The sequence below is a fragment of the Capra hircus genome, chromosome 1 (assembly GCF_001704415.2).
Source record: "Capra hircus breed San Clemente chromosome 1, ASM170441v1, whole genome shotgun sequence".
Taxonomy (NCBI): Eukaryota; Metazoa; Chordata; class Mammalia; order Artiodactyla; family Bovidae; genus Capra; species Capra hircus.
The window spans coordinates 45764714-45908892 of NC_030808.1; the positions used below are offsets into that span (position 1 = coordinate 45764714).

Consider the following 144179-nt stretch of genomic DNA (forward strand, 5'->3'; position numbering starts at 1 on the left):
GGCTCTTCATTTTACCCTTACATAATGATACAAGGTTTAACTCACCAGGAAAACAATTCTGTATCAGACAACTAATAACAGCTTCAAGATATATGAAGCAAAAATTGCCAGAGTTATTAAAAGGAGGAGAAATAGGCAAATCTACATTCATACGGTAGAGGTATTTTTCTAACTGATAGAACCAACAAATGAGAAAAAAAAGAATAGGGGTACAGGATATTTGAACAAAAATAATCATTTAATTGACACATACTATAACAATGCCTCCACACTGCATAAAATTAAATTCTCATGAAACATTTACAAAAATTGACCATAAAAAAAAACCCTCATCAAATGTTAAAGAATAAAAAATACACAATATATTTTTAATCACAGTAAAATAATTTTAGAGATCACTAAAAGATAACCCCAAAACCCTCTATGTTTAGAAGTAAAATATGTGTGAAAGAATAAATTATAATGAAAATTTAAAAATATTTTAAATCAAGTAACAGTGAAGGAATACCATATCCCAACGTGTGGAATGCTGTGAAAGCTGAGTTTAGAAGAAATGTACAGCTTTAAGTACATACATTAGAAAAGATAAAAGTCAGCAGGCCTTACCTGAATGGTGGTAAACTGGAAAGAGGCAGCAAATTAAGCCCAAAGTCAAGATGGCTCAGTGGTAAAGAATCCGCCTGCCAATGCAGGAGATGTGGGTTGTTTCTGGGTTAGGAAGATCCCCTGGAGAAGGAAATGACAACCCACTCCAGTATTCTTGCCTGGGAAATCCCATGGACAGAGGAGCCTCGGGGGCTACAGACCATGGGGTCACAAAGAGTCTCAGCAACTAAACAACAACCTGTACTCTTAACATTTATAACATTCTGGAGAAATCCAATAAACAGCAGTATTCACTTCAAAACTTCAGATAACAGACTATAAAATAAGTCTGATATATTTATCCAAACAGTAAATGTAAAACCCCTGTTTAGGAACCTCCATGGTTCCTAAAGGTTTAAACTGCCATTATAGGTTGAATCCTCTAATTCAGTTATGAGTAGGAAGCATCATGTACAGTTTACACCACAGCTATTAAAAAAGAAAAAAAGACACTGAAAGTCTAGACTAAATCCAGCAGTTAAGGTAACTTTGTGAAATTACGTAAAAAGCCACTGGCATTTAATGAAACAGCACTAACAAGCAGATTTAATCAGGAGATACCTGATCTGACAACAACAAATCAATGTGTGCTTTTAGAAAGGAATTATTATAAACAGTTTCTCCATGGAAATATAAAACTGAATTTTTTGGAATCTTAATACTTACTTCTGCATGAAATTTATGTAATTCTCTAAACAAACTTAAATTATCCAAACATGGCAGTTAACTGTACTACTTTTGATTTTGTTGTACGATTATGTTTAAGTGTAATAATAAGTCTTAAGAGTATTATATGTTCCCTCAGTGGTTATTTTTAATGTGTTCAATTCCCCTCCTCTTTAAAAATGGATTAACTTAATAATAAATAACAGCAACTGATTTATGAGCTGAAAATAGTGACAAGCTTAACTTCAAAGCTTATGCTTTAAACAAGATTCAACATCTTTTATTTACATATTTATGACATACATTAATGATCTTACCCAATTAACTAAAGCTAATAACAGTGGTGACAATGGAACATAAAGACAATTCCAAATTTTAGATCGAAATACATTTTCACTAACTGAAACATACGATTAAACAAGCAGCCATTATAAAGCTGTAGACTGTATGTCAATCCACTTAAAATTGAAAATCAGCCACACAGCTACCGAAACAATGGGAAATGTGCAAATGCAAATATTACATATGCAGGTATAGCACATGCATGGCATCACATTTATTTTTCTTTTAAGCCACTTAAAGTAAACTGGAATAAGCATTTTAATAATATATATACATCAAGGCACATTCTTTTCTTGTGCTTTAGGAATGATTTACATGTGATTTGCTTTTACCTTAATTTTACACCTTATATTAGCTTATTCTAATACTTAGAAGTTTAAGTTTAACAATTATAACTTGAGTGGTAGTATCCCAGGAGAGAAATGTGATATCTCCCCATGGTTATTTTGAAAAATGAGAAAATTAGATAGCTTTCAGAGGTGGGAATTTAAAAATCAAACACACAAATTAATTTTTCAGGCAACTTTTAAAAAGAATTTACTTTTAACAATTTGGTGGGCCATAATCAATTCCTTTAAGTAGTATACTATAACGAGGGTTGAACTGAAGAATTTTCAATATTCTGAAATTTCTTGACAATTATATGGTATCCACAGGACTGCTGTAGATATCTATATTGCTATCCTATTTCTAAACTGCAGTTTTTTAATAAAATTGAACAATTAAACATGATACAAAAGTTGCAAACAACCAAACTTTGTTTTAACCTTTCTCCCCCCCATTTATTTTCTTGTTATCAAGGAGAAATTTCCCATCAACAGAGATTATTAACAGTGTTCTTTGCTCATGGTCAATTTACTTGCCTTGAAGGTTAGCATAGTAAGGCTTAATAGGCATTTCATGCATTTGAATTGCATTTGAAAAATTAGCTATTCATTTAAGGGTTCCCCATACAGATTAAGTACACTGTGCAAACTTGATTACAACATGTAACTCATTAAGTGCTTTACAACAGAATAAAGAATCCCTGACTTTATAAAGGGATAAAATAAATAGTAAGTCAAGAATCACAGATGTGAAGCATTTAAAACAATGTAACATACCTATGTATCCTACTAAAATGTTTTATATTAGAATTTTTAATCCATAAACAGGGCAAATGAAATCACAGAACCTCTATATTTTGAGAATAAAAGAGAAAAGCCAATTAGTACAGCCTTTTAAATTCAAAGTATAGATAATCAAGTCAAAATGCAAATAAAACTGTACGATTTTAATTTAGTACAGTTCTTTTTAAACATTAATTCATAAAAAGTATACCATGATAATCCACTGCCACCAAATAGATTTGTTTTCAATTTGTTTACAGTAAATGGACTTTTCTACAGAACCATTAGCTAGACAAATCATTATGTTAAAACACCACCAAATAGCCCAGTGCCTGGACATACAAACTCCAGGCAGATAGTCACACAGTATTGTAAACAAATGTTCTGTGAGTTCAATATACATGAGACATCGCTTCTTTTTATCTCTATTACTACATTCATTCTGTTTCTGAAATATGTGCCACCTCTACTTCAACAGTTTGAATAGCTTCTGCAACTTCAGAGAGCTTTTGTCCTTGCTGCTGTGCCAACACATAATTAACCACTTGCATAATACTTTGGTCAGAGAGTGTAGATACTGACGGACATTCTTCAGTCGCTGCAACAGCTTCAAGAGCTTCCATAGTTTCTCCCGTCACTACCACAGTTTCAAGTTCTTGAGGACCACTGTTTTCTTGTTCCTGCATATCTGCTGTTAAGATGCTAACAGCATGCTCCACTTGAGTTCCCTGGTTATGAAACTGAAGGGTATCTTTTTCCAGCATGATCTTGCAAGGCACATAATCTCTGTGGAATTTAGTCATATGTTTACGGAGTGTTCTAGCATCTATGTAGGCTTCACTACACACAGGACAGACATAAGGCCGTTCACCTGTATGTGTTCTGACGTGGCGTTTCAGAGATCGGGCATCAGCCCAAGCAACTCCACATGTTAAGCACTCAAATGGCTTAACTCCTAGTAAAAGAAAAAAAAAAAGAAAAGAGAGGGGTGTGTGTGTGTGTCTGTGGTGAGGTCCAAGTACCAAAATTTATTACAGCTGCCTGATAAATAATGCTTTTAAGTACAATAGCCCATAAACCTTACTATCTTGACTATGGCCATCTTTTAGTTAGGGCCAAATGGTTTCCCCTAGAATAAAGCAGATTCTGGATATAACCTTTCTAAAGATGTTCCTATAGACAGAAGTTACTCAAGACAATTCTGAGTTTCTGTGAAAGTCCCTTTACAACTTCATAGCAATCCTATAATCCTAGGATAAAAAAACAGAAGCTCAAGTAATCCATTCCAGCATAAAAATATTAATACAGAATATTAAGCTCACTAAGAAAGGAATGTATCTACACAACAATTAGGTAGTCAGATTCACAATCACTGCTATTATTTGAATAAATCTTCCATAATATGGGATTAATCTCATTAAGGAAGATGACAGACAGAGGAATGGAAAAGGAAGAATCACTACTGGACTGGTTTTCACTCTATTTAAAGGTCTATCTATTAAACTGCATGAAGCATAGTTACCTCCATGGTTGTTCATGTGTCTTCTATACTCTCTCAGCTGAGTGAATTTTCTTCCACACTGTTCACACACCCGTTCCAGGTTTTGCTTTGCTCGTCCTTTTTTTCCATGGGTAGCTTTCTTTACATGCCTTCTGAACAATGCTTTTTCATAAAATTCTTTGCCACATATATTACACCTAAAATAGAGGAAAAACACAAATTATCTTTTCCTAAACACCAAAACCAACTAATGGACTAACAATTAATCCAAGTACATACATATCTCAATTAAGCTCAGATTCGCCCCGGATTTACCCACCTGTACGGCTCAGTGACAGAATGAGATTTCACATGGGAATACCAGTCTTTCTTCCAACTATAGCACTTATCACAAAATTGGCACTGGAATGGCTTCACACCAAGATGTTTGTTCATGTGCTGGCGAAGGTCTCTAGCTTCAAAGAAACTTTTCTCACATCTGCAATAACAAAGTCCATTCACCCAAATGGATCATCTTATTCTTTTAAAAGAAGTTTCCAAGAACTCAGTATATTCCTGAGTTTCTAGAACTCTACAAGATGATCCCAATTTAAAACAAAACAAAATCTTAGTATTGCAATCTTGCATCAAGGCTTGAGTGTGTTAAGTTCTTTTAGTTCCAGAGTACTAGAAACATTTCAGAAAGAATCCTGCAAAGCTCCCAAAGGTTATCATAAAGGTGAGTATCTTCTATTGTCTCCTCAACTCCTTGGGATGTGCCCTTTTTACATCCCTTTTCACCCTCTCCCATTCTGTCCATCTGTTGGGGGTAGGATTTACTCCTGCCCATAAGGATGGAGCAACTAACTTAGGTATAAGTCAATCAGAGCACAGCATTCTCTCGGCCATTGTGATTGATCCACGTAAGACCAAATGCCTTAGCCAGATTCAATGGGAGTGACCTCAGGGCTTTTATAGGAACATGAGAAATGCAGCTTGACAATTTGGGAGTTGAGGGGATGTGAGGCTGAAACCACTGCCACTGTCTTATCCACATGGAGCCTCACAGACATCAAGTGCTAATGAATCTGAAATCAATTTACATTAAACCATTCAGACTTCTAGTTCATTCAAGCCAGTTTAAATTGGGTTTTCTTACATTTGCACGTATAAAGGTATGCATAATAAACTACTTTTCTTTTAAAATAAGACTGAGTAAGGGGACTCCCCTTCCAATGCAGGGGGTTGCGGGTTTGATTCCTGGTCAAGGAGCTAAGATCCCGCATGCCTCAGGGCCAAAACATAAAACAGAAGCAATACTGAAACAAATTCAAAAAAGGCTTTAAAAATGGTACACATCAAAAAATCTGTAAAAAATAAAAATAAGACTGATCAGAGTGACATCAGCAAATACAGGCAGAGTTGGTAACTCCAAAAGCCCAACCTTCCACAAAATCAGTAGACAAAGTGGCAAAAACGGTCAGAATCAATTTTACTGAAGCTCTGGAAACTGATTAAAAGTTGACAGCAACCAGGTAATTATTTAATTAAGAAAAAAAATGGTTGAATCCTGGTAAAAGAGCTTTGTGGCATTTCAGCTCATCCTGATCCCATCCCCTGGCTCCTCAGCTCGGTAGACATAGAATTCATTCTCGCTATGGGTTCACGTATCAGAGGGACTTAAACCGAACTGCAGTTGTTTTGAACCATCTGGTACCTCTCAAAGTGCTTGCTTTTATTTAGCCAAATTCCCCCAGGGCTGAGGACTTGGGGAGTGATGGGGAGAGTCGAGAGGAGGGACTGGTTGGAAACATTTAAAGGTAAAGGTATTAGCCACAGCTGCTGGAGCAAGGAATGGCAGTTGGGAGGAAAGGCTGGAGAATGAGATACTTCACGAAATAAGACCTTTGAAAAACTCTCACATGTTCCCAGGCATCTAGAAGTCCAAATTATTTGCCCAGGGCTGGCACATGCTCAGAAAAGACCTGAAATGCTTCATGCTCTCACCGATGGCTGACTCTGCACAAACAGAAAGAGAAGACCTAGGGAGGATTGTAAACTGCCTGGCTGAGTGTTGAAGGCATTCTGGAATCAGTGGTGATGCTTGCACAACACTGAATATACCAAGAACCACTGAACTGAACACTTTAACATGATAAATGTCATATGAACTTTATAAAAGGGATCTCAGGAGGTTCTGGAAAAAGAGGGAGAGGAAAGGAGTCTGAAGAAAAAGAGAAATGAGCAATGAGTCCAGTACTTCTTCAGAAGCATTGTCTATAAAGAATCTCTGCCTGGCACCAAGGGACCCTTCGTTCCTACAGTCCCTACCCCTAGGTCGCACATTTGAGGAATTTCTTTAAGGCATTTAAAATGAATGATTCATATGGTATGAGATTTGTAATGCAAATAAAACTGCTAAATATTAAATAGGAACACCTAGACAAAGGCAAACTGATTAAAATCAAGAGTAAACAAATAGTAAAATTTTTTAAAAAGTAAAATAATAGTTTACTATTAGATTCAACTTTTTTTTTTTCCAGTTTTACTGAGGTGTAACTGACAAAACTGTAAGGTGTTTTAAGTGTAAAACATGATGATTCAGAATGTGTGTACACACACACATGCACATTGTGAAAGGATTTCTACCGTTTGTTAACACATCCATCACCTCAGATATACACATATATGTGTGTATGTTTATATAATTACATATGAATATTCAAGCTCCACTTCCTTAGCAGAGTTCAATTACAGGTGAACTTTGAAAGTGACACATTATCAACAGTGATACTGCATCAAACTGTATCTAATCAACTTCAGCCACCTCAAATATTTTCCTTTGAAACAACTTTCAAATGAACTAAGTAAGAACATAAATTAACTGAATGGTTCACATACTAAATACTTACTGAGTACAATGATAGCCTCGAACCTCAGGCTTTGGTTGGTGTTTCTTTAGGTGCTTGCTAAGCCCAGAGCCTCTATGAAAAGACTTTCCACAAACTGAGCAAAGGTACTTGGACTCTCCTATAAAAATTAAAAAGCATGACACAAATCCAGTGATCGGGTGCTCTTCTAACAACACTTTATGTCATACTTCAGAAGCTACTTTATCAAGTGAACACAGAAGCTATGACTTTTGGCACCCACCTTCTAAGAATAACAAACTATGTCAAATATCCTATTTCCTCTCAATACAGTACTAGTGAGGCCACTACTGCCCAAAGAATTTGGGAGGCTTGCATGTCATCTGGCTTATAACAGTGTAGAGTTGTATACAAGCTCTACAGCAGTCATCTACCCTTCCTTCATCAGCCACTTCTACGTAACTGCTTTAAACACGTGAAAATAACATATGTGGACTAAAAATTCTAATAAAATTATAAACCACATACTTATTGACAGTTACATCTGCTTACTGCTTAACTTTTTAAAAAATTAATTAGAAGATAATTACTTTACAATATTGTGGTGGATTTAGCTATACATTGACATGAAGCAGACATGTGAACTAATTAAAAAAATTTTTTTTAACTTTTATACAAATAAGACAGCTCTAAAACTAGATGTAAGAAAAACTTTTAAGCTTTACTCTCATTAATTTAAAAAACTGCACATATACAACCTTATAGCATAATCAATACACTAGGTAAGCTACCAGTATATAATGTGTAACTATGTCAATATAAATTTCTCGTTACCTGTGTGAATACTCATATGTTCTTGAAGACTCCTTTTGGTAACAAATGACTTCACACATAGTTCACACTGGAACTGCTTCTGTGACTGATGGAGACTCTGGTGTAATTTTAGACCATGTTTGTAGATGAAAGTCTTTCCACAGACCTAAAGGAGCATGGGTATTTAAACAAGTAAAACAGAAAAAGAGTTAAGCGCTGTTTCTGAAGAATGAAGATAGAGAAGCTAGTATGCTATTTTAAATTAAAACCTTAAATTATAAACAAAATGACAATGTTTAAGTTGAAACAAGGGCCTAAGATTTTAAGCTCGCTGATTATCTCGCGATTCCATACTTAACAAATACTTCTGTTTTTCTTACAACCATGCAATCTGTGGAAGAACTCAAAACAGTACCAAAAAGCCCTCACACTGTCTTTTCTGAAACAATATACATTAAAAGAGACATGGAAGCTTAGTCGAGAACAATATACTCATTCACATCTATACCAACTAAAACAGTGCTTCTCAAACTCTCTATGATGAAGTACCAGTCTTTTTTTCCTTTCCTCAATCTATTAGGGATTTTTGTTAAACACAATAAAGATGCCAAACAATGTCAAATTGCCATGACAGTTTCTACATGCTTACTCTCCATTTTTTCACTTATCTTCCATGGGCCACACATCTTGAGTAGTGCTACAGTAGAAGACCAGAGATCCAATTAACACTGAATTTTTAAATATATGAAGACAATGATGGTTAGGACTTGGCTTCAGAATAACTGAAGGGAAGGGGTAGGAAGGCAGTGAGTGACAGTCATATGAAACACAACTAACCATAGATAACCAACAAGGACCTACTGTATAGCATGGGGAACTACACTCAGTATCTTCTAATAACCTATAGTAGAAAAGGATCTAAAACAGAATGGATAAATAGTTGAATAACTTTGCTGTATATCTAAAACTAACACAAAATTATAAATAAACTGGATTTCAATAAAATTTTTTTAATTAAAAAAAAAACCTCGCAAATGACCATGTGTTGATAACTACTAAAGCTGGGTAAAGGGTATATAAGGGTTTATTCTATTCTCTGACATTCTTTTTTCATATAATACAAAGCTTAAAAAACAACAGAGAAAAACATTAAAAATGTTACTGGCTCCGAAACTATCAATAAAAATAGTGGGTCATCCTTATATGCAAGGCTACAGGTGCTGCTAGAAATTTTTCACTGTTTCAAATAGCCCAAAGCTGGCTGATCACAGGATTCTGAACCAGCAATCACACTTTGACATTTAGTCTTCAGCTTTGGAGAAGGACACAGAGTTTAGGCAGAATTTCTGCCAAGATTTAAGTCACAGCTTCCTTCCCAAGCCAGGCTGGCCCTGCCGAACATGAAGGTATGATTTAGAAGCTGGTTATTCTCACCCAGTACCACTCTGAATTCCATCATGTCTCCTCAACACTCTCAATAGATTTACTTCAAACTACAACTTCAGACAACAAATTAAAGAGGAAAAATGGGAATCACCCTTGACCTAAGCAACAAACTGAAAAAGTTACGGACTTTAAGGGATATTTTACTAAAGTGATGTGGCTCCAGATTCAACCAGTCTTATTATTCAACCAGTAACAAATATAATGATTTTACCTGGCATGCATGTGGTTTTACACCTGTGTGCTTTAACATATGTATTCGAAGAGAATATAATTTAGGCAATGTCCTTCCACATATGGAACATATAAATTCTCGTTTGGTTCTGCCCTTTTCAGACGATGACCCTGATGCCTCATTCGATGCGGAACTGGAAGAGGACGAAGTAGGTGCATCTTTCCTGGTATGTCGAATAAGGTGGGCTCGCAAGGAGGCACTGTACTGAAACTGTTTCTTACACAACTAGAAGAAAAAGTAAGTTAAGTTCTACCTCAATGTATTTTCATTACAAATATTAAGTAAAACGCAACTCATATTTCAACTTGCCATTTGTCTGTTACAATTACATAAACTATATAAAAGACAGTATACCAGGTACCAGATTATACAGATAAAAGGGACAGACCCAGTCTCTACTCTGCAGGGGTTTATAATCTAACCACAGAAAAAGGATTTATATGTAAACAGGTGAAATATTTAAGAAGGGGGAGTAATCAGAGTAAGGAAAAGCTTCAGACAAAAGGAAGCACACTATCATTATATGAATACTAACAGTTGTTAGGTGGAGCAACAACAGGGGCTTGAAAAAGTGGGAGGATAAAACCGTGATAGTCCTTGGGACTTGTTTGCTTTTAATTTTTACATTGTTTGTTTTTTATGTTTCATTTATTTGGCTGCGCTGGGTCTCAGCTGTGACGGACAGGATTTTCGGTCTTTGCTGCGGCATGTGAGATCTAGCTCCCCCACCTGGGGTTGCACCTGGCCCCATGCACTGGGCGTGTGGAATCTTCACCCCTGGACAGCAAGGAAGGTCCAGTCCTTGAGCTTTATCCTGTACTTGCTGAGTATTCCTGAAAGCTTCTGCTCTTTATTTTAAAATCAATGCTATACACAGTCACGATCCATAAGACGTTTTTAAAAATGAATAAAACTGGCCTGTTGGTCCACTGCTTCTACTTTTTTGACACTTTCTCAATGATCATCTCTGTGATTCTGAGTAATATGAACAATAGGAGGTGAGTCTCTCCTTCACCTTTCACTCTCTACACATACACAATTCCTTTCATTACCATACTTGCTCAAGACAGCTTTATCATCATTTTGGTGAGATCAATTTCAGTGCTTACATTATTTGGATGATGTACATGTTATTACAGCTGGACAATATAGTACAGTATGATTTTCTTCCCTTTCCTTTTGCTTTCCCTTTTACTTCTCTTTGTATTTATTGCTAATCTGTTGTCAAACCTTGCCTCAATTGTTGGCTGAGAGAAGGTTTAAACACATCACCTTGTGGGGTATCTCCATCAAAGAACTATGCTGTGTTCCAAACTGGTGCAACTGTTTCACAGATTGGACCCCATGTTTTCCACTTCCCATGTCTTGATCATTTTGGTGGAATATCTCTACCAACAGCTTTCTAAGAAAGGGAATTTAGGGGGTAAAACTCTGCAGACCTTGTAAGTCTTGAAACTGTTCTTACTATACCATTGCAAATATAGTCTGACTATTGACTTCAAGTTAGACATCATTTCCTTTTATAATATTAAAGATATTGTCCCTTTATCTTCTAGCTTCCACTGTTGCTACTGAAATGTCTGAAACTATTCTAACCATTTTCCTTTCTCTCTTCCAATTTGTAAGATTTTCTTTGTCCCCTGATTCAGAAATTTCATAATGCATTTGGTAAAGAATTATTTTAAACCATGATTCTGAACATCTGACATGCCCTTTTAACAAGGAAACTTCTATGCTCGAGTTCTAAAATGTTTTTTTCATTGCATTAATTCTTTTTCTCCATGCTGTTTAGAATTACTTGGACATTAGAGCTAATATAAATCATACTTGTGTTTTGGGTTTTATGTGCATTTTTTTTTTTTTTTAGTTTTCTTCTAACTGCATAGTCTTAAATTCCTCAAAGTTGCTTTTTGCTTGAAATATTTGTCAGGAGTCTGTATACCTGATATTTATTCACATTTCAGAGTAAGACATTTAAAAACTAATTGGGGGAAAAAAAAAAACAACTAATTGGAACTTGGTGTAAGTAGGGACGTAAACAGTCAACCCCTGCCTTTAGTGAGTAGTATCTTTAGGTCTTTTTCTTAACTGGGCTTCAGATTTCTCATCTCTAAGAAATCTTTCTATTTTAAGGTTAAGGGTTTGGCTGTTAACATTCCAGGACTTGAGTAGGGAAAGAGCACTTTCAATATTCTATAGTATAGAAGCTTCTACTTTCCCTTGTTGGGTATACCGCACTGATACATTCACCCTCGTATCCACAGTGCTCTCTAGAGCAGCTGTGGTTTTATCTTTTTCAGAGAGTAGAAGATGGATCTTTGAAGGCACGGTGGTAGTGATCGACTTGCTTCTTAAAAAGACTTTCTAACCATCAGCCTTACCTCTACTTTCAAGGTCACTAGTATCATTAATTCCTGAACCTCCTGGCAGTTCTGCAATACAATTTGGATTGGTTCTTAGCTTTCCATGCTGAAAGGCTGGGAATGGCCCTTTCACATTTACTGACTCAATGACTCCATCGAGGGACTTCCCTGGCAGCCCAGTGGTTAAGACCTCACACTTCCACGGAGCATAGGTCTGATCCCTGGTCAGGGAACTAGGATTCGAGTGCTATGTGGTACAGTTTAAAAATTAAAAAAAGACTACATTTATGTATCAGAGGCCAGAATTTAGTTGCTATGGTCTCCTGTTCTTTTTGCCTCTCTATGAACTTTCTAAAAAGATCATTGTACTGTCATCTTTCTACGGAAGAAGCAGAGGTAAGTCACTGAACATTTTTTGACAAGAACAGGACATGTATCAATCAGCAGGTAACTATGACAGCAATGTAAGGGAGAAGGAGAATACAAATGGTAGCATAATAACAAAGCAGTAAACTGGATTCTATTTATAAAGAAGTTAGAGCCGTTTATATTTAGCTTTCCAGATACTTACTGGACACTTGTAATCTCTAGCTCTTTCATGTTTCAGTATGTGCTTTATAAGAGCATATCGTCTCTGAAAAACCATTCCACATTCCCCACATTTATGGGATGCTTCTTCTTCTGTATTTTCTTTAGCATCTCTTTTCGGCTGTTTCATCTTTTTTCCTCTTTGAACTAATTTCTGAGCCACCTGATTAAGGAACAGAAAACACAATCCAAATTTAACTATCTCAAATTCACATTACCTTATTAATAACATTGGTATTTAAAACATTAAATTGCTTTCCTGCACCCACTCCCCTCCTCCTCAAAATATTTTTCACCATAAATTTATCAATAGAATGCTTTCAACTTAAAACTAAAACTACAAAGGTGAATCCTTTCTTCATCATACCTGTTGAACTGCTGACTTGGGAATGGCTTTCCGTTTCTGCAGCTTCTTCTCCATTCCTTTGTGTAGTCGGATATATCCTCCTTCATTAACAGAACGCTGCCGAAGTCTGCTTCTGTAAGTATCATCATCGGGGCTATGGTCCATCAGTGCTGTCGGTTCAGCTAGATTTTCCTCATCTTTTGAGGACGGGTCAAGGTCCTGCCTATGCTCTGAAATGTCTTCAGCACAGATATCCTCAGCTGCTGTATTATTTCCTGTATCAGTGTTTCCTGGAGAGCTACTGATAACATTTTCTTGTGAAGGCTTAGGATGAGTACTAGTAACTGTTCTATCTTCTCTGCTGTTTAAAGTTCCCAGTTCTGTCTGGTTGTTTTTTGTTGCTAAATCAACAGACTCCATTTCAGGTTGGGAATCAGTTACACAGCCCACAGGCGACACGGTGGCTTCAGCCTGTGAAGAAACGCGGGGCTCGGGTTGTTGTCCTAGCTCTCCATTCTGCTCTGGCAATTCTCCATTCATCAGTAGCACGATCTCACAGTCCCCAAGTTCAGTGGATAGAGTTGTTGTGGTTCCTGTGTTAGCCACGGGAGGTGCTGTACCTCCACTTTGTTCTTGTAAGTCCTGTGTAGATGCAACTGTTTGTACTTCACCCTTCTTATACACTGTTAGCTGCTTCTCTTCCATTAGTTTATGCACACTTTCACAGATTTCTAAAACTTCTGACATAAAAAGATGACGAGCCAAGATGGCTACATCAGCCATGCTACAGAAGTCAAAACTTAGCACAGAAGTATAGGCAAATTCCAGTAAAGGAAGGAAACTAGCCTTACAAAAACCTATGCGAAACAAGGAAGATGAAAGACAAAAAAGTCAAATCACCACTAAAACACCTTGTAAAAACAACTAATGTATCTTCATGACAATATAAAATATAATGTAAAGGCAAATATAACCATTTATTCTGAAATTAAAACACTCTGGAATTGTTTTGAGCTCTGGTTGCTTATTAAGCCTTGACTAACTCACTTCCATGAGTTGTGTCTCTCAATACCTAAAATAGAAAATAATATCACACTTACTACCTCAAAGAGTTGTTGTAAGGCAGTCATTTTCAAACTGTACTCCTTAGAACCCCGGGGGTTCCTCAAATTCCCCTCAAGAAACAGCTGCTGGAGAACGGAGGGTACAAAAAGAGAGGGAGGCAGGTGAGTAGGCAGGGTCCAACCAACCCGTCCCCTAACCTCACTGCAGTAAACACAGCTGTGCATTTCAAAACAGAAGCTCATATAAAAATTTGATTGTGAACAAAGTGTTCTATTACTAAAAATTTTAAAACAAGGTCTATAGCAGAGGGTTGGCAAAATTTTTCTGTCAAGAATCAGATAATAAATACTGCAGGCAATAAGGCATCTGTTTCAACTACTTAATTCTGCCACTGTAGCTGCAAAGAGAAACCGCATATTGTAACATGTATGTAAAGGAGTGTGGCTATGTCACAATATAACTTTATGGAGGAAAAGAAGGGAGGACTGCCCTTCCGGCTATAGTTTGCTTATCTTTGGTCTAAGGAATAAGACAAATTACTACACACCAGGCATTGGAGAAGGCAATGGCACCCCACTCCAGTACTCTTGCCTGGAAAATCCCATGGACGGAGGAGCCTGGTAGGCTGCAGTCCATGGGGTCACAAAGAGTCAAACATGACTGAGCAACTTCACTTTCACTTTTCACTTTGATGCACTGGAGAAGGAAACGGCAACCCACTCCAGTGTTCTTGCCTGGAGAATCCCAGGGACAGGGGAGCCTGGTGGGCTACTGTCTCTGGGGTCGCACAGAGTCGGACACGACTGAAGCGACTTAGCAGCAGCAGCAGCAGCAGCAGGCATGAGGTTCCCATTTTATGTGAGAAAATAAGATCAGTTCCATTCTAAGTTCTCAGTACTTCACATTCAAAGACCATTGTTAATATTCCCATGATTCAGAAATTAGAAGATTACATGGTCGTAAGTCCAATTCCATCTCCATAACCAAAACGAATTAACAGTTTATACAGCTTTTTAAGAGTCTCTTTATACAGCCCAATAAATACTCTTCTGTCTCTTCTTACAACAGGTATCGATTTACACACACTTTACTGCGCCTTGCTTTTCTTATATGTAATAATTTATCTTAAGAGATCTTTTATTAAAAATGACAGAGGGCCAAAGCAACCTTTTAAAAACTCATGTTTGCAGTATTTTCAGTTTTGACTGAAGATACATAAAATGTGGTCCTTCTACACAGGCAAATAAGGGATAAGCAAGTAATAAGCATACAAGGAAGCCTTAACCTATGAGATGTACTAGGAGTCAGGTTGAAAGTTGGGGAAACATCACATCAACATGACTAACATCGCTAATCTGTCATTCCTAGGAAAGCTGATAATTAAGTTGGCTGAAGCCATATTAATACTGCTACAAATTATGAAATTAAGTTAATAAGCTTGAAGTAAGAAAGAGTATTTCTTAAAGAAAAATGAACTTTGGTCTTTTACCTAGTACCTTTTTAATTTCTAAGTTGAAGTCAATCCAGAAGCATGGAAGAATACTGTTAAAATGATCATACTACCAAAAGAAATCTACAGATTAAATTCGATCCCTATTAAATTACTCATGACATTTTTCACAGTACTAGAACAAATAAACCTACAATTTATAGGGAACCATAGAAGATCCAGAATAGCCAAAGCAATCCTGAGTAGAAAAAAACAAAGCAGGAGGGAGGCTTCAGACAATAAACACAATGCTACAGCAATTAAAGCAGTTTGGTACTGGCACAAAAACAAACATATGGATCAATGGAACAGAATAGAGAGCCCAAAATAAACCTATAAACCTAGAGCCGATTAATCTTCAACAAAGGAGCCAAGAATATGCAATAGGAAGCAGTCTCTTCAACAAAGGGTGTTGGGCATGTTGGAAAGCTACACATAAATCAATGAAATCTGAACGCTCCTTCACATGATACACAAAAATAAACTCAAAATAGCTTAAAGACTTAAATATAAGACATGACACCATAAAAATCCTAAAAGAGACCATCAGCAAAACATTTCTTGACATAAATCATACCAAGGTTTTTTTTCTTAGGTCAATCTCTCCAGGCAATAGACGTAAAAGCAAAAATAAACAAATGGGACCTAATCAAACTTACAAACTTTTGCACAGCAAAGGAAACCACAAACAAAAAGGAAAGGTAATCTATGGAATGGGAGCAAACAATGTGATCAACAACGGTTTAATCTTCAAAACACACACAGCTCATACAACAACACCAACAAAACAAACAACCCAATCAAAAAATGGACAGAAGAACTAAATAAGACATTTCTCCAAAGAAGACATACAGATCGCCAATAGGCACATGAAAAGACATTCAACACTGCCACTGTGGAAAACAATACGGAGGGTCCCCCAAAAATTATTAACACAGTTGCCATATGATCTCCATCATTCTCACTCCTGGGCATATCTCCAGACAAAACTATAATTCAAAAAGATACATGCACCTCTATATTCACAGCAGCACTATTTACAATAGCTAAGACATGGAAACAATCTAACTGTCCACTGACAGATTAATGCATGAAGATGTGGTACATACGTACAATAAAATATTGCTCAGCCATTAATTGCAGCTACATGGATGGTCCTAGCAATTATCATACTAAGTGAAATCAGAGCGAGAAAGACAAATCCTATATGGTATCACATACACCTGGAATCTAAAATATGACACAAATGAACTTACTACAAAACAGAAATGGACACACAGAGAACAGACTTGTTGCCAATGGTAAAGGGGAGTGGAAGAGGACTAGGGGGGGAGTTTGGGGTTAGCCTATGAAAACTACTATATAACAGGATTGGTAATAGCAAGGTCCTGTATAGCACAAGAAACTCACTATGCAGTGATAAACCATAAAGGAAAAGAATATTTAAAAAGAATATATATATAAAACAGAATCACTTTGCTGTACAGCAGAAATTAATGTAATGCTCTACAACATTGTAATCAACTATATTTCAATTTAAAAAATTTGGTTAATAGGTAAAAAGGATTACTGGGCTTTTGTTTACCGAAGTACAGCAGACATACAATATTATATGTTTCAGGGGTGCAACAGTGTCCCACAATTTTTAAAGGTTATACTTCTGCTTGTAGCTATTCCCTGTACTGTATAATATATCTTTGGAGTCAAGTATTCTTTAAGAGCAGTGCTGAGCAAACACCATTGATTGCTACTGACTAGACTATTTTACAACTCTGTAAAAATTAACTTACAGAAAAGTAATAGCAAGCACAAATGAATTATAAAAGAATAAGTTATTTCTGTCAGGGTTGTATAGGTAACTCCAAAATTTTATTGGTTTATTTCTCTATAGGGTATTAACCAGTTTTTCATCCATCAGCAAATTCATTTTGAGCAAAGTCATTTCTCTGGTTCAAAGACAACATATACAATTCCTGGGAATTCTATAAGAAGCAGTTTTAACACTGTAGTGGTTTCTGCAATTAATGACCTTGAACTACAGTATTTGCGTAAGTTAGGTTTTTAACATTTAAAAATTATGTCTGGCCAAAGGGTAAAGAAAGTTTTCCTGTAAAAAGCCAGATAAGCAAATATTTTAGGTTCTGTGGACCACTGGTATTTCTAGCAACTATTCAATTCCCCCTTTGTAAGTTCAAAGGCAGCCAGAGACAATATGCAAATGAATGGGTGTGGTTGTCTCAATAAAACTTTATTTACAAAAGTGGTCAGTGGGCCAAGATTTGGCATGCAAGTTGTAGTTTGCCAGCTTTTTTTTTTTTTTAAGCCAGTAAAACTTTAGTAAAAAAAATTTTTGAAATGAGAGAAAATGCACAAGGAATGAAAGAGATATCTACAGTCATTGGAAGCATTTATAAAAGGATATAAAAAAATTCTATGCTGGGGCAGAGCTTCCTTGCCTGATAGCTGGCATCTCTTGCAAACATCCTACACTAATAAATCTATTTCTTGCCTATCACTCTGCCTCTTGCTGAATTTCTTCTGCACGAAAAACTGTTTTTTTGTCCCAGAATTCCTTGGGAGTCCAGCGGTTGGGACTCTGAGCTTTCACTGTGGAGGGCCTGGGTTTCATCCCTGGTCCCAGAACTAAGATCCTTCAGGCTGCACAGCATGGCCAAAAAAAAAAAAAATTGTGCCAATAAATTTGAAAATTTAGATGAGAGAGACATATCATGGCAAATACACAACCTTCTATAAATTACTCAAGATGAAATAGAAAATCTATAGAATAATTTCCTAACTATTAAATGTGTCAAAATCAGTAGCTAGAAATCTTGCCCAAAAGTCTACTACAGGCCCAGTCAATTTGAGCCATCATTCTAACAAATATTCTAGAGATAAACCTAATTTCATCGTAACTACTTCAGTGAATGTAAAAAATTGGAAGGAACACACAGTTTATAAGATAAAGCTGACACGACAAACTGTGAAAAAGAAAAATTACTCCTAAGTACAGATGCAAACAGTCTAACGTTAGTACAGTTTGTACAAACCATTCTAAGAGGTTTGTACAAAATATGATATGTTATGACTAAAGTGGATTTATTTCAGGAATGAAAAACTGGGTTAACATTAGTAATCCGATGTAAAATCTCCCATATTAACAGAATGAAAAAATAAAGATGGTCTCAACAGACACAGAAAAAGTAAAGCAGTAAGTCCACATTTATTTCAGAGGGAATTTCCTTAATGTTAAAGAGGGTAAAGGATTATCTATTTAAAACATTTACCAAACAATATATTTCACAGTAAATAAAACAAAAACACCTTTTCTTTAGAATGGGAATAAGTGAACTCTTTATCACTACCTCTATTCAACTGCTATTTTTTTTGAGGTTCTAAATGGCACTATAAAGTTATGGGGAAAAGTTAAAAATATAAGGACTGGAAAGATAGAAACAAAACCATTACTATTAGCACATAATGTATTTGTTTTATATGGAAAATCTCAAAGAATCTATAGGTAGATGTCTGAATGACTAAGGTAATTAAGCAGTACTACTGTATTTAGTAACCAACAATTAATAAAAATAAATCAGAGATTATATAATTTTAAAATTATAATAGTATCAAAAAGTATAAACTACCTTAAAATAATCTAACAAAAGATGTGCAAGGGAGTTCTCTGGTGGTCCAGTGGCTGAGACTCCATGCCCTCAATGCAGGGGGCATGGGTTTGATACCTGGTGAGGAAACTAGATCCCACATGTTCCAACTAAGTGTTCACATGACATGACTAATGGTCCCTCCCACATGCCACAACTAAGACCCAGAACAGCCAAATAAAGAAATAATTTTTTTTTTAATCTGCAAGACTTTTATGGAAGTAGATAAGCTGCTTTAAGTTTATGTGAAAGAGCAAAGGGCTATGAACAACTAAGACTCACCAGAATAACAAAGGTGAAGATTTCCATTATTATTATAAAGATAAGGTACATCAAGCAATAATTGGGGGGGGGGGGGGGAGACAACCAACAGACTACAAAAAAATGTAAAATCAGTACCAAACATGTGAACATTTGTTTTTTAAGAGAATTTGCATGGTGGATGGGTAGGTAGAGGAAGTTTTCACTAAATTCTGAGATAAGTTATCAAAATGGTAAAAAAGGAAATCAAATACTTATCTCACACCATTAAAAAAATTCCAAACAGATTAAAAGTTAAATATGAATGAGAAACTATAATACATGGAAGTACCTTTATGAATGAGTAGGGAAGAAATTTTTGAAAGCATAAACAACAATGTATTCAACAATATTAAAGTAGGTAACAAGAAGACAGATGTACATTTTATCATTTTAAAATATTTACATATATCTTACAATTAGTCTATTTAAAAATCAAACAAAGATTTTAATAATGTCTACTTTACTTGCTACTGCTATTTGCTGAACAAAATATAAAAATAAGCATATGGAATGAAGAATAATCGAGGTATTTTCCTGAAATAATGACAGGATGCTGTGCTGTAGTTATCTGGGAAGCAGAGATTTCATTTGCTGTAAGCTGCTGAGAAACAAGAGAGCAGCAATCTTCTTTCTGCTTCAGATGCAAGGAAGATAAAGAAAAAATTTCAAAGCTAATATAGCAAGACTACACTTGTGATAAGTTTTATTATTCAGATGGCCCAGAATAAGACATATTTTCCCCTCTGAATGTCAAATCTAGAATGTAATGCTCCTCTATGCTTCAAAAAAGCTTCTGTTCATCACTGTATCCCTAGAGTCTGGCCAATTCCCTGCACAAAGTGGATACCTGAGAAATCTTTTTTTAGTAATTAAACATAAAGCTACTGTTAAGAAAAAATATACGAATTTACCTTTCCAGAGTAAGATAGAAAAGGATCAGTGACTAACTAGGTGAATATTATATACCTGAATAAAGTCACTTTTTTGCTTCAGAAAGGGGAAATGACAGTTCACACAGTGGTGTCACTTATTTAAGAGTTACAGCAAAGTAACAGTATAAGAAAATGTATAAACAAGGTTACCTATTTTAATGCTTCCTACATTTTCATTTGTTGACTCCTAAGCCAATATATAAATTCTACTGAGGCCAAAAGAAAGTCAAATTACTCATTTCCAATAATAATGATAATTAAAAAAAGAAAAAAGACATCTGGAATTCTGATTATTCTATACTGACAATGTGACTATCAAATCTACATGAATGATGATTATTAATCTTAAAAAATAAAAAACAATAGACATATAGAAGTCTTTATAATTATATGTCCAACACGTAAGATTCAGTCAGTCAATTTTAAAATAATATATTTACTTGGTACGGATTTCTCTCAAACTGTTTTAACAATGTAAATCCCAGAAATTCTACTAGTGCTACCACTGTCTTGCCTAAAAGGCAGTGGTAGGAGATGACAGGCTTTTCATATATCTACTTTGGAAACCTCTCTAAAAGGAAGGAGCTTATAGTTCAGCTTAGTCTGGTGCTATAAATGGGCTTCTTCCCCATGAGCATAGATCCTAAGTTTGTAAGATACACACACCCTTCTTCCAGTATGTACTTATTAACAAACAAAGACTATCAGAAAATTCTTACCAGAAAGATCCACCACTGCCTCGTGACTGGAAACAGCTCCTTTCTCAATAAAAAGATCTCGAAAATATTCACTATTAGCTGACAGAACAGATTTATGAGCTTTGTACTCTTCTCCTTCAATTAACAAAGTAACGTCACAGAACTGGTTAGAGAGCCTCTGTTCATTCAGCTGTTTTAAGACAGCCTGACAATGTTTTGGAGAAGAACGTTTCACCACTCCTCTGGTGTCAACCTATCAAAATAAGTTGGAGACCAAGAGTTGCATTATATATCATTTGTATTCTCACCCTTAACAAAATCTAAAAGACGACACATCATTCATTTGTAAAAATTCCACTAATATGAATAGTCCAGTATTTTTTATTACCTGTGTATTTACATAAAAAGATATGTCTTACGCACCATCTTCTGCTATGTTCACTTTACTTGATCCAGTGAAAACCTACATCTCATTTCCTACTGCCTCCTCTTATTAGTCAGAAATTTATCTGATAATGTAAGACACTAATGCAGGCAAAAGACAAAGACCTAGCCAGCTTAATTTTACCTTGCTGCATGACCCACAGACTGCTTCCAGAAATGTATTCTGGCTGCCTGTACCAATGTACCAATTAAAAGGACGAGGGGAGGAATAATTAACAGCAAATCAACAAGTTACATTCTGAGGAGAAGAAACAACATGAAAATTTATGATTAAGGAAGAGGCACTATTAGCAAATGTTTAGCACATGTACCTGGTGGCTCAGATAGTAAAACAATCTGCCTGCAATGCAGGAGACCAGTGTTCGAGTCTGGAACATCTTCTGGAGGAGGGAATGGCAAGCCATTCCGGTACTCTTGCCTGGAGAATTCCATGGACAGAGGAGTCTGGTGGGCTACAGTCCATGGGGTGGCAAGGAGTCTGACAGAAGTGAGGACTAACACTTTAGCACATGTAACATGTAACAGTGACGGTACCAACAGGGAAGCAGCTTTAGAGGTTCAAGAAAAAATACTATAAATACTAACACTAGTTACAGATGTAAAAGCTGAATGGAAAGCTCCACTTACAAACACAAGTTCATGTTTGGACACTGGCTTCTTTTTCGCAGGCTTGGAAGCCGTAGTTGGAGGCGAAGTAAAGTTGCTCAGGTCATCCTCTGATTCATTACTTTCTTCCCCAGATTCAAGATCTAGTCCCAATTCTTCCAGCATTTCTGAAGCATCCGATATAGGACGTGAGCGATCTAGTTTCTCCTGGCACTTGCTACATTGTTTAATGTAATCTTTGACTTGCTTTAATATACCTACAATGAAATAAAAATTAACTAGTCAAATTTAATACTGCTCTCATTTGAAAACTAAAGATTACACTCATTATTTAATCTTTGTACACGAATGCATATTCAAGTGCATGTGTACAGACACACGCATGGCCATACAGTACGTAGAGTGAACTCTTCAAGATGCATCTTTTCTTCAGAGACATGTTATAAATGACACTCTGCTTCCATGCTGACAGACTGCTTTGTTGTTTACTCTTACCATAAAAGGATTATGCAGCACCGCCCATTTCCACGTCAGATTCAACTCACTTATGCAATAGGAATTATATGAAATTGTCAATATTCAACTGCTTTGACTTTTATAAACAGTAATACTGTGGCTCATGCTAGTAACACCCCACTCTGTGAACATGAGCCCTGACCATGTTTTGGTCAATGGAGTATGAAGGGATATGATGGATGTCATTTGTTATCAGAAGCTTTAACTCCTTGCCCCCTCAAAGGACGTTCAAGTGCAAGGGTACTTGACTGTGTCCTGGAACATGCTACATTCCAGGGGGATAATGTCCGTTAGCCTGAACTACAGATGAAAAAAAAAAACAGATGGAGCCAATCTGCAACCTGTACAGGATCTCAACCAAAACTTGGGTGTAAAATCTCATCTCTGAAAGCAAAGATTTTAGGGTTTTATTAAATAACAGTATACACAATCTTTGAACTGTGGTGTTGGAGAAGACTCTTGAGAGTGCCTTGGACTGCAAGGAGATCAAATCGGCCAATCCTAAAGGAAATCAACCCTGAATATTCATTGGAAGGACTAGTGCTGAAGCTTCAATATGTTGACCACCTGATGCAAAGAGCCAACTCATAGGAAAAGACCCTGATGCTGGGAAAGATTGAAGGCAGGAGAAAGGGGTGACAGATGAGATGGTTGGATGGCATCACTGACTTGATGGACATGAGTGTGAGCAGGCTCCAGGAGATTGTGAAGGACAGGGAAGCCTGGCGTGCTGCAGTCCATGGGGTTGCAAAGAGAGGGACATGACTGAGCGACGGAACAACAATACACAATCTAACAAAAGTTGATTATACACAAACCATTTACAAAACCCTATTTTAAATTTGAATTTCCAACTCAGCATGCTTAGGGGGGGCGGGGGGCGGAGAAGGAAGCAGGGAGGAATATTTTACATGCACACATACCCTCTCCATCAAACTTGTAAGGCAGGACCACCAATTACTTGTCATTCTACAGACAAGAAAAATGAAGCCCTAAAAGTTAAGTTACATCTACTAAACTACGTAGTAAACTACGTAAGTCTGCCCCGAGAAGCCATGTGGTTTTCAGGATATGCTATGTACCCTGAAACATTGAGCCAGGATGCTATTTATCCATCCCTATGGCAGAACTTCTCCCACAATCCCCAAGTAAAATGCAAATGAAAAGACTTGTTACCTAAAATGATACAGAAAGTGAAAAGTGGAAGTCACTCAGTTGTGTCTGACTCTTTGTGACCCCATGGACTATACAGTCCATGGAATTCTCCAGGACAGAATACTGGAGTTGGTAGCCTTTCCCTTCTCCAGGAGATTTTCCTAAACCAGGGATCAAACCCAGGTCTCCTGCATTGCAGGCGGATTCTTTACCAGCTGAGCCACTAGGGAATCCTTATATTCTAAATTCCTGGAAAGAGTTTCAAAATGACAAATTATACTAAGTTCCTTGAATTCCAACTTTCAGATAGTATTTGAGTAAATTTCTCAAACTGTATTTGAGAAATATAGTAAACATGTTTCCCATACTTACTAAAAAAAAAAAGTATACACTGGATGAATAAATTCAGAAAATTATACTGGTTTTTATAGCTATACAAATGAATTTCATCATATTAGAAGCTGAGTTCTACAGTAACCTGTTAACATAGAAATCTGCCCAATTTATTTGTTCACCACCCCTCACCCAGAATATAGCAAGAAATATTAGCGTTAAATACAACTTTTATAAGAAAGGTGTTTATATGTGCACAGATAAGAGAGGAACAGAGGTTATAGTCTAGTTTCTGAAAATATTAAAGTCAACAATAAATCTACACCTATATTAGATATAGCAAGCAAGTTTTAACAGATTGATAATAAACGAGTTGAAATGAAACATTTCTGAAGATGAGTCGCTATGATGGCTGCACAACAATGTGAACAGTGTGCATTTAATGTCACTCAACTGTACACTTACAAATGCTTAAAGTGGTAAAAAAAAAACACATGGGTATGTGAGTTGGAGAGGAAATAGATAAGAGAATATATATACATATATATATATATATATATTTCTAAGAAAGAACCATACTTAGTAAATAAAGAGCTGCTCTGGAAATTTCCAAGTCCAAAATAAAGACAAGAAGAAACAGCTCTCTCTAATTAACTTTGGTTGTATTTCTAAAAAATTTTACAATGCTATACAGTTCAGCATATTCTGCATACAGCAGACATTTTATTAATATTAGTCAAACTAAAACCAGTTGAGTTCAAACCACTGGATAAATTACAGAGAAAGCATATGAATGAAATGAAAACTACTGGGGCCTCCCTGATGGTCCGGTGGTTGAGAATCTGTCTTCCAAAGAAGGGGTATCAGGTTAGATCCCTGGCTGTGGAACTGAGATTCCACAAGCTGCCAGGGAACTATGGCTGTGCTCCACAACTAGAGAGCCCACATTCTGCAAGGAAGACCCAGCGCAGCCAAAACAAAAATTAAAGAAGAATGAAAAATACAAGGAAAAGTTGCGCACACACACAAAATGATTAATTACTGTATTAGAGTGGGTCAATTTCCAAAGAAATCATCCTGTTTCACAGGTCCTTTAACTCAAGTGTTGGTATTCTGATGGATCATTTCAAATCCAGCTTTACAGATTCAGGAACTTGATCTCTAGAGCTTGCCTAGAGCTGATTAAGCTGAAAGAATCTGACTCAAATTAATCACTGAAGAGACATCAACATATTTGAGTATTTTCATTTCGAGACTGGGTAATTACAACAAGGGGTAGAAAACTACTTAATGCAGGAAAATTAGAATCCACTGACCAGCTTTGTGACCATGGTCCAAGTTACTAACCTCTCTGTGCCTGTGTGTTATCATCATCTGTAAAATGGGGATAAGAGCACTTACCTCACAGAATGTCACAGTGATAAAATATTAATATTTCTAAGTCACTTTGAACAGTATCTGATATAAGGTAACTACTACTACTACATAAGTGTTAGAAAATGCTCAAAGGTCAACTTTTCTGGTACCTTGAAAATGTCTACATAAAATACCAGATTAGCATTAAGAGGTTCTTTACTGAGCCCAGTGGGTAAATGGCCTCTGATAAAACAACCTGAAGAACAGTTTCTCACTCTAGGGCAGGGGTCCTCAATCTCAACAGTGTAGACATTTTAGGCTAGATGCTTCTTGCTGCGGGGCAGGGAGAGGTAAGCAGGCTGTCCTGTCCTGCACACTGTGAAATGTTCAGGAGCATCCCTGCCTCTACCCAACCAGAGGTCAGTCAACAGCCACCCCCACAAACACCACCACCAGCTACCACAACCAAAAGTTTCTGGACACAGATGTTCTTTGGAAGGCGAAACTGTGCAGGGTTGAGAACCACTGCTCTACAGATCTACCAGAATGAACAATTTGCTCCTGTCAACAGTTCAAGAACCTCTCCCCTCCCCATCAGTGGTGAGGCCCAGAGTACTGGCTCCTATTTCTAGCTACTTCCTGTATTAGTCACTCAGGTTCCTTTGGTTGTTTTCTTCAAAGCTACAAAATAGTTACAGCTGTATTTACCTAGAGCCAGTTCTTGATGGGTTTTCAAGGATTACACCCTCTTTTTCTAAATTAGATAACGGCAGCATTGATTTATCCCCATAGAACAAGTCAGTTCTTTGGGTAGGAAGCTCTGCCTATGGCTAATTTAACCTATTACATGATTTTGGCAGCTTAATCTTTTTTCCTACTAATTCAATTTTTTTCTTCACATTCTGCATTAACTGTAGATCCCCATGAGTCAGCATTTGATGGAGGCAGGGGAGTCAGTTATTTTGAAACTCCAGCATGCGATTACAATACAGGATAAAATAAGGGGGTGAGAATTATATCTATTAACATTTTACATTCTTAAATTAATTTTCTATATGTCAACATTAGACAGAGTTTTTCACTGTGCTCAAACAAGTGAAGTTGCTACAAACTGGCCCCAGTACCAGGATATAATGGCAGTGTTTATGAGGGCAGCATTCTGGAAAAAGCAGGATAATTAATGAATTCCAGTAAACTATCCTTGATTGTGAAATAGTTTTCTTCTTGGTATCTATATTGATCAAATCTTATTAGCTCCCAAATAGTCTACAGGACTTTGAATATATAAATCTGAAAGTCCATCTGCAGTGTATGACACATTAAAAACTAATAATTGTTTGTTTTATCAATATCAGTTCCAGGTCTAAGGACGTTTGCTAAGTCACTGCAGCCGTGTCCAACTCTGTGTGACCCCACAGACAGCAGCCCACCAGGCTCCCCCATCCCTGGGATTCTCCAGGCAAGAACACTGGAGTGGGTTGCCATTTCCTTCTCCCTAAGGACGTTTATTTTTCTCTATATATAGCTTTGTTAGTTTCTTTTTTCTTTTTAGCTGCCCTGAGGGGCATGCTGGATCTTAGTTCCCTAACCAAGGAACCACTGGACTATCATGGAAGTCCCTAGTGTTATTCATTTTAATAGATTTATAGTAAACAAATAAGCAAAGTGTTCATGTAATAAACATCAAAATGAAGAGCTAATAATCGAGAGCAAACTCTTCTGATACTTACTGACTATGAATTCTCATCTTAAATTAAGAAAAAACCAAGGAGATAAAATAGTATGACAAACTCACTACATGTAAACAAAAATAGCACTTATACAAAAAATACTACTTACCAAAACATACAGCACATGTGATAAACTCCACTGTATACTCCTGAGACAATGAGTGAAAAGGAAAATGGTGCCTTAGTATTATGAATATAATTTTGATTTTGGGGGATTCTCTTAAAGGATCTCAGAGCCTCTGAGTTCTGCGGTTTACTACAAAACTTGAGAACAGCTGTCTGGACATTTAAAGTACTTCAAAATTCTACACAACCTACAATGTATTTCTTATTTTAAAAAGACGAAGATAAACACAGTCTCAGGAGTTTTTGTCTTTTAAGACACTGCATACTGAAAAAACCAAAATACTGGATTAGTTATCACTCACAGATAATCAATTTAGGGAAAGAAAAATTCTGAACATTAACCTCATTTAGCACCATATAATTAAAGAAAAGTCTGAAATCCCAAAGGTCAGCTCCTGGTGCTTTTTTCCCATCTGCAATATAGAAACATAAATGTTTCCAATTTACATGGTTTGATGAAGCTTAAATATGCGATAGGGCTTCCCAGGTGGCGCAAAAGTAAAGAATCCGCCTGCCAGCGCAGGAGAGGCAAGAGGCACCGGCTAGATCTCTGGGTTGGGAGGATCCCCTGGAAAAAGGGAATGGCAACCCACTCCAGAAATCTTGCCTGAAAAATTGCATGGACAGAGCAGCCTAGCGGGCTACAGTCCATGGGGTCACGAGTCGGACACGACTGAAGAAAAATACACAAATATGTGAAAATAAGTGCTCAGCACTATACTTGCATGTAAAAACTTGACCTGTTTTTCTTCAGCTATAATTATGTTAACATGCCATAAAATATTAAGCCTGAGACGTTTATCTCTAAATAAATCAATCTCAACAAACTGCAGCATTTACTTCGTTATTATTCCTTCACAGTTGTGTCTCTTTACAGGAACTCAATTTAAATATTGGTTTAAAATGTAATATAAATTAAGGGAAAGTATTTTAGAATACAGAGCTGGACTGTTTTTGAAAACACGAAAGCAGCAAAACGAAATATTCAACAAATGTCATAAACTGAAAAGAACTTCGAGAAACTATTCTATAGTCGAACTTCCTAACTCACAGCTAAGCTACCGTTCATTTCTGTAGAGCCATACGGAATCCTTCCTAACAAAACCTCTTCTATAGGCCTGAAAACTTTTATTAATTATAACCGAACAGTCTGGATACTCATCAACTTTTTGTAGAGGGCGGTAAAAAAAAAAAAAACCAACCAACCAACCAAGGGTCCTTTCTCTCCTTCCCTAATCTGGCTCCCAAGGAATTAAACTCTAGAGCCACACTCCCCCGGACCAGAACAATCACAGAAACCACATCTTTTCTGGGTTGACGTAGTGCCTCAGTTTCCAAAGCGCTCTTCACAATATCAAAGAGGAGGACATTAAAATATCCAGAATTGAGAGCATCTATTACATTCCTATCCTAAAAACTAGGCTCAAATGATTGGCTCCACAGTCACTCAAAATCACTGCTGCACAAAATTGCACGATTCCTTATTCATGCCACAGCACAATCATGACCCCTGATAAGTAGGTCCGCAAAACCTCAAGTTCACTGGCCGACAAGCTAGGGGAAGGCATCACAGAAAGCGGCTGGGCTGGGGGCGGACCCTGCTACCCCCAAACCATCAGCGTAAACAAGAGTTTAGCGCGCAGCATCCGCAACGGCCGCCCAGAAGCTTCCGCTAAGGAGCCGCCTCATCCCGCGCGGCCGAAGGAGGCGGGCCCAAGGCAGCCCGCGCGTCCCGGCCCCTCCCCGCGGCTGGTCCGGCCCCCGGGGAAGCCCCCTTCGCCCCACCCCAGGCCAGGGCCCGCCCCCAGCTTCCCCGGCCTCCTTCCTGTGGGAAGTGCGGCTCCTTTCGTGTCCCCCACCCTCTGGGCTATGCCTGGCAGGCGCTTTGCCGCCAGGCACAGATTAGGCTAGATCGGTCAGTGGAGTCCGGGGGGAGCCTGCGGGGAACCTCACACTCGCGGATGCACAGACGGGCCTGCCTTTGCCTGCGGGCCTTGCCTGGGACCGAGCCGCCAGCCCGCCCTCCCTCTCGCCGCGGGCGAGGTCGTACCTCGCCACCAATACGTCTTGGACAAGTCGTGCCAGGTCTGATGCTGGGTGTGGTGAGTGCCGCCCGGGCCCAGGTGCGCAGCCTCGATGAGCCCCCGGCGCCGCTCGGGCTGCAGCACCACCTCCAGCTCGGCGAACGTCTTGCGGTGCCGTTGCCGCCGCTGGTAGTACAAGGTCCCGTCCCGCACCACGTAGCAAGCGGCCGCCTTGCGGATTTTACGCTTGACATTGCCCTCGGTGCCTGGCGCGTACGGCTCGCACTCGTTCGTCAGGTAGCGCAGGATGGCCTGGTAGCTTTCTTCGCTTGACATCGCTGACGGCGGCTCCCTGAAGGCGCCTGTCAGTGGCAGGGAAGGAAGACAGCGCACTAGCTCCGGGCGGATGCAACAGCAGCGGCGGTACTATGGGAAGGACCAGTTGTGTCTACAGGGAGTGCTCTTCGACGGCGCCCGCAGCGCAGAGGGAGAACGGACAAGTTGGTAACCAGGAGGAACTGCACTTCTCCAGCGCGCGGTATCCGCTGGCGACTGACAAAATGGCTGCTGCACCACCGGAAGTGACGCAAATCAAGGGCAGTGGGTGAGCGAGCTGAGTCCTGATTGGAGCGCAATGCCTTTCTGGCTTGATCTAGCCGACTGAGTGACGTCAGGACTGCGGGCGGACATTTTGGAAGCGGGTAGGCCCTTCCTGGGAGAGCCAAGTGGTTTTGAGCAGACATATTAAGTCCTGGCAGTTTCCCTTTTTTAATTTTCCCCTTCTTTCCCTAGCTCTGAGCACGTGTAGGAGCTGCTGGGCAGTTGTTAACTGTCTGATACCCCAACGTGCAAAGGAATCTTCTCCGTCTGCGTTTTGAGACAACCGAAAACATAAAAATTTGAGGTCTACAGCCCCTGAATATAAGACCAAAGAAAGTCCTTTCACGTGGAAATGTAGTTTGCTGTCCAGTGTTACAAAATTTAAATCCATCCGTGGTAGGAGTTACTGTAGTTGCTAAGTTACTGCTGGTTCCAGACTACCCGTGGATAGTCGGTATTTTTCTGCAGTGATCAGCTTATGTAGTGACAATTTACCTAGTAAGTCAATCATGTTGGCAAGGAGCGGTGAAGAGGAGCTAGCACTGTTTTTTTTTTTTTTTTAGTTTGGGGAAAAAAAACACTCGGTTTTACACCCAACATATACTGAATGCACCAAAGGCCACGGCGATTCGAACTGCACGTTCCAAGATTTTAAATTGGTAGACGGGAGGGGTCGCCCAGGTCACCTCTCCGTGGACTGAGTCAGCCTTGCAGTTAGGAGACTCAGGCCTAAGACATTCCAAACCATCCGGGGTCTGGCACTTAGGTGCTTTACTGGAGCCTGAAAACTCTGAGCCAACCCTATCCTGACCCTGCCTAGGTCTGCAGTCGCTGAATGAGGCGCTGAGCCCTGCGCAGACAGGTGAGGACCGACTGCAGGTGAAAGCTGGGCTCAGAAGGCGGGGTACACTATGTCTCCAAGGCACTTGCCAGTGGGGACTGCAACAGTTAACAAACGGCATACTTGAATATTCTGGCTGTAGCTAAGTGAGCTCCCAGTCCCTGAGGAAAAATACAACTGCCTGGGGTTTACTTAGGGCCATTCATTTCAGACCACAGCTAGGGGAGGGGGAGGTATTCGAAGGTGCAGACACATCCCTACCCAGAACTAATGTCCAAATCCACTCTCCATGGGATGTGTTATGTTTCAGTGTTTCCGTATGAAATATACATCTTTTAAAACTGATGTAAATAGATTGAAATGTTAAGTAAACAATTTCTGCATGGCCAAGAAAAGCTAAGTTAGAAATAGAAATTACCTCTCGATGCCAAACACAACCGGAGATTCTCCTGTGCCTTCGAGCCAAGTTTTAATAAAATGTTATACAACTGGTCCAGTGGTCTTACTGAGAAAAGCTAAAACTTCCTGTCCTATGAGAACAGGTGTTTAGCATTTTGGGTTTCCCTGGTGGCTCAGATGGTAGAGAACTTGCCTGCAATACCGGAGAGACCCATGTTGGATCTGTGGGTCCGGAAGAGCCTCTGGAGAAGGAAATGGTAACGCACTCCAGTATTCTTCCCTGGAGAATTCCATAGACCGAAGACCCTAGCAAGCCATAGTCGACGGGGTTCCCACGACTGAGTGACTAACAGTTTCATTTAGTGTTTATATCCTCCTAAACTTCAAGCTATTCATGACCGAAAGATAATCAGAATAGGGCAGTTCCTGTGTTCAAAAGTAAGAATATGTACCTCTGTATTCATGTTGAGTATTTTGATTGACCTTTTTTCTTAAAATTTCATTAAAAAAAAAATTACAATAGGGAATTGTAAGGCTGGTTAAGACTCAGCCTTCCAGTTCTGGGAGTGTGGGTTCCATTCCTGGTCAGGAAGCTAAGATCCACATGCCACAGGATGCAGCCAAAAAAATAAAACAAAATTTAACTATTCCTATATATAAAACCACATTTCTCAAGAGGATGTAGCTTATTTCTTGTTGTATCCTTGCAACTTGGTGGTGTGGAGTGCTGGTACAGTAGATGATCTAATTTTTGTAGATGTGCAAGCCTCTTAACACCGATTATGATTACTATTTTTCATGTAACAATTAAATAATACAGTAACTTGTAACTTGAACATCAGCAGGCTACTCAAGACATTTTTGCAATTTTAAGGACAGCTCTGTCAGACTCCCAGCTCAAGAACTATTTTTTCTAATACTCAAGAGGTTGCATCCTTGGGGAATTCCAATGGCAGTCCAGTAGCAAATTCAATGCTATGGGCCTAGGATTTGATCCCTGGTTGGGAACTAAGGTGCCACAAGCATCACACCACAGACCCTTCCTCCCTCCAAAAGTGTAGTCTTCATTTAAGCTTATTTTCTGGAAGCGAAAGCAGATAATACAGTTGAGTTTTAAGTAGTTTTAGCTCAGCTATAAGCTAATGGTTAAAAGGTGGGATACTAGAGAACCAAAGGCATCCCCAATAATGAAATGTGTCTATCATGGAAAAGGGTAGTTTTACAAGAAAATAGCCCATTAAAAATGCTTTCTTTTTGCAAACAGAAGTGATAGGAAAAAAAAAAAGAAACCCGCATCTTTTAGCAATCAACCCGGACTACAATCTATACAACAAAATGCAGTCTGAAATCTACATACTGCAACATGTGTCCTTACAGCCTCAGGTGAGTGCGGACTGCACTTAACCAAACAGACCTTATTTCCAGATGAGTAGTTAACATCTCTCCATCTAAGAGACTTATATTAGGAGTAGTAGGCGCCATTGTTCCTGAGAAATGACTATTAACTGCGTAGGCCAAACATGCTTGCTTTAAGAGTAAAAATTCCACCACAATCTAGTTACAGTCAGATCTTTATTTAAACATCCAATCTGCCAACCTAGCGTTTTCCACCAACTCGAGGAGCAGAAACCTTCACAGGCTTCACAATCTTTTGCTTAGGTGCTGCCTTTGTGGGAGCCTGTAAAAAGAGAACATGTTATGTGGCATTATTCCATGTGAGTTTTTTTCTTTCAATTACTGCTCTTATGCCCATATTGTTTGAATCCTAGATTGCGTTCCTAATTATTTGTGTTCCTAATATAAAGAACTCCCCTCAAAAGTTAAAATTCTACCGTTATATGAAATATAAATGTAAGCCAAAGAGGAAGACTGAAGTAACTGAGATACAACTAGATGTAGTGTGGGATCCTCAATTATATCCTAAGAACAGAAAAAGGTCCAATGCTAATTTTCTGGTTTTGAAATTTTTACTATGGTTATCTAAATGGTTTAGCACTGATAAAAACTGAGTAAATTCTGAAAATTACAGAAAATTTTTACTGAAAACCTAGAATTATTTCAAAATAAACTTTGCCTTTCTCTCATTTCTATATAGCACTTACAGACACATTTAAGGCTCTAGCAAAGGACCTCTTTGGAGTCCTGATTCACTCACCTAAAAACCAATCATGGACATCATTTTCATTAAAGCCTTACACTAAATTCCTTAAAAAAATTTTTCATTTACCACAATTTGGGTTAAAAATGAATCCTGTTGCTCTAAATGAGAAATCTTAGATAATCCGACAATTACCTTTGCAGCAGCCATTGCTGTCTTTTTAGATGCTTGCTTAGCCTTTTTTGCTTCCTTGGCAGCCCTGCGGAGTTAAAAACAACAAGCAAAAAGCACTTTACTCCTTAAGGGTACAGCTTATTAACAAAAGGCTATAACAAGCAAAATGCACTTTTTTTGACTACAAGGAGATCCAACCAGTCCATTCTAAAGGAGATCAGTCCTGGGTGTTCTTTGGACGGAATGATGCTAAAGCTGAAACTCCAGTACTTTGGCCATCTCATGCGAAGAGTTGACCCACTGGAAAAGACTGATGCTGGGAGGGATTGGGGGCAGGAGGAGAAGGGGATGACAGAGGATGAGATGGCTGGATGGCATCACCGACTCAATGAACGTGAGTTTGAGTGAACTCCGGGAGTTGGTGATGGACAGGGAGGCCTGGCATGCTGTGATTCATGGGGTCGCAGAGTAGGACACTAAGCGACTGAACTGAACTGATAACAAGCAAAAAGCACTTTACTCCTTAAGGGTACAGCTTATTAACAAAAGGCTAGTGTTTGGGGAAAGTAGAAATAACATATTCCTTCACCATCTGCAGTTATTTGTATGATAAATCCAAAGGATTTAATAACAAATGTGATTAACCACATCAGCTTAACATTAGAAACTGTATTGTACCTTTGTAACTGCATACAGAATTTCAACAAATCATTTAGAGTTTATATAAACTTCTGTATTATTAAACATGAACATTTACAACTGACAATCCTTATGAAGATTCAAGTATCACAACACAAATTAACAACAGATTAAGATTCTATTCTGTAAACCCATACATAACCTAAATTCCGTATAACTGAAATGGCCCATAGTGAGAGTTCTTACCTGATAGCTTGTTCTCGTTGAGCCTTCCTAACTTCAGGTTTCTGATTCCTCTTGGCCATTATATCAGCAAGAGAAGCACCAGTTATGGCCCTTTGGAATTTGACTGCGCGGCGAGTTCTTTTCTTTTGAATTTCTTCCTACAGAACAAAAAGATGGTAAGCATGCTTAGAAACCTTGCTCCATGTATGTGGGAGAGAAATGAATTGTCAGAAGGAGACAAAGGAGCTCTCCCTTGGACCTTCTGCACTAATCCCATTCATGGGGGCTCTGCCCTCTTGACTGTTTCACCTCCCAAAGGTCCCACCTCCTGACCTTGGAGGTCAAGGAATTTTGGGGAGAACACAATTCAAACCACAGGAATATTCAACCAGGAAGTTCCCTGGTGGCCTAGTGGTTAGGACTTCAGTGGTTATCTTTCACTGCCAGTGGCTCAGGTTTAATCCCTGGTTGGGAAACTGACATTACACATGTTGCAAAGCACCGCCAAAAAAAAAAAAAACAAAAAACCTCCCAAAACAATTCATGCAATTATCTGAAATGAGATATACAAATATATTTTTAAAGCATCTATATATAAAATACTGCAATATTCAGGTAAGTTTTCCAATTATAAATTGGTTAATCCTGATTATTTACTACTTTATTTAAAAAGACAAAGTTAAACTCTAAGAAAATTAACTGAACAGTTACTTTAAGCAATTTTAGTATGATCATTCATGATAAAGAATGTGCTTTTGGAAAAAAAAATTAACCTCAAACTCTGATTTGTTTTTACTCAAAGTACTGACACTGGGAGAAACAGTCAAGTTAGAAAACTGATTAAGACAGGAAAGCCACCAAATGTTAAGGAATGTCTGAGTATCAACATAATTCAAACATTTGCTGCAGATTCTATATCAGAAATCTATAATACAGTGCTTATGAGAAGACCTTGCCTTTAAGTCCAAGGAAAAATAAAATATACTAGAACTGTTTATTAAGGCAGGAATAAGCAAAATATCTTAAAATTTTTAATGTAACATATGGAGAAAAGAAGACACATTTGTGGTTAGTCAAATGCTCATTTTAAACTTTATCAAGATGAAATCTTGCTGGATAAAATGCTAGTATTTACCTATTTATCATTTCTCAAATCCACTTAAAAATATCTTTTCTTATTGTCGTAAAATATATATAACTTTAAGTTGATCTTTCTAAAGTATTTTTAAGTGTATAATTCAGTGGCATTAGGTACCTTTATAGTGTTATGCAAACACCATTTCTGTCTCAAATACTTTTTCACAATACAAAACAAACTGCAACCATTGAATAAGGGCTTCCCAGGTGGCTAGTAGAAAAGAACCCGCCTGCCAATGCTGGAGATATAAGAGACACAGAGGTTTGATCCATAGGTGGGAAAGTCCTCTGGAGGTGGGGGGCATGGAAACCCATTCCAGTGTTCATGCCTGGAGAATGCCATGGACAGAGGAGCCTGGCGGGCTACTGTCTAAAAGATTTGCAAAGAGTCAGACATGACTGAAGCAACAGACACAAATGAAGTGACTTAGTACGCACACATCACATTTTATTAGCCATTCATCCACTGATGAGACATTTGATTGTTTCCATTATAATAGTTACAAACATCACCATACACGTTTATCTGTTCAAATCCCTGCCTATAATCCTCTCGAATATATACAGCCCTAGAACTGGAACTGCTGAATCATATGATGGTAATTCTCTAACTTTTTGAGAAACTGCCAAATCACTTTCCACAGTGCCTGCACCATCTTCATTCAGCAATGCAGGGTTACAATTTCTCCACACCACCACCACCATTTGTAATTCCTCCCACCACCCCTTCCTCTGTTTGGATAAGGGCCATCCTAATCCTAATGTCACATTCACGGGTTTTTTAAAAAATACTGTTAGACGTTGTTGTTGTTGACTGTCTGTGTCTGCCTCTGTGACCCCATGGACTGTAACCTGCCATGCTCCTTTATGGAATTTTCCAGCCTTTTTTCCTTCTCCACGTCCCCCCCGCCCCCATTCACTTTTAATTTAGAATTCTTTCCTCTGAATTCCCATAATAATTTTCTTGCCGTGTCACTCAAACTTTTTCTCAAAAATCTCTTTCATCAACCTAAAAGACCAATCCAAAAAAACACATACAGAACTTCCCTGATGGTAAAGTGGTTAAGAACCCACTGCCAATGGAGAGGACACAGGTTCCATTCTCCGCCCAGGAAGATTCCACCTGCCTGGAGCAACTAAGCCAATGAGACACAACTACTGAGCCCACAGGACTAGAGCCTGCGTTTCCAAGGAGAAGCCACCCTACCCCCACCCCAACTACAGAAAGCCAAAGAGCAGCAACAAAGAGGCAGAGTGGCTATAAATTAAAAACACATCCAGTCTTAAGAACAAACTAATATGCTGGAAGCCTTCGCGATATGATACCTACATTGGGAATAATTCTATAAGCATTATAACCAATAGCAAGTTTCCATAAGAAATACTTAGTTTCCACTCAAACATCTTAAACACGTCCACAGTGCCCTATAACTCAGGTGAGCTTTATGTAATTTACTAACTCTGAAAAGGGGATGTTGTCAAATTTCAACTAAATTTTTACTGTGAGCTGAACATACAAGGAGGCAATCCTTGTATCAATCATTCTCACTTCACTGTTTGATGCTCAACAGTTATATTTTCATATACCGACTCATTTAATTAATTTTATAAACCAGCAACTGACGCTCAAGAGTTTTACCAACTTTAGAACATTAACAAAGTGCGTTTCACTTACCGACTGTCCCTTTTTGTGTTTTCTTCTGTAGAGGACAGTCCAGTTGATCTGACGAGGATTCCTCTTGGAAAGGAATGCCGACTCACATTTTGCATTAAGAAACTGGAAAACCTGTCATGACAAATTCAAAGAAGCCTGAGCTTGAAATTATTGGTAAATCAATAGTCTAATGATATCCTCTCATCTTACAAAATTGAGATCCATGCAGACCAAAAGGCTTGTCACAGAACTGGCAAGAAACCGTCTCTGCGTTTGGGCCTGTCTTTTCCCGAGAGGAGACAAACCTAAGTTCCTACTGAGGGGTAGGGTTCATTCTGGGAGGGATCCTGGCTCTCCTGAGATGGACCTGATATCCATGAAATAGCCAGATACCTCTCTGGCCCACTGCTGTTACAGCGGAACATTAAAATTATACAAGCTCCTAACTTCCGACCTGATCTACCCTTTATCAAGCTCAAGACTGATTCACTTAGAGTCTTCTGACAAATACTGCAGACTCGGCTTAGACCGAATGAGACCCGTCTTTCTTTAGAAGTACACGGTAGGTTTAGCCCATGCGGCCGTTCACCTTCCCGTCAGTCCGGGCGTAGCGCCTCCCATGTCCTGGGTAGATCTTGTAACCGCTGAAACTGCACAGCTCGACCCTGTAAAGAAAAGCGAAAGTCCATTAGCCGGGATGGCGGGTATCTTCGGCAAGGAGAGGCCATGCCTGGGATGCCGGAGAGGCACTCAGAGCGAAGATGGAACAGGATTGGGATGCACGGTTCCTGCTTACTTCATGGCTGCTAGCGCCGGGGAGAAAGAAAGATGGCGAAGAGAAGGGAAGCATTATGGGAAGAGGCCTTATACGGTCGTGGGAAGGCAATCTCCTCCCACAATTCGTATCCCTAACCCCGGCCCTCTGTGATGACGTCACGTCGCCTGGGCCACAAGTCTAGACTTCCCCAGCGGCTGCCCGTTTCTCCTGGAGTAATTGCGCTAGCGGATATCGAGCCTTTGCAGGCAAAGTGGGAAGGACAGTAAAGCAGGTAGGCAGGCAGGCAATTGGTCTGAGTAATTCTAAGAGCCACGTCCTACTGCGAGAAATGTGAACTGCAGAGAAGGGGAGGGAGGGTCCATTCTCCTCTACTTCTCATAGTTTCAACTCAGTCAGTTCAGTCGCTCAGTGGTGACCAACTCTTTGCGACCCCATGAATCGCAGCACGCCAGGCCTCCCTGTCCATCACCAGCTGCTGGAGTTCACTCAAACTCACGTCCATCGAGTCGGTGATGCCATCCAGCCATCTCATCCTCTGTCGTCCCCTTTTCCTCCTGCCCTCAATCCCTCCCAGCATCAGTCTTTTCCACTGAGTCAACACTTCGCATGAGGTGGCCAAAGTACTGGAGTTTCAGCTTTAGCATCATTCCGTCCAAAGAACACTCAGGACTGATCTCCTTTAGAATGGACTGGTTGGATCTCCTGGCAGTCCAAGGGACTCTCAGGAGTCTTCTACAACACCACAGTTCAAAAGCATCAATTCCTCGGCGCTCAGCTTTCTTCACAGTCCAACTCTCTCATCCATACATGACCACTGGAAAAACCATAGCTTTGACCAGACGGACCTTTGTTGGCAAAGTAATGTCTCTGCTTTTGAATATGCTATCTAATTTGGTCATAACTTTCCTTCCAAGGAGTAAGCATCTTTTAATTTCATGGCTGCAGTCACCATCTGTAGTGATTTCGGAGCCCCCCAAAATAAAGTCTGACACTGTTTCCACTGTTTGCCCATCTATTTGCCATGAAGTGATGGGACCAGGTGCCATGATCTTCATTTTCTGAATGTTGAACTTTAAGCCAACTTTTTCACTCTTCCTCTTTCACTTTCATCAAAAGGCTTTTAGTTCCTCTTCACTTTCTGCCGTAAGGGTGGTGTCATATGCATATCTGAGGTTATTGTTATTTCCCCTGGAAAGATTGATTCCAGCTTGTGCTTCTTCCAGCCCAGCGTTTCTCATGATGCACTCTGCATATAAGTTAAATAAGCAGGGTGACAATATACAGCCTTGACCTACTCCTTTTCCTCTTTGGAACCAGTCTGTTGTTCCTTGTCCAGTTCTAACTGTTGCTTCCTGACCTGCATACAGGTTTCTCAAGAGGCAGGTCAGGAGGTCTGGTATTCCCATCTCTTGAACAATTTTCCACAGTTTATTGTGATCCAGTCAAAGGCTTTGGCATGGTCAATAAAGCAGAAATAGATATTTTTCTGGAACTCTCTTGCTTTTTTGATGATACAGCAAATGTTGGCAATTTGATCTCTGGTTCCTCTGCCTTTTCTAAAACCAGCTTGAACATCTGGAAGTTCACAGTTCACGTATTGCTGAAGCCTGGCTTGGAGAATTTTGAGCATTACTTTACTAGCATGTGAGATGAGTGCAGTTGTGCAGTAGTTTGAACATTCTTTGGCATTGCCTTTCTTTGGGATTGGAATGAAAACTGACCTTTTCCAGTCCTGTGGCCACTGCTGAGTTTCCCAAATTTGCTGGCATATTGAGTGCAGCACTTTCACAACATCATCTTTCAGGATTTGAAAGAGCTCAACTGGAATTCCATCACCACCACTAGCTTTGTTCGTAGTGATGCTTTCTAAGGCCCACTTGACTGCTCATTCCAGGATGTCTGGCTCTAGGTGAGTGAACATACCATTGTGATTATCTTGGTCATGAAGATCTTTTTTGTACAGTTCTTCTGTGTATTCTTGCCACCTCTTAATATCTTCTGCTTCTGTTAGGTCCATAAAATTTCTGTCCTTTATCGAGCCCATCTTTGTATGAAATGTTCCCTTGGTATCTCTAATTTTCTTGAAGAGATCTCTAGACTTCCCCATTCTGTTGTTTTCCTCTATTTCTTTGCATTGATCACTGAGGAAGGCTTTCTTATCTCTTCTTGCTATTCTTTGGAACTCTGCATTCAGATGCTTATATTTTTCCTTTTCTCCTTTGCTTTTTGCTTCTCTTTTCACAGCTATTTGTAAGGCCTCTCCAGACAGCCATTTTGCTTTTTTGCATTTCTTTTCCATAGGATGATCTTGATCCCTGTCTCCTGTACAATGTCATGAACCTCCATCCATAGCTCATCAGGCACTGTCTATCAGTTCTAGTCCCTTAAATCTATTTCTCTCTTCCACTGTATAATCATAAGGGATTTGATTTTGGTCATACCTGAATGGTCTAGTGGTTTCCCCTACTTTCTTCATAAGTCTGAATTTGGCAATAAGGAGCTCATGATCTGAGCCACAGTCAGCCCCGGTCTTGTTTTTGCTGACTGTGTAGATATTCTCCATCTTTGGCTGCAAAGAATATAATCAATCTGGTTTCGGTGTTGACCATCTGGTGATGTCCATGTGTAGAGTCTTCTCTTGTGTTGTTGGAAGAGGGTGTTTGCTATGACCAGTGCATTCTCTTGGCAAAACTCTATTAGCCTTTGCTCTGCTTCATTCCGTATTCCAAGGCCAAATTTGCCTGTTACTTCAGGTGTTTCTTGACTTCCTACTTTTGTATTCCCGTCCCCTATAATGAAAAGGACATCTTTTTTGGGTGTTAGTTCTAAAAGATCTTATAGGTCTTCATAGAACCATTCAACTTCAGCTTCTTCAGCGTTACTTGTTGGGGTATAGACTTGGATTACTGTGATATTGAATGGTTTGCTTTGGAAACGAACAGAGATCATTCTGTCGTTTTTGAGATTGCATCCAATTACTGCATTTTGGACTCTTTTGTTGACCATGATGGCTACTCCGTTTCTTCTAAAGGATTCCTGCCCGCAGTAGTAGATATAATGGTCATCTGAGTTAAATTCACCCATTCCGGTCCATTTTAGTTTGCTGATTCCTAGAATGTCAACGTTCACTCTTGCCATCTCCTGTTTGACCACTTCCAACTTGCCTTGATTCATGGACCTAACATTCCAGGTTAATGATGCACAGATGAATACCCTGCAGGTAAAATCTAAAATCTCATTTTGCCATCACTCGTGCTGAAGCATTTGCATACATCAATTTCTTCAGTTTATTAAATCTCTATTAAGTAAGTGCCGAAGTATTGCCAAATGACTGCCAGGAGTCGAGGAGTTCTTTGCTAGGCTGCCACCTATTGGGGCTGGAGAGGTGGATTGGCTGCCGATGGTTGCTAAGAAAACCTTGTCTGGAGAAGGCACCTCTCTGCCCAGGCCCACCAGGAGGGCCAATGCCTGGATCGCTTGAACGCTTTGTGATGCTAGATATTTCAGCATTTGATTTGTTGTTCAGTCGCTCAGTGATATCCAACTCTTTACAACGCCATTGAATGCGGCATGCTAGGCTTCCCTGCCCTTCACTATCACCCAGAGCTTGCTCAAACTCATGTCCATAGAGTCGGTTGTACCATCCAACCATCTCATCCTCTGTCATCCCCCTCTCTTCTGCCATCAATCTGTCCCAGCATCTGGGTCTTTTCCATTGAGTCAGCTCTTTCCATCAGGTGGCCAACATAATGGAGCTTCAGTTTCAGCATCAGTCCTTCCAATGAATATTCTGGACTGATTTTCTTTTGCATTGACTGGTGTGATCTCCTTTCAGTCCAAGGGACTGTCAAGAGTCTTGCCCAGCACCACAGTACTAAAGCATCAATACTTTGGTGCTTAGCTCTCACATCCATACATGACTACTGGAAAAACCATAGCTTTGTCTATACAGACCTTTGTCAGCAAAGTGATCTCTCTGCTTTTTAAAGTGCTTTGTAAGTTGCTTATAGATTTTCTTCCAAGAAGCATGTGTCTTTTAATTTCATGGTTGCAGTCACCATCTGCAGTGATTTTGGAGCCCAGTAAAAGAAAATCACTGTTTCCATTGTTTCCCCATCTATTTGTCATAAAGTAATAGGACTGGATGCTGGAGAAGGCAATGGCACCCCACTCCAGTAATTCTGCTTGGAAAATCCCATGGACGGAGGAGCCTGGTGGGCTGCCATCTATGGGGTGGCACAGAGTCGGACACCACTGAAGCGAATTCACTTTCACTTTTCATTTTCATGCATTGGAGAAAGAAATGGCAACCCACTCCAGTGTTACCTAGAGAATCCCAGGGACGGGGAGCCTGGTGGGCTGCCGTCTGTGGGGTTGCACAGAGTCGGACACGACTGAAGCGACTTAGCAGCAGCAGCAGCCATAATCTTAGTTTTTTGAATGTTGAGTTTTAAGCCAGGTTTTTTACTCTCCTTTCGCCTTCAACAAGAGGCTCTTTAGTTCCTCTTCTGTTCTTGCCATAAGGATGGTGTCATCTGCATACCTGAGGTTGTTAGTATTTCTCCCTGCAATCTTGATTCCAGCTTGTGCTTCATCCAGTCCATTACTTCATATGATGTACTCTGCATGTAAGGTAAATAAGCAGTGAAATGAGCGCAACTGTGAAATGAGTGCAGTTGTGTGGTGGTTTGAACATTCTTTCGCATTGCCTTTCTTTGGGACTGGAATGAAAACTGACCTTTTGCAGTCCTGTGGCCACTGCTCATTTTTCCAAACTTGCTGACACATTAAGTGCAGCACTGTAACAGTGCCATCTTTTAGGATTTGAAACAGATCAGCTGGAATTCTATCACCTCCACTAGCTTTGTTGGTAGTGATGCTTCCAAAGGCCCACGTGATGTCACACTCCAAGATGTCAAACTCTAGGTGAGTGATCACACCATCATGGTTATCTGGGTCATTAAATCTTTTTGTACAGTTCTTCTGTGTATTCTTGCCACCTCTTTGTAATATCTTCTGCTTCTGTTCAGTCCATACTATTTCTGTCCTTTATTGTGCCCATCTTTGCATGAAATGTTCCCTTGGTATGTCTAATTTTCTTGAGATCTCTAGTCTTTCCCATTCTGTTATTTTCCTCTATGTCTTTGCATTGTTTCTTAGGAAGGCTTTCTTCTCTCTCCTTGCTATTCTTTGGAACTCTGCATTCAGATGGGTATATCGTTCCTTTTTTCCTTTGTCTGTTGCTTCTCTTCTTTTCTCAGCTATTTGTAGGGCCTCCTCAGACAACTGTTTTGCCTTTTTGCATTTCTTTTTCTTATGGATGGTTTTCATCAGTGCCTCCTGTACAATGTTATGAACCTCCATCCATAGTTCTTCAGGCACTCTGACTATCATATCTAATCCTTTGAATCTCTTTGTCACTTCCACTGTATAATTTAGGTCATACTTGAATGGCCTAGTGGTTTTCCCTTTTCTTTTCTTTTTTTTTTTTTTTTTTGGTTTTCCCTTTTCTTCAATTTAAGTCTGAATTTGGCAATAAGGAGTTCATGATCTGATCCACAGTCAGCTCACAGTCTTGCTTTTGCTGAGTGTATAGAGCTTCTCCATCTTTGGCTGCAAAGAATATAACCAATCTGATTTCAGTATTGACCATCCGGTGACATCCATGTGTAGAGTCTTCTCTTGTGTTGTTGGAAGAGGTTGTTTAATATGACCAGTGCATTCTCTTGACAAAACTCTGTCAGCCTTTGCCCTGCTTCATTTTGTGCTCCAAGGCTATACTCCAGCATTTGATGGAGAGTGGCAAAAGTCAATCCATGAATTGTGTAGGAGACGATACTTGACTAGAAAACAAATACAATGATTGATTTATGCTGCTAGTTGGAGCTCAGGGCAGATTGCTCCAAATTATGCCTCCATAACATATGGGTTAGTTTGAATTCAGTTTACTTGAAAACTGGTAGGTGCAAGGTTACTTTGAGCTTCCTGTCTGTCCCCCTGAAAGCAGGAAATAAAACTGTCATACTTTCTTGCTGTACAGTAGCAAAGGTAGGAAGACATCATTATTACCAGAGACAGGGAATTCATGGCAGAGAATTTTGTGTAAGCAGACTTTGATATTTCTTTACTAATTTACTACTCAAAGCCCAAGCTTTGCTTAAATTCCTTACGAATTTTTATTGTTCCTTTGTCTAAAAAATATAAAAGCTGTCTGCTTTGGCCACTTCTTACTTAGGACTTAACTCTATGTGAGACCTCTGTGCACATGAATTAAATTTGTTTTTCTCCTATTTATCTGTTGTGTGTTAATTTTATTATTAGTTCAGCCACAAGAAGTCAGGATGGGTAAAGTAGGAAATTTGCCTCTCCTGGACTCTTTGTATAAGCAACTCACCCTAAAAATGTGGTAGAAGAGATATGGAAAGTCCAGCAAGGTTGCTGACTAATATTAAGAAAGTGGCACATCTGTTGGAAACTTTCTCAGGAATGAATTAACAGATCTGAATAGAATTAAAGAACTAAAAGAAAGAGAAGGACTATGACAGCCTGACCGGTTCTGACCAGCTGTTGAGAATACCTGGTATACTTAGATGAATTTTTCTAAATAGACTGAGGGTAGAACTTGAGTGCAGAGAAGGCAATGGCACCCACTCCAGTACTCTTGCCTGGAAAATCCCATGAACAGAGGAGCCTGGTAGGCTGCAGTCCATGGAGTCACTAAGAATCGGACACAACTGAGCAACTTTACTTTCACTTTTTACTTTCATGCATTGGAGAAGGAAATGGCAACCCACTCCAGTGTTCTCGCCTGGAGAATCCCAGGGACAGGGAGCCTGGTGGGCTGTCGTCTATGGGGTCGCACTGAGTCGGACACGACTGAAGCAACTTAGCAGCAGCAGCAGCAGAACTCGAGTGCAGCATCCTAAAAGATGATGTTGTTAAAGTACTATACTCAATATGTCAGCAAATGTGGAAAACTCAGCAATGGCCACAGGACTCAAAAAGGTCAGTTTCCATTCCAATACCAAAGAAAGGTAATGCCAAAAAATGTTCAAACTACCACACAATTTTACTCATCTCCCACGCTAGCAAAGTAACGCTCAAACTTCTCCAAGCTGGGCTTCAACAGTATGTGAACTGTGAACTTCCAGATGTTCAAGCTGGATTTAGAAAAGGCAGAGGAACCAGAGATCAAATTGCCAACATCCATTGGATCATCAAAAAAACAAGAGAGTTCCAGAAGAATATGTTTTATTTACTATGCCAAAGGCTTTGACTGTGTGGATCACAACACACTGTGGAAAATTGTTCAAGAGATGGGAATACCAGACCACCTGACATGCCTCCTGAGAAATCTGTATGCAGGTCAAGAAGCAATAGTTATAACCAGACATGGAACAACAGACTGGTTCCAAATCGGGAAAGGAATACATCAAGGCTGTATATTGTCACCCTGCTTATTTAACTTATATGCAGAGTACATCATAAGAAATGCTGGGCTGGATGAAGCCCAAGCTGGAATCAAGATTACCGGAGGAAATATCAATAACCTCAGATATGCAGATGACACCACCCTTATGGCAGAAAGCAAAGAGGAACTAAAGAGCCTGTTGATGAAAGTGAAAGAGGAGAGTGAAATAGTTGGTTTAAAACTCAACATTCAGAAAACAAAGATCATGATATCTGGTCCCATCACCTCATGGCAAATAGATGGGGAAACAATGGAAACAGTGACAGACTTTGAGGGGCTCCAAAATCACTGCAGATGGTGACTGCAGCCATGAAATTCAAAGATGCTTGCTCTTGGAAGAAAAGTTATGACCAACCTAGACAGCATATTAAAAAGCAGAGACATTTCTTTGCCAACAAAGGTCCGTCTAGTCAAAGCTATGGTTTTTCCAGTGGTCATGGATGGATGTGAGAGTTGACTATAAAGAAAGCTGAGGGCCAATTGTGCTTTTGAATTGTGGTGTTGGAGAAGACACTTGAGAGTCCCTTGAACTGCAAGGAGTTCCAAGAAGTCCATCCTGAAGGAAATCAGTCCTGAATATTCATTGGAAGGACTGATGCTGAAGCTGAAACTCCAATACTTTGGCCACCTCATGTGAAGAACTGACTTATTGGAAAAGACCCTGATGTTTGGAAAGATTGAAGGCAGGAGGAGAAGGGGATGACAGAGGATGAGATGGTTGGATGGCATCACCGACTCAGTGGACATGTGTTTGAATAAACTCCGGGAGTTGGTGATGGACAGGGAAGGCCTGGCGTGCTGCAGTCCATAGGGTCGCAAGGAGTCCATAGGGTCGCAAGGAGTCAGTCACAACTGAGCGACTTAACTGAACTGAAGTCACAGGGAAATTTATAACACATGAAAATACCAGTCTCAAATTCATGTACAGTATATATCCATTTTTGTTTAAAAAAATGAGGCAGGGAGTCCAGTGGATAAAAATAGTTTAAAAGGAAACACACTAACATGTTACTAGTGACTATCTCTGGGTAGGGGAATTATGGAAGATTTTTATATTTACTTTTTGTTTGCCTGCATTTTACTAAGATTTTTACAGTAACTTTTTTTTTTCTTTAAAGCTGATACATGCTACATTGTTTTAAAATAGAAAATATATCCTGAAGGACAAAGAGAACAACTAAAGATATATTTAGACTCCTTTGGAGGTTATTTTTTGCACTCTTAAAAATGTTTGTAACATTCTGAGCTCAAACAACTATGTAAGAAAGCTATTCCGATAATTACTATAGTTAGATCACTTATATCAGCAACACTGGCATATGCCCTATATGAGAGACACATAATTTACTGTTACTCTGAATTTTCTTTCTCTTCAGATAAATTTTTTTTTCTGAATTGGCCAAATTTGTCCTATCTCTGGCTGATGTCAGTGGAACCCCAAATGAGGCGGACAATCATATATAATTACTGAATGAAGACTTCAGTATTTAATATCTAGCTGGAAGTTGAATACTTCTCTCCCCCCTTTATTAGTCAGGGTTCTCCATGTGCACGAATGTAGGAAGAGGTTTCTTTTAAGGACCTGGCTCACATGATTATGAAGCCTAGGGTTTACACAATCGGCAGGGTTTGCGGGCAGGTTGAAGACCGTGCAAGGAGCCACTGTTGCAGTTCAAGTCCAGAGCCTGTCTGCCTGAGAGTTCCATGCTGTTCCTGGAGGTCAGTCTTTTGTTCTAAATATTTAGATCTGCAGCTGATTGGATGAGGCTGACCCACATTTTGCAGGACAATCTGCTTTACTTAAAGTCTGCCAGTTTAAATGTAAATCTTATCCCAAAACACTCACAGAAGGCATCCAAAATAATGTTTGATCATATATCTGGGCACTATGGCCCAGCCAAGTTGACACATAAAATTAACAATTACACCACTTTAAAAAAAAATGAATTAAGTTGGGAGGGAGGGATAGAAAGTAAAACTACCACTCTTATAGAAATGAACTTTTTGAGCTTTTAAGACCTTAGTCTTCCAAGTATAAATTAAAATTACATTTTATTTAAACATTTGCTTAATTTTCAACTGGAAATATGATAAATCACTTACATAGGTTTCACCGACTTTTATAAGCACTCCAAAAGAGATGATTAAATAAAACTGTCAAGGCTTCCTTTATTATTCTTTAAAAAAAATTTTTTTAAAAAGCTTATTATACTTTTAACGAAAAGTCAGTTTCTTCCCAGTTTGATAAAGGCATCTGAAAAGTATATCACAGTGACTTTATTTTTGAAATGTAGTTATACTTTCACCCCTTCTCTTTCTCAGATTTTAGCTGATATATGGGAGGAACAAAAGTGTTTTGTATCTCATCTTCAGATGGCGAACTCTTCTACATTATTTTGGCCCTGATATTTCATGCCATTTAGGACTGATGCTTTAAGACTGCTCTGACAGCCTTCGTATAATCTCACTGCTTTGGAGAATGGTGGGCTGGCAATCATTCACTGGCTCTGAAACCGTGTAACTCAGATTGGGACTTGAATCCATGGTCTTTTAACTAAGATCACACCTGGTGTCAGGACATAATGAACCTCGGGTTCTTGATGTCTCATTGCATAAAGAATTCAGTGAGAGACAAAGTGATAAGTAAAACTTTATTTTCCTGGGCTCCAAAATCACTGCAGGTGGTGACTGCAGCCATGAAATTAAAAGGCACTTGTTCCTTGAAAGAAAAACTGACAAACCTAGATAGTGTATTAAAAAGCAGAGGCATTACTTTGCTGACAAAGGTCTGTATAGTCAAAGCTATGGTTTTTCCAGTGGTCATGTATGGATGTGAGAGTTTGACCGTAAAAAACGCTGAGCAGTAAAGAATTGATGCTTTTGAACTGTGGTGTTGGAGAAGACTCTTGAGAGTCCCTTGAGCTGCCAGGAGATTAAACCAGTCAATCCTAAAGGAAATCAACACTGAATACTCTTTGGGAGGACTGATGCTGAAGCTGAAGCTCCAATACTTTGGCCACCTGATGCAAAGAGCCAACTCTTGGAAAAGACCCTGATGCTGGGAAAGATTGAAGGCAGGAAGAGAGGGGATGACAGAGGATGAGATGGTTGGATGGCATCGCTGACTCAGTGGACGTGAGATTGAGCGAGCTCCGGGAGATGGTAAAGGACAGGGAGACGTGGCATGCTGCAGTCCGTGGAGTCACTAAGAGTCACACACAACCGAGCGACTGAACAACAAACCACATAAACACAAAAAGTCACATAAGAAAACATAAATCAGATAAAAAGCTTTTTATTGTAAAAGGCACATTTGCAAAATTTTTAGTGTCAAAATTCTTTAGATTAATAACATCTTAGTTTTAAAACTTTGAAGTTATTATACTTACTTCTTTCAAATATAAATTCTCACCCTAATTTGAAAATCTCTTCTGTTTGTCAAGAGAAATGGCACTATCCAAAATGTTGTTCCAGTTTTCTGTCTACCTAGTCTCTTAACTTCATGTTATTTAAACTTGTACATAGTACTCTCCTGAAACTACTCTGTCAAAGGTTACCATCTACTATTCCAACAGTCTCCTTCCTACCACTATTCTACCTTTCAATTCATTCTTGTCATATGAGCAATTTAACCTTTCTGAAACACGTTTAATTTTGTCAGTCCCCCAATCAATAGCACCAAGTGAAAACTAGTGGAATGAATAGTGGGAAGTAGGGTGAGGCCAGGTTATGGCTGCCCTAGAAAGTTAAATTCCGAGAGGGAAGGTTTTGAGGAGGGAATTAATATGATAAAAGGTGTTGTTTTACTTAAATCATGCTAGTTCATGGGGTCGCTAAGAGTCGGACACGACTGAGCAACTTCCCTTTCACTTTTCACTTTCATGCACTAGAGAAGGAAATGGCAACCCACTCCAGTGTTCTTGCCTGGAGAATGCCAGGGATGGGGGAGCCTGGTGGGCTGCCATCTATAGGGTCGCACAGAGTTGGACACGACTGAAGTGACTTAGCAGCAGTAGTAGCAGTAGCAATGGGCAGATGAATTAGAGATGGGAAGATGAGTCAAGGCGATCAGCTGTTGCAGAAATAAGTATACTGCGCTGATAGAAGGGAAAGTCTTGTGGGGTCTGGGCTGGCCAAAAAATGCTGCCTTGTTGAGAAGTTCATGGCATTGTTCAGTAGAATTCTCCAAATTGCCTGGAGAGTGCAGTGCAGGGTTTAAGGAATACACAAAATGAAGCAATTTAGTTAAAGTGTAGCAATTTGATTTTGGATGCAAAGGCTGAAGTACAAAAGTGTCTGTGGTATGATAAAGTGTTGCTGGTTCACTTGGGCATGTGAGACTATGCCCAGGGACTATGGCCACTCTCTTTAAGAGCTATGACTATACTCAGTTAACCCCATAAAGTGAGTTATTTGGCTCTTTTCTCAGGAAACCAGGTCAGACAAACCAAACAAAACTCTGGTTCAGCTATTGCTGCAAACTAGCAGAAACCTGCGCTCCTCAAGTACCTTCTGGGCTTCGAGGAACCCCCTCCCAAGTCATTACCCTGCAAAGTTGGAGAGAACTGTAAAACCTTTCTTGTTCCATGAGCTAGAAACTTGCCTCAGACTTCACCAACTGTTCCAGGGAACAAAGGTTAGTAGGAGAAAGAATTCAGGCTTACATTTTTCTTATACCTGTATAGTAAGACTGTGCTTTCTACATAAGGGGGTTCTTGGTTAGAAGGGAAAAAATTCCTAGTCTTAATTCCCTCTTGAGATCTAGGGAACTTGTCTTCAGACTAACACAGTGGGAAACAGGGTTTGTTTATTTATTTATTTTAAGTTAAAGTAGCTGTAGTCAGAGAGAGACGGAAGGAGGATCCAGGAAGGAGGGAATGCTCACAGAATCAATTGCTTGGAAACCTAGAAGCATGAGTTACAGGGATTTTTTTCAAACAGAAATTATCAGAGATGTTGGACATGGCTGTCTCAGAAAGATGGAAATTCAGAATAAAGATTGCAAGAGGGAGTGAAGGCGTGGGTAGTGGAAACTGGAAGCTCCGCATTGTCCGGTGCTATCAGATTAGTTTCATTACCACCTGCCTCCCACCTGTAGTCTGTGCTGTCTTCTCATCTTCTACTTCTGAACTGTTTAGAGTCCACCCACCTTTTAAGCCTTAGCTCCATTTCACTTCCTCCTTCAAGTGTTCTCTGAAGATTATAGTTTCTATTTCTTTCTCCATTCCCTGAAAGCTGAGTTCATAGTTACAACCACACTAGTTAGCATGTTAATAGTAATATCAAAAGTGTAAGCCTACTCCCCTACAGTAAGGCAGTGTAATTTTTCAGTTTGGAGATTGTACTGTAAACTTTTGTATACTGCTTGGAAAAATTCTGGGTTTTATACTTATTAAAACAGGCTTCCATGGTGGCTCAGATGGTAAAGCATCTGCCTACAATGCCGGAGACCCAGGTTCAATCCCTGGGTCAGGAAGATCCCCTGGAGAAGGAAATGGCAACCCACTCCAGTACTCTTGCCTAAAAAATTCCATGGACAGAGGAGCCTGGTGGGCTACAGTTCATGGGGTCACAAAGAGTCGGACACGACTGAGTGACTTCACACTCACTCACTCAATACTTATTAAATACATCTAGGTCTAAAGTTCTGTTAACTAGTCAAGAACAACTACTTAAATATTTGATTCTGTATAAAAGCTTCCATCCCAACTTGCTTTAACTAAACTTTCAAATAAGATGTATCGATTTTGACTATCTAAACAAAATCGCCTGTAGCAGAGTTGAACACTTGGAGCTCATTCAGAAATGTCAATAAAGGGGGCAGCACCTCCCCTACCCTCCTCCCTCCCCGCCCCCGCCATTGCTAGACTTCTAGCAATAAGTCCTCAAATTCGGTCTGCACTGAGTAGAGACCTTATAATCATTTCGATGACAAAAGTGTCAAATTTCGAAAACATCTGGAAAAAACAGTGAAATGATCATTTAATAATAGTTTGCTTCTCTGCCAAATTAGGGAGTTGACCAGGTTTCACAAACTCACTGCGGCTCAGATTCTAACCCGGTTTCGCATTATTAGTTGCAGGCAGCCAATTGGGCCGTTTGGGTGCCGTGCATCCTGGGAGCTGTAGTTTCAAGCTCGCTCCTCCCGACCACTAGCTCCACCGAGCAGCCGGGAGGACGGTTGCCTGGTATTAACAGCAAGCGGGAAGTATGGCGGCGGCGCGTGCCGCCGCGGCTTTGCCTCCTGGAGAAGGTAAGGTGATCCCCACCCTTGGGTGCCGAGGTTTACTCCATAGAACTGAATTAAACAGTTGCCAGGTGGAGAGAAGAAGACTAGGTTTAATGGGTGCAGTTCTGGACCAGTTCTTTTGATGCAGAGTTGTGGGCTTCGCGGAGGCGCGCTGCCCTCTGGGAATTGTAGTCCCTTAGGCGCTGCCTCGTTCTGCAGCGTCGCGGCGAGGTCCAAGCAAGGGACTACAAACCCCCAGAGACCTTAGCGCTACCGGGCGCCGCGGGTCCCGCGCTCCTGAGGATGCCTGGTCTGCGGGTTTCTGGCAGCGGTGACCGTTTTTGGATGTTTACGTTGAGTTCTGGGTACCCAGGTGAAAACTGTAGAATCTCCCCCTTTCTCTCAGTTCCTAGAACGTTCAAGAAACTCTCTGTCTAACACAGTTCCCTAGATTGACGTTGGACCCTTTCTTGGAAGTGTCCCAATGGCCAAGATAAAATCTGAGGATTATTCAGAGCCCACAGTTCACCACCCCTTGTTATGCAGACGGTATTCTTGGACCTAGTTTGGTCGCTGCCCAAGCGCGGGGTGTGGGTGCTTCCGTGGGTACTGTGTGAGTGGAGCTCCTTTGTTTTGGTTACAGCTCGGAAGCTCTGGGTCACAGGCAGGGCGGAGGGTCGATGCTCCTTTCCACCGCTTAGATCTGGCTCATTATGTGTGAGAGAGAGGGTCGAAGAGGTGTTTCGATCCCTTTGAATTGTGTGCAGAGGCTCTGCATTTTCCTGGGTCGGTACATAGCTTTCATCAAACTCTCAAATCCAATTACCACCTGTCTTCCCAAATGCTAGAAGCCATTAGACAATGGAAAAACGTTGATATCTTTCAGGAGAGCTATCTTGCATAATTATTTCCCGCAGTAATCTTAATCTGGGTAGAAATTTGAAATTGGCAGTTTCTCTAGCCCCTCCTCCCTCAGATAGCTGCTACTCTTAAACTCCACCTCCCCAGTCCACCGCGGCAATGAATATGATAGTATAGCAGTTAACATTTATAGAGCACTTTTTATATGAGCCAGATTATGTTCTGAGTGTCTTTAAAAAAAAATTCTCATTTTCTCTGTAACATTATAAGGCAGGTATTATTATCATTCCTATCTTAGAGAGTAGAAAAGTGAAAGTGAAATCGCTCAGTCGTGTCCGACTCTTTGCGACCCGGTGGACTATAGCCGACCAGGCTCCTCCGTCCATGGGATTCTCCAGGCAAGAATACTGGAGTGGGTTGCCATTTCAAGTGAGCCCCAAAGAGATCAATAACTTGCCCAATAAACCACCGTGTTTAGTGGAGCCAGAATTTGAACGTCTGTTAAGTATACCAAATCATATTATTATGATTATTATGAATGCTATGTGCCAGGAATGGGATTGAGTGCTGTTCATAGGGTTTTGATTTTCATCTCCATATCAATGTAATGAAGTAGGTAGATTATTCTCATCTTGTAGCTAAGTCAACATAACTATACTTTGATTTTCAAAATAGTTTGGGCACTTTATGGTATACTGGTAGTTAGGTTGTAAGCAGGTTGATCTCTATCAAAAGATTAGTTACATCTAAAAAAATACAGTCATTACTTAGGCATAAAATATGGAATAATAGTTCACATTTAAGTGTGAAGAATTCCAGAGTATTTAATATCATAGAAACTTGAGTTGTTGTTCTTCAGTCACTTAGTCATGTCCCTCTCTTTGTGACCCCATGGACTGCAGCATGCCAGGCCTCCCTGTCCTTCACCATCTCCCAGAGGTTGCTCAAACTCATGTCCATTGAGTCGATGATAACATCCAACCATCTCCTTCTCTGTCCTCCCCTTCTGCCTTCAGACTTTCCCAGCATCAGGGTCTTTTCCAAGAGTCAGTTCTTCCCATCAGGTGGCCAAAGTATTGGAGTTTCAGCTTCAGCATCAGTCCTTCCAATGAATATTCAGGACTGATTTCCTTTAGGATTGACCGGTTTGATCTCTTTGCAGTCCAAGATACTCTCAAGAGTCTTCTCCAACACCACAGATCAAAAGCATCAATTCTTTGGCGCTCAGCCTTCTTTATGGTCCAACTCTCACATCCATACATGAATATTGCAAATCTAGGTATAATCTGATACTTCTAAAGGAAAGTGAATAATTTCATTCTGTAGTCACTTAAAAGTTGATTGCTTTAGTTTTAAAATCTTGATATTTATTTTGCTCTAGTGTTTTCTAACTCTAAATGTATAAGATTTTATAAGTATAATTTTATCCCTATGCTTAGCTTTGTATTTGTGTTTTCTAACAATTTCCCTTCTCTTTTCAAGGATCAGTGGTCAATTGGTCAGGGCAAGGGCTACAGAAATTAAGCCCAAACTTACCCTGTGAAGCTGATATTCATACTTTGATTCTGGATAAAAATCAGATTATTAAATTGGAAAATCTTGAGAAATGCAAACGGTTAGTACAGGTAGGTATTGCTGTGTGGGGGAAATAGTTATATAAGACCAGTTTATTATTATACAAAATAAAGCAGTAAGGTAACAAATGTAACTCTGTAAACCTAGAAAGTAGTAAGTATTGCCTTAAATTATAAAGAATTAATAGCTAAAATAAATTTAAAAATAAAATAATTTAGTAAAAATTTTAAAAATTATTTTTTTCATGATGACTATTAAATGATAATTTTAAAATTTCTCCAGAAGATTAACACTTTTTTGTCACCTCTAATGTAGACTATACAAAGAGCATTTGTTAAAAAAGAAAACATTTTATGTTGGCTAAATAACATAACATTTTGTGTTACCTCATGGTGGAGGTAAAAAGTTGATTCATTCATTCATTCAACATTTATTGGACCCTTCTTATGTGTCTGACATTGTTCTAGATTTTGATGGAGACAATGTAAGGACTCCATTATTGTGGAGTTTACATTCTCAAGTAGTTGCTGTGTTGAAGATATTTTCTTTTAGTATTTGGAGGAGGTGTGGGATTCTTCAACTTTATCTCTATTTTCTATTGCTTAGGAGTGACAGCAATAATAAATAGTCACACTGCAGAATATTTAGACAATATATGTGAAAAGTACAAACTGAGTTTATATATTTGGGAATGTTTGACCATATAAACAAATCTTTTTCGCCACCCTAATGTGAAAGTAAGAATAATGATATGTTTTCTTTCCTCAGTTGTCAGTGGCTAATAATAGGCTGGTACGGATGATGGGTGTAGCCAAACTGACCCAACTCAGGGTGTTAAATTTGCCTCATAATAGCATTGGCTATGTGGAAGGCCTAAAGGAACTGGTTCATTTGGAATGGCTGAATTTGGCGGGAAATAATCTCAAGGTGAATTCTTTCTTTCTTTTTTTTTTTTAGTAGTTTTTTTTTTTTTTAACTTCACAAAAGTATTTGCTATGAACAAGGAATTTAAGCAGTAGAGAATTAAGTAGAATAAAAAATGAAAGTATCCACTCCCATTCCCCAGAGATAATTTTGGTTACCATAAACTAAAAAAAAAAATCTCATTTTGAAAATTCATGCAGAATTAAGCTCTATGTGCATGTTTAATGGTACAGTGAAGAATAGAATGTTTTAAAAGTCAGGAGCTCTCAATTCTGGTCCTGCTTCCACCACTTAGTAACTATCGTTTTGGGTAAGTTAATCAGTATTTTTGTGTCTTTTTTTTTTTATTGTTTGTATTTTTTGTTTTCTGTGTCTTATTTTTTGATATTGAAGATAAGGGAATGGTCTTAAATGAAGAAAACTGACTTATCAAGCATGTAAGGTTTGCTCTTCTAACTACCTTAACTGTTTTAAGTCATTCAGTCTCATGACAGCCTATAAAGTAGGTACAATCTTCATGTGTATTATATAGATGAAGAAACTGAAGTACAGAGAAGTTAAGTAACTTGTCTAAGCTCACACAGTCAAGAAGTTGCTGAGCTAGGATTTGAATCCAAGCAGTTTAGCTCCAATGTTAAAGTGTAAACTCTATGCTATATCAACTGTCATGTGTCATCACTGTTCCTTCAAGCTGTAAGTTTCTGGCATGATATGATCCTCTGCTCTAGAGGGATAATGAAGGTAGAAACTTGCTATATAACAATATGCCAAATTCTGTTGCCACTGCCTTGTCTTTCTCTTGCTAAGCACTGCTCCTCTGCTTCTGACAGTAAGGAAGAGGGAAGAGGGTCAGCTACAAGGAAGTAGGAAGCTACAAGGAAGACTTTCATTTTTGGATTTTGTGTGCATGAAATACATTTCCTTTTCTTGTAATAGGCCATGGAACAAATTAACACCTGCACCTCTCTACAACATCTTGATTTATCAGACAATAACATACCCCAGATAGGTGATCTATCTAAATTGGTATCACTGAAGGTAAGTGTGTTTTCTATGTCATTTCTGAAATTTTATACTAAAATACCAAGAGAAAGTGACCTAATTGATCTGTATATAGATCTGCAAGAATAAATTGTGTTCATTGTGATAAAAATTCTATTCAGTTCAGTTCAGTCGCTCAGTCATGTCCTACTCTTTACGACCCCATGAATCGCAGCACGCCAGGCCTCCCTGTCCATCACCAACTCCCAGAGGTCACTCAAACTCACGTCCATCGAGTCGGTGATGCTGTCCAGCCATCTCATCCTCTGTCGTCCCCTTCTCCTCCTGCCCCCAATCCCTCCCAGCATCAGAGTCTTTTCCAATGAGTCAACTCTTCGCATGAGATAGCCAAAGTACTAGAGTTTCAGCTTTAGCATCATTCCTTCCAAAGAAATCCCAGGACTGATCTCCTTTAGAATGGACTGGTTGGATTTCCTTAGTGTACCAGAAATTAAGTGTGAAACGTTTTGTTGTTAATTTCTATTACTGATTTGCTTTAACTAAAACTGGTCATTGTAGTTAAAATTAATGCTTATTTACTGTTCAACAAAGATGATGAAATTCCCTTCATGCCTAGTCCGTCAACATTAGTAGCTTTAGTTGTATAGCATCAATAGTGCGTAACATGTTGGTGGGATTAAGAGTAATCATTCCTGTTTGACACTGAAGACTGCTATTTCTGTTAAGTGGTAGATATTATTAAATTATCAAAATTCACCTCACTTTAGAAAGTCTGTTGCCTATAGCACTTTTTATGGAGGGAAATGCAATAAAATAAATATGTAACAGTTGGAATCAACAGCTTCATAAAACGTGAGTAGGCTTTTTCCATATTTTAACTCCGTTGGATATCATTAGCGTGAGATGAATTCATTAAGCCCCAGAAATAGTATTATTAGTTCAACTTTTACCATTTTTTTTAGCAGAAATCATAACAATTACTCTAAACAATTTGATGTAGTCAGATACTGAGAGAATTCAAATGAACTAAAGATGATTGAAAGTTTTTTTTTTTCTGGAATGGAGGCATGATTACTTTATCAGAATCCTGGTATTGAGAGTCTTCAGTTTATTTTTCATTGTTGGTGTCTTAATTTGAATTTGAGTCAGGTTTATCAAGTACATTCTGCCTTCCTCAAGTTTTAAGTTACCAGGAGAATATAGTTGAAAATCATAGTTTGTGGGTTATATCTCTTTCCTGGAAAATTTGCTTTCTACCTGATTGTTTCTCTTTATTGTTGTTGTTGTTTTGGCTGCACGCAGGATGGCACCCCACTCCAGTACTCTTGCCTGGAGAATCCCATGGATGGAGGAGCCTGGTGGGCTGCAGTCCATGGGGTCGCTAAGAGTCAGACACAACTGAGCGACTTCACTTTCACTTTTCACTTTCATGCATTGGAGAAGGAAATGGCAACCCACTCCAGTGTTCTTGCCTGGAGAATCCCAGGGACGGGGGAGCCTGGTGGGCTGCCGTCTATGGGGTCGCACAGAGTCAGACACGACTGAAGCGACTTAGCAGCAGTAGCAGGATATCTTATTTCCCTAACCAGGGTTGGAACCCATACCCTCAGGGAATTCCCTGTAGGTTTTTGTTTCAATTAATGTTTTCTTTCACTTTTTTCACCCTCTATTTTGATGTTTTAAAAGGAAATGAACAAGTATGTTGAAAGTTGGTCAAGTTTAAATAACTTGCAACATGCCTCTTGCTAAACTAAGCATATGTTCTTTGGCAACTCTTTAAACTTTCTTGAGCTTAGAATATGGATGTGAAAAGAGAGTTGGATCAAATGGCCACCTAAGACCCTTCTAGCATTAACAGTCTTTGATTTATGTGTGATGAGAAGTTATAATAAAATAGATCACTTTCCTTTTGTATACATTATTTTGGTTTTATCAAAATAGACCAGTTTGTCTATTTCCATTTGTAATTCATTGCATTTTTTCTTTCAAGACCCTGCTTTTACATGGAAATATCATCACCTCTCTTAGAATGGCACCTGCTTATCTACCCAGATGTCTTGCTATACTTTCTTTGGCGGAAAATGAAATCCGGGACTTAAATGAGGTAAAATTTGAGGGTGTCTTATGGGATCCTGGGAGCTGGAAACTCAGGAGAGATGCAGGAAAAGGTGGTGAGCTTGCTTTAGATGAGCATCTTGGAAGAAACTGCTATCAGGGTGAAACATGTGGCTCCAGAAGACCATTATTTTTCTTTCCACTTTTATTTAATGTCAGTAGGGTATTAAGGCTTAATTTCATTTGTAATGCTACACTCTTCACTCCACTGGGAAGTGATTGTTGGTGGAGGGACATCTACATTAAAGGGGTTAATAAGGCATACTCTGTACCTTTTTCTGGCTTCTATTATGTTTTCAAACTAGGGTTCTCTTTGCTAGGAAGCAATGCTTTCTAAAGGACTTTGTGCAGCAAGAACAGATGGCCATATTGTTGGAATTTTTGGAGTCAGTGGATAATATAAGAGTATTACTTGTCACTTTTCAAAACAAGAGGGAAATTGTTGCATTCTCAAACTGCCAGAGATGTGTAATCAGCAGAAGCCCTGTGCTTGCCACTGAGTAGTCCATTTCATTCAACAAAGATGTCCTTTGTTCCAGGTCTCTTTTCTGGCATCCTTAACTGAACTGGAACAGTTGTCAATCATGAATAATCCATGTGTGATGGCAACACCTTCCATCCCAGGGTTTGATTATCGGCCATACATCGTCAGTTGGTGCCTAAGCCTCCGAGTCCTGGATGGATATGTGATTTCTCAGAAGGAAAGGTGAACGTGACCCCTCCAATGTCACATTTATCATGGGAATTAACTGACAAGCTCATTTCTAGCTTACTACAAATTAAGAAGCTGAATATTGCTTGAAATATGAATATAGAAATTAGTCATTCAGTTCAGTTCAGTCACTCAGTTGTGTCCTACTCTTTGCGACCCCATGAATCGCAGCACGCCAGGGCTCCCTGTCCATCACCAACTCCCGGAGTTTACCCAAACTCATGTCCATCAAGTCAGTGATGCCATCCTGCCATCTCATCCTCTGTCGTCCCCTTCTCCTCCTGCCCCCAATCCCTCCCGGCATCAGAGTCTTTTCCAATGAGTCAACTCTTCTCATGAGGTGGCCAAGGTATTGGAGTTTCAGCTTCAGCATCAGTCCTTCCAATGAACACCCAGGACTGATCTCCTTTAGGATGGACTGTTTGGATCTCCTTGCAGTCCAAGGGACTCTCAAGAGTCTTCTCCAACACCACAGTTCAAAAGCATCAATTCTTTGGCACTCAGCTTTCTTCATAGTCCAACTCTCACATCCATACATGACCACTGGAAAAACCATAGCCTTGACTAGATGGACCTTTGTTGGCAAAGTAATGTCTCTGTCTCTGCTTTTGAATATGCTATCTAGGTTGGTCATAACTTTCCTTCCAAGAAGTAAGTGTGTTTTAATTTCATGGCTGCAGTCACCATCTGCAGTGATTTTGGAGCCCCCCCAAATAAAGTCTGTCACTGTTTCCATTGCTTCCCTATCTATTTCCCATGAAGTGATGGGACCAGGTGCCCTGATCTTAGTTTTCTGAATGTTGAGTTTTAAGACAACTTTTTCACTCTCCTCTTTCACTTTCATCAAGAAGCTCTTTACTTCTTCACTTTCTGCCTTAAGGGTGGTGTCATCTGCCTATCTGAAGTTATTGATACCTCTCCTGGAAATCTTGATTCCAGCTTGTGCTTCATCCAGCCCAGCGTTTCTCATGATGTACTCTGCATATAAGTTAAATAAGCAGGGTGACAATATACAGCCTTGACATATTCCTTTCCCTATTTGGAACCAGTCCATTGTTCCATGTCCAGTTCTAACTGTTACTTCTTAACCTGCATACAGATTTCTCAGGAGGCATGTCAGGTGGTCTGGTATTACCATCTCTTTAAGAATTTTCCAGTTTGTTGTGATAGCATATAATTTAGAAATAGTTTAAATGTAATACTTTAGAATATCTATATAATTACCATTGAAAAGAAGACTAAATGTAACCAGCACTGCAGAGGTCTTCTTTGTCGCACTCATCATAACTCCCCTCCCCACTATAGTGACTTTTTGATAATTTAGAAAGATTATTTTTTTTCCTTGTTGCTATGGAGCTCCCACCATAGTAGTTAAAATTAGAAGTATGAGCAATATGTTTAATTTTGATGGCTATGTAGAGCAATTGGCACTCTCATTAACTGTTCTAGGAGTATAAATCGTGCGCCACTTTGAAAAACTGACAGTATTTACTGAATTTAAACATATAAATACCCTATGACTTAACAATTTGACTCTGCTATATAGCCTAGAGAAATAGGAACTTATGTATGCTGGAAAAAATGCGTAAGCATGTTCATAGCAGCCTTGTTCATAATCACTCCAAACATAATCACTCCAGCCTATTTCGTAATCACTCCAATTTGGGAGCTATGTGGGACGTTTGAGAAATGTCAGTCTGTAAAGAAATAAATACAATACTGTTATCACATCTCAAAAAATTTAACAATAATTCCTTAATAACACCAAATATTAAGTGTTTATGTTTAGTCCTCGTAAATGCAGTTTTTAAATAGAATTTTGGAAACTGGTTCCAAATAAGGCCATACAGTGTAATTACTTGATGTATTTAAAATATATCTTTCTTGCTCTCTTTTTCAGTATCTTAAAAGTTTATTGTTTATTGCATGCTGCATGGGTTGGCTGTGCTGATTTGGTTGTTTTCACTTGGGATCTTGTGCTGTGATCACAGTCAGGGCTGGAGTCATTTGAAAGGTCAACTTGGCTAGAGGTCCAAGATGATGCTTTCAGATCTCTCTGTGGGCCCCCTGTCTCTCTGCTTTGCTTTCTTTTCTCTTTTTGGTTATTGAAGAAATCAGATTCTTTGTCCTACAGAGTTTCCTACTGTGCTTATTTTGCCAATTGCTGCATCCCCATGTGCTTTGACATACTCTCCTCTTTTGTGTTTTCTGTAAATGGGTAGTTGGAGGTGGAGGTTTGATCAGATTTTTGTGGGGTCAAGAACAGCTTTTTGGGTCCTGTTGAGAGGCACATGGTGTCTGGTTGTCTCTTATGTTATGAGAAGCTGTTAACAGTCAGTGCCTAAATCCATTCATTGAGAGTTGCAAAATGGTGAAATTTTAATTCTATAATTCATTTTTAAATAAGCTGGAATACTTCTGTGAAGTAACTATTTGGTTACTCATTGGTATAGTTTGTATAGGAAAAATGAAATTAATAATATTTAATTCTCCCCCTTTATCAGTTTTTAAAGATGATGAGATGGTAGCTCACTAGCATCCTTCAACTGTGACCAGTTGGCTTTAAAAAAACTATCATTATGAACTACTGAATTTAAACACAGTTTATGTATTTAGGTACTTCAGTTTGACAGTGAATGGAGGGAATACTTACTGCTTCTTTGAAGATAATTTTAAAATATTTGGAACCATTTAGTACAAATCATTGGAAGTGCCCCTAAGCAAGAAAAAATGTTTAAACCATAACAAGAGTAAGGAGAGTAAAGCAGAGGATAATTTTTCTTTTTAACTGAAATGTTATTCATGAAAAACATCTAGTGATGCTGGAAAGGCATGTTAAGGAAGATCATTATTGCTTGAAAATGTATCTTGTCTACCCCAGTGCCAGCCCTTCTTTCTGTCCCCCAATTCCAGTTTAAAAGCTGAATGGCTATATAGTCAAGGCAAGGGGAGAGCGTATCGGCCTGGCCAGCACATCCAGCTTGTCCAGTATCTGGCTACAGTCTGTCCTCTCACTTCTACGCTGGGCCTTCAAACTGCAGAGGATGCCAAGCTAGAGAAGATTCTGAGCAAGCAGAGGTGAGCGCATTTATCTGTAGCGGCTGATGAGACTTTCCTGCAGAGTTAGCAGGATTGGAGAGAGTGCTGCAGCCACGTTTCTGGACCCCTGGGGCCCTGGTCACCACAGCGGGCTTTCAGAGGAGCCAAACCATGCAGTGCAATCTGGTTTCCTCCCCAGTAGCTGCATTGCTTGCTAGTCATTTCCTGAGTGGGGAGAGCCTAGCAGCCTGACAGCCTGGGATTTAAAATAACTTCATTTGTTCTTTTAATGTGGGTGTTTTACATGGGCTTTAAAATACTAACGTTATAGAGACTTCCCTGGTGGTCCAGTGGTTAAGTATCCGCCTGGCAATGCAGGAGTCATGGGTTTGATTCCTGGTCCTGGAAGATGGCACATGCTGTGGAGCAGCTAAGCCTGTGCACCACAGCTACTGAGCCCGAGCTCAAGAGCCCAAGCTTTGCAACAGAGAGGCCACTTGCAGTGAGAAGCCTGTGCACCAGAACAAAGAGTAGCTCCCGCTCACCACAGCTAGAGAAAGCCCATGCACAGCAACAAAGACCCAACGCAGGCAAAACTAAATAATAAATAAAGCTTTTAGAAAAAAATGTAAAAAAAAAAAATACTAACGTTGTATAGCTAGAAGCATTTTTAGTAGTCACATCTTTCATCAGAGATCCTGTCTTTGAAGGTTTGTGTGTGTATATTTATGATGGTGTCTGACTGTGATTTAAAAATAAATTTCTTAACATTTTCTATCCATGAGACTTTGTAATTTTGAGGTCATTAAAGGTATGTACTTTGAAAACTTGTAAACTTCTCCCTTCTTGACATTGTTACCTGTTGAGTTGTTGAAGGAAGCAGAGAAGCTTTCTTTTTTGATTTGTGTGAAATCACATGAGGTATTCTGATTTTAGATTTCACCAGAGGCAGTTAATGAACCAGAGCCACAATGAAGAGTCGTCTCCTGTTGAATCAAGGGCATCATTTGTGCCAGAGCATTCCAGCCCCATTCAAGATGGCCAGGTAGTCCCAGAAAGCGGTAAGAAGTTAACTGATCTCCGGTCCTTTTTTGTTTGATCTATTTGGTATCATAAAACAGGAAACAGTACATATTTTCAGAATGTTTTACTTGTTAGCTCAAGTGAACATTTGGATCTTTTATTTTATTACATATGTATATTACACAAATGGCAGCTTCCCTTTTGTCTCAGTGATAAAGAATCCACCTGCCAATGTAGGAGATGTGGGTTCAACCCCTGGGTCAGGAAGATCCCCTAAAGAAGGAAGTGGCAACCCACTCCAGTATTCTTGCCTGGAAAATTTCATGGACAGAGGAGCTTGGCATGCTGTACAATCCATGGGGTCATGTCGCAAAAGAGTCAAACACGACTTAGTGGCTAAACAACAACAATATACGCAGACATCTATAACTATTAAATGTCTTAATTTTTGAAAACATTCAGAGGACTGCCACCTTTTGACTTGACCTAGTACTTTGATTATTTTTATGATTATTGCAAGAATTTAGTTTCTTAAAAATATTTGGTGTGATATTTTAAGGCATTTTGGAGGAAATTACTGAAATGATTTCATTGCCTTTTACTGTATTTGAGGGATTAAATTTCATTAAAGGGATACAACTGAAAAAAAATCCCTCCTTAAATATTTAATGTTTCCAGTGACATTCTGTTGATTCTTTTAGAACCCGTCATCCAAGTCAATTCTTGGGTTGGGATAAGCAGTCATGATGACCAATCACATGCTGTTAAGAATAACTTTCCAACTTCTGTACACACTGCAAGATATTCTCGAAATGACCTGCACCTGGAAGACATCCAGACCGATGAGGACAAGTTAAATTGCAGTCTCCTCTCTTCAGAGTCTACTTTTATGCCAGTTGCATCAGGACTCTCTCCAGTATCACCTACAGTGGAGCTGAGGCTGCAAGGCATTAACTTGAGCCTAGAAGATGATGCTGCTGCAGATGAATCTGTGAAAGGGCCAGAAAACCAGAGCTTATCAAACAAGGAAGAGGAAAAGGCTTTGGGGGCTGCAAATGAGAATTCTGTTCAGATGACAAAAAGTGCAGTTGGTACAGAGGTAAATGAGAAAGATGGACTGTTAGCTTGTCCTGAGCCACCAGCCACCAGTGCTGGCTTGAAGGATCACACCCACAGTCTTACGTCTTTTCCTGAGTCAGTTGGACACAGTGTCTTCCATACGCAGCCAGACAGTGAAGAAGCCAGGTCTCAAATAGCTTCAGAGAAGCTTCCCTGCAGGCTGTTAACTCAGAAATCTGTTCCTTTGGGACAAGATAAAGTTGCCCTCCAGAAACTGAATGAAGCAGCCACCAAGCTTCAGGCCTGTTGGCGGGGCTTTTATGCCAGGAACTATAACCCACAAGCTAGAGATGTGCGCTATGAAATCCGTCTTCGCAGGATGCAAGAACACATTGTCTGCCTAACTGGTGAAATAAGGAGGTGGGTGAGAAGTCTGTTTTAAGGCTTTTACTGTGAAGATGCTGTTTTGTTGGTTTGGGGGTGTCAGATTCTTAGCTTTGATTCAGAACACTGAATCAAACTCTTGTGTCTGGGACACTTTCCATACCATGTTGCCACTCTAGGTTTGTCTCTGACACTGTACTGAAAGCAGCTTGAGAGCAAGGACTGCAATATGTGCCTCCGTATCTAGTGCTGAGATTGGAATATAGATGCAGCAGAGCAGTAAATGTTGGATGAAGTGCATGCCTTATGGACGTCTATGTACCTAAACACAGAAGATACAGAAAATGTAGAAAAACTGAATGAGTGTAAAAGTGAGACGATGAGGAAGTCTACATAGAACCCAGTAGATGACATAAGAATTAAGGAAAATAGTAGGGACTTAGAAGGGGTTAAAATTTGGTGGCTATGGTGGAAGTTATGTGTTCATTCTCTGGCTTACATGTTTTCATGACTGTCAGCCAGGGAAATTAGGATTTCATAGATTTATTCTGAGTATCAGTACTGCACCTGGCAGTATTTACTGAGATTAGCAAGTGGGAGAGGAGGAAGAGTAAAAGAGACTGAGAAGGACAGCCAGGGAGGGAGGAGAACTGGGAGAGAGTGTGTCCCAGCTCCAGCAGGGCCATGTTTCAAGAGAGAAGAGAGGTGCTGTAACAGGACCGAGAACTGTATACCAGATTCAGCAACTGGCAGTGACTGTGTGTTGAAGGTCCCCAAAACTATCCCCAGGTTTGATTTGTAAAAAGGACTCTTGACTCAAAAAAGCTATTCTTTATGATCATGTTTATTATGGTTTATTAGAGTGAAAGGATATAGATTACAGTCAGCAAAGGAAGAAGACACACAGGGCAAACTTCTGGAGAGACCAAGTTCCAGCTTCTAGTTGTCTTCTTCCAGTGCAGCTTTATAGGTGGGGCTCAATTCTTGAAGCAACAATGAGTGAAAACACATGAAGTATTGCCAACCACGGAGCTTCCTCAAGCCTTGGCATCTGGGGTTTTTATCGGCGGACAGTCACCTAGGTCAGTCCATATGACTGACCTTAACTACTCAGACCTCAGCCCCCACCCAAGGTCAAACCAATAACATTGTAGCCCAGGGTCTCAGGTGAACCAAACTGGTATTCACCATAAAGCACATTGTTAGCATAAACCAAGGTCTCAGAGGTACAAAGGTGCTCTAATCAGGCAGGATATTCCAAAGGTTTAGAGGTTATCTCTCAGAAGCTGGTCAAGGCCAGTCCTGTCTTTAGGATGTTGGAGTTTGAACATTTCAGTCCTGCTAAGTTAACCCTTTCCTGCCCAGTGAGCTTCCTAAGAGTAGCTTCAGGGGGTAGTGGGATGAAGTCAGTTTGGAAAGGACTGACTAGTGAAAGAGAGGTGAAGAGTGAGCACAACCAGCTTTGGATGAGTGTTGCTGTGAGGAAGAGAAGGGAGCAGGTGGTTGCCAGAGGAGAATCTGGAATTAAGAAGATGGGAGATACAGAGGAGGTTTATGTGTTGGTGGAAATGATTCAATAAGGAAGGAAAAACTGATGGTGCAGAGCAATGATAGAAGTGCAAGGCGGAAGTTCTTGAGAAGGTGAGAGAAGAGGTTCGGTGCACAAGCGGAGGGAGTGAGGTAGGAGCAAGGGCGGGTAAGGTGGTAGGTATTGATGGTGGGGGATGCGGAAGTCCTGTCTGATGGGTGCTTCTCTTTTTTCAGTAATATACAAGATGTGGTCAGCACTTGGAAAGGAGTGGGTGAGGATGTGAGATGAGAGGCTGAAGCAGAGAGGTGTGAAGTATGGAGTGTTTATCTTAAAAGTGAACTTACAAAGGGAATGGAGAATTGCTGGATAGTATGAGGAAAAACTTAAACGTGTGAAACAATAAGTGAAACTGTGATTTTTATCAGCAGCTCTCAGCTGTTCTATTCTGATTTTGGACCCAGTTCAGCCAGGAGTGGCTTTTTTTCCCAGGTGAATATGGTAGGGGAGAGAGGGAAGATCAAGGGAGCTGAAGACTTTTTGAAGGGAGATGATTATAGTGATAGATCTTGGAATTTAAATGAGGTAAAAGGAAAGACAGGAGAAAGACATTTGAATAGTGGTCATAGATGAGGATTGGGTATCCAGGTTGTTGCAGATTGTGGCAAGAACAAGTGAACTGAGAGGTTTGTGTTGGTGCTTGAAATCGTTTTTTTTTAATGGTGTAGTCAAAATACTCGAGTCTAGAGTGGAGACTGACATGACTTAGCAATTACACCACCACTACTGCCAGAGTGGGACTGAAGATGATTGTTAGATAGAGCATCCATGTGAATGTCAAGGGCTCCAGAAATGACCAGGGCCACAGGGCAGAGAAGAATACTAGTGCTGAGGCTTCAGTGAATGGGGGCCGATAGTGAGAGCTCAGTACTTGAAAAAGAGTTTGGGGAAATTTAGCAGGATGGCTGGAGTTCTTGCAGGAGGAAGGTTAAGAATCATTTGTAAACAGCAGTGGAAGCAGTGTTCTGACCCTGATGTATAAGTGAAAAAAATAGCTGCTACTTGAGCGGGCTACAGGGCCCTTGGAAGTGCGTCTGATTTGGTCAAGGAAGAGTTCAGAGAAGAATCTGAGTGTATATATGGGGGTTTGCTGATTATAATTCAGAAGTCCTACATTGTGCAGTAAGAAGGCTTGAGGGGCTGGAGAAAGTAGGTCAGAGTTTCAGAACAAAACGGGGTGACAGTTTAAGAGATACTGGACAGCTAAGGGAACCGTAGGTCTGTGATAAGTTTTAAGTATGGAAGAGGGACAGTGAGCCCACAGTGAAACTTTAATGAATGAGGGGAAGTTATGCACAGGGAAGTCTGTTGATGATAGCAAGGAGTATGTCAGGACCTGGAGCAAACAGGGATGTGAAATTTGATGGGATTAATCCTGCTGGTCTCTTCAAAGAGGAGACCATTCTCTTCTTCTCTTTGAAGCTGTGATTCTGATCCTTTCTGCTGCTCTTGCTCCTTCTGTGTGTTTGGCTGCAAAATTGAGGCCAGATTAAAAAAAAAAAAGCCATTTCATATTTTATTTTTCAGTACTAGCAATACTTTGTAGAATCAGTATAATCTGAATTTCAGTCACATCTAATTTGGCTTCTATGTTGAGTCATAGTTTAAAACTAAAGTTTCACTTAGATATTCTAAAAGTAGAAAGCACTTATATTTTATTAATCTCTTTACAATGTATATGTTTATTTGTCATAATAAGAAGTACAATTCAAAGCACCCTTTCTTGTGTCAGTAATGGACTTTGAACTATTGTAGATTAAGAAAAGAAAGAGATGAAGAACGGATTCAAAAATTTGTTCAAGAAGAGGCTGTCAGATTCCTTTGGAACCAGGTAAGCCCCTTCCTGCTGACTTACCTACTGTGTAAATGAAGAAAAACTCTAGATTTACTGAGGTAATCATAGAATAGTTACTGGTGAGGTAGCACCCTTTCTCAAGGTTAAGGATGTGGTTTGTGTTCACGGCCACTAACTCTGAACTAGGACAGTGCATTTTGTTACATTTTATTTAATCTGAACAAAAATATTTTCATAATTTTGACCAGAAAGATAAAGAACTATAACACTGACGGAAAGTGCTAAATTGAAGGATATTAGACAACTGTCCAATAGATATAAAAGGCCCAATTTAAGTTTCAGGTAGCTGTCTTATCTTTTAAGACTATTTGAATGAAAGATGATTGAAACAGTGTGTGATGGCTACAATATGCATGTCCTAAAAAGTCCACATGACTTCCAGGTAGCGAGTTTGAATCCTGAAATAGCACGCTATGGGGACAGTTCAGACATTGGTTTTACTACTACTGTATCCCCACAAATAGTTCTCAGTGATTATTCCTTGGAAGTATTTTTAGAAAAGAATTTGTTATAATAGGATTTTATCTATACTGTTATTTTTGAAAATACATAGTAATAGGTCTGGAATGATACATATCAAACTACTATCAAGGATTACCTTGAAAGATGGTCTAAGGGAAACTAAAAAAATCTCTATATTGCTTTCTTGTTGCATATGTTACAGTAAAATTCTGAGGTTCTAAGTATACTTTAAAAATGTAAAGGTCCGGGAATCCCCTGGCAGTCCAGTGGTTAGAACTGCACACTTCCACTGCAGGGCGTGTGTGTTTGATCCCTAGTCAGAGAACTAAGATCCCACAAGCTGTGTAGCGAGGCCAAAAGAAAGAAAAAGAAGTAAAGATCGTATTATTAAGAACTCCAGGAATTTTTAGGTATTTTAGAGTTGCGTATACTTCATTGTTAGGTTTTTTCCCTCTCTTTTTAAAATAATTAATTTTTGGCTGTGCTGGGTCTTCATTGCTGCAAGAGGGCTTTCTGAGGTTACAGGAAACGGGGGCTACTCTTCATTGTGGTGCTCAGGCTTCTGTTGAGATGGCTTCTCTTGTTGCAGAGCACAGGCTCTAGGCACACCAATTTCAGTAGTTGTGGCACATGGCCTCTGCAGTGTGTAGAATCTTCCCAGACCAAGGATTGAACCTGTGTCGCCTGCATGGGCTGGGGGATTCTTATCCACTGTACCACCAGGGGAAATCCTGCATTATTAGTTTTTAAAAACTCTTACCTGAAATGGGTATCTAGCATGAGACTCCCATTTTAGAGAATCTACTCATATTAATAGGTTCTATTGTGTCTTGTTAAATAGACTTCAGTGTATTGAGAACCTCATTGACCCTTAGTGAGCTGTATGTGCGTTATTGTGCTTCTGATTATCTTTCTAGTAGGAGCAAGTGAATTGCTTTGGCCCGTCCCTGCTTTCCTGCTTTCCAACGACGTGAACCACTTTTGCCAACCAGGTCTAAGCTGGGGGTGCTGTGGAAAGGATCAGGGGAGTCAGGACATTTCTAACTCCAGTTTTGCCATCTGCCATTTACCAACTTCCTGAGTGTAGGGGGGGAAGAAACCTCAAAGGACAGTTGTAAACTAGGCATGATTTATGTTTTGTAGTGAAACTGTATCCTTTGGTTTGCAGGTAAGGTCTCTACAAGCTTGGCAACAGACTGTGGACCAGCATCTAAGTTCCTGCCATATTGATGTTCCCCCTATATCAAGTACTCTGGTGCCATCTAAACCTCCTTTATTCACCCAAAGTCAGGAGCCATCTTCTGATCAAAATTCTGATTGGTTCATTGCTCCTGATGAAGCTCCTCAAGAGAAATCCTTACCAGAATTTCCAGACTCTGGTTTTCATTCCTCCTTAACCGAACAAGTTCACTGTTTACAGGATTCTTTGGATTTTGAAAAAAGTTCCACAGAAGGCAGTGAAAGTTCCATGATGGGGAATTCCATTGACACTGTCAAGTATGGCAAAGAGTCAGACGTAGGGGATGTTAGTGAAGAACATGGTGAATGGAGTAAGGAAGGCTCAAACAATGAGCAGGATAACAGTCTGCTTGAACAGTATCTAACTTCAGTTCAGCAGCTAGATGATGCTGATGAGAGGAGACACTTTGATGAAGGAACGGGAGATAGTAAGCTTCACCTGCCTCGTTCCCCTGAAAAGTTAGATGTCTTATCTGATAGTGCGTCTGTAGATGTCGCTCAAGGCGTATCTCCCGCTTTGCCATATGAAGTCAGCCAGACACCAGAGAATTGTGAATTAAATGCAGAAGTACAAGGGCAGCAGTCAGAATGTGATTCTACATTTCAGGTATTGCATGTTGGTATTATTGTGTAGCATGTCTGGTTGCTTGAAAAGCAGAAGTCTATTTAATTTAAGAATATTTTCATGGCTTTTTTGGGGGGGAAGAATATTTCTCCCGATTTTGTTACTATTTTTTTTCCCCTGCAACCTAGGTACTGAGGTAAATCTTCCTTTTTGTTTTGTTAGCTTTTTATTTAGCTATAATGTATCAAACAATATTTATATTGAAAGCCACATGCACTTTATTAACAACTAAATTGCATTAACAGTGTTCCTATGTTTTGATGTATTCATTTCCTTTCAGAAATAAACTAGAATACCTTAAAGGAGATAGAAATTTTACCTTAAAGATACAAATAAGAGAATTTTTAATTCTTCTGTATGTGAGAAAGTTAATTATGTAGTAAGGAATGTAATTTGCTACAGTAAATATAAATGACATATAGGATTGTGAACTATTGAAATTTGCCAGCCTCTTTGGAGTAAGAACATGTGTTTTTAAGCTTTTTCCTCTCTATTAATCCATGAAAGACTTCTTGTAAGCAAACAGGAAAAAAGGTAAGATGATAGGATTTTTCAGTGGGAATAATTAAGTTGTTTCATGGAAAACTTGAACGTTATGTATCAATTTTAACACATGAAGCAAAGTTGTCTGTCCAGAATTAAAGTGAAGCTTGTTTAAAGGGCAACACAAGAATATTTCTGTTAGGTATAGGCTCCATTCACTTGGGATAATATCCCGGCAAACATTTATTATCTTTTCATTTAGTGATTTTTCACCCCATAGATAAGCATTCCCTGGTGGCTCAGTTGGTAAAGAATCCACCTGCAATGTGGGAGACCTGGGTTCGATCCCTGGGTCGGGATGATCCCCTGGAGGAGGGCATGGCAACCCACTCCAGTGTTCTTGCCTGGAGAATTCCCATGGACAGAGGAACCTGGCAGGCCACAGTCCATGGGGTCACAGAGTCAGACACGAGTGAGTGACTAAGCACATGCACAGATAAGAATTTATGTGCCAATATATTGCCAGAAATTAATGTACGCTTTCTTTGTTTCTGCTTTATATTTGCTTATATATTTCAGCAGAGGCCCATGGTCATTTACTTCATTCTTGACCTCATAGAGAAGAACATTTAAAATAATACCAGTGGTAGAATAGGAATGACATTTTTAATAAGGACTATTTTCCATCTAAATCTGAAAAAGTGCCACATTTGGAAGACAACTTAATGGTGGTAAAGAAAAAATAAACCTCATTTATTTCTTTATTCATTAAAAAGAGTATATATCTGTAACTCCAGGAAGAAATGATAATATTGTGTTTGAATGTTAATAAATGCATTTGCAAATCAAGGATAATTTTTGGAAGCTTGAGATTCTAATCTTTGAGAATGTTCTAATATCATTGAACACACATATCTGACTTCCCCCCAGTCTGTGTGTACAATGATTTAAAACTATGGCAATAATTAAGTGTTCTTTAAATTTAGGTGCTAAATATGTATTCATTATTCAGTTACAGTCACTAGGTCCCCTTCTTTGAAGTTACATAAAATAAAAGCTGATCCTTCCAAGAATAAAGTCAGGGATCACATTTTATGTTGAGAGTTAGAAACATTTCCTCACTGTGGGTAAGATGTTCTTTTCTCAGTTTTTAAATATGTAGCACTCAGGTTGAGAAGAAATCCTGAGGTTGAGAAGAAATCCAGAATCTCTTGCAAAGGAAAGATTTTCTGTCTCTTACAAACAAACAGCAGTCTTACATTCAAAAGATTTTCCCTAGTGAAGCATGTGAAACATTGATGTGTGTTAAATAAAAATAGAATTTTTAACTTTTTGAATAATGCTGATTATCTTTCCTGAATGATTTTGAATTTCTTCTTAAATCTACCCTATTTTTCTATTTTATAGTTAAGTGCCTCATTTGCTGCCTGTAGTTAGACAAAGGAAAACCAACTTGCACTGCACTAGTACCAAAGTGCTGCTTCATGGTGCATTAATTGCTTGTTAATTTCTTATAAAAGCTCCTGAAATGTTGCGGTTCAGTATTACCTAGTGGGTTTCTGCTGAGGTCTCCTCCCTCTTCTTCTTCTTCTTCTTTTTTTTTTTTTTTGAGAAATGGCAAAACACAACTGAGTTCATTTGAATATTAGCATTTACAAGCAACATTTCCTTTTTTTACCTCTGCCTTGTCTTTCTAGCCCATAAATGGTATTCAGCGTACTTTTAATTTGAGATTGGCAGAATATGATAATGACTAATATCCTACTCTTCATTCTATTTAACTTTACTAGTGTTTTGAAGTGCAAGAATATTAAGTAGCCCCCAAACTTGACTGTACAGATTACCTTGAATGTAAATAGGATGAAAATAATGTATATTAGACTGCAGGAAAACTGTGGCATAGATAATATATTTTAATAGGTTTACAGTGTAATTTAAAATTATTTAACCAAGATATTTGGTTTTAACTCTGGGCTCTTCATTGGTCTGGCTGAAGAGGGAATGGGCCTCGTATGGTTCGGGAAGTTGAGCTTTACCACAGTATTTGTGTTTTTCTAATAGACATTTAGTTTGGCTGTGCTATTTTAATTCAACTCTCTTGATTTATGGCCAATTGAGTATATCAATTAAATATTTCTTCAGAAGCACAGAATTATACCATGTGAGAATTTTAAGGACCTTAGAGATTGTCTATGCTAATCTCTTTATTTTAAAGATAAAACTAAAGCACAGAGAACTTAGATGACTTTTCTGAGGTTATAGCTAGTTTATAGGAAAAGAAACTCTGGAAACTGAAAAGTTACTGTATTCCAGAATTTTATTTTACACATTCTATTATTTTTTTATTTTTAGTAAGTCTGTAGAAAGTCTGTACATATTTTTCATTTTCTTTGAAAGCGAAAAATTACTTCTAAGAGAGCTAGAGCTCTACCACTCAAGGCAGTTACTTGTAGAAAACAACTGATTTTTTTCACTCAGAACCTGAGTGAATTTTCTCCAAGAAATGTGATTTGATTAAAATCGTTTTAAAAGAGTAATGCAGTAGAAACTAACATTTGGAAAGAATAATTACATCTTGGAGTCTATTTCACTGATGATGAGAAGTATAACAGATTGCTGAGATATATAAAATTTTCTAGTGAAAAGCTAGTTTGATTATATTTCATCTTCAGTTTCTCAGAACAACAGATGTTAAAGTTTAACTCTCCTGATATGCAGAAAGCTTCAATCATGACAGTTGATACATAAATAATATAGTTTGGTTTTATAAATTCAATTATAAAAGGCCTTATAATATGCATGTTTTTAGGAAAATATTTAGCCACACAGTTGTTAGTATATATGGGGAATACTTTATTCTTGAATATGTGGGTGCCATTCTTGAGAGTGAATTTGTCCTTTGTTTTGGATTATTTTAAATATATAAACAACATAATATTTTATTTTCCTGTTAATCTACTTAAGATAGGTCCAGCTCCACTTTTAATAAGTATTTTCAGAAACAACATGGACTTAAGATATACTGTCTCCCTTTAGTTAGTTAGGTAGTTTTTTTGGCACCAATTCTTAGACTTGGATTTCTAACAATAATATAAACTATAAAAATTTTTTTTTCTGGAGAGTTAAGACATAATAAAAAAGGAAAATATAAAATGAGTCTGGTCAGTTTCCCACTTGCGAGTGAAAAGTGAAAGACTTGATTATTTATTTTGCCACATTATTTATTGTAATATTTTAACTTTTAAATATATGACTTCCTTATTTATGAAATAAAACGAAAATGGTCTGTAAGGGACATTCTAAGCATTTTTAGTGATATTGTTTTCATTGATCAAACCTATTGTGCCATATTAAATTTAAAAGTCAAGTAAACAGAGTAGTCCTCATTGCCCTGAAAGAAACAGATACTTAGTTGTGTTTTAAAAATGAGGTGCTTTTTATTTGTGAATGAGTAGAAATCATACTATTGTTTACTTTCTTAATTGATTTTAGCGGATCACAGGGATCACTCTGTAGAGGCTTTGTTCATTTTCTGATTAAGTTTCTTTGAGTGTTTTGTAATCATTTTACTGCTAACAATACAAGTTTAAAAATAATTTGACTTTTCACTATTTTTAGGTTTCTCTTTTATTATAGAAATAGTAAATGATTTAAAGTGGTTGTGGATTAATGAAGGTTTAATTTATATTGTCCTTAATTTGTATTTGAGTCTCTAATTCTAAATAAAAATTTGTATATGTGTTTGAGTGGTTTGTTTGTTATAATGATTAGTTGTGTGGTTGTAAGAAGAGGAAGACTCGAGAATTTTTTCTTTTGGGCATGTCCAGAAGAAAGGCCATTTGAAGACACAGCAAAACGGCAGCCATCTGCAAGCCAGAAAGAGAGGTCTCATCAAACACCAAACCTGCTGGCATCCTGATCTTGGACTTCTAGTCTCCAGAAGTATGAGAAAACCAATTTAAGTCATTCAACCAATGGAATTTTGTTTAAGTCATTCAATCAGTGGAATTTTCTTATGGCATCTTAAGCACAATAATATAGTTGGTTAATTAAGAATTGATTTGACCAAGAAATAGTAAAAGATGATATATATTCTTTAACATTAAAAAAGTTCTTTATTGAAATATAATTGATATAAAATGAACTGCATATATTTAAAGAAACAATTTGATGCATTTTGACACATGCCCATAAAACCATCACAACAGTCAAGAAAATGAACATACTCATCACCCCTGAGAAGTTCCTCATATCCTTCATAACTCATCCTTCTGCTTTAGTTTCTTTTACTCAGCATAATTATTTAGAGATTCGCCTGATAGTTCATTCCTTCTGATTGCTGAGTTGTATTCCATTGTATGTATTTGCTATGATTTGTTTTTGAGTTCTTCCAACCTTAAAAGTTTTCCTCCAGCTTTATTGAGAAGTAGTTGACAGAACCTTGTGTGAGTTTAAGGTGTACAACATTTTCACAATAAGGTTAGTTAACATGTCCATAACTTCACAGTTATAATTGTGTGTGTGTGTATCTGTGTTGAGAACTTTTGAGATCTGTTTTCTTGGACTTTCCTGGTGGTGCATCGCTTAAGAATCTGCCTGCCAATGCAGGGGACCTGGGTGTGATCCTTGGTCCAGGAAGACTGCACATGCTGCAGGGCAACTAAACCGGTGTGCCACGACTACTGAGCCCACGCACCCTGGAGCCTACACTCTGCAACAAAATAAGCCACCACAGTGGGAAGGCCAACTGGAGGGTAGCCCCTGCTTGCTGAAACGAGAGAAAGCCCGCACGCAGCAATGAAGTCCTAGCACAGCCATGAAAGTGGAAGTCGCTCAGACTCTTTGCGGCCCCGTGGACTACACAATCCACGGAATTCTCCAGGCCAGAATTCTAGAGTGGGTAGCCTTTCCCTTCTCCAGGGGATCTTCCCAACCCAGGGATTGAACCCAGGTCTCCCACATAGCAGGCGGGTTTTTTTTTTTTTTTCACCAGGTGAGCCACATGGGAAGCCTAGCATAGTCATAAATAAATAAGATCTGTTAGCAAGTTTCAAAGTGTTTTATGGTATCATGTTTTAATGTTTGAGTCTCATTTCGAGTTAATTTTTGTGAGTGGTGTAAGAGAGGGCTTTGATTTCATTCTTTGGCATGTGGATATCCAGTTTCCCAACATCATTGATAGAAGAGACTGACATTTCCATATTGAGTATTCTTGGTTCTCATCAAATATTAGTTGACTGTATGTACATAGGTTTATTTCTGGCCTCTCAATTCTTTTCCATTGTTCTGTATGTCTTTTGATGCCAGTGACATGCTGTTTTGACTACTATTGCTTTGTAATCAGGAAGCACGATGCCTCCTACTTTGGTCCTTTTTCTCAGTTTTGGCTTTTGGGGTTCTTTTGTCAGTCCATGTGACTTCTGGATTTTTTTCCCCTATTTTTGTAAAATAACACCATTGGAATCTCATTAGGGATTGCAATCTAGATGGCGTTGGGTAATTTATTATTTTTAATATTTATTTCTGTTTATTTGTTCGGCTCTGCCACGTCTTAGTAGCAGCATGCAGCATTTTCGATCTTTGTTGTGGCATTCGGCATCTTTAGCTGTGGCGTGTGAACTCTTAGTTGCAGCATGTGAGATCTAGTTCCCCAACCAGAGATCAAACCCAGGTCCCCAGCATTGGCAGCATGGAGTCTTAACCACTGGACCACCAGGGAAATCCTGGGGATACATTTTTAATGTTGTATATCCAATGAGAAATTTTCATAGTTATGGTCTTTATATTTTTGTTACAAAGCATTTAGTTTCTGGCATATTGTAAGAATTGACATTTCAAAATTAAATTATTCCATGGAACTTTTCTGGTGGTTCACTGATTAAGAATCTGCTTGCCAATGCAGGGGAAAAGGGTTCAGGGCAACTAGGCCCATGCGCCACAACTACTGAACCTGAGCTGTAGGGCCCCAAAATGACACCTACTGATGCCCTGCATGTCCTGGAGCTCATGCTCCACAAGAGAGGCCACCACAATGAGAAGTCTGCCCATAGCAACTAGAGAGTAGCCTCTGCTCACCACAAGTAGAGAAAGCCTTCACACAGCAGGGAAAACCCAGAGCAGCTATAGATAGAGAAACCCAAACCTATAATGCACCATTGCAATTTTTATTTCTCTAAAATGGAGACCCTAAAAAGCTCTTATAAAACCATTCAAATACAGAATACCTCTGAATAATTTCTCCCTCTAATCTTTGATAATTTTCTTATCCATACCTAAATCAATAGCAGGCTTTTGTTTTACTCTTTAAAGTAATTCAATTTTGAGTCTTTCCAAAGCACTCAACTATTTGTTTTCCAAAGATATTTTCTTTTTACACTTGATTTCAAAGGTTCATGTAATAGACAACTGCACCATATCATTATAACAACATTCTAAGTGTCATAAACTGGTTGAGAAACAGAATTGAAGTTGTGAGAATGGAAGCACCTGCTCTGGAGAGAGGACTGAAAGCAAAGCAGCAGAATAAGATTCTTCCAGATTTAGATTAACTAACATAGGGCTGAGAGGATATCCTTTCAAAATGTAGTAAATTGAAACTGACTCTCAGTTTGGTGATTAGGTGGATATCAGTAATTGTTTTAGACATATCTGAATCAATAAGAGTGTTGTTGTTCAGTGGCTAAGTCATATCTGACTGTGACCCTGTGGACTGCAGCGGTTTCCAAACTTTCTGATAATCAAAATATTGGGGGGGGGGGCTCATATTGCATGATCCTACATATATGACATTCTGGAAGAGGCAGCATTATAGGGAAATGCCGGGGTCCTGCCCCAGTGGATCCAGGGTAATTCGAAGGGGAGACGGAGTAGGCGAGGAAAAACTTACTTATTTAGAAATGTAAAAAGAGATTGAGAAGAAATAGTATAGTAGGAAAATTAGTGGAGAAAAGAGGCTGAATAACTTGGTTTACGTGGAAAACCAATAAAGTTCTAGACAAGGAACTTGCACCGTCTACGTTAGGCCACCGGCACCCACTTGAATAGCGGAGGGTGCCCCGCCTTGGTCTCCCTCTCGCGTGGGTCTTAGAAGGCAGGGCAAGTAAGTAGACTCGGAGAGCCTCCACGCCCCAGATGGGAATTCAGCCTGAAAAGGAGAGGGAGAGAGAGAGAGAGAGAGAGAGAGATTTGACATGGGGGAAACCAGTCTTTCCAGTGACTTGCCCATCCTCTATTGTCCGGAAAGGCCTTTTGATTGTACATAGAGATCAATGGATAATAAAAAATTATGCAGTGTCAGCAGCCCTGACTCTTATTGAGACCAGGCTTTCTCTCTGCATACCTAGTTGTATACACAAGTCTTAGGTGATTTACTTCATCTTCTGGCCAGAAGGCCAATTACCATTTTATAGCCCTTTTCTGATAAGGGTAATAGTGTTGTTCTTCCCAAAGTCTGGTGCCACTCTCAGAAAGCACTAAATAAAGTTACATTCTTACACAGCAAGGACACAACAATTTATAACAAAGAGAAGTACAGTGATTTATAATAAAATTCATTAATTCAAAAATCTAGTGTTGCTAACATCAAAACTACTATATTCCTATTTCTGCATCCCAATTACATTGATTAATATCCTCCCAGGTGCCTAAAAGATAAAGGATATGGAGGCCTGTCGGCAAACATTAACTCAACTAAGGAATCCCTTCACCAAACTAATTCTTAGCTCTAAAAAGGCTCTATATCTTTAAGATGTTTTAAGCTTCATGTCTCTCGCGCTTGGGGGGCTGTAAACAATTACAAGTTGTAAAAGTCTCCAGCTGTCAGGCAAGTTAGAGAGCCATCAGAGGGATTTAAGCTGAGACATTCCTTTCGTATGCAGGAGATCAGTTGGAGCTCTAAGTTAACTTTTTCCAGAGAAAGGTGGTGGTATGTGGAAAGCACAGTACAATAAGGCAGGCAGACTCTGGTTTTTGGGGGTAGATGTTCAGGCAGAGGACCCCTTGAGACCTGACTTGCCTTGCCCGTCAGTTCTCTCGGCATGACCTTGTCATGGGTGGGATCTCCTGTGCTGGCTCCTGGCAGGGAAAGAAAAAAGCATTTGTGATAGCCAAGAGTTGAGGGAGGGTGAGGCTGCACGTGGGAATTTTTAGATGATGAAAGTATTCTGTACAGTACTGTGGATGTGGATATATGATTCTAGATATTTGTCAAGACTTCTATGGTAGTACACAAAAACTGAAGTTTCACTACATGCATATCTTACTCCCCAAATCTCAACTAGGATATCGGAGAGGGGGGTGTCTCAGGATGGAGTGAGGACTAGGATGTATAAATCTAACTGTATTATAGACGGATGACATAAACTCCCTGAGAGAGAGAGAGGAAAAAGGGAAATGATGTAAGTAACTTTGGAAAATTGTTTTGTGTAGTGTAAATATCTTAGTCTGTTTGGGCTGCTATTAACAGAATACCATAAACTGGGGGGCTTATTAACAACAGAAATTTATTTTTCACAGTTCTGCAGGCTGGAAATCCAAAGGCATTCAGTATCTGTTGGGGGCTAGCTTCCTGTTTCACAGATGGCTATTTTCTCACTGTATCATCACATGGTGGAAGGGGTAAAGGAACTCTTTGGAAAGAGTGGAATAAAGGAATAGATGTGGAGTCTGAAAAAGGGAAAAAATATTCCCAAACAAGGCAACAAATTCAGCCGAAGCTGTGAGCTTTTATTTCTTGGAAAGGAAGTGTTCCAAGCCAAAGCTTCATGTGTGAAAGGCTGCCCTTCCCAACAAGAAGTAATTAAGGTTAAATGAAGTCATAAGGGTGGGGCCCTAACCTGAAGAGAATGGTGTCTTTATAAGAGGAGGAGACACCAAAGAGTTCTCATTCTCTCCGCCATGTAAGGACACAGAAGGTGTTTATCGTGTTTATCTACAAGCCAGGAAGGGAACTCTCACCTGGAACTCAATCAGCTGCATCTTGAACTGGGGCTTCTAGACTCCAGAACTGTGAGAAAATACATTTCTGTTTTTTAGGCCACTCAACCCATGGTATTTTACTATGGCAGCCTTAGCAGATTAATACAGGTACCAAATACCTCTTCTAGTCTCCTACCCTTGGCAGCATCCTCTCACTGTCCATGGTGTTTTGGAATAGGGTGGATGGTATCCAATGTGACAGCAGTCACTTATTTTGAACAATGGCTTGGAGGCTCTTGATGCCCAAATTTCATGCACTTGCTCAAAAGGAGGAAGCACAGGAACTGAATCAGGAGCTGACATGGGCTCAGAAGGGCTTATGCTGCAAGTTTCTGACATTGCGTTTCTGACTCTCTGTGACCCCGTGGGCTGTAGCCCACCAGGATCCTCTTTCCATGGGATTTTCCAGGCAGGAACACTTGAGTGGGTTGGCATGCCCTCCTCCAGGGGCTCTCCCCTACCCAGGGATCGAACCTGCATCTCTTACATCTACCTGCACTGGCAGGCGAGTTCTTTACCACTAACACCATCTAGGAAGCCCCAGATTTGCTGGTGAATATCCCTCAAGTTAGCTGCATCAGAAACAGGCTTAATTTGCTTTTGTTTACCTAAATTTAGGCTCCACTTGCCAGCGACGGAATGAAACACCAACACTGCAGAGTGGTTTAAATCTTTATATTTCAACACTTGTTTCTTACAGCTGCTTTATTTTATATCCCTTGTACAACAACCTACAGGGCAAGCTGCCAAGCACTATGATTCAAAGACTATACAGTGCGCAGGCGCAGGGCGAGATAACCTTTACCTTGACTTATTTACTGCAGCTAAGACTTTGTTTTGGGGAATTTCCTTATCAACTTAGAATCCGTTTTGTCCCAGGGTCTGTTTCTTTTGAGGAATCAGAGAAACATCTTTGTGTGCAAGCAATGTTTTTTTCCCATGGGAACAAACAGGATTCTTAGCTGAACATCTCGTTTGCAAGAATGTTCAGCCCTGGTTGAGAGTCTTGTTTGCAAGCACTTCTCAACCTTTTTTATACCTTGTTCCCTACATCTCCCCCTTTCTTTTCTTGTAGATGCTGAATAAGCGCTTGAATACGCAAAGCTTTTTCTTTCAATTGTTTCCCTTTTCGCCAGCGCCGGTAGACTATAAAAGCAATAAAACATAAAGCAACAATTAACAAAGTATTCACAAAGGATGTTGTTAACAATGTAGATACATGCCCTAAAGGATTAAGATTATCTAATCCTTCTTGAAGACTTTTCAGTATATCAGAACCAAGAATATCAGGCAGCGTCTTACTAAAAGTTGACAATATAGTTTGTTCCAATTCCATAATTTCAGCAGTTAAATTCTGGTGTCCCACTAAAGACCTTTTCACCTTTTCCCAACCCTCACTCATATTAAAGGGAACAGGGGTTACACAGGTGAGATGAGTTCCAATCACATTTTAACACACTCTTTGTAGCTAACACAGTCACTTGATCTCCTAACCAGGAAACTGTGTGTTGTAAATTTAATACATCAGTAGCCAATTGAGCGTCCAAATCATGCTGTTGTTGCCACAATAAATGAGCATCTTTATGCCATTTTCTGACAAAATCAGCAGTCTGTATGCCTTGATGCAAAGCAAGACCTGCTACAGTTGCTGTTGCTGTTACTGAAGCCACGGCGAGAATTGATGCGATGACAATGCCAAGCATTTTTCGGGATCGATGGAGAAGCGTTTGCACAGCGTTCACAAGAGGAGCGACAGCAAAAGAGCCCGACCACGGCCGAGTGAGATTCGCAGGCAACCAGAGTCCAGCCCGTGCTTTCACAGTGACCAAAGAGTGATTACTGGAATGGACCATCTTGTTTTTAACATTTTCCCACCAGGAACGATTTATACATTGAGTCAAGTTATAATCAGAACATGATATAACTCTCAAAATTTTATTCCAAATCCATTGCCCATACAGTAAAGAATAAGGAAATTTTACACATGCTATAGCAGAGAAAGATTTATTAATATGCAAATGAACTTGAAATGGCCCCTTAGGATCATTAATATTTAAAGTAAAGTTTTCCATCCATATAGTAAGGTCACCTGACACTGTCCATAATTTCCATATATCTCCTTGTAATTGAGGGTGCCCATCCATTTGTAATTGAGGTGGAACCAATGCAAAATGTTGCCATTTTACAGTTTTATTTCCTTGAGATAATGGTCCGGGGAGAGAAGAATGAGCTCGAATATGAGTAAAAAAGACAGGGTTAGTTCGCCTAATTAATAATTGTTGAACCTGAAAAAATAATTTATCAATATTAGTTTTTAAAGTTACCGGTAGAGTGGCTTCAGGAAGATAAATACATGAAAAGACTGCATATTTAGAATCAGAAACAATATTAATAGGAATATCAAAAAAATCCTGTAATGCCAAACAAATGGCCCAAAGTTCAGCAGGCTGCACAGAAGAAAAGGAATGTGGTACAACTTTAGAAGTAGTATCAGTCCAATAGCCAGCAGTATTTTTATTGGCATCTGTAAAAATAGTTTTTCCTTCAACTGGAATATTAGATATAGGAAATTTACAAACCATTGATGTATGTCGAAGAAAATCTATCATTTTAGATTGAGGATATTGATTAGAAAAAGTCCCTGAATAAGATGCAAGAGCTATCTGCCAATTTTTATTAAACTGTAACCAGTTAGAAATTTGGGTGGAAGTAAGTTGAGTAATAATTGTTTGAGGGTCACTTCTAATTAACTGAGTAATACGGCCTCGACCTTTCAAAATAAGGAAAGCAATTTTATCCATATAAGTAGTAAGCTTTTTTGTATAGTTATTGGGTAAAAATACCCACTCAATCAACCCTGCAGATTGAGCAATAACGCCAGTAGGAGAATAGGGAGTATGGAAACACTATGAAATATATAGGTTGATCCTGTTGTAGATAAGTAAGAAACCCTTCATTTAACCATTGCTCTACAAAGTGTAATTCCTCTTTTGCTTGAGAAGTAAGAGATTGAGGACTGTTAAGAGCATTATCACCCTCTAAAGTAGAAAATAAATGATGCAATTGATGTGTAGGAATCCCTAACATGGGACGTAACCAGTTAATATCACCCAAAAGCTTCTGAAAATCATTAAGAGTTTTCAAATTATCTCGTCTAATTTGGACTTTTTGAGGTTTTATTCTTTGTCGTTCCAAAATAGCACCTAAATATGAAATAGGAAATTTAGTTTGAATTTTTTCAAGAGCAATTTGAAGATTAAAATCACTTAAGGCTTTCTTTACATGAATAAAAAATTTATCTCGTTTCTCTTTACTAGGAGCTGCCAATAGAAGATCATCCATATAATGATAGAGAAGACAATTAGAAAATTGTTGTCTCACAGTAATAAGAGCACGATTAACAAACTCCTGACAAAGTGTAGGGCTATTAATCATTCCTTGAGGCAACACTGTCCATTGATAACGTTTTACGGGCTGCCCATGATTATACACTGGAATAGTAAAAGCAAATTTATTTCTATCTTTTATTTGCAAAGGAATATTAAAAAAACAATCCTTCAAATCTAAAACCATCAAAGACCAATTCTGTGGAATCAAAGCAGGAGAAGGGAGACCTAATTGCAAAGCTCCCATAGGTTCTATACATTTGTTAACTTCCCTTAAATCAGTCAACATTTTCCATTTACCAGATTTTTTTTTAATGACAAAAACAGGAGAATTCCAAGGAGATGTAGAAAGTTCAATATGGCCATATTGAAGCTGTTTTTTTACTAATTGTTCTAAAGCCTCGAGCTTCACTTTTGGAAGCGGCCACTGCTCAACCCATTTAGGGACATCAGTTAACCATTTCAATGGGGGAGCTCAAGGAATCTGAGCAGTGGCTACAAGTTTTCCGACAAGATGGTGAGCGTTGTTCCTAAAGAAAATAAAAGATCTCTTCCCCAGATATTAATAGGTATATTAACAATGTAAAAAGAAATAAATACTTTTTTTCCATTAGACAATTGGCATGACAAAGGTTGAGCGCTTCTCCACACATCTGCTATTGATCCTAAGCCTGTTAAAACAAGAGGAATTTTTTCTTTTTTCCAGTCATTAGGCCACTGCTGGAGAGAAATAACCGAAACATCTGCTCCTGTATCTACTAATCCTTTAAACTCTTTACCTTTAATAATCAGTGACATTAAAGGACGAGAGTCATTAATAAGCATTTCCCAAAATATACTTTTTCCCGTTCTTTTAAAACTATTGACTCTCTCTCCCTATCTCAGCCTTGTCAGCAGCTACCAGAAATAGGGATGCGTAAGGTGGTGCAGAAGGGTTAACAGCCTTGGAAGTTTGTTTTTTATTTAATAAAACCTTTTAAAAGGCAGCAGTCATTGCCTCTATAGAATCTGAATCCTCCCCAGAACTCACATCTCTATCTGACTCAGTGGATGAATCTGTACTATTATCCGGAGGTTTGGGCGGAGGCTGAGGTGAAGCCCCCTCCTCAAGATAACATGAGGCGGCCTCACTATCAGCAGCCATTAATTTTAAAGCCTGCATTATAGCGCTACATAGAGTCCACAGCCTTAAAGGAATCACATTTCCTTTTTGATGCTGCCTTCTTAACTCTTTCTGCACCACTTTTCATTCCTTCAAATTCAGCTGTACTTCTGTTTGATATTGAAACCAATAACAATGCTGCTCTATAAGACAGAATAACTCACTCAAGCGGCGAGTAGACTATAGAATGCAGGAGCCCCTTAACCAGCTCCATATATTGTGACTTTAAAGATGGGGAATTCCCCACAGTTTTTTCTTTTTCTTTTCTCTTTTCTCTGTTCTTTATTTTTTATTTTTTATTTTTCTCGAGAGTCCCCCTTTCAGCGTTTCGCTCCGGGGTGCTCTCCCTTTCGGATTTTTATTCTTTTCTCTTTTTTTCGAAAGTCCCCCTTTCAGCCTTTTGCTCTGGGGTGTTCACCCTTTCGGATTTTTATTCTTTTCTCTTTTTCTCGAAAGTCCCCCTTTCAGCCTTTTGCTCCGGGGTGTTTACCCTTTCGGTTCCGTCGAGCCCCACGTTGGGCGCCAGATGCCGGCGACGGAATGAAACACCAACACTGCAGAGTGGTTTAAATCTTTATATTTTAACACTTGCTTCTTATAGCTGCTTTATTTTATATCCCTTGTACAACAACCTACAGGGCAAGCCGCCAAGCACTATGATTCAAAGACTATACAGTGCGCAGGCGCAGGGCGAGATAACCTTTACCTTGACTTATTTACTGCAGGTAAGACTTTGTTTTGGGGAACTTCCTTATCAACTTAGAATCCGTTTTGTCCCAGGGTCTGTTCCTTTTGAGGAATCAGAGAAACATCTTTGTGTGCAAGCAATGTTCTTTTCCCACGGGAACAAACAGGATTCTTAGCTGAACATCTTGTTTGCAAGAATGTTCAGCCCTGGTTGAGAGTCTTGTTTGCAAGCACTTCTCAACCTTTTTTGTACCTTGTTCCCTACATCCACTCTTTAACTTAGAGAAATAAAGTTTAGTAACTTTAGCATCTAAACTATTTCTGCAAGTCGGTCAGAAATGACTAGGTCCTTTGGTTTCATATCAAAAACACAAACCTATATTCTTATTTTTTTCACAGCTCAAAGTTTGATTATCATAAATTCAACTTTTGAAATTCCTTATGCTAGGTCATAATCTAAGATTAGGGAATTCAACAGAAAGAGATTTGGGATACTCTTCTAGGTACTTTTCATTTTTTTTCTCACTTTTTTCTAAGAGCAGATAGTGTTGCACTTAATTTACAGTTGAGGAAACAAACTCAGAGAAGTTGAGTAATTTGTCTGGCCTGGCAATGCTAGTAAGAGACAAAGCTGTGAATTAGACTTATTCAGGCTAGAATCCAAAGTGCGTGTTTTTTTGTACAGTGGGATTCTGCCTTACACCCAACTAAACGCAGAGTTCCAAAGAAGAGCAAGGAGAGACAAGAAGGCCTTCTTCAATGAACAATGTATAAAAATAGAGGAAAACAACAGAAGGGGAATGACTAGAGATCTCTTCAGGAAAATTGGAAATATCAAGGGAAACTTTTGCCCAAAGATGGGCATAATGAAAGACAGAAATGGTAGAGAACTTGTAGAAGCAGAAGAGATCAAAAAGAGATGGAAAGAAAACATGGAAGAACTGTACAGAAAAGATCTTAATGAACTGGATAACCACGATGATATAGTCAGTCACCCAGAGCCAGACATCCTGGAGTGTGAAGTCAAATGGACCTTAGGAAGCATTGCTGTCAATAAAGCTAGTGGATGTGATGGAATTCCAATAGAGCTATTCAAAACCCTAAAAGATGATGCTATCAGAGTGCTGCATTCAATATGTCAGAAGTTCTGGAAGACCCAGCAGTAGCCATAATACTGGAAAACATCAATCTTCATCCCAATTCCCAAGAAGGGAAGCACTAAAGAATGTTCAAGCCATCGGACAATTGCACTCATCTCCCATGCTAGTAAGGTCATGCTTAAAATCGTGCATGCTAGGCTTCAACATTATGCAAACCAAGAACTTCCAGATATCCAAGGTGGGTTTAGACAAGGCAGAGGAACCATAGATCAAATTGCCAACATATGCTGGATCATAGAGAGAGCAAGGGAATTCCATAAAAACATCTACCTATGTTTCATCGACTATGCTAAAGCCTTTGACTGTGTGGATCATAACAAATTGTGGAAAGCTCTTAAAAGAGATGGGAACACCAGACCATCTTACCTGTCTCCTGAAAAACCTGTGTGCTGGCCAAGAAGCAACAGTTAGAACCCTGTATGGAACAATTGATTGATTCGGGATTGAGAAAGGAGTACAACAGGGCAACTGAACAACAACAGTTCAACAATTCTGCATTGGGAGTATGGTGACTTTGCCATCAGAGATCTTTTAAGAACCTAGTAGTGATGGACAGGCATCTCTGGTCCTTCCCACTCTTTTTCGTGTCTGTAATAACTGTAAAATACTGTTGTTTTTAGTTGCTCAGTCGTGTCTCTTTGTGACCTCATGGACAGCACCACTCCAGGCTTCCCTGTCCTTCATTATCTCCTGGAATTGCTCAAACTCATGTCCATTGAGTTGGCGATGCCATCCAACCGTCTCATCCCTTCTCTTCCTGCCCTCAATCGTTCCCAGCATCAGGGTCTTCTTTTTCAACGAGTTGGCTCTTTGTGTCAGGTGGCCAAAGTATTGGAGCTTCAGTTTCAGTACACAGTCCTTCCAATGAATATTCAGGGTTGATTTCCTTTAGGATTTAGTGGTTTTATCTCCTTGCTGTCCAAGGGACTCTCAAGAGTCTTCTCCAGCACCACAGTTCGAAAGCATCAATTCTGTGGTGTTCAGCCTTCTTTATGATTCACCTCTCACATCGGTACATGACTAGTGGAAAAACCAGAACTTTGACTATACAGACCTTTGTCGGCAAAGTGATGTCTCTGCTTTTTAATATGCTGTCTAGGTTTGTCATAGCTTTTCTTCCAAGGAGCAAGTGTCTTTTAATTTCATGGCTGTAGTCACTGTCCACAGTGATTTTGGGGCCCAAGAAAATAAAATCTGTCACTGTTTCCACTTTCCCCCCATCTATTGACCATGAAATGATGGGACCGGATGCCATGAACTTAGTTTTCTGACTGTTGAGTTTTAAGTCATCTTTTTCACTCTCCTCTTACCCCTTCATCAGGAAGTTCTTTAGTTCCTCTTCACTTTCTGCCATTAGGGTGGTGTCATCTGCATAGCTGAGGTTGTTAGCATTTCTCCCTACAATCTTGATTCCAGCTTGTGATTCATACAGCCTGGTATTTTGCATGATGTACTCTGCATTTAAGTTAAATAAGCAGGGTGACAACATATAGCTTTGAGGTACTCCTTTCCCAATTTTGACACAGTCCGTTTTTCCATATCTGGTTCTCAGACTATAAAATATAAGATAACTCAAATGCCTTGGGGTTATGAGTGCCTGTGTGATTGGGGGTTAATAAAGATCACTAAGGTGGTCCAAAACCATCAGGAAGTCAGTATGTCCTGTTTAAGTGTTAATATTTGCCACTTGCCAGACAGCCAGACTGGGAAACACAGGTGTCAGGGAGTCCATGTATGGAACACAGGACTTAATCAGAGCAGAAGTCTATCACATTGGGCTGCTGATCCTTAGGCACAGAGGAAACAGAAATCACCTTTTATGAGTAGGAAAGGCTGACCTTTGTGAAAGAAGAATGAAATGGTTACTCCAGGAGAGGTTGCCTCATGTAGAGCCTTTTATTTCAGTCATAGGGGTCACTCATGCATACAGGCCTCCCTTGAAAACTTCTGAATGAGCACATAGAGTCCATTGTGGTTAGTAAATGTCAAATATTTTGACCTTGAGACAACAGTCTGGGCAGTCTGCTTTTGGAGCCTGCCTTTTGCTGGGATGAACTTGGTTAACACCACAGCCCTGTGCTTCTAGCCCTGAGAAATACAGCGCAGCCCCGCCATCCCTTCATGTTCCTGAGCAATTGCTTCTGTCTTCGAAGTACTCCTTTCAGTTCCTGATTTTCACACAGTTGCTGTGGACGTTTTAAGCCTTAGAAGTGAAGTGAAGTGAAGTGAAGTTGCTCAGTCGTGTCCGACTCTTTGCGACCCCATGGACTGTAGCATACTACGCTCCTCCGTCCATGAGATTTTCCAGGCAAGAGTACTGGAGTGGGTTGCTATTTTCTTCTCCAGGGGATCTTCCTGACCCAGGGATCGAACCCAGGTCTCTCACACTGTAGGCAGACGCTTTACCATCTGAGCCACCAGGGAAGTCCTTTAAGGCTTAGAAGAAAGTCCAAAATAGGATTAAGTGGTTTTTCGGTGGGGGTGGTGCTGGTGGCCTTTTTGCTAGGTCACGTACAAGGAGAATAAAAGCAACGGGGTTGTTTTCAGGAATAAGAAAACACGTCGACTAATTTCAGGAAAGATTCAAGGACCAGCCTGTTCTGTGCTCGAGCTTGGCAGATCCGTGAAGGGAACAAAACATTGCGCCACTGAGAGGAAAGACGGCCCAAGTAGGGGCATCTCCAGTTGCTCCCTGGGACACTCTGATGTCCGAAAGCGACAGGAGCCGGGTCCCGATAGTGGGCAGAGCTCAGATCAAAGGTGACAGCAGCAGGACGCCCTCGCGAGGGAGAAAAGTTGCAAGGGGTCAACTCTGAGTCTCGGCTCTGGGCAACGCTCCGCGATCCAAGGCCGCGGCTGTCAGTCAGCACCCTCGGCCCCGCCCCTCCCAGAGCTGGACCAATCGCAGCCGGGGGTCGGGGGTGAGGCGACGCAGCGGGGCCAGGAAGCCAGGGCCAGGCGGCCTGGTGCTGCGGCTCTTGAGCCGGTTGTCCCGGTCCCCGGCAGCTGGAGAGCGCACGGCGGGAGGCCAGACCTGGATGGAGGTGAGTGCGGGCCTGCGGCTTGTGCTCCAGCGCCGGGATGGGCCCCTGCCGGCCGAGCGAACCACTGCCTGGCTCCTCACGGACGCCTCTCGGCTGCTAAGACCCTTTTCTCCGCGCTTTGGCTCCAGAGCTCCCGGCCCGATGCAGACGAGCTGCCGCCCCTGGGGTCATAGTTGGGGTACCTGAGCCTGGAACGCGAGCCTCCGGGCCAAGGCACGGCAGACTTGGAGCTGGTCCGGAGTAGCTCGAGCAGCAGCCGGTCCCGGGGCGGGGCAGGGCGCGAGCATCTCCATCCTCGGCTTTCTAGACTTGCCGTAATACCCGCGGGAGCAGCCGCAGCGCGGCGGAGCCCAGAGTTGGGGGCAGCTGAAGACCCTTCCCCCTGACACTTTTTCTGAGCGAGTACCGAACACTTGGAGACGGCTCCCTCCTCAGCCTCTAACTCCAGTCTCATCGCTGCTTTGAGCCCCAGCTGCCTTTTGGCTGGGTGTCCTCTCAGGCGTTGGATTGTTCTGTTTTTACTATCGTTTGGGGACATCAGATTTAGGTCGCTTGGGTAGAGTGTGACTTTTACAAGGTGTGATGTGGAGACTCAGCCTGGCCTGTCGCTCGTCTCTGCTCGATCAAAGACCACCAGGGTGGTGGTAAGAGGGATTCTCAGGCAGGATTTATACAAAATTTGTAATTGTAAAATTTCCCTTGTTTTCATTATTTACCCTAGAGGAGGATTGTTGCCGCATTTTCTAAAAATAAAGGAGCACACTTTTCTGATGGGTGCTGCTCCTTACTGTGGTTAATTATCTGTTGGAACATCAGCATGTGTTTGAAGCTGGCGGCACTCCCAGACCGTGATAATCAATTGTCTCAATCCACAGAGTAAAACAGCACAATGTTCCTCCGTAGCGTTTGAGCTCCGCTTTCCTTTGACTGTGTTTAATACCTTCTTTGTGCCTGTTATCCTCACAGTCTCTCTGGGCCTGATACAGTGCTATTATTTGTTTCTGAGAAAGGAAACGAAGGGACATATCACTGAAGTGGGGTTGGCTCTCCCCATTGCCCCAGAATCGAATTGTCCTGGAGGGACGATGTAAGTTACAATGGAAACATCATTTGAGAAAGGCCATCCCTGACCAATTTGTACAAATGACACCCTCTGGCCACTCTGTACCAGTGGTTCCCCTACCTGGCTGTGTATTATAATTATCTGCAGACCCTAAATAAAAAGCTGTTTCTCTGGCCCTGCTCCCATGGATTCTAATCCAGTTGATGGAGTGTTGTGCAGGCATTGGTATTTGTATAAGCTTCCAGATGATATTAATGGGCATGTGAGATTAAGGACTACCATGTTTTAATAGGGCACTAAAAACATGCCCTATTTTCTTCTTACAGCATATATAGCTTTGTGACTTATTTGATTTGTGTACTTCTCTGTCCTGTGGTTACTCCCATCACCACCACCCCTCCACATTTCCCCCCCCCTCCCCCGGGAGGAATTATGAAGGAATTAGTGTTGCTTTAAAAGGAGAACAGAAGGCCTAAGTGAATCAGCATTTTGGGCATGTGAGGTGGGGGTACATGAAAGAGAAGGGGGTCTGTGGAATGAAATCAGGAAGCAAGTCCTGCAGATGTCTGTCCTTGTGCAGACTTCTGTCCCTGCTTCATTTTTGTTCAAGGATGATCTCATTTGGTTGACCCATTATTTTCATGGTCTTGGATGAGTTTCAGTTTTTTCTCTTTTTTCTCTTTCAAAGTCTTACTCAGTACCCTATGATATACAGCTGCTCTTTGGAGAGTTTGAGCTAGGAGAATTCAAATATAGGTATATTCTGTATAAATTGTCTTTTATATGGATGTCCTTGTATTCCAAATTCTAATTCCAGATACTTGCTCTGATAAGTACATTTAGGATGAGGACTGTCCCAGAAACTAGATGTGTGGTTTTTCAATAGTATACTGTTTTTGTGAAATGGTTGTCTAAGAACATTTGCCCTCTAGAGTGTGGAGTTGCTGCCTCATTTTCTTTTTAGTACCAAACTCAAGTATTTTATTTGTGTGACTGATGATTGTAATTCCAAGTGAGATGGGAGTAGGAAGTCAGATGTCATTGTTGTTCAGTTGCCAAGTCATGTCTGACTCTGGGACCCATGGACTGCAGCACGCCAGGCTTCCCTGTCCTTCACCATCTCTTGAAGCTTGCTCAGACTCATGTCCTTTGAGTCGGTGATTCCATCCAACCATCTCATCCTCTGTCATCCCCTTCTTGTCCTGCCTTCAGTCTTTCCCAGCATCAAGGTCTTTTCCAATGAATCAGCTTTTCCCATCAGGTGGCCAGATTACTGGAGCTTCAGCTTCAGCATCAGTCCTTCCAATGACTATTCAGGGTTGACTTCCTTCAAACCTGATCAAAACTGGTTTGACCTCCTTGCAGTCCAAGGGACTCTCAAGAATCTTTTCCAGCACCACAGTTTGAAAGCATCATTTCTTTGGTGCTCTGCCTTCTTTATGGTCTAACTCTCACGTACATACATGACTACTGGAAAGACCATGTTGCTGCTGCTGCTGCTGCTGCTAAGTCACTTCAGTCGCGTCCGACTCTGTGCGACCCCATAGACAGCAGCCCACCAGGCTCCTCTGTCCACGGGATTCTCTAGGCAAGAATACTGGAGTAGGTTGCCATTTCCTTCTCCCAGAAAGACCATATTCATGACTGTATGGACCTTTGTTGGTAAAGTAATGTCTCTGATTTTTAATACATGGTCTAGGTTTGTCATAGCTTTCCTTGCAAGAAGCAATCATCTTCTAATTCTTGGCTGTAGTCACCATCTGCAAAAATTTTAGAGCCCAAGGAGAGGAAATCTGTTACTGCTTCCACCTTTTCTCCTTCTATTTGCCATGAAGTGATAGGGCCAGATACCTTGACCTTGGTTTTTTTAATATTGAGTTTTAAGCCGGCTTTTCATTAGGTTGGGCTTCTCTTGTGGCTCAGCTGGTAAAGAATCCGCCTGCAATGTGGGAGACCTGGGTTTGATCTCTGGGTTGGGAAGATCCCCTGGAGAAGGGAAAGGCTACCCACTCCAGTATTCTGGCCTTGAGAATTCCATGGACAGTCCATGGGGTTGCAAATGGTCAGACACGACTGAACAACTTTCACTTTCACTTATTAGGTATCTGACTTCCTAAAGCGGAAGTGGAAGGAAGTCCAATACCTTGGACTAATGGCAGTCAGTATAGGTTTGCCACAGGTCATAAGGAATTTAGTTTGGCATGTAAACAGTCTTAATCAAAATTTGACAAAACAGACCCAGCAGATCATGGATTTTACTTTTTACTTGTTCTTTGAACAGAAATATGAAGCACGAGTAAGTGTGTTCTAACACTTCAGAGAGATTTGAAAACAAAAGTGCTGAAGTTGAGAGTCCTCATGGAGTGATCACAACTTTTAGATGTGTCCAGTACCTCTTGTTTTCGCTAGTGGTAGGATGGAGCACTGAAGTGCATGATTATTCTAATCTTTAAGAAGAATAAGGACCTGCTGTATAGCACAGGGAACTCAGTACTCTGTAATGAGTAAAGCCTATATGAGAATGTAAAGCCTTTATGGGAAAAGAATCTTAAAAGGGGTGGGGGTATGTATATGTATAACTGATTCACTTCGCTGTATACCCAAAACTAATATAACATGGTAGATACACTAATACTTCAATAAAATTAAAAAAAAAAAAACACAAAAACATATGAAGGTTTTATCTGTGATTTATATATTTTCCAATTATATTGCTATTTATAAGGTTTTGACCTTCAGCTCAGATCTGAGAGTAATTTGCTCTGTGTAAGTTTGTGAATATAAATAGCCAGGTCTTTTTTTTGTGTGTGCTAGGCAAGGAAATGTTCCTATCCTTACTCTACCCACTACTTTGTCCTGAAATCTTTGTACATCTCTTGCTTTAAAATTGTATTCTTGATTTCAAATATATTTTCCTTTACTTCATTTTCAGTATCTTTAACCTGTGTTTCATGTGCTTATCTCTGTTGCAGCAGAAAGAATGGTATAAAAATGAAAAACATCAATGTGTGCTTCAAATGTGACAAGAAAAGAATAAAGGCTATCATGATTGTTTGAGTTCAGACTTTACACTGAAGGAAAGTAAACCCTAATTTCTTAGTTTCAATAAGTAGCTCTTCTTGGGAACTGGAAATTTCCAAAAAAAAAAAAAAAAAGGTAAATTAAACTCAATTATATATTTTTATTTTGGATTTGATCTTGGAAACTTTTTAGAGTCATTCCTATCTAGCACTATTGTTCTTACTCAATTCTAAGGCAATTTGAGATACCAAATAATATTTTCCTGTTCTCTTTGCAAATAGATTTCTTGTTATAATGCCTAGGTTTTATATTTGTAGGAAAACCCCAAAAATCTGTTAGAGATTTCTTTTTTCACTTTGGAATCTTTCATTTTAAATTTGTTTTCTTGTATCTGATTTAATGCCTTATTTCTCCTTATGGCTCCTTTTTAATTATTACTTTTAGAAACCAGCTTGATTCTTTATATTTGTGATTTATATTTCCTGGTGGAGATGAAGGAGAAAAACAAAACCTGCCCAAAGATGACAACTATCAACATTTTAGTATATGTCTTTTTAAAGAGAGGTCTGGCTAGTACACCTCAGGCTGTATCTACTTAGGTGTACAGATGGATCTTTCAGTCTCAGCATTCCACCTACTTGTAGCAGGAAGTAGGTCTTTTCCAGGCATGACCCTCCATGAGGATTTTCATCAGAAGTCCCTGCCCGTGAGGGGCTTCTTGCATATTTGCATTGCTGCCTGTAAGGCCTTTTGTTCCTTTAGCTCTGAGGTCTCCAGGCCTCACCATCCTTCTGCACCATTGCTGTGCTGCTTCTGACCAGCTTGAGCCATACAGACATCCTCTGGACTCCTGGCCTTCGTGCAGTACGTCAACCACGGCTGCAGTGGTACAGCTGAGCTTCTGTGCAGTATCATCTTTGGTCTTCTCCCTTTGGCCGTCAGGGAAACCTATGGTTCTTATGGCCAACTCCTTGAGAAGGGTTTCTGCAGAGGAGCAGTTGGGGCCCTGGTGACAGAGTTATTTCCTTTATCTCACAGTCATTTCCTTCCTAGAATTTGCGGGCATTTCAGGGTGGGTAGGTAGCTGGATCTTGGAGAGGGGCCGGTGTTTTGGGGCCATGAAATGGTTAAGTGCAGTCTTTCACATTACCTGGCGTCTCTGTGGAGGTGGCCAGGAGTGGGAGATTTCTTTCTCTTTAATTTAGGAGGGAAATACCTTTTACCTAATATGAGTGTAAGCTTTGCCAGGAGGATTTTGGCACTTAGTACAGTGTGCAGTACAGAGTTGTTGTTTAGTTGCTCAGTTGTGTCCGACTCTTTGTGACCTCATGACCTGTAGCCACCAGGTTCCTCTGTCCATGGGATTTCCCAGGCAAGAAAACTGGAGTGGGTTGCCATTTCCTTCTCTAGGGGATCTTCCTGACCCATGGATCAAACCCGTGACTCCTGCATTGGCAGGTGGATTCTTTACCACTGAGCTACCAGGGAAGCCCCAGGCCTCCGTAATTATTCATTGTGTGGATTGTTGAATCAACATATATCATGCAAAGAGCTGAGTACTGGGAAGGAATCCAAAAGTATGGTACATTGTTATCCTTAAGTTGCTTTTTTTTGATATATAGTTTTTTTTTTTTTTAATATAATCTTTATTGGTATAGTTGGGGAGACTAGCTGCTGCTACTAAGTCACTTCAGTCGTGTCTGACTCTGTGTGACCCCATAGACAGCAGCCCACCAGGCTCCCCTGTCCCTGGGATTCTCCGGGCAAGAACACTGGAGTTGGTTGCCATTTCCTTCTCCAATGCATGAAAGTGAAAAGTCAAAGTGAAGTCACTCAGTCATGTCCGACTCTTTGCGACCCCATGGACTGCAGCCAACCAGGCTCCTCCATCCATGGGATTTTCCAGGCAAGAGTACTGGAGTAGGGTGCCATCGCCTTCTCTGAAATACATACAAATATAGAGATCAGCTGAGAAGTGGAAGAAGTAAGTGCTGTGGGAATTCTCAGGATGGAAAGCATATTGGAATAGCTTAGCTTCATTTCCTTTATGATGCTGGGGTGAGGAAGGGTTGTTGTCTGTCCTTGTGGTATGGGAATGGGAACAGATTAGATCAGAGGAGTAGGGGAGTGAGGGAAGAGGGGGCTTGCCAGGTCCAACACAAAATGGGGGAGTGTTGGTGCAGCTGAGGTATCCTGAGGCCCTCTGCCCTGGAATTACGCACCCTCTTCACCTTGACCTCTCTACCCTGCTTTCCATGGAAATCGTTGCTGGGAACAAAATACTAGCATCTTCACTGCTTACCTATATCGTAATAACAATGGGGGAGAGTATTTTTAAAATGATTACATGGAAGAATAGTAAGGAGCAGCCCACTCTCAAGTCCTCTGCCTTCAGCAGGTGTGATGAAGGATTAGGGTGACCTGTGCTCCTCACACTTAGCTTTCATCTCCTGCATCTTCAGGGCGGGTGTCTTTCCTCTTGTGCCTTGTTACTCAACTGAGGGGGCATCAGGGCTGCCTGTGGGGTAGGGGAGCCAGAAACCCAAAGGTGTTTGCTGTCTCTTGCCATACAGGGGGATGGCATTCCTGTTTTCCAGAGGTTATCAGAATGGTATGCACCTAATCCCAGAACTCCTTATAAAATTACAGATTTTCGTCTTGTTGTTGTTGAGTCATTAAGTCATGTCCAACTCTTTGCAACCTCATGAACTGTAGCCTGCCAGGCTCCTCTGTCTATGGGATTTCCCAGACAAAGAACACTGGAGTGGGTTGCCATTTCCTTCTCCAGGGGATCTTCCCAACCCAGGGATTGAACCCAGGTCTCCTCCATTAGCAGGCATATCCTTTACCACTGAGCCACGAAGGAAGCCCATAATTACCCTAGTAATTATCTAGTAATCTTGAGAGTCCCTTGGACTGCAAAGAGATCCAACCAGTCCATCCTAAAGAAGATCAGTCATGGGTGTTCATTGGTAGGACTGATGTTGAAGCTGAAACTCCAATACTTTGGCCACCTGGAGTGAAGAGCTGACTCATTGGAAAAGACCCTGATGCTGGGAAAGGTTGAGGGTAGGAGGAGAAGGGGATGACAGAGGATGAGATGGTTGGATGGCATCACCAACTCAATGGACATGGGTTTGGGTGGACTCCAGAAGTTGGTGATGGACAGGGAGGCCTGGCGTGCTGTGGTTCATGGGCTCGCAAAGAGTCAGACACGACTGAGCGACTGAACTGACTGAATGTAATAAAATTTAAACTGTAAAGGAAGGGAAGTTATTTATTTAGACCTCTTTAGAAAATTAACACGCGAATTTTGTAATTTCTAAGAATCTGAAGATGTTGTTCTTTGCTCTCTTAAAAGTTAAAACATAAATAGGAAGCAGGAGAAATATCTCTATTTACGTGAAAACCTGGAGCTGGGTTTGAGTAAACTGTCCAAATGTGGAGTAGTTCCTACTGTGCTCTGGCTCTTTGCTTTCTCTTATGACTCTGGGCCTTGGATAAGGTTAAGAAAGAGGAAATACAGTGTCTTTCCTTTTACTCCACCCTAAACTGCCGTATAGATTCATGGGGTCGCAAAGAGTCAGACACGACTGAGCGACTGAACTGAACTGAACTGAAGCTGTCGTAATTGGTGATCTGTTTGCTCATCTCTCCTCTTTGAAGGAATCCTTCGGAGAAAAATGTGCTTTTTAAATCCATACCGGTTGCTCTTCTATACAAAGAACTCTTAATGAAACTAAACAGAAAAGAAGCAGATCAAACTGAAAGCTCATCTGCAGCTCAGAAAAGCAAAGACATGAAGTTTTAAAAACTTTTTTATTGAAGGATAATTGCTTTACAGAAATTTGTTGTTTTCCTGCAAACCTCAGCATGAATCAGCCATAGGTACACATATATCCCCTCCCTTTTGAACCTCCCTCCCGTCTCTCTCCCCATCCCACCCCTCTAGGTTGATACAGAGGCCCTGTTTGAGTTTCCTGAGCCATACAGCACATTCCTGTTGGCTATCTAATTTACATATGGTAATGTAAGTTCCATGTTACTTTTTCCATACATCTCACCCTCCCCTCTCCCCATGTCCATAAGTCTATTCTCCATGTCTGTTTCTCCATTGTTGCCCTGTAAAGAAATTGTTCAGTACCATTTTTCTAGATTCTGTATATATGCATTACAATACGATATTTATCTTTCTCTTTCTGATTGACTTCACTCTGTATGATAGGTTCTAGGTTCATCCACCTCATTAGAACTTGACTCACAGCTGTTCCTTTTTATGACTGAGTAATGTTCCATTGTGTATATGTACCACGACTACTTCATCCATTCATCTGTCAGTGGACATCTAGGTTGCTTCCATGTTCTAGCTATTGTAAATAGTGCTGCAGTGAACAATGGGATACATGTGTCTTTTTCAATTTTGGTTTCCTCAGGGTATAAGCCTAGGAGCGGGGTTGCTGGGTCATATGGTGGTTTTACTCCTAGTTTTTTAAGGAATCTCCATACTGTCTTCCATAGGGGCTATATCAATTTACATCCCCACTGTCAGTACAAGAGTGTCCCCTTTTCTCCACACCCTCTCCAGCATTTATTGTTTGTAGACTTTTTGATGAGGGCCATTCTGACTGGTGTGAGGTGATATCTCCTTGTTGTTTTGATTGGCATTTCTCTAATAATGAGCGATGTTGAGCATCTTTTCATGTGTTTGTTAGCCATCTGTAAAGACATGGAGTTTTGAGGAGTGAAAGAAGCCATGGGTCGGCCATGGGTGATCAAGACACAGCCAGACAATGTGGATCAACTTCTTCAAACTACGGCTGTTCTGCTGTCTGCTTGCAGTGTTGATGGTGGTGGTGCTGGTCGTCAATGTTACTCAGGTAGAGGTGAGTCCTCAGCATGCTTCTTCATAACTAAGGGAACCACATCAGGGGATTTGGGGCTAATGAGTCTGGAAAATATTGATCACTGGGAAACTAATCCTGGTAACAGTTCTTGTTTTCATTTGTTTGGTAAGTATTTGAGTGCCTTCAGTGGTTATATACTGTGCTAGTCACCAAGGGTGCAGTGCCGGCGATGGAATGAAACACCAACACTGCAGAGTGGTTTGAATCTTTATATTTTATCACTTGTTTTTTAGAGCTACTTTATTTTATATCCCTTGCACAACAACCTACAGGGCAAGCTGCCAAGCACTATGATTCGGAGACTATACAGTGCGCAGGCGCAGGGCGAGATAACCTTTACCTTGACTTATTTACTGCAGCTAAGACTTTGTTTTGGGGAACTTTTTTATCAACTTAGAATCTGTTTTGTCCCAGGGTCTGTTCCTTTTGAGGAATCAGAGAAACATCCTTGTGTGCAAGCAATGTTCTTTTCCCATGGGAACAAACAGGATTTTTAGCTGAACATCTCGTTTGCAAGAATGTTCAGCCCTGGTTGAGAGTCTCGTTTGCAAGCACTTCTCAAACTTCTTTATACCTTGTTCCCTACATCTCCCCCTTTCTTTTCTTGTAGATGTTGAATAAGCGCTTGAATATGCAAAGCTTTTTTTTAAAAATTTTTCTTTTTGCCAGTGCCCATAGACTATAAAAGCAATAAAACATAAAGCAACAATTAACAAAGTATTTACAAAGGATGTTGTTTACAATGTAGATACATGCCCTAAAGGATTAAGATTATCTAATTCTTTTTGAAGACTCTTTAGTATATCAGAACCAAGAATATCAGGCAGCATCTTACTAAAAGTTGACAATATAGTTTGTTTCAATTTTATAATTTTAGCAGTTAAATTTTGGTGTCTCACTAAAGACCTTTTTACCTTTTTTTAACCCTCACTCATATTAAAAGGAACAGGGGTTACACATAGGTGAGATGAGTTCCAATCACATTTTAACACACTCTTTGTAGCTAACACAGTCACTTGATCTCCTAACCAGGAAACTGTGTGTTGTAAATTTAATACATCAGTAGTCGATTGAGCGTCCAAATCATGCTGTTGTTGCCACAATAAATGAGCATCTTTATGCCATTTTCTGACAAAATCAGCAGTCTGTATGCCTTGATGCAAAGCAAGACCTGCTACAGTTGCTGTTGCTGTTACTGAAGCCACGGCGAGAATTGATGCGATGACAATGCCAAGCATTTTTCGGGATCGATGGAGAAGAGTTTGCACAGCGTTCACAAGAGGAGCGACAGCAAAAGAGCCCGACCACGGCCGAGTGAGATTCGCAGGCAACCAGAGTCCAGCCTGTGCTTTCACAGTGACCGAAGAGTGATTACTGGAATGGACCATCTTGTTTTCAACATTTTTCCACCAAGAACGATTTATACATTGAGTCAAGTTACAATCAGAACATGATATAACTCTCAAAATTTCATTCCAAATCCATTGTCCATACAGTAAAGAATAAGGAAATTTTACACATGCTATAGCAGAGTAAGATTTATTAATATGCAAATGAACTTGAAATGGCCCCTTAGGATCATTAATATTTAAAGTAAAGTTGTTCGTCTATATAGTAAGGTTACTTGACACTGCCCATGATTATACACTGGAATAGTAAAAGCAAATTTATTTTTATCTTTTATTTGTAAAGGAATATTAAAAAAAACAATCTTTTAAATCTAAAACCATCAAAGACCAATCTTGTGGAATCAAAGCAGGAGAAGGGAGACCTAATTGTAAAGCTCCCATAGGTTCTATACATTTGTTAACTTTTTTTAAAACAGTCAACATTTTCCATTTACCAGATTTTTTTTTAATGACAAAAACAGGAGAATTTCAAGGAGACGTGGAAGGTTCAATATGGCCAGATTGAAGCTGTTTTTTTATTAATTGTTTTAAAGCCTCGAGCTTTATTTTTGGAAGCGGCCACTGCTCAACCCATTTAGGGACATCAGTTAACCATTTTAATGGGAGAGCTCGAGGAATCTGAGCAGTGGCTACAAGTTTTCTGACGAGATGGTGAGCGTTGTTTTTAAAGAAAATAAAAGATCTCTTCCCCAGATATTAATAGGTATATTAACAATGTAAAAAGAAATAGATATTTTTTTTTTATTAGACAATTGGCATGACAAAGGTTGAGCGCTTCTCCACACATCTGTTATTGATCCTAAGCCTGTTAAAACAAGAGGAATTTTTTCTTTTTTTCAGTCATTAGGCCACTGCTGGAGAGAAATAACCGAAACATTTGCTCTTGTATCCACTAATCTTTTAAACTGTTTACCTTTAATAATCAGTGACATTAAAGGACGAGAGTCATTAATAAGCATTTTTTTAAATATTTTTTTTTTCGTACTTTTAAAACCACTGACTCTCTCTCCCTACCTCAGCCTTGTCGGCAGCTACTAGAAATAGGGAGGCGTAAGGTGGTGTAGAAGGGTTAACAGCCTTGGAAGTTCGTTTTTTATTTAATAAAATCTTTTAAAAGGCAGTAGTCATTGCCTCTACAGAATCTGAATCCTCCCCAGAACTTACATCTCTATCTGACTCAGTGGATGAATCTTTACTATCATCTGGAGGTTTGGGCGGAGGCCGAGGTGAAGCCCCCTCCTCAAGATAACATGAGGCGGCCTCACTATTAGCAGCCATTAATTTTAAAGCCTGTATTATAGCGCTACATAGAGTCCACAGCCTTAAAGGAATCACATTTTTTTTTTGATGCTGTCTTTTTAACTCTTTTTGCATCACTTTTCATTTTTTTAAATTCAGCTGTACTTTTGTTTGATATTGAAACCAATAACAATGCTGCTCTTTAAGACAGAATAACTCACTCAAGCGGCGAGTAGACGTTTTAATTCTTATAGAATGCAGGAGCCCCTTAACCAGCTCTATATATTGTGACTTTAAAGACGGGGAATTTCCCATAGTTTTTTTTTTTTTTTTTTAATTTTTTTTGAAAGTCCCCCTTTTAGCGTTTTGCTCTGCGGTGCTCTCCCTTTTGGATTTTTATTTATTTATTTATTTTTTTGAAAGTCCCCCTTTTAGCTTTTTGTTTTGGGGTGTTTACCCTTTTGGATTTTTATTTATTTATTTTTTTTGAAAGTCCCCCTTTTAGCCTTTTGTTCCGGGGTGTTTACCCTTTTGGATTTTTATTTATTTATTTATTTTTTGAAAGTCTCCCTTTTAGCCTTTTGCTCTGGGGTGTTTACCCTTTTGGATTTTTATTTATTTATTTTTTTTCTATTTTTTGAAAGTCTCCCTTTTAGCCTTTTGCCCCGGGGTGCTTACCCTTTTGGTTTCATCGAGCCCCACGTTGGGCGCCAGATGCCGGCGACGGAATGAAACACCAACACTGCAGAGTGGTTTAAATCTTTATATTTTATCACTTGCTTTTTAGAGCTACTTTATTTTATATCCCTTGCACAACAACCTACAGGGCAAGCTGCCAAGCACTATGATTCAGAGACTAATACAGTGCGCAGGCGCAGGGCGAGATAACCTTTACCTTGACTTATTTACTGCAGCTAAGACTTTGTTTTGGGGAACTTTTTTATCAGCTTAGAATCTGTTTTGTCCCAGGGTCTGTTCCTTTTGAGGAATCAGAGAAACATCCTTGTGTGCAAGCAATGTTCTTTTCCCATGGGAACAAACAGGATTTTTAGCTGAACATCTCGTTTGCAAGAATGTTCAGCCCTGGTTGAGAGTCTCGTTTGCAAGCACTTCTCAACCTTCCTTAAACCTAGTTCCCTACATTGGGCAGAACATCTCGTTTGCAAGAATGTTCAGCCCTGGTTGAGAGTCTCGTTTGCAAGCACTTCTCAACCTTCTTTATACCTTGTTCCCTACAGTGCAGTGATTTCTTCACTATGGAGTTCACATTCTAAATGTGCATGGGAGAAAATATGAGTTATAAGTAAGCATAAAATATAATAATAAATGATAATTAGAAATTGTGAGAAGTATTGTAAAGAAAAGAAAGTGGGTTACTGTGGTGGTGTTCAGTTGCTCAGTCGTGGCCCACTCTTTGTGACCCCGTGGACTGCAGCATGGCAGGCTTCTCTGTCCTTCAGCATCTCCCAGAGCTTGCTTAAACTCATGTCCATTGAGTCATTGATGCCATCCAACCATCTCATCCTCTGTCATCCCCTTCTCCTCCTGCCTTCAATCTTTCCCAGCACCAAGGTCTCTTCTAATGAGTCGGCTCTTCACATCAGGTGGCGAAAGTATTGGAGCTTCAGCTTCAGCATCAGTCCTTGCAATGAATATTCAGGATTGGTTTCCTTTAGGATTGACTGGGTTAATCTCCTTGCAGTCCAAGGGACTCTCAGTAGCCCTCTCCAACATTACAGTTCAGTAGCTTTAGAACGATGAAAGAAAGCCTTTCAAGGAGGGGACCTTTCATCTGACTCCTGGCAAAAAACTGAAGGAGATTTTCAGGGGAAGGAGTTCATGGTGAATGTTGTAAAGACTGTGTGTGGCTCTCAAGGCGGGGACCACATATTATGGAACCCTTACAGTGCCTGGTGCCAAGAAGGTATTTAGTAATAGTCCCCTTTCCCCTTCTCTGCTAAAAATTCCCTTCATGAACTCACATATCACTGAAATTTATGGATTATTTCCTATCTAAAATGATGCTGTTCTTTTAATTTTGTTGGCTTGTGGTACTTTGCAGGTGACAGGTCCAAGTTAATTCTGGTATCTCTTTGCTCTTTGGATTTTGCTGTGGACTGACTGTCCAACATCCTGGCCCTGTGGGAGTTCAGGTTATACTGTTCTCTTTTATCCTTTCAGGTGTTTCTTTCCCCAGCCTCTAGGAGTTTGCTTACACACATATGCTCTTTAGTATTCTGCTGAATACTTATTTAGGACTCTCTGCAGATCTCCTGAATTCTCTTTGTGTGTAGCTCTCTTCTGTTACTGTCCTATGGATTCTAATCGTCTTTAAGACTCTCAGCTCCATCTCCTCAATTTAGGGGGTTCGCCAGGCTCCTGCTGGGTTCTGTCCTTCTGCTGCAGCCTGGAGATGCTCTCAAGGCTGTCAGCAGAGGGCAAACACTCACAGGAATCATTTTCTGTATTTCCCATCTTTCAGGTTGTCAGCAAAGGGCAATCAATCATAGGAATCATTTCCTTTATTTCCCATCTTTCAGGCATCATTTCTTTCGTTGTCTAATGTGCTGTGTCTGGAGAACCACTGTTTCAGGTGGAAGAGTAAATCTCACCATTTCTCTGTCTTGGTTGCAAGCAGAAGTCTGGGAGACTTGAAACTGAAGGGAAAGACTTAATAGAGAAGCTGGAGAGAAGGTTTAATGGACAAAGGAGAGCTGGAGAGGATGGGACCTAGAGTACAGACGGAGCACATAATGATGTAGGATGAGGGACACGTTTCATACGTGCATCTTGTTATCACCTTATTATTAGTTATGTAGGGGGAGGTGTGCTCCTTCCTCTGACGTAAGAGGGAAAATTGTCATAATGGGTGGTAACGTGGATACATCTACTGCTGGAAGGTGAGACATTGAGGGAGTTCTTGTCTAGACGGGAGGTGGAAGGTGGGAGGAAGGTGGTGCCCGGAAGACTGGTACAGATGGGCTTGAAAGAATGGGAGTGGGGGATGGAGCTTTATCCTGCAGGATGATAGAGGGACAGTGACTCTCCAGATCTCGTGTGTGTGGTGCTTATCTGCATTGGTTTGTGAGGGTATGTATTTTACTGCATTCAACAGTCTGGGTGTAAGAATAGAGAAGATGGTTGTGTATGTCTAGGAGGTCTAGGATGGCTGGGAGGTAGGAAAAGGGAGAAGGAGAGACTTGAGAGGGTAAGCCATTCATTCGTGGGTGCTCAGGCCTGTCCGACTCTCTGCGACCCCATGAGCTGCAACCCGCCAGGCTTCTCTGTCCATGGAATTTTCCAGGCAAGAATACTGGAATGGGTTGCTATTTCCTACTCCATGGGTAAGCCATAGTCCACATCATTAATGTTACTGCAGTCAGGAAGGAATATTAGGAATTATTGTTAGAAACCCTCTTAATAGTCCTGCTGTGTTTCTTAGAAACTTTTGGAGAATGTCCACTAACAGCTCCAACTGTCTGCATAAACACAAACCAAACAATAATGGAGAAGGGAGGTGGCAAGTAAGAAATGATGCAGGACAGTTTTGATATTAAAAATTATATAAACATCTTTTTGTGGAGTGTGGTGAAACACTTTGCCTTGTCTAAAGATGTCATCTAGTCCAGGCTGAGAATATTGTCATGACTTTTAAACCATTCAGTTTATTACTGTGACATTAATAAAGAAGCCTGGGGTGCGGGGGTGGGGAGTGGGAAAGGCTTAGACCTTGGCTGTCTGCCATCCCTTAATCCCTGGTCCATGCTAGGCTTCCGATTGTGACTGTATTTTGCTTGCAATTAGAGTATCTGAGCATTTTCTAAAAAGTACAGACTCAATTTTAATTAAAAATATCACGTAAGAAAATTAGCCATTACAGTGATGAAGGGAGAAAAAGCATTTTCACATGTGCCACATTCAGAGCTGGTTAAGATAAATGAAACACTGACTGCAGCAAATAATCTTTCCATTGGTAACAGGTCTCCTTCATGTTTTTGTTTTTGCGTCTCACTCTCAAGTTAGTCTCCTTTATATTGTATATGTGGAGTGTTTTGCAGTTTAAGAAAGAAGTATTTCCTTTGTCACAACTATTACACTTTTACTTATTTTTCCAACATAAAATGTGATTAGATACTTTAAACTCTTCAACTTCTGAAACATTGATAAATATTTATTGAATGAAAGTTGAATATATTAAAAATAATTCATGGGGCTTTTGAAAAATGCAAATCCTAAGACTTCTTGTCTGCTCCATCTCAGGTGTATCACAACACAATCCCCACATTTCCTAAGATATGATCAAATTCAGTTATATAAGTAAAGGAACAAATGAAATCCACAAACAAGAAAAACCCCTCTAGTTAAATGATTTTGAATAGAACAACTACTATAGTAAATTCACGGATTTCTGAATTTCTAAAAGTCTCTGAATGTCACTTTGGTATAAATGGTAGGCTGAATAAGGCCCCCAAAGATGTCAGTGTTTGAATTTCCAGAACCTATGAATATGTTGTCTAATAAAAGGAACTTTGCAGACAAGTTGAAGTTAAGGATCTTGAGGTAGGGATATTATTCAGGATTATTTGGGTGGGCCCGATATAATCATGTGGATCTTTATAAGAGAGTGGCAGAAAGGTAGATATGGTATGATAGGTAGATATGATAATCTACCTGGATATTAGATATTAGAGTGATGTAGGTAGAAACCGTGCTCTCCTGGCAAAAAGGTAGATATGATATGATAGGTAGATATAATAATCTACCTGAATATTAGATATTAGAGTAGATATCCGGAGAAGGCAATGGCACCCCACCCCAGTACTCTTGCCTGGAAAATCCCATGGACAGAGGAGCCTGGAAGGCTGCAGGCCCTGGGGTCGCTGAGGGTCGGATACAACTGAGCGACTTCACTTTCATGCATTGGAGAAGGAAATGGCAACCCACTCCAGTGTGCTTGCCTGGAGAATCCCAGGGACGGGGGAGCCTGGTGGGCTGCTGTCTATGGGGTCACACAGAGTCGGACGTGACTGAAGTGACTTAGCAGCAGCAGCAGCAGCAGAGTAGATATTAGAGTGATGTAGGTAGAAACCATCCTCTCATATCATATATGAGAAAGAAGTATATGTTTTGATATCTAGTAGACGGTTGTAGGGAGAATTCCTTGTTATTTTTCTGATAAACTCTTATTGAGCATTGCCTATATTTATTTGTTTTTTCCTTATTTATTGATATTTTAAATATATATGTTTTCTGATTATGAAAACAATGCCAGTGTTTTAGGGCTTTTGGCTGCAAGTAAAGAAAGCTGATTCAATCTGGTTTTGATATTAAGGAATAATATCATAGAAGTCAGGAGGTAGGTTGGGCATAGTTTAGGCTCCATTTCTCTGTAGGTCTCTCAGCTGTGCCCTCCTTCATGCATTATCTTTGGCATCCACTTTCATGGTTGGATTTTACGTTGCTACACAGCAGCAGGTAGTTGCTTTCTTACACGTGTCCAGCTTGAGATACAATTTTTTTCATTGGCAAGTAAAATCAGAGAGCTGTTCCCAGAGTACTGGTGATTTGGGTGCATGCATCCCTCAGAATCCTCCAGCAGCTTTTCATAGAATACAACTGGGTCACAGGCCCATTCCTGAATCAGTCACTTGGGATTATCCTTTGAATAGTCAGGCCCTGAACTGACAAGTCAGTAAATAGTAGTGAAACGAATGTGGGATGGGCAAGCATAGGGTTCACTCCAGTCCACACCTTACAGTGGCTCCAGGAATGACTGCAGGTGTTTCCTCTGGGCTGTGAATTTTAAAATATGGTAGACCTTGAAGTTGTCCTTGTCACTGACCTAAAATAGTTATCATTGGAAGGTTAAGCAAATTGACCTTTTCGCATTCTTTTGTATTCATCCGTTTTGGCTGCACTGGGTCGTAGTTGAGGCTTGAGGGATCTTCAGTCTTCACTGTGGCATGTGGTATCTTTAGTTGTAGTCTGTGGGATCTAGTTCCCCGACGAGGGATTGAATCTGCCCTCCCCTGCATTGGGAGCTTGGAGTCTTAGCCCCTGGACCACTAGAGAAGTCCCTCTTTTTAAGTAAAATCCAAGTGACTTGGGCTTCCCTGGTGGCTCAGACAGTAAGGAGTCTGCCTGCAATGCAGGAGACCTACTAGTGATCCCTGGGTCAGAGGAGAAGGAAATGGCAACCCACTCCAGTATTCTTGCCTCAAGAATCCTATGGACAGAGGAGCCTGGCAGGCTACAGTCCATGAGGTCACAAGAGTTGTGCATGACTGAGTGACTAAGACTTTCACATTTCAGGTGAGTAGCACCAAGTGTATGCTGATTCTTGGATTGGGCTGCATGGGTCATTTTTCTAGTCTTGAATTGGTAGCCTGTGGCTACCCAGGCAACAAGAGTGACTGCGGGAGAGGGAAAGAGGAAGAACGGAGGAGAAGGGGGTGTGTTGTGAGCACACAGCACTTGGTTTGGTCCTTAGTGTTTTGTCATAGCCTCCCAAGGACTAAGAAGGAGAGGGAGGCTGGAGTATTTCCTAAAAGATAGTCAAAAGGTAAGGGAACTTTCCCTGTTTTTAAAAAGTTGAGATATAATTGGCAGACGAATGGATAAGAAAGCTGTGGTACATATACTCAATGGAATATTACTCAACTATTAAAAAGAATGCATTTGAATCAGTTCTAATGAGATGGATGAAACTGGAGCCTGTTATACAGAGTAAAGTAAGTCAGAAGGAAAAACCCCAATACAGTATATTAAAGCATATATCTGTAATTTAGAAAGATGGTAATGATGACCCTATTTGAGAGACAGCAAAAGAGACACAGATATAAAGAACAGACTTTTGGACTCTGTGGAAGAAGGCAAGGGTGGGATGGTTTGAGAGAATAGCACTGAAACATGTTTATTATCATATGTGAAATAGATCGCTCGTCCAGGTTCAATGCATGAAACAGGGCACTCAAAACCGGTGCACTGGGACAACCCAGAGGGATGGGATGGGGAGGAAAGTAGAAGGGTGGAGGGGAGAGTTGGGACAGCCACACCTGTAGCTGATTCATGTCAATGTATGGCAAAAACCACTACAATATTGTAAAGTAATTAGCCTCCAATTAAAATAAATAATAAATTAAAAAAGAATAAAAGACCTGCAATTTTAAAAATTGAAATATAATTTACATATAATGTTGTATAAGTTTAAGGTGTGCAATGTGTTGATTTGATACCTTTGTATATCGCAATATGATTATCACTACAGTGTTAGCTAGCACTTCTTTCATGTCACTTAATTACCATTTCTTTTAGGTTGAGAATAGTTAAGATCTTGTCTCTTAGCAGCTTTGAAGTTTATTACATAAACTTAATTATAGTGATACAGTAATACAGTTTTGTTGACTAGAGTCACTGTGCTGTGCCTTCCATGTCCACGGTTTATTTATATACCTGTTGCAAGTCTGTACCCTTAAATAATATCTACCCAATTTCCCCATTCCCTAGCTTCTGGTAGTCACCATTCTATTCTATGTTGTTATGAGTTCAGTTTTTATTAAAAACCCTTGATACCATTCGCACTCCCTACCCCCACCACACTGCCTTATGGGATCTTAGTTCCCCAAGCAGGAATCAAGCCCAGGTTTCTGTTTAGAAATTCGCTGAGAGCCAAATAGGCATTCTTTTATAGATTACAATATTTTTTCCTTTGGCTGCTTTTTTAGGATTTTCTTTTTATACTTGTTTTTTGACAGTTTCACTATAATGTGTCTTGGAGAAGATATTTTTGCATAGAGATAATAGGGTGATCTATTAGATTTTTGAGTTTGGTTGTCCAAGTATATCCTTAGGTTTGGGAAGTTCTCAACTATTGTTTCTTTAAATAATCTCTGACCCCCTTTTCCCTCTCTCAAACCATGATTATTCTAATATTTGTACACATGGTGGCATCCTATAGAACATGTAGGCTTTCTATGCTCTTTTTCATTCTTTTTTCTCTTGTGTTCTCTTCTGATTGGGCTATTTCAGAGTTCCTGTTTCCTTATTCAGTCTTCCATTTGATCTCTTCTCTTATAGATGCTCTTTATTGCATTTTTCATTTTATTCATTGAATTTTTCAGCTCCAGAATTTCCATTTGCTGCTTCTTTATGATTTCTTTCTCTGTAAATTTCTGACTTTATTCATGTATTTTTTTTGTCTTTGTTGTAATATAGCCCATTGAGTTTCCCTGAACAGCCATTTTGAATTCTTTATTTTATTTTATTTTATTTATTTATTCTTGGCCGTGCTGGTCTTTGTTGCGGTGAGAGCTTTTCTCTAGTCGGGGAGAGTAGGGCCACTCTTTAGTGGTGGTGCATGAGCTTCTCATTGCAGGGACTTCCCTTGTTGCGGAGCACCTGCTCTTGGCATGCAGATTTCTGTAGTTGTAGCTCCTGGGCTCTATAGAGTGCAGGCTCAGAAGTTATAGTGCACGGGCTTAGTTGCCCTGCGGCATGTGGGATCTTCCAGATCAGGGATCAAACCTGCATCTCCTGCATTGGCAGGCAGACTCCACTGAGCCACCAGGGAAGCCCAGCTATTTTGAATTCCTTATCAAAGGCTAAATTCTGTGCCTTTGAGCATGGTTATTGGAGGATGATTGTTACCTTTTTGTGATGACGTGTTTCCTTGATTCCTTACGTTCCTTGTACATTTGCATTGCTGCTTTCACGCTTGAAGTAGCAGACATCTGCTGCTGGTTCCCTTCAGATGGGGTAAAATGTTTATCAGTCCTGTTTTAGTTCTGTATTTTGCTTGCCCTCACATGGGTACACTTGCTTTCCACATCTTGCTTCTTGTGACACAATTCTTAAGCTTTTCTTAAGACCCACCAGGCTAGCCACTGTTAACCTTTTGTTTTCCAGAAAGAGGCAGGATAGCTTAAATTTGTATTTCTCTCTTGCTCAGAGAAACTGGTCTGTTTTTCTGATAGTGTTCTGTTTAGCAGAGTCTCACTTGCTGCCTCATTTGGCAGCATACACAAGGAGCTGCTGGCTCCAGAGTGTGCGGAGGTGTGGGTTTAGCACACAGGGCATTGGGGGTGCCTGTGGGCTCTGTTGCAAGATTGTTGGGTGAGGTATTAGGCTTGTGGGCGGACTTCCTGCCAAAGTCCTGAGCACACTTAGCAGGAACTGTGTCCCTTCAGTGACCTTTAATGTTCTTACCTGCCTCTTTCCTGAACCCCTCCCTCCCTGGGGTCATGGATGTCCCCCTTTAGTACTCGGGGAGCTGCTGAATTAAATGGGTTTCTCTCACAGCGGGGGTCAGTGGGCACTAACTGGTCACTCTCCTCATCCCTGTTGGATGAGGACGCCACTGGGTGCTGTAGCCTTGGGCTTGTTATGTTGGGGGAGGGGCAGTGCTGGCAAAGTTCCTCTTACCCTCTCAGTTTCATCCAAACTTGTATTTTTTCTTTCTTTCTGGAATTTCTCCTTGGGAAGGCTGAATTTCTACAGATTCTTTCTCATCCATTGGTATTTTCCTGGGTCACCACTCTCCAGGTTCTCCCTGACTGTGGCCAAGAGGGACTGGGACAAGTTCACTGGCTGTGCTGACAGCACCGAGGTTTATCTGCCTGTTACTAGATACGCACATGGGCGAGACTGCACCTAGGGCCCTGCACATGTGGTGCTGGATCCCACAGTTCCCACAGAGGCAACTTTGTTTTTGGGTGGGTACCACATTTGTTGTTAAAAAGGGGGACAAAAATGGAGGAATGTCTTATGCCATGTCATGATGCTGATATCAACTCTGCTAGGGAAACATTTTCTTGTTTTTTGGGGGGGGAAACATTTTCAAAGTCATTATTATCCTTTTTAATAAACAAATAATACTGTGTATTCTTTTAAAATGAAGGAGCCTAATGAAATTCTTCCAATTGAGTGTCTGCATGTACATGTAGAATGAAAGAGAAAAAGTACAGAATCCAAGAACATCATTAAAAACCCTTCTATATTTTGGGATTATTTTTACCTTGTTTGAGATTATGTTGACCTTGCATAGCATTTTGAAGTGGTTTGGCACAGATGGGGAGCCTGAGGGCTTGTTTGAGTGCTTTGTAATGGGTAATAGGTTGAGAGTAATTTTTGATTTTGTTTTCCTGTTTTCTCTTGCAATTTAACTTATTGTATAACGTAAGAAGCAGTTTCCTGGATTAGGGACTAAAAAGGTTCTGCACCCAGTTTCCAATGTGTGTAGGGTACACGAGGCAACTCTTGGACACCAGCAGCATGACCTATAGTTCTAATCAGTTCTGACACTATAACTTAGCAGGACCCCGTGGGGCCTTCCTGGACAGACCCCTCCACCTCATGTCCTCTGCCTACTTCGTGTCTGCAGAAAAGTTGTAGTCTTCCAGGCCTTCCATGAGTCGCAAAAGTCTGACCTAAGAATTAATGATTGAAAGGATGTGAACACATAGTGATAGAAGTAACTGCTGGGCCAGGAGAACTGATAATGGTTTAAACAGTAAATCAGCCACATGGCAGTCAAAGAATTTTTAGTTCCTCCCTGAAATACATGGATAACATGTATAACAATCTGATAGGCATTCCTGAGTTGTTTTACAGACTGCTTAAAACCCCCACCAAATGGAAGAAGTTAACTATTTGATGACTTACTGGAGCCTGAAGATTGATAATGTTAGCCTCTGTGACACCACCCTGCTATCACACCATCAACCAAGCAGAGAATTTTGTATGATAACATACCCTGTGACTCCCTTCCCCCACTTTGCCTTTAAAAATTCTTCCCTGAAATCCATCTGGGAGTTGGGGTGTCTTTGACTATTAGCTTCCCTGGACTCCTAGTCTGGCGCCTTACAATAAACACTGCATTTTCCTTCTCTACAATCTCATGGCAGTAGATTGGATTTACTGTGAGCAGGCGAGCAGGCCCCTGTTTGGTTTGGTATCAGCACTATCTGAAGATAGCATCAAATCCCACATGTTAAGGTCTTAGTCCTACAAGACTCCCCCTCCACCCCCTACTCAAGATGCCAGTCACCAGTCTAGGTGGTCGCCTGTGCTTCTAAATGACTAGCTGTAGATTAGAAATTCCAATGACTCCTGCCTTGGCTTCAGTTAATTTTGCTAGAGCAGGTCACAGAAATCTGAGAAACTTTTTTTTTAATTAATTAATTTATTTTAATTGGAGGATAATTTCATTACAGTATTGTGGTGGTTTTGCCACACATCGACATGAATCACCCACAGGTGCACACGTGTATCCCCATCCTGAACCCCCCTTCCACCTTCCTCCCCACCCCACCCCTCTGGGTTGTCCTAGAGCACCAGCTTTGAGTGCCCTGCTTCCTGCATCGCTTCATTACACTGGTTATCTATTTTACATATGGTAATATACATGTTTCAATGCTGTTCTCTCAAATCATCCCACCATCCCCTTCTCCCACATAGTCCAAAAGTCTGTTCTTTGCATCTGTGTCTCTTTTGTTGTCTCGCATATAGAATCATTGTTACCATCTTTCTAAATTCCTTATATATGCATTAATATACTGTATTGGTGTTTCTCTTTCTGACTTACTTCACTCTGTATAATAGGCTCCAGTTTCATCCACCTCATTAGAACTGACTTAAATCCATTCTTTTTTTTATAGCTGAGTAATATTCCATTGGGTATATGTACCAAAACATGCTTATCCATTCATTTGCCGATGAACATCTAGGTTGCTTCCATGTCCTGGCTATTGTAAACTGTGCTGCACTGAACATTGGGATGCATGCATCTCTTTCAATTTTTATTTCCTCGATGTGTATGCCCAGCAGTGGGATTGCTGGGTCAAATGGCAGTTCTATTTCCAGTTTTTAAAGGAATCTCCACACTGTTGTCTATAATGTCTGTACCAGTTTGCATTTCCACCAGAGGTGTAAGAGGGTTCCCTTTTCTCCACATCCCCTTCAGCGTTTATTGTTTGTAGACTTTTTGATGGTAGCCATTCTGACTGGTGTGAGATGATACTCTTTGTGGTTTTGATTTGCATTTCTCTAATAATCAGTGATGTTGAGCATCTTTTCATGTGTTTATTAGCCATCTGTACATCTTCTTTGGAGAAATGTCTGTTTAGTTCTTTGGCCCACTTTTTGATTGGGTTGTTCGTTTTTCTAGTACTGAGCTGCATGAGCTGCTTGTATATTTTGAAAATTAATTCTTTGCTAGTTGTTTTGTTTCCTGTTATTTTTTCCCATTCTGAAGGCTGCGTTTTCACCTTGCTTATAGTTTCCTTCATTGTGCAAAAACTTTTAAGTTTAATAAGGTCCCATTTATTTTTGTTTTTATTTCCATTACTCTGGGAGGTGGGTCATAGAGGATCTTGCTGTGATTTATGTCAGAGAGTGTTCTGCCTATATTTTCCTCTAAGAGTTTATTGTTTCTGGTCTTACATTTAGGTCTTTAATCCATTTTGAGTTTATTTTTGTGTATGGTGCTAGAAAGTGTTCTAATTTCATTCTTTTGCATGTGGTTGACTAGTTTCTGAGAAACATTTTACTCATTTTACTTACAGGATTACTGGTCTACTAAAGTAGATGAGTAGTTACCTAGGACTAGGTTGGGAGAATAGGTTTGTGAAAATGTGGATTGACCACTAATGTGAACAGAGTTTCTTTTGGGGGTATGAAAATACTATAACTGTGGTGATGACTGTCCAAGTTATGAATATACAAAATTTCATGAATTGTTCACTTAAATAGGTGAATTGTATGGTATGTGAATTATACCTCAATTAAACTTAAAAATAGAACAGAAAAAGATTTCTGGTCTGTTATAAAAAACTGTAATTCAGAAACAGCCAGAGGAAGAGATATACAGGGCAAGGTGTATGGGAAGGGCATAAAGGTGCCATCTTGGTCTGAATGTGCCATTCTCCTTGAATCTCCAAGTGTTCACTAACCTGGAAGCTCTCCAGACCCCATCCTTTTGGGTTTTTGTGAAGCTTCCTTCCATAGGCATGTTTGATTCATTTGTGACTGATTCATCCTCCAGCCACACTCCCTCTACTGGAGGTCCAGGGTGGAACTGAAAGTTCCAACCCTCTTATCACAGTCAGTTCTGACAACCAGTTCCCATCCTGAGGTATTTTCCAAAAGCCGCCTCAGTAACATGAGTCCACTTGTGATGGAAAGGAACTCGTTAGGAGTAACAGGACACACATTTCCTTTTTATGACTCTAAAGTGTTTTTAGGAACTGAGGACACAAAACCAAATATTATAGCAAAAAATGTTCCCATTTCTCTTATCATTTAAATTCTAAGGATTTTGGGGGCTGTGAGCCAGGAACTGTAGATGAAGACCAAACGTATATTCCTTATAAATCACAATATTGGAGGTACATAATTATTTTCCCTGTCCATTTGTTCAACCACCTTCTATTTATTAGGAAAATAATTAATGAAAAGTATAAAACACTCGAAAGAATAGGGAGTACGTAAGTACTTAAGTACATAATTGAAATTCCTCCCTAGTCTTCAGAGTCAGTGTAATTTCTTGGATGTAACTGCTTGTAATTGTGTGGGTGGTTAGCACTGATTACACACTGCATAGTTATATCTTGATTTGTCAGCTTTACACTACCTGCTGGCCTTTCCACATCAGGCAGTGCAGCATGGGTGGTTAAATAAAAACACAGACTGCAGTCAGATTGCTTGGGTTCTAATCCAGGTTTGCTGTTTATAACCTGTGTGACCTTGGGCAAATTATCAAGCCATTCTTTGCTTCAGTTTCCTTGTCTATCAGATGGCCTAATATACCTCATGGGATAATTTAAACATTGTATTAAAAGATAAGTCTTTAGAAAAGAGTACCTGGCACTTAGGTGCTTAGTAGCTGTTGGTTGATGTTGCTGTCCCTGTTAAAGATAATGAAAGATGAGGTCTTCTGCTGACTCACACTTTCTGTCACTCTCTTTCTAAAATTTGTAAAATATATTTTTTTTCTGTGTATTAAATAATGTACTTAGGCCTTTTCTTTCCCAAATAGTATTAGATAGTACATCTTAATTCCCTCCTTTAAGTGAAGAAGAGCACTTCTACATTATGTTACATTTGACTTCTGTTAGCTATCGTATTCAGAGAAGGCAATGGCACCCCACTCCTGTACTTTTGCCTGGAAAATCCCATGGATGGAGGAGCCTGGTAGGTAGGCTGTAGTCCATGGGGTCACTAAGAGTCGGACACGACTGAGCGACTTCCCTTTCACTTTTCACTTTCATGCATTGGAGAAGGAAATGGCAACCCACTCCAGTATTCTTGCCTGGAGAATCCCAAGGACAGAGGAGCCTGGTGGGCTGCTGTCTATGGGGTCGCACAGAATCGGACACGACTGAAGCGACTTAGCAGCAGCAGCAGCAGCAGCAGCTGTCATGCACTCTTTATGGATTGATTCTTATTCTTAAAACAAATATGGCATTATTATGATCATGTAGATGTTACTCAGTATAGAACATGGTCCTTTGAAACCAAACTTTTATCTCTTGATGGAGAATGTCCCAAGCATCAAGGTCAAATGGATCCTTTTTACACAGTACATCAGTTGCTTAATCATACATTTTAATTTGCTTCATATTTTAACCATGACTTTCTTATACCTCTTCTTGCTTTTTCTGGAGTGCTAATTGCCTTTTTTTTTTTTTCCTGATAAGAGAAGATACCACCTCTATAGCATATCATGAGGATCTTCCTTCATATAATTTGTTGAATCCATTTGCTTCTTTAAGGCATTTTCTTTCCCCCCTCCGAGCCCTCTATCTTTCTGTTTCAATGTTCACTGATTATTGTCTTGACCTGTTGCCCAGCTGTTGTTCTGAGTTTGCTTTCCATTAAATTCCTGGCTCGTGTCTTTCACTTCCTTGGATTTTTCTTTCCAATTTACTGGATTAAATCTTCAAATAATGTTTTTCTGAAAGGGCACATGGGAACTAAGCTTACATGTCTGAAATAGTCTTTATTTTACCTTCTTTTTTGATTTATATTTGGGTTTAGAATGCTGTATTCAAAATCCTTTTCCCTTAGAACCTTACAACTTTGCTCCACTGTCTTCTAGTATCCTGTGGGGTAAAAGACAAGGCTAATGCCAGTCTAATCTTTTTTTAATTTAAAAGTATTTTTTATTGGTAATGTTCTTCTTTCTAGAAGACAAGAACTTTTTTCTTTACCTCTGAAATTTTACAAAGCTCTAACATGAGGTCTTTTTTTGGGTATAAAACTGTATTGTTAAACAGGCAGATCTGTTCACTAATAAGAAAACAGTTTAAACATCTGAAGTTTAGAGACAGAGTATAAAATTTTGAGATACAAAATATTAGAAAGCCATTGTATTGTACAGTATGTAGAGCAAAATGTCACAATATAAATAACAATTAATGTCCAAGCTAGAAAAGACTGAAGTGCTTTTAAGGTCTTGTCTTCTAAGCAGGAAGGCCAAAGTGAAGATTAAGAACCATTTCTAAGAGAGTGTAAATCATGGGCTCTAGGAAGCACTGGAGTTCTATTAAAGTACTTTCATGTATACTTGGGATAAATCCTATTTGGTCATGGTGTATAATTCATTGTACATATTGTTGGATTTTATTTGTTAATATTTTGTTGATGATTTTGCATCTATGTTTATGAGGAAATTTGTTTGTAGTTTTCTTATAGCGTCTTTGTCTAGTTTTTATGTTAGGGTAACGCTGAAAAGAGTTAGGAAGTACTCCCTCTGCTTCTGTATTCTGACCGGGACTGTAGAGAATGGCTACAATTTCTTTCTTAAATATTTGATGGAATTTATCAGTGAACGCCACCTGGGTCTGGCGGTGTCTCTTTTGAAAGGTCATTAATTATTGATCCAGTTTCTTTTTTAGAGATTATAAGCCTGTTCCGATGATCTGTTTCTTCTTGCATGAATTTTAGCAGATTGTGTCTTTCAAGGAACTAGTCCATTTCATCTCAGTTATCAAATTTGTGAGTGTAGAGTTCTTTATAGTATTACTTGATTATCCTTCTAATGTGTATGGGATCTTTAGTAATGTCTCTTCTTTCATGTCTGATAATAATGATTTTTGTCCTGTCTTTTTTCCTTAGCCTTACTTCAGGCTTATCAATTTTATTGATCTTTTCAAGAAACTGGCTTTTGGTCTCATTGTCTTTTCTCTATTGATTACCTGTTTTCAGTTTCATTGATTTCTACCCTCATTCGTAATTTCTTTTCTCCTGCTTGCTTTGGAGTTGATTTGCTTTTCTAGCTTCCTAAGGTGGATGTCTAAGTGTCTGATTTTAGATCTTCATTTCTAATACTGTGTATTCAGTGCTGTAAACTTCCCTCTGACGTCTGCTTTCACTGCATCCACAAATATTGAAAAGTTGTTTTTTCATTTTATTTTAGTTAAAAAGGTTTTAACTTTTTATTGATATTTCTTCTTTGATCCTTGTGTTATTTAGAAATGTGTTGTTTAATCTCTGGGTATTTTGGAATTTTCCAGCTATCTTTCTGTTATCAATTCCGTCTTTCTTGTTTAATCCCATTGTAGTCTGAAGGCAGACATTGTATGATTTCTATTCTTCTCAGTTTTTTAATAGTATATTTTATAGGCCCAGAATATGATCTATTTTGGTGAATGTTTCATGTGAGCTTGAAAAGAATGTGTCTTCTGTTGTTGGATAAGTAGTTTATAGATGTCCATCTTATCTGGTTGATGGTGATGCTGTTGAGTTCAACTAAGTCTTTACTGACTTTCCGCTTATTGGCTCTATCCATTTCTATTTTTTGCTTGTGTTTTTGGTCATGCTCTGTGGCATGTGGGTTCTTAGTTCTCCAACCAGGGGATGGAACCCATGTTCCCTGCAGTGGAAGTACAGAGTCTTAACCACTGAACCACCAGGGAAGTCCCTGATCTATACATTTCTGATAGTGGGGTATTGAAATCTTTAATTATAACTCTGAATTCATCAATTTTTTCTTTCAGCTCTATTAGTGTTTACCCTACATATTTTGACTTTCTCTTGTTAGGTACAACGTGTTAAAGATTGTTATGTCTTCTTGGAAAATTGACCTTTCTATTATTATATAAAATACCCTTTTTTTTTTAAATTTATTTTTTGGTTGCATGGGGTCTTTGTTGCTGTGTGTGAGCTTTCTCTAGTTGTGGTGAGCAGAACCTACTCTTCATTTCTGTGTGCAGGCTTCTCACTGGTAGCTTCTTTTGTGGAGCACAGGCTCTAGGCATATGACTTTCAAGTAGTAGTGGTGCACAGGCTTTAGCTATTCTGTGGCATGTGGAATCTTCCCGGATCAGGGATTGATACGCTCGCTGCATTAGCAGGCAGATTCTTACCCACTGTATCACCAAGGAAGACTCTGTAATACCCTTGTTTATCTCTGACTTTCCTTGTTCTGAACTCTACTCTGAGGTTAATATAATTATTCTGATCTCTTTCAATTAGTGCTAGCATGGTATATCCGTATCCATCAACTTTCTTTTAATTTATATATGTCTTTATATTTAAAGTAGATTTCTTGTAGAGCAACATATAGTTAAGTCTGACAATCTCTGTCTCCTAGTTGATGTATTTAGATCATTAATGTTTAAGGTGATTATTGATATAGTTGGATTAAAAGCTGTCATATTTGTTACTGTTTTCTCTTCATTGTCCTTGTTATTTGTTCCTGTTTTTATCTTCAGCTCTTTTTCTGACTTTTGTGGTTTTAATTTAGCATTGTATAGATTCCATTCTGTCTCCTTTCTTAGTGTGTCAATAACGCTTCTCATTTTACTTTAAGTGGTTGCATTAGAGTTTGCAATATGCACTTATAACTAGTCCAAGTCCACTGTCAAATAATACTGTACTGCTTCATGGGTAGTTCAGTTCAGTTCAGTCACTCAGTCATGTCTGACTCTTTGCGACCCCATGAATCACAGCATGCCAGGCCTCCCTGTCCATCACCAACTCCCAGAGTTCACTCAGACTCACGTCCATCGAGTCGGTGATGCCATCCAGCCTTCTCATCCTCTGTCATCCCCTTTTCCTCCTACCCCCAATCCCTCCCAGCATCAGAGTCTTTTCCAATGAGTCAACTCTTCGGGTGAGGTGGCCAAAGTACTGGAGTTTCAGCTTTAGCATCATTCCTTCCAAAGAACACCCAGGGCTGATCTCCTTTAGAATGGACTGGTTGGATCTCCTTGCAGTCCAAGGGACTCTCAAGAGTCTTCTCCAACACCACAGTTCAAAAGCATCAATTCTTTGGTGCTCAGCCTTCTTCACAGTCCAACTCTCACATCCATACATGACCACTGGAAAAACCATAGCCTTGACTAGATGGACCTTTGTTGGCAAAGTAATATCTCTGCTTTTTAATATGCTATCTAGGTTGGTTATAACTTTCCTTCCAAGGAGTAAGCATCTTTTAATTTCATGGCTGTCGTCACCATTGGCAGTGATTTTGGATTAATAATAAAATATAATTAATTCCTCCCTCCTGTCCCTTTTCACTTGTAAATAAGCACACACGCACACACACACACATATAAGTGTACATGGTCAAATACACTGTTGCTGTTATTATTTTGAAGAAAATTGTTATCTGTTAGAGTTAAAAATAAGAAAATAGAAGTTTTTTATTTTACCTTCAGTTACTCCTTCTCTGATGCTCTTCCCCTCTTTGTGTAGATCTGAGTTTCTGACCAATATAATTTCCTTATCTCTGAAGCCCTTCTTTTAACATTTCTTGCTAGACAAGTCTACTGGCAACAGATTCTCTTAATTTTTGTTTGTCTGAAAAAGACTTTCTCTTTCACTTTTGAAGGATAATTTTTCTGGGTACAAAATTCTACATTGATGACTTTTTTCTTTCAATGTGTGAAGTATTTTGCTCTACCCTCTTCTTGCTTGCATGGTTTCTGAGAAGTTACATGTAATTTTTATATTTGCTTTGCTAAAAGTAAGATGGTTTTTTTTCCCTTTTGGTTTCTTTCAAGATATTTTATCTTTGATTTTCTACAGTTTGAATGCAGAATGCCTGGATATAGTTATATTTTGTATTTATCCTGCTTTATGTTCTCTGAGCTTTCTGGATCGTTGGTTTGGTAGCTCACTTTTTCTTTTTTTTTTTTTTTTTAAATATTGGCTCATGTCTTTATTAACCAGTATACCATCACTTGTCTTCAGTAGGTCAGACGACATTTGCCACAATAATGTCTGTCAAAATGACTGGCCATAAGAACTGCAGCACCACATTCATCAAGGGACACTCCTGGAGAAGGTGACTGATTTTGCCATTCTCATCCACGTTATAGTATTTCAGAACAGCCAGCTTATCCTTCTTTCTCTTACTCTTATTCTTCTTGTGAGTGGTTTAAGACTTCCTCCTTTTCTTAGCGCTACCACAAAGTCTCAACACAAGAGGAAGAGTGGGCTCCTTTTGAATGTTGTAGTCAAACAAAGTACATCCATCTTCCAGTTGCTTGCCAGCAAAGATCAGTCTTTGGTGGTCAGGAAGAATTCGTTCCTTACCCTGGATCTTGGCCTTTACATTTACTATTGTATCCGAGGGCTTGACCTCAAGAGTGATGGTCTTCACTGTCAGGGTCTTCATGAAAATCTGCATCTTGGTGGTGGTTCCAAGGCAGATAGTGGATCCAAAAGGGTGTCTGACTTTAATTTGGGGAAATTTTCAGTCATTATTATTGCAAATATTTCTTCTGTTATGTTTTTCTGATCCTTTTAATATTCTTATTTGGTATATTCCACAGCTTTTGAATATTCTGTTTTCATTTTAAATTATTTTTTTTTCTCTTTGCTTTTTAGCTTTGGAAGTTCCTATTGACATTTCCTCAAATTCAGAGATTCTCTCCTTAGCTTTGTCCATTCTACTAGTGAGCCTTTCAAAGACATCCTTCATTTCTGTTACAGTGGTTTTACTATCTTGATTTATTTCTTTTCTTTTTTTTTCAGTATGTCCTTTTCTTTCTTTCTTTCTTTTTTTCTCTTTTTTTTAATTGAGGGGAGGGCCTTGCTGTGTGTCTTCTTGAATGTTAGTTCCCCAACTAGGATTGAATCAGGGCCTTCAGCAGTAAAAGTGTGGAGTCATGACCATTGGACATCCAGGTAATTCCCTTGAATTTCTTTTAATTTCTATTTTTCAAAGAAAAGTTTTATATTTACAACAAAGTTGAGAGGGAGTGTTTTATATCTGGATCAGCCTATCAATAACCAGTGTTGTGACTGAACTGGCCCTTGTGGCTCTTATGATTACAGGATGCCCTCAGCATTAACCATCAGGAAACTGTGGGGAAAAAGGAGGAAGGTGTATTACTCTTAGGTCCTGGAGGATACATGGTATGCCTGGGGCCACACACCTAGGTCATGGTAGAGAAAAAGAGAGAGAGCTTGGGCCTGAGGTTGTTTTTATTGGGCTCAAGGGTGGGTACCTGGAGTTTCATGGGTTTATTCTTTATCGGTGAACTTAAAACATGAATAGGAATTTAAAGCATGGGAAGAGAAAAACAAGTGGCCCAAAGGGCCATTTGTCTCAGTCAACCAGGATCCCTAAAACAAAATGTGGGGGCACGGGAAGACCGTGGCTCTTTATATCTCATCATGTGAATGTCTTGACAATCAAAATTGAAGTCAGACACTTCCATTACAAAAAAAAAATACAACTCTTGGGGCTTACACTGCAGGAAGATTACAGGTACTAGCCATACACCCTGTCTTTGGGTATGCATGGCCTACCCTATTATTATCATCTCTCACTGGAATGGCACTTCTTTTTAAATTTTAACCAAGGGTGAACCTACACTGACACATCATAATCACCCAAGGTCCATAGTTTATTTTAGGATTCACTCTTAAGTTCAGTTCAGTCGCTCAGCCATGTCTGACTCTGTGACCCCATGGACTGCAGCACGCCAGGCCTCCCTGTCCATCACCAACTCCTGGAGCTTACTCAAACTCAGGTCCACTGAGTCGGTGATACCATCCAACCATCTCATCCTCTGTCATCCCCTTATCCTCCTGCCTTCAATCTTTCCCAGCATCAGGGTCTTTTCAAATGAGTCAGTTCTTCGCATCAGGTGTCCAAAGTATTGGAGTTTCATGGGTTTATTCTTTATCGGTGAACTTAAAACATGAATAGGAATTTAAAGCATGGGAAGAGAAAAACACCTCCGATGAACACCCAGGACTGATCTTTAGAATGGACTGGTTGGATCTCCTTGCAGTCCAAGGGAATCTCAAGAGTCTTCTCCAATACCACACTTCAAAAGCACTAATTCTTTGGTGCTCAGTTTTCTTTATAGTCCAACTCTCACATCCATACATGACCACTGGAAAAACAATAGTTTTGACTAGGTGGACCTTTGTTGGCAAAGTAATATCTCTGCTTTTTAATATGCTGTCTAGGTTGGTCATAACTTTTCTTCTAAGGAGCAAGCCTCTTTGAGTTTCATAGCTGCAGTCACCATCTTCAGTGATTTTGAACCCCCCAAAATATAGTCTGACACTGTTTCCATTGCTTCCCCATCTATTTGCCATGAAGTGATGGGGCCAGATGCCATGATCTTAGTTTTCTGAAGGTTGAGTTTTAAGCCAGCTTTTTCACTCTCCTCTTTCACTTTCATCAAGAGGCTTTTTAGCTCCTCTTCACTTTCTGCCATAAGGGTGGTGTCATCTGCATATCGGAGGTTATTGATACTTCTCCCGGCAATCTTGATTCCAGCTTGTGTTTTATCCAGCCCAGCATTTCTCATGATATACTCTGCATATAAGTTAAATAAGCAGGGTGACAATATACAGCCTTAACGTACTCCTTTCCCAATTTGGAACCAGTCTGTTCCATGTCCAGTTCTAACTGTTGCTTCCTGACCTGCATACAGATTTCTCAGGAGGCAGGTCAGGTGGTCTGGTATTTCCATCTCTTGAAGAATTTTCCACAGTTTGTTGTGATCCACACAGTCAAAGGCCTTGGTGTAGTCAATAAAGCAGAAGTATATGTTTTTCTGGAACTCTTTTGCTTTGTCAGTGATCTAGCAGATGTTGGCAATTTGATCTCTGGTTCCTCTGCCTTTTCTAAATCCAGCTTGAACATCTGGAAGTTCACAGTTCCTGTACTGTTGAAGCCTGGCTTGGAGAATTTTGAGCATTACTTTACTGGTGTGTGAGATGAGTGCAATTGTGTGGTAGTTTGAGCATTCTTTGGCATTTCCTTTCTTTGGGATTGGAATGAAAACTGACCTTTTCCAGTCCTGTGGCCACTGCTGAGTTTTCCAAATTTGCTGACATATTGAGTGCAGCACTTTCACAGCATCATCTTTTAGGATTTGAAATAGCTCAACTGGAATTCCATCACCTCCACTAGCTTTGTTCATAGTGATGCTTCCTAAGGCCCACTTGACTTTGCATTCTAGGATGTCTGGCTCTAGATGAGTGATCACACCATCATGATTATCTGGGTCATGAAGATCTTTTTTGTATAGTTCTTCTGTGTATTCTTGCCACCTCTTCTTAATATCTTTTGGATTCACTCTTTGTGTTATACATTCTATCAGTTTGGACAAATGTATAAGAATGTCTTCCAATCATTATAATTTCAGCTAGAGTATGTTTCCTTATTTAAAAATCCTCACTGCTCTGTCTGGCTTTTTTTTTTTTTAATTCCTTCTTGGAATTTTCACCTCTTCCTTTACATTGTCCATTATTTCTTGCACATTGTTTCTTTTTCTATTAGAGCTCCTTAACGTATTAATCATAGTTGTTTCAAATTCATTGTCTGATTATTCCAACATTCTTGCCATTTCTCAGTCTTGTTCTGATGCTTGATCTGTGTTTTCAAACTGTGGGTTTTTTTCCTTTTATTATGTCTTGTAATTTTTTGCTGAAAGCCAGACATGAGGTACTGCCTAAAAGGAACTCTAGTAAGTAGACTTTTCATGATGTGGAGGTGAAATGTGGGGGAGGTGAAGCATGTTATAATCCTGTGATCCTCAGCCCTTTAATGAGTCTGTGAACCTCAGAGCTGCTTCTTAGTCTCACCCCTGCAACTCTTAAATTGGATGGAATGTTTAGAATGGACTGGTGTTGGGTATGTCCTTTACCTCAGTTTGGTTGGGCTCTGGTAAAACCCCAGCAGGTTAGGCTGTGGTAAAATAGTTTCTCTTGAGGGCAGGCCTCATTTAAAAAAAAGAATAGAATACTCTGACACCCAGTAGTCCCCCATCCACAGTGCCACTTTCTGTGGTTTCAGTTACCCCTGGTTAACTGTAATCTGAAAATATTAAATGCAAAAATTCCAGAAATAAACAAACTTACCCATATGAAATTGTGCGTTGTCCTGAGTTGCACGATCAGCTGTTGTGCCATCCTGCTCTCTCCCACTCGGAATCCTCAACCACTGACATCATCGTGGCTCAATACAGGGTCACCTGAAGCAGATGGTCCTCCTTCTGACATTATTATCATCAGAAGGTCAGTAGTGGCCTGACGCTGCATCACAGTGCTTTTGTCCTTCACCTCACCTCATCGCATCACGTAGGCATTTTAACCTTTTACCTCATCATGAGAAGACAGACAAGGACACCATGATCAGATATTTTGAGAGAGAGAGACCACATTCATATAACTGTTATTACAGCAAATTATTATAATTATTAGTTTTATAATTTAGTTTTTTTATTATTATTAGTTATTGTTGTTTAGAGCTTCACTAGGGACTCAGATGGTAAAGAATGTGCCTGCAACGTGGGAGACCCAGGTTCGATCTCTGGGTTGGGAAGATCTACTGGAGAAGGGAATAGCTACCCACTCTTACTGTGCCTAATTTATAAATTAAACTTTATCATAGGTATATATGTATAGGAAAAAGCAGTATATACGGAGTTTGGTATTACCCGCAGTTTCAGGCATCCACTGCGGGTCTTGGACATATCCCCTGACGATAGAGAACTACTGTACTTCAGAATGATTCCTTTCCCCCTTCTCCTTCTGGAAGCACCAAAGGAATTTTTCTCTGATATTTGCTGTGAGACCCTTATAAAATTTGTGAGCTGTGGTTTTTTGAAACAATGTCATCCCAATAAAGCTTTTTTTTTCTTTTTCCAAGTAAGTTTTATTAAAACTTAAACTGAAGCAGGGATTTATTTGGTTGACGTAAGATTTGTCATAGCTATGATTCCTGTTGTTTGTGTCTTTCTCTTCAGTACTTGGACCATGAGACCGCTTCAGCCACATTCATAGACAGTGGTGGACAGTTTGTTTCTTCCCAGGTGATAAGAATCAGCCGGAATCCTTACTGCGGCTATGAGCGCCAGATTCTGTCCAGCCGGGAGCGCCTGGAGGAGGACTCCTTGTTGGCTGCCCTGCAGTGGCAGGAGCCTGACGTGGGCCCAGTCCCCTTTTTGAAGAGCACCGATCCTTCTTCCAGCTATTTTGTCATCTTGAACTCTGCAGCCTTCTTCAGGGTGGGAAGCCAGCTAGAGGTGCTGGTTCATGTGCAGGATTTTCAGAGAAAGCCCAAGAAATATGGTGGAGACTACCTACAGGCCAGAATCCACTCCCCTAAGCTACAGGCGGGGGCCGTGGGCAGAGTGGTGGACTACCAGAATGGATTTTACAAGGTCTTTTTTACTCTGCTCTGGCCAGGTCAAGTTAAAGTGTCCATATCTCTGGTCCACCCCAGTGAAGGGATCCGAGTTCTTCAGTACCTGCAGGAAAAGAAACCAGATAGGGTCTATTTCAAGAGCCTCTTCCGGTCAGGGAGGATTTCTGAAACTACAGAGTGTAACGTGTGTCTTCCAGGGAGTCTTCCCCTGTGCAACTTCACAGACCTCTACACTGGAGAACCCTGGTTCTGCTTCAAACCAAAGAAGCTCCCTTGCAGTAGCAGAATTAACCATTTCAAAGGTGGATACCTGAAGGGCCTCCTAACTGCTACAGAGAATGCTTTCTTCCAGAGGTATGTGCTTCTTGTCCTAGGTGGGGATTGAAGAGTCCCTTTCCGTTGTCTTTGTTCCACTTAGGAGACTTTATTTTGGTTATGTGCTTCTTACATCTCTCCAAACTTGCCAATTCAGGAGAGGTGGTAAGAAAATAAACAAAGATTTATACTTTGTGATTAGTATGTTTATTTCAGGGATTTCCTTGGTGGCTCAGATGGTAAGAAATCTGCCTGCAATGCAGGAGACATGGGTTCAATCCCTGGGTTGGGTAGATCCCCTGGAGAAGAGAATGGCTACCCACTCCAGTATTCTTGCCTGGAGAATCACATGGACAGAGGGGCCTGGCGGGCTACAGTCCATGGGATTGCAAAGAGTAGGACATGACTGGGCAACTAATATGCGCGCACACACACACACACACACACACACGCTTATTTCAGTTCAAATTAAATGCCTTAACTTTTTGTTCTTTTACCTTAACATCTTTTACTTCAGAACTACATAGCATGTCTATAGCTGTATAAGCAAGATCACTTATTCACAGAACAGATAAAAAAATTATCTAAGAACAGGGCTACTAGAGGTCTTACAGTCAAGCTAACGCTTTAGCTTCATGTCTCAGAAACTGAAAAAAGTCTTAAGTGTCACATTATTAGTTGTTAAAATCATATAAACATTTATTGATAGGAAAAGGTAGGAATATGGTAACATTGCTAGATTGATTTAATGATAAGCATGAAGATTGAAGGCAGGAGGAGAAAGGCATGACCAAGGATGAGATGTTTGGATGGTATCACCGACTCAATGGACATGAGTTTGAGCAAGTTCCAGGAGTTGGCGATGAACAGGGATGTGCTGCAGTCCATGGAGTCAAAAAGAGTTGGACACGATTGAACTACTGAACTGAACTGAACTGATGGGAAACCAGGAATACCACAACGAATTGTATTTTTCAAGTTAATAGCTATTGAAATTTTTGTTTTATTGAGCATATATTCCTATTTTTGAACATAGGTATAAAACTTTTTCAGTATAGTGATCAGTATATGGCATAATATGCAGAAGGAAGTATATAGAACCAGTATGAGGTAAAATCTCCATTTTCTTCAACATTATATGCGTGCGTGTGTGCATGCTCTGTTGCTTCAGTCGTGTCTGACTTTTTGTGACCCTATAGACAGGACTGTAGCCCCCAGGCTCCTCTGTCCGTGGGATTCTCCAGGCAAGAATACTGGAGTGGGTTGCCATGCCCTCCTCCAGGAGATCTTCCTGATCCAGGGATCAAACTTGAGTCTCTTACATCTCCTGCATAGACAGACTGTTTCTTTATCACTAGTGCCTAAAATAAAATAACATTCTTAAGAAATAAAAAAGGTAGAAAAATTACATAGTCAGAAAGTATAATTAGAAAGAATGTAAAATGCTTTTTATTTTTAAATCATATATATACTTTAAAAATATTCCCTTGTAGAGATGGTTGTTGTTGTTTTAGTTGCTAAGTCGTATCCAACTATTTTGTGACCCCATGAACTGTAGCCTGCCAGGCTCCTCTGTCCATGGGACTCTGGGCAAGAATACTGGAGTTGATTGCCATGCCCTCCAGGAGATCTTCCCGACCAGAAATCAAACCCACATCTCCTGTTATCTCCTGCGTTGGCAGGCAGATTCTTTACCACTGAGCCACCTAGGAAGTCCATGTAGTCTGCAGCAGCTTCTGAAATAAAGCTCTGGTTTTTTGTTTTTCCCATAGTCAGCTTTTGGTGACAAAAGTTTAAATACATTGTTTGCTAGAATCATGCCATGCTTTCAAAATCCCAGCAGAGGGCGCACTGCTCCCAGTATATTTACTGTACTAGTCTTCCTAGGGGTTTTTGTGTGTGTGTGTGTGCGGCTCAGTACAAAAGGTTTTCAGTTTTACTCTTTAATTAGGCACATTAGTTATCAATAGGACTTCCCAGGTGGCACTAGTGATAAAGAACCCACCTACCAATGCAGGAGACATAAGAGATGTAGGTTTGATCCCTGGGTTGGGAACATCTCCTGAAGGAGGGCATGACAACCCACACTAGTATTCTTGCCTGGAGAATCCCATGGACAGAGGAGCCTGGTGGGCTACAGTTTATGGAATCGCACAGAGTCAGACTTAGCATTTACACACATCATGAACAGATTATTTTATTTCTGTGTACTTTTTGCCTCTGTGTGAAGAGTGTTCAGTTACCCACTTTGAGGAGTGTGTTGTCAGTCTACCTAGGGGCTTAGCAGAGTGGAAGAAGCATAGCTTGTAATTTACTGAAATGCCATGTGGGAAAAAAGTGGGGAAAAGGTCAGAGAACTAAGTTAGTGTAAAAATTTTAAATGTTTGTAACACCAAATCCTACTATTAAAACCAGAAAATACCTGTGAATCCAGAAGGATAAAATAATGTCTGTCCTTGCCTTTACTTGCATGTCTTGGATGAGGCTGGCTGATGTAGTAGAACCCGCCAGATCTGTAGTAGAATCATTTAAAAAATTCTACTTACTTGTAAGTTTGCTGGAAAAGTGTGTGAGGTGGCATAGGTTTTTGAAAACAAAACATTTGACAAAATCCTGATATAGATTTTAATTTTTGGATTTTTACTCTGTTAAAAATCTGAAATTTTGCATTAGGCTAACTAAAAAGGAAAAAAGATTGACATTGATCATTTGAGGGATGGTTGAGTCCCCAGTTAGGATTCTGCTCTAGGCAAGGCTTAAGGAATCTGACTTCATGCTCCATAGTCTTGCAGCCTGAAAACCAAGTAGTGACAAAGTAGACATTGTCATCAGTGTGAGCCATTCTCTTGAGTCCAAGGGATTAAGTGATTCAAACAGAGTTTGTCATTTTGGAGTTTGCAAGCTAAAGGTGAAGCAGTGAAGAATTAAGAACCAGTTTAATTCTTATTCAGTTTATGTGTCCATATAACCTGCTTATTATAAGATACCTAATTTATTAATTATCAATTGTATGAAATAATATTTATAAGGATACTTCATCTTTAGAAAGCTCTTTGAAATCCCATCTATTTAAAAATTTGCAAATAAAGATACATGTCGAAAAATAAATGTTCCTAAATTTAAATAAATAAATTCATTCCTTAAATTAAAAAAAATTTGAGCTTGTACTCTTTTTATTCCTCTTTCAAGTGGTGTCAATATCAAAATGCCAATCAACTCCAGTGGACCTGATTGGGTGACTGTGATTCCCAGGAATATAAAAGGTAAAAGGAGCAAATGTGATGATTTGTTGTTTTTCCTGCTCAGTGTGTTGAGTCTCTGTAGTTTCACTGAAGATATTAAGCCCCCCTTTAATTTGCTCTGGTTACTACTGGGCATAGTTTGTGTTTTAACAAACCTTCCAGGTGATTCTGATCCATTGGTACAGGATAGTATTAAAAATAAAAGAATGAAATTTAGAAGATGAAATATATGTGTTTTGTTTTTTGCAGAATAGTTATAATGAGCTATAGTCACTTGTATAAAAGAAGGGTAAACATTATTATTTTTTAAAAATTTATTTGGCTTTGTTGGGTCTTAGTTGAGGCATGTGAACTCTTAGTTGTGGCATGTGGGATCTAGTTCTCTGACCAGGGATTGATCCTGGGCCCCTTGCATTGGGAGCACAGAGTCTTAGCCACTGGACCAGCCAGGGAAGTCCCAAGGATGAATATTATTAAGGAGCTTATATATTGGAAGGTGGTCACTTCTTGGCCTTTTGGCTAAGATCAAGTGCAGAGGGAAGATGAGGTCCTTTTAGCTGTTGAAAGCATGTATGTAGTATCCCACAAAGCAGAGAGTGCAAACACTAATGCCACAGGGATGAGGTGTAGAATACACCTGAACCTAGCAGTGTGAGTATCGGCCATACACGCACCTTGTGTAAGTGGTGGGAAGGAACTGCAGAGCAGGGACCGGCGAAAGGCGGCAGCCCCTCAGTCCCTACACATGATTGATAGGCAACAATGTGGACCCAACACAGCCAGGTCAAAAGATTTTTTTTTTTCCATCAAAAACCTGAAGTCTTAATTTTTGAATGTGCATCTCCAGATTTCAAAACATTGGCATCCTGTTAAAAACTTAAAAAAAAAATTGTGTGGACTAAATAAAACTTGTGGTCTAGATGCAGGCAGAACCCTGCCAGTCTGCATTTCTGGTGTTCACTGTCAGTTGCCACAAGCAATCCCCATCTTTTCCTAATGAAGAACTGTATTCGATTTACTTCAACCCAATGAGTTCCTAATTTTAGATGATGCAGATGTGAAACATCATGAATGGAAATTGCTTGCCTTTTATCGGCCAGGCCCTCAATCCCACAGTCGAGATGTCAGTAAACATGGTACCCCCAGTATACTGTATCCCTTACACACTCACATCTGTCACTTCTGGAGGCTCTGATCGCCAATACTTCTGACCCTCTGTTCCACAGCCCTGGTTGTCTAGCTCACTAGATTCAGTCACTAGTGAGGCTTTTGATGGGTTTTTAGAACAAAAGAAACCATGAATCAGTAGGAGCAGGGTACCCTGGCTTGGATGGGTACCCTGTGATCCTGTGATGTCCCCAGTTATCCAGTGGGATGGCCAGTGGGAGGAGCTTTAGATGGTTTGCTTGCACCTGACAGGTCTTAGAGTTCAGCCAGGAAGTGGTTGTGGCTTTGCACAAGGAACAATAGGAAGGTCTTCTTAAATGAACAGTGCAAAGAAGCAGAGGAAAACAGTAGAATGGGAAAAACTAGAGATCTCTTCAAGAAAATTGGAGAGATCATGGGAATATTCCATGTAAGGATGGGCAAAATAAAGGACAGAAATGGTAAGTACCTAACAGAACCAGAAGAGATTAAGAAGAGATGGCAAGAATACACAAAAGAACTATACAAAAAAGATCTTAATGACCTGGATAACTGCAATGGTGTGGTCACTCACCTAGTGAAGTGAGTGTGAAGTCAAGTGGGCTTTTGGAAGTATTACTACAGACAGAGCTAGTGGAGGTGATGGAATTCCAGCTGAGCTAGTTCAAATCCTAAAAGATGATGCTGTTAAAGTGCCGCACTCAATATGTCAACAAATTTGGAAAACTCAGCAGTGGCCACAGGACTGGAAAAGTTCAGTTTTCATTCCAGTCCCAAAGAAAGCCAATGCCAAACAATGATCAAAATACCATACAATTGCCTCAGTCTGCTTGCTAGTAAGGTTATGCTCAAAATCTTCAAGCTAGGCTTCTAACAGTACATGAACTGAGGACTTCCATATGTACATCTTGATATAGAATAGGCAGAAGAACCAGAGATCAAATTGCCCACACTTCTTGGATCATAGAGAAAGCAAGGGAATTCCAGAAAAACATCTACTTCTGCTTCATTGACTATGCTAAAGCCTTTGACTGTGTGGATCACAACAAATTGGAAAATTCTTAGAGATGGGAATACCAGACCATCTTCTCTGTTTGCTGAGAAACCTGTTATGTAGGTCAAGAAGCAACAGAACTGGACCTGGAACAATGGACTGGTTCAAAGTTGAGAAAGGAATAAGAGAAGGCTTTGTATTGTTCAGTTCAGTTCAGTTTCTCAGTCATGTCTGACTCTTTGTGACCCCGTGAATCGCAGCACAGCAGGCCTCCCTGTCCATCACCAACTCCCGGAGTTCACTCAGACTCATGTCCATCGAGTCGGTCCATCCAGCCATCTCATCCTCGGTCGTCCCCTTCTCCTCCTGCCCCCAGTCCCTCCCAGCATCAGAGTCTTTTCCAATGAGTCAACTCTTTGCACAAAGTGGTCAAAGTACTGGAGTTTCAGCTTTAGCATCATTCCTTCCAAAGAACATCCAGGGCTGATCTCCTTTAGAATGGACTGGTTGGATCTCCTTGCAGTCCAAGGGACCCTCAAGAGTCTTCTCCAACACCACAGTTCAAAAGCATCAGTTCTTCGGTGCTCAGCTTTCTTCACTACCAAGGTCCAGCCCCAGTTGGATCCAGGGTATCCGAAGTGTGACGGCATCGGTGACTGAGATTTATTTAGAGATATAGAGAGAGATAAAGAAAGAATATTGCAGTTAAGAAAATAGAGGAGAGAAAGAGGCTGATATTCCTTGGTTTACACAGAAAGCCAATAAAGCCCCAGCATGGGACTTGCTCTGTTCACGTAGGCCACAGGTGCCCTCTCGAATCGCGGAAGATGCCCCACCTTGAGCACCTTCTCAAGTGAGTCTTAGAAGCCTGGGGGAAAAAGTGAACTCAGAGGCCCCCTGTGCTCCAGGGAGTCAGCCTGAAAGGGAAGCGGAGGAAGGAACGAACGACACGGGGTGACCAAGCTTTGGTGAGCAAGGCCCACAACTTTATTTTCAAAAGGAGCTTTTATACCCTAAGTTTTACATAGAGAATAATGGAAGATGCAGAGTCAGCAGTCCTGACCCTTATCGAGACCAGGCTTGCTTTCTGCATACCTAATCTGTATACACAGGTCTTAGGTGATTTACATCATCTTCTGGCCAGGAGGCCTATTAGCATTTTATCACCCTTTTCTGATAAGGGTCCGTCAACCAGAAAACTTATTTTCCCTAAAAGTGTTGTTTTTTCCAAAGTCTGGTGCCGCTCTCAGAAAGCACTAAATAAAGTTACATTCCTATAGGGCAAAGGTGTAGTGGGCTATAACAAGGAAAGAATTTATTAACTCAAAGTTTAATGTTGTTAATATCAAGGCCGCTACTTATATTTCTATATATTAACTATGTTAATGCACACAATATGAAAACTTGGCAGCAAACATTGGCTCAACAGTGAGACCCTTCACCAGTACCACTCTACTAATTTTGACTCCTCAAAAGGCTTTATTTAAGCTTCTTGTGCCCCTTGTGGTTGAGAGGCTGTAAACAACCACAAGCGCAGTTGTAAAAGTCCAGATAAACCTGTCAGGCAAGTTAGAGAGCCATCAGAGGGGTTTGGATTGGAACACTCTATTATGCCCAGGAGATTTATAAACTAGAGCTCTAAGTTGATTTTCTTTAGAGAAAGGTGCTTGGGGATAGCCCCCTGCTGGTATCAGAGGAGTTAGTGAAAGGCATAAAATAGTAAGACAGACTCTGGTTTTGGGGTAGATGCTCGAGCAGGTCCATGGGATCCCTCGAGTCCTGATTTGCCTTGCCCCTCAGGTCTCTTCCTCATGACCTTTGCCATGGGTGGGATTGGCCTAGGGAGTCCCTTGAGTCCTGAAGCCTTGCTTGTCAGGTCTCCTTTGCATGACCTTGTCATGGGTGGGATCTCCTGTGCTGGCTCCCAGCACTTCACAGTCCTACTCTCACATCCATACCTGACCACTGGAAAAACCATAGCCTTGACTAGACGGACCTTAGTCAGCAAAGTAATGTCTCTGCTTTTCAATATGCTATCTAGGTTGGTCATAACTTTTCTTCCAAGGAGTAAGCGTCTTTTAATTTCATGGCTGCAGTCACCATCTGCAGTGATTTTGGAGCCCCCCAAAATAAAGTCTGACACCGTTTCCACTGTTTCCCCATCTATGTGCCATGAAGTGATGGAACCAGATGCCATGATCTTCGTTTTCTGAATGTTCATCTTTAAGCCAACTTTTTCACTCTCCTCTTTCACTTTCATCAAGAGGCTATTTAGTTCCTCTTCACTTTCTGCCATAAGGGTGGTGTCATATGCATATCTGAGGTTATTGATATTTCTCCTGGAAATCTTGATTCCAGCGTGTGCTTCTTCCAGCCTAGAGTTTCTCATGATGTACTCTGCATATAAGTTAAATAAGCAGGGTGACAATATACAGCCTTGATGTACTCCTTTTCCTATTTGGAAGCGGTCTGTTGTTCCATGTCCAGTTCTCACTGTTGTTTCCTGACCTGCATATAGGTTTCTCAAGAGGCAGGTCAGGTGGTCTGGTATTCCCATCTCTTGAAGAATTTTCCACAGTTTGTTGTGATCCACACAGTCAAAGGCTTTGGCATAGTCAATAAAGCAGAAGTAGATGTTTTTCTGGAACTCTCTTGCTTTTTCCATGATCCAGCGGATGTTGGCAATTTGATCCCTGGTTTCTCTGCCTTTCTGAAACCAGCTTGAACATCTGGAAGTTCACGGATCATGTATTGCTGAAGCAGATGCCCTAATGACAGAAAGTAAAGAGAAACTAAAGAGCGTCTTCATGAAGGTGAAAAAGGAGAGTGCTGGCTTAAAACTCAACATTCAAAAAACTAACATATGGCATCTGGTCCCATCACTTCATGGCAAATAGAAGGGGAAAAAGTGGGAGCAGTGACAGATTTTCTTTTCTTGTGCTCTGAAATCAGTGTGGATGGTGACTACAGCCATGAAATTAAAAGACACTTTTAATTTCATATTAAAAAGTAGAGACATCACTTTGCCAACAAAGATACAGATAGTCAAAGCTATGGTTTTTCCAGTAGTCATGTACAGATATGAACTTGGACCATAAAGAAGGTTGAAGAATTGATACCTTCGAATTATGGTTCTGGAGAAGACTCAAGAATCACTTGGGCAGCAAGGAGATCAAACCAGTCAGTCCAAAAGGAAATCAACCCTGAATATTCATTGGAAGGACTGATGCTGAAACTGAAGCTCCAATCCTTTGGCTACCTGATGTGAAGAGCCAACTCATTGGAAAGGACCCTGACACTGGGAAATATTGAAGGCAGGAGGAGAGGGGGATGACAGAGGATGAGATGATTGGATGGCATCACTGACTCAATGAAGATGAATTTGAGCCAACTCTGGGAGATAGTGAAGGACAAGGAAGGCTGGCATGCTGCAATCTGTAGGGTTGCAAAGAGTGACATGACTGAGCCACTGGACAACTAAAATTTTGTTCAGAGAAAAGAAAGATTCAGTAACTAGTGAGGCTTTGATGGGTTTTTAGAGGAAGAAAGAAACCATAAGTCAGTAAGAGCAGGGTACCATGGGTTTGAGAAAACTTTCAGAGCAGGTAAACAATTGGAAAGAAAAGAGAAGGACAATTACTTTGTATAATAACAAAGAAGTCCAGCATGGGGGAATGTCATCAATGTTCAGCTTAGTGACCAGCAGAGGGCACTCAAAGATCCTAAATGAACGGCTTCCATTCTTACTGGTTTCATTCCTTTTCCCTCCCTCCTTGCCTTCCTCCCTAATTCCGTCATTCCCTTTGTCCTCTTTTAAAAATGTCTTGTTTTCTGTTTATTTGAGATTTAAATAAGGGTTGTGGAAATAGTACAGAGTTCCTGTATAGACTTCACCGTTTCTCCTTAGACTAACTTCTTAAGTAATCACAGCTGTGCTTAGTCACTTAGTCATGTCTGACTCTGTGATCCCATGGACTGTAGCCCTTCGGGCTTCTCGTCCATGAGGATTCTCCAGGCAAGAATACTAGAGTGGGTTGCCATTTCCTTTCCCAGGGGATCTTCCTGACCCAGGCATCGAACCCAGATCTCCCGCATTGCAGGTGGATTCTTTAGCATCTGAGCCACCAGGGAAGCCCAAGAATTCTGGAGTGGGTATCCTGTTCCTTCTCCAAGGGATCTTCCTGACCCAGGAATCGAACTTGGGCCTCCTGCATTGCAGGCAGATTCTTTACCAGCTGAGCTACCAGGGAAGCCCAAGAAATCACACAACACTTGACAAAAATAAGAATGGAACATCCGTGTAACATTATTAACTAAACTATTAGGTTTTATTTGGATTTCATCAGTTTTCCGACAGATGTCCATTTTTTGGTTCCAAAATGCAGTACAGACCCCGCATTGCATTTAATTGTACATTTCCTTCGTCTTTCCACTGTGACAGATCTTTAGACTCTTGTCTTCCATGACCTTGACACTTCAGAGGAGCACTGGTCAGATATTTCTTGGAATCTCTCTGAACTTGAGTTTGTTTGATGTTTTCTTACGAGTGGAATGAGGTTATGCATTTTTGGAAAGACTAGGACAAGAATGATGCTGTATCCTTTTGTGGAGGTACATGATGTCCAGATGTATTGCTGATGAAACCTTGATCACCTGGTTTAAGTGGTGTCTGCCAGGTATTCCATTGTAAACTAATTATTTTCATCTTTGTATCTACATGATATTCTGGGGAGATACTTTGAGGCTGTGGTAGGCTAAATAATGGCCCCTAAAGATGTTGTTGTTCAGTTGCTCAGTCATGTCTGACTCTTTGTGACCCCATGTCCATTGAATCAGTGGTGCCATCCAACCCTCTCATCTCCTCAGTCATCCCCTTCTCTGCTCTCAATCTTTCCCAGCATCAGGATCTTTTCCAGTGAGTCGACTCTTTACATTAGGTGGCCAGACTATTGGAGCTTCACCTTCAGCATCAGTCCTTCCAATGAATATTCAAGGTTGATTTCTTTTAGGTTGACTGGTTTGATCTCCTTGCAGCCAGCCCAAGGGACTCTCAAAATATCCAGATCTTAATCCCTCAAATTTGTGGATGTTATATGTTATATGGCTAAAGAAACTTTGCCAGTATGGTTAAGTGAAGGTTTTTGAGCTGGGGAGAGAGTATCTGGAACATCTGCTGCTGCTGCTAAGTCGCTTCAGTCGTGTCCGACTCTGTGCGACCCCAGAGACGGCAGCCCACCAGGCTCTGCTGTCCCTGGGATTCTCCAGGCAAGAACACTGGAGTGGGTTGCCATTTCCTTCTCCAATGCATGAAAGTGAAAAGTGAAAGTGAGGTCACTGAGTCATGTCCAACTCTCAGTGACCCCATGGACTGCAGCCCACCAGGCTCCTCCATCCATGGGATTTTCCAGGCAAGAGTACTGGAGTGGGGTGCCATTGCCTTCTCCGCTGGAATATCTGAGTGGGCCCTAAATGCAGTCGCAAGTGTCATTTTAAGAGGGAGGCAGAGGGAGGCTTCCTACAGAAGGCCATGTGAAGATGGGAGCAGAGAGAGATTTGAAGATGTCATGACCTTGGCTTTAGTAATGGAGAAAGGGACCGTGAGCCACTGAATGCAGCTCTAGAAAAGGCAAGGAAACAGATTCTTCCCTAGAGCTTCCAGAGAGAGTGTGGCTCTGCCCACAGCTTAGTTTTGGCCCGGTGATACTGAGTTTGGAGTTCTGGCCGTCAGATCCGTAAGAGAATAAATTTGTGTTGTTCTCAGCCACTAAATTTGTGAACAGCAGCCCCAGGAAATTAATAATGCAGAAACTACATAAAACGTTCTGTTTTTGTTTAAACTTTCATCTACTAGCTTCAGCATTCATCACCCGATCTTCCTGTAGCAGTTACTTCTGTGGTGTTCTAATGATGACCTGCTCTTTCTCTCATTCTTAAGACATCTATTAATCGGAATTTTTTTTTTTTGTAAGGAAGAGTTGTCCATCCTTTATCATTTGTTAATTTCATCAGTACAGGCTAATGACTATTTTGACTATTTCTTTGAATTATAATCCAGTTCGGTTGTTCAGATTGTTCCAGTTTTGGTAATCGGGAACTTCTTTCACTTGGCTCTGTGCCCTTTTGACAATGCTTTCGTTCTTTTAATTAATTATTTCACTCTTTTTTGAGCTCTTCCCTACTTTCTGAAGGTACCACAAGATATTTCAGGCCCATTGTGTATTTTCTTTGCCGAGGCCATGGAAGGGCTCATAGTCTTTCCACTTTTATTATTTCCACCTATGAATCCTATACTTTGAAGATTTTATTTTCCCTTTGACCTGTTGATATTTATTTGTTTATTATTATTTTGACTGCACTACAAGGCTTGTGGGATCTTTTCTGTTTTTTTCCTCTTTTGGTCTCACTGCATTGTGTGCAGAATCTTAGTTCCCGCACCAGAGGTCAAACCCTGGTCACAGAGTGAAAGCATCCTAATCACTGGACTGCCAGGGAATTTCTTTAACTATGTATGGAATTAACAATTCCTCAGTTAATTGATTTTCCTTCTCAAGCAGTCTCGTGGATTTGCTCTAGATTGCATGGACATGATTCCAGCACAGAAACATAACTTTCAGTTAGACTAGACTACCTTATTAAAGCTAAGCATCTGATTTCTGACAGGCTTTCCCAGGATCAGAATTATTGCTGGATTTTTATAAGCACCAACGTGGTCCTCAGACCACTAGCCTAATGTCTCAGGCACTTTGATGGCTTCTAATCTCATCAACAACTAAACTAGAGCTCATGTGTTGGGGGGAGCTTAATGAAAGTTTAGTATATAACTAGATCTAATAACAATAGAATAAATATCAACATCTTTATAGCTTTCTACTGTTTTTCTCTATTGAAATTTGTCTTATAGGCAGTAAAGCACACAGCTATGAGGCATATAGTACAATGGAGTTTTACTTCTGTACATATCTTTGTAGGCTGACTCCCCAGTGATCCATGCCCTTCGATTGTATGACAAAGTTGACTTAAAAAAAAGAAAGAGAGAGAGATGATCCTGGGTCGATCTGACCTAACCATATAGGTCCTTACCAGTGACCTGGTGCTTCTAGAAGAAAGATTGAAAGTGTGAGAAGGATTTCAGGTGATGGAAATTCTTCATTGCTGGTTTTAAAGATGAAGGAGGCTACTGGGCCAGGACTGTAGGCAGCTTCTAGGAGCTGAAGGTCAGTCCCTGATTGACAACCAGCAAGGAAATGAGAAACTCAGTCTGACAACTGAAAGGAACTGAATTTAACTAACGATTTGAATGAACTTGGTAGCAGATTCTTCTCCAGAGCCTTCAGAAAGGAACACAGCCCTGCTGACATACTGATTTCCATCTGTGAGATCCTGAGCAGAGAACCCCGCCATACCACAGCCCAGATTCCTGACATGCAGAACTGGGGAAACAAATAATCCTTGTTGTAAAATGTAACTATCAAATTTTTATTTATTTATTTTTTGGCTGTGCTGGGTCTTTGTTGCTGTGCATGGGCTTTCTCTAGTTGAGAGCAGGGCCTTCTCTTTGCTGCAGTGCCCGGGCGTCTCACTTTGGCAGCTTCTCTGGTTTCAGAGCACTGCCTGTAGGCGTGCAGGCTCAGTACTTGTGACACATCGGCTTAGTTGTTCCATGGCACGTGGAATCTTCCTGACAGAACCTGTGTCCCCTGCACTGGCAGGATTCTCACCCACTGTACCACCAGGGAAGTCTGCCTCTTGTTTTTAAGCCAATAAGTTTGTGTTGATTTCTTACATAGTAATAGGAAATGAATTAATCAGTTACTACCCAGATCAAGATATAGAGTGTTTATAGAATGTCCAGCATATTTCTAGCACTCTAGTATAGCCCCTTACAGTGAAAAATGTACTTTTGCACATCATAATATTGAATTTTCACAACAACCCAGTAAACCAAGGTCCTCAGATGACCCCACCCTTATGGCAGAAAAGCGAAGAGGAACCAAAGAGCCTCTTGGAAAGTAAAAGAAGAGAGTGAAAAAGCTGGCTTAAACCTCAACATTCAAAAAATGAAGTTCATGGCATCTGGTCCCATCACTTCATGGCAAATAGATGGGAAAACAATGGGAACAGTGGCAGACTTTATTTTCTTGGGCTCAAATTCACTGCCGATAGTGACTGCAGCCATGAAATTAAAAGATGCTCCGCTTGCTCCTTGGGAGAAAAGCTATGGCCAACCTAGACAGCATATTAAAAAGCAGAGACACTACTTTGCCGACAAAGGTCTGTCTAGTCAAGGCTATGGTTTTTCCAGTAGTCATGTATGGATGTGAGAGTTGGACCATAAAGAAAGTTGAGCGATGAAGAACTGATACTTTTGACTGTGATGTTGGAGAACTCTTGAGAGTCCCTTGGACTGCAAGAAGATCCAACCAGTCCATCCTAAAGGAAATCAGTCCTGAATATTCATTGGAAAGACTGATGCTGAAGCTGAAGCTCCAATACTTTGGCCACCTGATGTGAAGAACTGACCCATTTGAAAAGACCCTGATGCTGGGAGGGATTGGGGGCAGGAGGAGAAGGGGACGACTGAGGATGAGATGGCTGGATGGCATCACTGACTTGATGGACATGAGTCTGAGTCAACTCCAGGAGTTGGTGATGGACAGGGAGGCCTGGAGTGCTGCGATTCATGGGGTCGCAAAGAGTCGGACACGACTGAGCGACTGAACTGAACTGAAACCAAGGTCCAGGTCCAGTTAACTTAGGAAATCAAAGGATTGGTATGCTACATGTTGTTGTTTAGTCTCTACATTGTGTCTGACTATTTAGCAACCCCATGGACTCTATCCCACCAGGCTCCTCTGCCCATGGGATTATTTGGGGAAAGGAAGCCCACTCCTACCACCGTTTCAGTAACAAAATGTAAGTCTCTATAAATGGTTCCACCTCTGCCATCTCCCATCTCCTCAGCTCCCTAAGAAACCTTGGCAAGTCACTGACTTGCTTTCTTTACCTTTAAGAGATATTCTAGCATTCTCTGAGGTCCCTTTCAGCATTCTCTGAATCTACAGCTATTTCTACCTCAGATAGCATTTTTAGCCTTCCTGTGTAACATGCTTAGCTTTTAGGGAAAAGAAAGAAAAAAAAAATCATCAAAGTTTTGTAGAGGGAATTCAAGGTTCAGTAAAAACTCAAACCACTGTGATCTCTAAGGAGCTAGGCACTCCTCGCGTTCCCAACACGGGACGGGGTGTGGCCGGACAGCTCGGCACACTGTCCTCATTCCTTACCTCCCGGAGGTGGCGCTCCTATGCTCACGTTCCTAGATAGGGAATTGATTGCCTCCATTTCTTCTTGGTCTTGTCCTTCTTTCCCCTCCTGAATTCTAATTCCCTGCCAGAAAAATAAAAGGACCCGTGTTGGTACATACACATCCCCACGCTTATTTCACACAGTGTCCCTCTCATACCACTCTTTCTAAATGGTTTAGGGAAATTTATCTCTGCCCATTTTTCTCATTTAGTCCCATTCGTGGCCCAAATAGCCCTTATTATGGCTAATGAATGATATGGAATGATGCTCTTTGGAGGAAAATTTAAGCTATGGGCTTTTAAAGAGAAGCCAAGACATTTTAGCGGAGAAGGCAATGGCAGCCCATTCCAGTACTCTTGCCTGGAAAATCCCATGGATGGAGGAGCCTGGTAGGCTGCAATCCATAGGGTCGCTGAGGGTTGGACACGACTGAGCAAGTTCCCTTTCACTTTTCACTTTCATGCATTGGAGAAGGAAATGGCAACCCACTCCAGTGTGTTCTTGCCAGGAGAATCCCAGGGACGGGGGAGCCTTGTGGGCTACCGTCTATGGGGTCGCACAGAGTTGGACACGACTGATGCGACTTAGCAGCAGCAGCAGCAGCAAGACATTTTAGAGAAGGCCCCTATGGACCTTACTTGCAAATAATCAAAACTATCCCTTCTGATTTTGCATAAAGATCTTTATGTCTGCTCTTAGAACCACTGCCGTATAAATTTCCTTCACCATCAATGTTCAAGATAAACATAAAGTTGAGTAATGACTTGGTTATGTTTTTAAATTATTTTTATTCCACTTATACAGTACAACTTACATCAAAATTCTTTCTGAGCTCCAAGAAACGCTGGCTTTTTAAACAGTTCAGACTGCTTGAAATTGTTAGTCGGGATATGTTTTTGTCCCAGTTGACCATAAGAGGGCAATGTAGGTATACATATTTCTCTTTAAAAATACCTTTTGTTATCTAGTGCTGCATGTTTAAAGAATTAATGTGAGGTTCAGTAATTGATTTGCTTTGCTTGACTTAACTCTGATAGTGAATATAATTAACATTTGAATGGAAATGGTAATTGTTTCCGGTGTGATATACATGTTTCTTTGTAACACTTACTTGACACAGAATAGCTGAGTGTACTAACTTAACCTAGCAAAAATTGTGACTTTAAAATCACTTTTGATTCCCATTCCAGTAGATATTTTCTCTGGGCCCCAGGTGTGTGCTCTGGCCTGTGCAACCTTTATGTGTTGATGTAATAAGGAACTTTGGGCAAGATGAGATGACATGGTTATGCCTCATTTAGTAGCATGTTGAGAAATTGCTTTTGAATAAGTCAAACAAATGTTTACCCTACCCCCCAGTTCCGCAAAAGCATTTACAATGCTATTTGCTTTTCAGTTGAGACCTTGAACCTGCAAAGAATTTGCAGATGCCTAAGAAAAAGGATTAAATATGCACCCTCTATCAAATAGGGCATCTTCTTTGAAGGGAATAAAACCAAAATAACTTTGAGTAATACAGATAATATCAAGAAGTCAAAGAAGGGGCCTCCCTGGTGGCTTGCTATGAAAGAGCCCGCCTGCCAGTGTGGGAGACATGGGCTCAGTCCCTGTTGTGGGAAGATCCCACATGCCACAGGGGCAGCTGAGCCTGTGTGCACAGAACTATGGAGCCTGTGCTCTAGAGTCCAGGAGCCACAACTAGAGAAAGGCCCCTGCGGCGGTGAAGGCCCAGCACTGCCATAAATAAAGAAAGAAAAGAAAAAATGAACTGGAGCAAGCAGACAGGCATTGGAAGGAGGTAGAATTTTTTTTTTTTTAATAAAGAAATCAAAGAAGCTGAAAATAGTCATGAGTAGGAGACTTGCTTAAATTTCAATTTCTAAGTCATGTGAGCTCTTGGATTTTGAATTGTGGTTAGACAGGTGAGACTATAGCATTGATGGATTATGATCAAGATTTGAACCTTGGGGTGTGTAAGGGAGTGATACAAAATGATAGGTGGTTTTTGGAAGATTATAAACTTGAATAATAAGTGCTAGAAATGAATAAATGTACACTTTCCAGAAAAAAGCCTAAAAGAAAATGGCCGGTATCCACAGACGTCTTGTTTTGGGAAGTGATGTAGCGCAGTGGTTAAGAGCATGGGCGTGGGGGCTCACCTGCTTAGATTAGATCCTGACTTTGCTACTTCCTGGCTCTGGAACTGAGGTCAAATTACTTAACTGTTTTGAAAGGTAGGACCTATCTTGAAGGGTTATTGTGAGCGTCCGATGAGATAATACATTTAATTGCTCAGAAGAGTGTCTGGTGCAAAGTAAACTTGCAGGAAATATTAGGCCTCCCTGTTGAAGCAAGTAAAATGCTCTGTTTCCACTGAAAAATTCCAGTGGCATTTTCTGAGGGAGGTGTTTGGTAAGAAGGGTGTTGACTGTCACTGTGAAAGGTGTCCTGATGCTTGTGTGATCGTGTGTAACTACGCTACAAGCATGAGTACACACTGCTGATGCAATTTTTTTTTAATTTGGCCACACTGGATCTTAGTTGAGGCATGTGAGATCTAGATCTAGTTCCCTGACCAGGGATGGAACCCCAGCCCCCTGCACTGGGAGCACGGAGTCTTAGCCACTGGACCCCCAGAGAAGTCCCTGATGCAATTTTAATATTATTCATTGTGTATAAGGACTTTTGAACCTTTTGTGTTGTGGAGAGTAAGTCTTTAGATCTTGTGTCATTGGTTTGTTTTCTGTGTTCAGTGATGGTTTTCTGAGTTAATATTTGATTGTGGGACCCATTGATTGAAACTTTTGAATGAGCTGAGAAACAGTAAGGACTAATACTGCCATGCATATGTAAAATATTAATTTAAACTGTTACTTGCCTCACAGGCATTTGGGTGAGCCATAACCCCAGACAGCACTTAGATCTACACATTTCCTTGGTTTTTGCCTGCTTTTATTTTGAGAAAAACATGCTTCATCAGAGGGAATGCTCAATGTCCCCTTTCCCCTTCTGTCCACAAACATCCTCACACCCATTTTAGATCTTATTTTTGTGCAAAGGAGAACTTTTTGTAGGAGAGGGAAAGTCTGGGATTTCTTTGAGATGTGACAGCCGGAAATGTCACCCATAACCAGCAGGCTAACAAACATAGGAGCATAATTGTGTTTTAACTTGAAACATTTCTTATGTATGACTTGTTGGAAGAGAATTTCAGAGTATCTTTTTTTTTTTTTCTTTCAGAAACCAACAGCCTAGAACTATCTCAAGGCTTAGGAACTTTTCCTTCTGGTTATTATTACAAAGATCAGTGGAGGCCCAGGAGGTTTAAGATGCGCCAGTTTAATGACCCTGACAACATTACAGAATGCTTACAGAGAAAAGTGGTGTATTTCTTTGGTGACTCAACAATCAGGCAGTGGTTTGAATACCTCACTACATTTGTTCCAGGTTGGTACTTTGCTTTTTGTTTCATAACTCCCATACATACAAGATCCAGCTCTGAAATAAGCAGACCCAGTCCAGTACCTGCAGAAAGGCACCAGGTGAGGGAAAACTGACTTCTCCAAACGACTAAAGGTGGGTCCTAATGCTGGAGAGATGAGTGATAGTTTCTGACCAGTGGTGGGGCTGTCATGTGTCACCGAAAGCTCTGGCTGCCTGTTGCAGTTCACACCACTGACAAGACGTGTGACTCTGGACAAATCATCTGCTTCTCGGGGCTTCCTTTCTCCAAGTGTGTGATGAGGCGCTGGACACTCACTTCATAGGTGTCTTCCCTTTTGACATTCTAGGCTGGGAAATGGAAGTGAACATTTCCCGTTGTTTCTCTTCTAGTTCTGTTTGGTCCTACTCCAAGTTTATAATAGATTTAAGTGGAAGGAGACAGACAAACTGTAGTCCAGTTTACTGCATCCAGGCAACAGAGCGTCCCTGTGTCGCCCACTGGGCCGTCCGCTGTGTGACTCTGAGATGAGCT

At 40.1% G+C, this 144179-nt stretch overlaps 4 protein-coding genes, 1 long non-coding RNA gene and 1 pseudogene across 6 annotated transcripts in view; 3 read left to right on the plus strand and 3 right to left on the minus strand.

Annotated features, from left to right (window-relative positions):
* Positions 218–30265, minus strand: ZBTB11 (zinc finger and BTB domain containing 11). Its single transcript, XM_005674868.3, has 11 exons — positions 29366–30265; positions 22121–22356; positions 21071–21302; positions 12922–13757; positions 12538–12717; positions 9583–9828; positions 7947–8091; positions 7155–7272; positions 4583–4741; positions 4285–4460; positions 218–3717 (listed from the first exon to the last, which is right to left on the minus strand). The coding sequence occupies exons 1-11, from the start codon at positions 29673–29675 to the stop codon at positions 3200–3202; spliced, it is 3156 nt and encodes a 1051-aa protein (XP_005674925.3). The 5' UTR covers positions 29676–30265; the 3' UTR covers positions 218–3199.
* LOC108637877 lies at positions 29943–30884 on the plus strand. The gene is made up of 2 exons (XR_001919394.1): positions 29943–30040; positions 30132–30884. It is a non-coding gene; the product is annotated as an uncharacterized LOC108637877 (long non-coding RNA).
* On the minus strand, positions 32733–37993 carry RPL24 (ribosomal protein L24). The gene is made up of 6 exons (XM_005674869.3): positions 37903–37993; positions 37696–37771; positions 37128–37238; positions 34337–34473; positions 33473–33536; positions 32733–32857 (listed from the first exon to the last, which is right to left on the minus strand). Exons 1-6 carry the CDS (start codon positions 37905–37907, stop codon positions 32777–32779), a joined length of 474 nt encoding a protein of 157 aa, XP_005674926.1. The 5' UTR covers positions 37908–37993; the 3' UTR covers positions 32733–32776.
* On the plus strand, positions 51482–75120 carry CEP97 (centrosomal protein 97). Its single transcript, XM_018061452.1, has 11 exons — positions 51482–51608; positions 53928–54070; positions 54789–54947; positions 55881–55982; positions 57937–58050; positions 58601–58767; positions 61687–61851; positions 62749–62873; positions 63537–64314; positions 67622–67697; positions 69352–75120. The coding sequence occupies exons 1-11, from the start codon at positions 51566–51568 to the stop codon at positions 70054–70056; spliced, it is 2577 nt and encodes an 858-aa protein (XP_017916941.1). The 5' UTR covers positions 51482–51565; the 3' UTR covers positions 70057–75120.
* NXPE3 (neurexophilin and PC-esterase domain family member 3) overlaps positions 88717–144179 on the plus strand; it is a 59667-nt gene continuing 4204 nt past the window's right edge. The window contains exons 1-5 of one of the 2 annotated variants that reach the window (XM_018061530.1): positions 88718–88945; positions 97742–97912; positions 124803–125557; positions 128708–128781; positions 143444–143650. In XM_018061530.1, coding sequence (XP_017917019.1) covers positions 97820–97912; positions 124803–125557; positions 128708–128781; positions 143444–143650 — 1129 coding nt within the window. In that variant the 5' untranslated portion in view covers positions 88718–88945; positions 97742–97819. Of the gene's footprint in view, positions 88946–97741; positions 97913–124802; positions 125558–128707; positions 128782–143443; positions 143651–144179 lie in introns of both variants that reach the window. The other variant, XM_018061583.1, reaches the window with a different exon arrangement.
* On the minus strand, positions 119772–120267 carry LOC102185868 (annotated as a pseudogene).

What these genes read in the sequence shown, in the direction of transcription:
- ZBTB11 (XM_005674868.3), bottom strand. Translation starts at nt 29,675, where the DNA reads ATGTCAAGCGAAGAAAGCTACCAGGCCATCCTGCGCTACCTGACGAAC. An exon ending in ACATATGAGTATTCACACAG is followed by an intron (nt 7,273 to 7,946) that starts GTAACGAGAAAT and finishes TAATTTTTATAG; the next exon opens with GAGAGTCCAAGTACCTTTGC. An exon ending in ACACATGAACAACCATGGAG is followed by an intron (nt 3,718 to 4,284) that starts GTAACTATGCTT and finishes TTCTTTTACTAG; the next exon opens with GAGTTAAGCCATTTGAGTGC.
- RPL24 (XM_005674869.3), bottom strand. An exon ending in CAACGAGAACAAGCTATCAG is followed by an intron (nt 33,537 to 34,336) that starts GTAAGAACTCTC and finishes TTAACTCCGCAG; the next exon opens with GGCTGCCAAGGAAGCAAAAA. An exon ending in CAGCAATGGCTGCTGCAAAG is followed by an intron (nt 32,858 to 33,472) that starts GTAATTGTCGGA and finishes CTCTTTTTACAG; the next exon opens with GCTCCCACAAAGGCAGCACC.
- CEP97 (XM_018061452.1), top strand. Translation starts at nt 51,566, where the DNA reads ATGGCGGCGGCGCGTGCCGCCGCGGCTTTGCCTCCTGGAGAAG. An exon ending in GGCTTTGCCTCCTGGAGAAG is followed by an intron (nt 51,609 to 53,927) that starts GTAAGGTGATCC and finishes TCTCTTTTCAAG; the next exon opens with GATCAGTGGTCAATTGGTCA. An exon ending in AAATCCGGGACTTAAATGAG is followed by an intron (nt 58,051 to 58,600) that starts GTAAAATTTGAG and finishes CCTTTGTTCCAG; the next exon opens with GTCTCTTTTCTGGCATCCTT.